This window comes from Xenopus laevis, chromosome 3L (assembly GCF_017654675.1).
Source record: "Xenopus laevis strain J_2021 chromosome 3L, Xenopus_laevis_v10.1, whole genome shotgun sequence".
Lineage (NCBI taxonomy): Eukaryota > Metazoa > Chordata > Amphibia > Anura > Pipidae > Xenopus > Xenopus laevis.
In genome coordinates this window covers 105,537,233-105,681,411 of record NC_054375.1, presented here as the reverse complement: position 1 = coordinate 105,681,411, position 144,179 = coordinate 105,537,233, and the positions used below count along the sequence as shown (strand labels likewise).

The 144,179-nt window shown below is 39.4% G+C and overlaps 3 protein-coding genes across 6 annotated transcripts in view; 1 reads left to right on the top strand and 2 right to left on the bottom strand.

Annotated features, from left to right (window-relative positions):
* The window catches only part of rfx7.L (regulatory factor X7 L homeolog), a 54,341-nt gene extending 14,866 nt beyond the window's left edge, over positions 1 to 39,475 (bottom strand). The window contains exons 1-3 of one of the 2 annotated variants that reach the window (XM_018253046.2): positions 38,712 to 39,475; positions 9,288 to 9,321; positions 1,964 to 2,046 (exon numbers count right to left, since the gene is read on the bottom strand). In XM_018253046.2, coding sequence (XP_018108535.1) covers positions 1,964 to 2,046; positions 9,288 to 9,321; positions 38,712 to 38,884 — 290 coding nt within the window. In that variant the 5' untranslated portion in view covers positions 38,885 to 39,475. Of the gene's footprint in view, positions 1 to 1,963; positions 2,047 to 8,486; positions 8,619 to 9,287; positions 9,322 to 38,711 lie in introns of those variants that run through there. The other variant, XM_018253048.2, reaches the window with a different exon arrangement.
* A 38,384-nt stretch (positions 39,476 to 77,859) lies between these two features.
* On the top strand, positions 77,860 to 97,870 carry tex9.L (testis expressed 9 L homeolog). Of its 3 annotated transcripts, XM_041586768.1 has the most exons (14): positions 78,257 to 78,392; positions 82,165 to 82,316; positions 83,113 to 83,146; positions 84,695 to 84,789; positions 86,568 to 86,631; positions 87,361 to 87,440; positions 88,150 to 88,198; positions 88,646 to 88,725; positions 89,262 to 89,440; positions 90,539 to 90,621; positions 91,664 to 91,837; positions 94,126 to 94,260; positions 95,247 to 95,381; positions 96,890 to 97,870. In XM_041586768.1, exons 3-14 carry the CDS (start codon positions 83,132 to 83,134, stop codon positions 96,962 to 96,964), a joined length of 1,164 nt encoding a protein of 387 aa, XP_041442702.1. In that variant the 5' UTR covers positions 78,257 to 78,392; positions 82,165 to 82,316; positions 83,113 to 83,131; the 3' UTR covers positions 96,965 to 97,870. The 3 variants fall into 3 exon arrangements, with proteins under 3 accessions (XP_018108534.1, XP_041442702.1, XP_041442703.1); XM_018253045.2 differs by lacking the exon at positions 82,165 to 82,316 and having other exon boundaries at positions 77,860 to 78,392; XM_041586769.1 differs by lacking the exons at positions 82,165 to 82,316; positions 83,113 to 83,146 and having other exon boundaries at positions 78,269 to 78,392.
* A 6,944-nt stretch (positions 97,871 to 104,814) lies between these two features.
* On the bottom strand, positions 104,815 to 119,504 carry mns1.L (meiosis specific nuclear structural 1 L homeolog). The gene is made up of 10 exons (XM_018253044.2): positions 119,300 to 119,504; positions 117,427 to 117,642; positions 116,872 to 116,999; positions 114,599 to 114,701; positions 112,586 to 112,815; positions 111,525 to 111,741; positions 111,179 to 111,286; positions 108,127 to 108,384; positions 107,197 to 107,322; positions 104,815 to 105,503 (listed from the first exon to the last, which is right to left on the bottom strand). Exons 1-10 carry the CDS (start codon positions 119,303 to 119,305, stop codon positions 105,399 to 105,401), a joined length of 1,497 nt encoding a protein of 498 aa, XP_018108533.1. The 5' UTR covers positions 119,306 to 119,504; the 3' UTR covers positions 104,815 to 105,398.
* Between the last annotated feature and the right edge of the window lie 24,675 nt (positions 119,505 to 144,179).

Here is a 144,179-nt window from a genome sequence, read left to right as displayed (position 1 = left end):
AATTATTTAGCTTGTTTTGAAGCTCTCTAGTTTGACATTTCAGCAATTATGTGGAAATACACTAGTTATGTAGATGATGGAATCCAAATTACATAAGCAACCAGGTAGTGGTTTGAGTCTGGAAGATGAATAGGGGAGGTCCTGAATTGAAAGAGAAGTAATAAATACTAAAAACAATAAAATTATAGCCTCACAGATCAAAATGCCTTGCATGTCCCCCATATCAAATCTGGAAAGAGGTAAAATAGGAAGGCAAATAATGAAATAAAAACTATAAAAAATGAAGACCAAATAAAAATTTGCTAAGAATAGGACAATATATGACTTATTATATAACATACTACATTTCAACTTAAAGGTGAACTAACACTTTAACAGCATGTTAACAATATGTTGAAGAGCTCTTCAATCTGAATAAAAAGATTAGGAGATTGCAGTTCTTTGGATATGCTGTGCAAGGCCACCATGATGGCTCAGTCAGTTAAATGAACAGTGACACCAACTTTTTGTAATGCTTAATTCCCCCCAAAACATCTATAATAGGTAAGGCTTACTTCTCCTTGGATTTTTTCAAATCTTCATCTTGAATTTGACTTTCAAAGTGCCCCATAGGAGAAAGGTGAAAATGCCAATTCTGCTTCCAGAAGCAGAAGTCAGCCTCCTACCGATAACCTAAAGCACCCAAGCTTTTTTGCAGTGTCTGCAGCTTAAATATATGCTCATATAATTACCCCCATTCAGCTGTCTGAAGGAATAGAAACAAATTTAAGCTGCAGAAACTGAAAAAAAGCTTCTGTGCTTTAAGTTATCGATAAGAAACTGACTTCTGGTTCAGCACCAGGAATTCACGCTGCCGTCGCCTTTTTTGCCTTTCTCCTATGGGGCACTTTGCATGTCAAATTCAAGCTGAAGATTTGAAAAAAGCCAAGGGGAAGTGAGCTTTACCTATCATTATAGCTATTTTGGGGGAATAAGTATTAAAAAAAATTGGTGTTACTGGTCCTTTAAGGGCAATGGCAGACGAGGATATTGGTCTCACACACAAGAGGAGATACATCACAAGCGACTAATCTCCTCTAAACCCTTTCCAAACTGTGATAAATTGAATTGCTGGTGGTAAATCATATACATTGCTTCAACTTTTCAAGTTGGCTGAAGTTGCCTCTCTGCTTCTTTCCCTAAAGCTTCCCTTCTTTTGCCAAAACCCAAATACCAGGGCAAGAGTATGGGTATTTAAACTTAATCTAACTCAGAGTCTCCCCTGTCTTTATTTTAAGGCATGTGCACAGTCCACAAGATTTTGGGGAAAATGTAATCTTTAAAGTAGACAGTGAAAATGTTAGTGAGATTGCATTTATTTAAAAAAAACAAAAACAAATTAGCAGTTCAGTTGAGCATGTTTTGGCAAAGATATAGGCACAAAAGATATAGGAGACCTGTTATCCAGAATGCTCAGAACCTGGGGCTTTCTGGATAATGGATATTTCTGTAATTTGAAACTTAATACTTTAAGTCTACCAAAACATAATTTTAACATTAAATAAACCAAAAGGGCTTGTTGGGATATCTTAGTTAGGATCAAATACAAGGTACTGTTTTATTAGTACAAAAAAAAAACCCAATAAGAATTCATTATATATTAGTTTTTTTTTTAAAATTTAGCCCTAGTGAGCATTTTGTGTAAATGCATTTAGAGAATTTTAATTTCTTGCTGTTAAAGGACTTGTTATGTGAACATGTCAGACTGATCATGAAATGCCACAACTATATTCAGCTTACAAAGGGTAGTGGGACACGATAAAACAAAACACTATGCTCCCTGAATGCAGCAGTAATATCTTTTTAAATATGAACGATCAGTGTTTTTTTAAACAATTTTCTGTATTGCGCGAGATGTAATGTTCATGAGGGCTTCTTCATATCCTATTCCAGGTAAAGGAAAAACACACATAAAAGAATGTACCTTTTCTCGACATTGCTAGGACCAGAAGGCAGTTTGAGGTAGAGGAAGAGCTTCTCAAGGTCTGTAAACTTCTCAACTTCTTGCTATTAAAAGAAAAAAAAATAGTATCTCAAAAAGTGTTGTAGCATTAATAGACTCTTTAAGGCATATCATATACACAAACTATTTATAACTGTGCTAATTTACATTTGATTTAAAAAATGCCAATGCCCTAAGATGCCATAAAAGACTCTTCACATGTGAGAAGTGAAATGTCTTAAATGAACTGAAGCAAAAATGTAAATCCATATATTGTTTTTCTAAGTTCATTTTTTTTTTTTTTTTTTTAACTTTCATCACATTAGGCTAGTGTCCCACAAGGAGATTAGTCGCACATGATAAATCTCTTCAGTGGGCGACTCATCTCCTGCAAATGCTTAAAAGTAAATTGCCAGTGGTAAAACATATGCGGTGCTTAGTTTTTCCAAACTGGCCAGAAGTTTCCTTGTGAGGCAACTTTAGAAATTGTTTTACCATCAGCGATTTCCTTTATCGCCAGTGGAAAATCATTTGCAGGAGATTTTTCTCCTGCAGAAGAGGAGATTTATTGTGGGTGACTAATCTGATCTGCCAGAGCCCTTACCCTCAAGCACCAACATTGTTTAAGATGTTCTAACATAATATATTTCCCTAGCCATGTTTTAATTGCCACAACCTACTAATTTTACTGCTGGGTAATATTGTAAAAGCAAATAAAAAAAAATAAAAAAATAAGTCACTACAAGGATAATACAAAGAAATACATATATACATATACATATATATATATATATATATATATATATATATATATATATATATATATATATATATATATATATATATATATATATATATATATATATACACATACATATATTTAAAAACACACATATACATATATATATATCTATATTTTTATTTATTTTTAAAAAAGGCCTTGGGGTAGGCAGAAACGTTAAATTGTTGCAATAAAAAGTATATTTTTAGTTATAAGACCTGTGGGTGCGGATCTTTTAGCAGTGAACTATATATCTACCTACACACACACACACACACAGTCTGTACACAGATTGTACTTTATTTGGATACCAACTTCCTTGGCTTTAGTTGATTACTAAAAAGAATGGTATCTACAGATTCAAATATTATTATGCAAGGCTTGTGTGTGCATCTTGTTTGTGATCTATAATTTGCATCATTTACTGTGTTCCTAACCAAGTGTGAGATTTTCCTTTTAAGAACACAAGGCCTAACCAGCACAAGATACTTGGCACAAATGTACAAAACGCCTGTTTGTTTAGGCATTTGGCAAAAGCTAATATCAAGTTGTCCAAATCTAATGAATAGGTTATTTAATTTTTGCATGAAAGGCAGACAAAGCATTCCTGCCTACACAGACTATTTGCTTCTCAAATCCACATTTTATATAACCTGCAACTCTGCTTTTCCGATATGCATGTTTAATTCTGTAAACAATGTTACATTTACACAAAACAACATATTGGGTCTCTTTAAATGTTGCATGCAAAACAGAATTGAAGGCTTTCTGGATATTTTGAGAAAAGCTGTATCCACCATTTTACAAGGCCGCTATGGCAATATTTATTTTATTCATTAGGTATACACTTTTCAAATTTTAGATTGTTCCATTCAAACCACCACAACACCTCAGTCAGCAAAAAGTTCCTTGGGGTGACATATATGGGCTGTAGTTGGCTATTGGTAGCCTTTATGTTGTCTAGCAGCCTACAGGAGCCTCTTTTTCACAACACACACATGGTTTGTATGCAACTAAGCTCGCCTTCAAGCCTGAAATTCAAGAATAAGCACCTGATTTGAGGCCACTGGGAGCAACATCCAATGGGCTGGGCACGTCCACCGCCTTCGCATCACAGTAGGGGCGCGAAGGCCAGAGGGGGCCCTGGACAGCAGTCCTGGTGGGCCCCAGTCTGACCCTGAGTAAAACTGCTGTGTTTGCTTCAGAAACACTACTATTTTTTATATAAAAAAAGCTGCTGTGTAGCAATAGGGGCAGCTATTCAAAGAAGAAAAGGCTCAAGTTACACAGCAGATAAAATCTGTAAAACAATGTTATCTGTTATCCATTATTTATCCTGTGCCATATAGCCTTTTTTCAATTTCTGCCATTGCTACACAGCAGCATGTTTATATGTACTATAGTAGTGTTTCTGAAGCAAACAGATCAATGCAGGGCAACACTAAATTATATTTTTATTACTTTAAAACACTTTAATTTTTTGGTGTAACTGTTCCTTTAAGACTTTGGCTTTTGGCACTCTCAATTAGACTCATCACACTGCATCTTTGAGTCACTGAGGAATTATAAATCGTAGGTTTATAATCTAGGAAGGTAATCCTGAATATATGAAAAACAACTTAATCTCCGTCTAGACTGAGATTAGGATAGATAAAGGAAAGCAAAAAAACAGGGAAATTAGAAATGTTTCAAGACAGACACATACACCATGATAAACTCTATGCTTAAAATACAAAGCCAACAAAGATTAAATAACAGTGTTAAAGCACTTTCATTACCAAACAAACAAACAAACAAACAAACAAACAAAGAATGGGCTAAGTGTCATCCCTCCCCAACTTTTTAACTAATTTAATATTTGATCACATTAACACCTAGCTGCACACTTAAACAGGAATTGGACAGTCGTTTTAATATACAGTAATATGACAAAGTTTGGCAACCACTCTTAATTCTTTGGAGTTTTGTTTATCATTTGCTGAGCTTTCAACTTCCTTTTAATATATAACATGCCTTATGGAAACAGTAGTATTTCAGCACTGACAAAGTTTATTGGATTAACAGAAAATGTGCAATATGCATCATAACAAAATTAGACAGGTGCATAAATTTGGGCACCCCAACAGAGATTTTACATCTGAGCCTCCTTTTGCAAATGTAACAGGCTCCAGACGCCTCCTATAGCCTTTGATGAGTGTCTGGATTCTGGATGGTGGAATTTTTGACCATTCGTCCATTCAAAATCTCTCCAGTTCAGTTAAATTTGATGGCTGCTGAGCATGGACAGTCTGCTTCAAATCATCCCATAGATTTTCGGTGCTATTTAAGTCAGGGGACTGTGACGGCCATTCCAGAATATTGTACTTCTCCCTCTGCATAAATGCCTTTGTAGGTTTCAAAGTGTGTTTAGGGTCATTGTCTTGTTGGAATATCCAACCCCTGCGTAACTTTGTGCCTGATGCTTGAACATTATCCTGAAGAATTTGTGGATATTGGGTTGAATTCATCCGACCCTTGCCTTTAACAAGGGCCCCAAGTCCCTGAACTAGCCACACAGCCCCACAGCATGATGGAACCTCCACCAAATTTGACAGTAGGTGTTTTTTCTTGGAATGCAGTGTTCTTCCACCATGTAAAGCGAATTTTGTTATGACCAACTAACTAAATGTTTCTCTCATCAGTCCAAAGCACTTTGTTCCAAAATGACTGTGGCTTGCCTAAATGAGCTTTTGCATACAACAAGCAACTCTGTTTGTGGCGTAAGTACAGAAAGGGCTTCTCTCTCATCACCCTGCCATACAGATGTTCTTTGTGCAAATTGCGCTGAATTGTAGAACGATGTACAGATACACCATCTGCAGCAAGATGTTTATGCAGGTTTTTGGAGGTGATCTTTGGGTTGTCTGTAACCACTCACAATCTTCCGCATATGCAGCTCCTGTATTTTTCTTGGCCTGCCAGACCTGGGTTTTACAGTTTTTGACTGTCAAGCATCTATTTGCTCTAACTTCTCATTGCAATCATTTGGGCAGATGCTCACAGAACTAATTAAAAGAGAATGAAAACATATACCAGTAAGTTTAGGGATTCAGATAGAATCCCGACCCGACACCTGTCGGTTGTTAATACTGCGTCTTCACTTGAAGAGATAAAACCTGATGGCGTTTGACAGTTTTTTTTTCTCATTGAGATACATTAAATGTCAGATGTATATGCATGAACAACACCATCTGACTATATCTTACCCAACTTTACATTACAGCTATGGGATCAGATTCTGTAGGATCCAACAAAATCTTGTGCTGTTGCATGGCAAAATCAGATAAAAACCGATTCAAATCTCCCATGTAGTTTAGCCCTAAGAGTCTAAATTCTTTTTGAATTGATAAATTCAGTACTACTTGGCCAGCACATAAACATTAATTGAGAAAAATTAAATACTGCCGAGAAGCCAAAGAAAAGGGCAGAACATGAAATTATCATGTTTGACTGCCAGAGCGGACAAAAATAACTCATTAGGAACTCTCATTGTTTATATATGTCAATAAGAGGAAAGAGATGTTTATACAGTATTTAAAAAATTTAGGTTGCTGAAATGTATAAGGAAGTTATCCACCTATTTAACACAACAAAACACAGTGCAGATTTAAGGGTACAATTGAAATTTGAATTTTCAATTTTTTTATGGTCTCAATTGTCAAATTCAACTAGTGAATTATCCAAACTCGATTTGAATTTTATTAAAACTTGATTTTCGAGATTTATCAAACACTGGCCCCTTAAGAATTCGACTTTGACTACCACCTAAAACCTGCCGAATTCAAATATAAGTCAACGGGAGAGATCCAGTGACCAATTTAAAGATGTCAGAAGCCTTTCTGACATTTGGAGAAGAAAAAAAACTCGATTCAAGTTTGGTCTAATTCGATTAAAAAATTATTTATTTTTCCCCTTTTAATGGGACAATATTCAGTGTTAAGAAGGGTTGCCACCCAGCTGATGTTTAACTGGCCCAGTCTTTATACATTACATTTTTGCCTAACTAACCATATTAGAAATATTTTTTATTTTGCACAGCCTATTTACCCAGTTTTTATTTTTACACTGAACAATTCCTACAGTGGAGACTTTTTAGGAGCGTGTAGGAATATTACAGAACAACTAGATAAAGTAAGATTATGTACCATTTTACCTTGTTTTTTGTTATTGCTACAATGGGTGCTATAGCAGCAGCACCCACTCATTTTGAAATGCTAACATACAAACAAGGAATGTATAATTTCTAAATTGAAAATAAACATATATAAAGAAACAATTTTATAGTTAAAAAAACTAGTAAAATGCTGCAATGTAATACTTTGGTTTGCATATACTTGTACAGAATCACATACAAATTAAAAAAACTGAATTTACCACAGTTGAGTATGCTTCTCTAGGACAACCAGTAACACATGAACTTCATAAAGACATGCTTTTATACGCACAGGTCTACCTGAACTGCCATGAATGATGGTTATTCATGTGCAAATGGGAGTGGAGGTGTTGCAGAGAATGAACAGAGCACTGTGGCAAAGCAGCAGGCCTGCAAATAAACCATAAAGGTGTAGGCTCAATTCAAAGTTATAGATAAGTATCCTAATCATTCTGTGTGCACAGATCTCCACTGCTGAAGTGGATTTTTTGTTGGTGCAGAAAACATAAGGTGCAGCACTTTTACAAGAATTATTTTTTGGCTTTAGTTCTCTTGTCTGTGGAAACACTAAATTAAGTACACGGACGATGCAAATGCCCTCCAGTTAAGTCTGGAATTGCATGTCTTTACGTGAAAAAAATATTTGTATTGTTCACCGGAAAAACTCACCCTATGTAGAGAAGCAAAGGGTCTTTGAAGCACATTGGAGTATAGTCTCGGCTAATAAGTCTACTTTAAACCTGAATTTACAAAATAATAATACAGGTATAGGATCTATTATGCTGAAGGTTTGGGAACTGGGCTTTTCCGGATAAGAAATCTTTCTGTAATTTGGATCACCTGGATATCTGGATCTGCTAAAAATCATTTAATCATTAAATAAACCTAATAGGATTGTTTGGCACCAATATAGATTCATGCAGCTTAGTTACTACAAGTAATGTTTTACGATTACAAAAGAAGAAAAAGGAAATCATTTCTAAACATTAGAATTATTTGTTTAAAATGAACTCTATGGAAGATGGCCTTTCTGTAATCCAGAACTTTCTGAATAATGGGTTTCTGCATGCATAAAAACATGTCTTGTAAGAAGCAAGTAGTAAAACTGTCAGGACCATAAACTTACATTATATGTATATGCTGCTCTGGGCTTGGATTGTGCACACTAGTATTCTATATCAAAGTGCCATCAGGCTATTTTTTCAGTCTAGCAGTTAGTCCATCACTCATATGAAGCACCTGCTTAGTTTCAAATACGAGATAGGTACAGTTTTAGATCAGGCTTGTTTTAGATTAGAGAGGAATGTCTCTCATCAAAGCAGAAGACAAGAAAGCACAGTAACAAACAGTGGCTACTGGCAGCCCAGGATGCTCTGTTAATCTTGCAAGTTGAGCTTCTGGAAGTGGTTCAGACAAAAAGTCATACAATTCATATATGTATTATATACCACTTCATCAAACATCTTCCTATTAGCAAAGGCTTGGACATATTGTGACATTACAATACATAACCTTTAATCTGTGTGTTTTACCTGTGGTGATGCCAGGCATTGCAGCCTATTTGTTGCTAGCTTGCTGTGTTCAGCCATCTTTCATCTGTTCTATAAACAAAGCCCTACCAAATGCTATTGTATTGAATGAGCTTTGTAGAACCTTTCGACTCTCTAAATAAAACAGATACTTTTAAATAAATATCCTTTGAGTGCAGCATTTTCAAAAGTGCAGACAATGGGTATAAATGCTTTCAGGGTACTTTTATTTTAGGAAAAAAGAAAACAGTAAATCACTGTCAAACATTTTCAGGTAACAGCAGAATACATTAGCCCAGAAGGAGCATATACAGTAGTTAATATTCTGAACATACAAAAGTCAAACCTAAACACAATAGAAGGGGAAAGCACTTTATACATCATAGAACCCTTGTTAAGACATCCCACCTTCCCTTCCAAATCACATCAGCCACACTCCCTAAATGGCACTGTTCCCAGTAGTTAAATCAGGTAAAAATAAGGAAGAAAAGCACAGCTGTGCGTCACTGATGCCAAAAAGGAACATTCGAAGTTGTAGCTGTTCTGGCCCTGACTTCTATACACAGTCCTGGTTGGTGAGTGCCACCAAAGGGCAAAGGGGAGAAAGGGAATTGGCCACAAAAACCACACTCTCCTTCTTCATCCAAAGGTTAACATGTTTTTTGTCTGTAATTTTATTTCCTAATTTTAGTGGTTTTTAAGAAACTAAAATTCTTAGTCAAATATAGCTGAATTTAAACATTTGACATTTAATCTCCCATTGAGTCAACATCAGTAAACTTTAACAGAGTATTCACTACTCACCAATATGCAGTCCACTTTTGATTGTATGGATTTACTGTTAGGGAAAAAAGAAATGAACAAGCATTAATATTTCTTTTTCAGGCCCTTAAGGAATTAATTAAAGTGTTCAGTGTGCCTCTGAGATAATCAACAACAAATATTTAGTTTAAATGGTCTACATCTACATTTAAACAAAAAATATATCCATGTTGGTGCTTTATTTAATTCAGATTGATGCACTACACGAAATGTGATTGGTTTTTCACACAAGTATGAAAACTACATAATGTAAAAAAAAATATTTATTGAGGTATATGAGGAAATGGTTACATATTTGTATGTTGCAAAAGTTGATTTTAAGGAATAGTAGAGTCAGGTCAAGTCAAGGAATGGGATTATAATAAGGTGTGTGTTTGGGGGGTCCTGCTTTATTTAAGGAAGAGAAGTCTGGGTCTTCACTATCCAAGTCTAATCTTTACATAGTTTTATGGAAGTGTTCAAACATAAGAAATTTGAGGACATCCAAAGATCAGTTTTTGATGGTTACCAGGCTAAAAAAATAAAAAGGGTACAAAACTATTTCAAAAGAGTTTGGACTCCACTAGTCCACTGCCAAACAAACTGCATACAAATACAGGCAAGTCAACATCCCTGTTTCCCTCCACAATATTGGTTGACCGACAAAGATCACATCAAGAGTAATACTCCAGATCAGTGCTGTGCTTCTGTGGTACAGAGGGCCACAATTTTCCTGGCCTATGTGGTGGAGGGCCGATAATAGAAGTCAGTGTTGCCCCCCCCTTTAAATAACACCCACTGTAAACCACAAGAACTTTTTTTAAAATCATATCCACATTCACGGTGGTAGCACACCAAAATATCAAATGGTTGGTGCTCACTGCAGGGAAATCCCTCATCACTCATATGTGAAAAATGAAAGTCATGTTAAAACATACCCTTAAAGGAGAAGGAAAGCTACGGAGGCATTTTATTGCCAATAGATTAGCTGCAATAGTGCAAGCTAGAATGCTATATTTATTCTGTAGAATGTTTTACCATACCTGAGTAAAAAGCTCTAGAAACTCTCTGTTTGTTTAAAATAGGAGCTGCAGTATTAACATGATGTGACATCACTTCCTGCCTGAGTCTCTCCCTGCTCTGAGCACAGATTACAGCAGAGAAGGGAGGGGGGGAGGGAAGAGGAGCAAACTGAGCATGTTCTTGCCCAGGGCAATGAGGTTTAAGATGAAGGCAGGAAGTCTGATACAGAAGCCCATGTGTACACAATAGAAGGAAAGAAATGCAGAGTTTCTTTTGACAGGGGACACAGAGCAACATTACTTTGGGGGTTTACTGGTATATTTAGATGGACCTTTCTGATAAGGCTTACTTAGTTTTAATCTTTCCTTCTCCTTTAAATCCATATAAATAAACACCTTAGGGGGCCTTAACAACAATTTCCAAATGCTAACAAACCCCAAGAACAAACCCAAGACTTACATTCCACAGGTAGCGTAGGGCAAGCAGAGAATGGCACACACAAGCAGCACTGGGCAAGCAAAGAATGGCACACACAAGCAGCACTGGGCAAGCAGAGAATGGCACACCCAAGCAGCACTGGGCAAGCAGAGATTGGCACACAAGCAGCACTGGGCAAGCAGAGAATGGCACACACAAGCAGCACTGGGCAAGCAGAGAATGGCACACACAAGCAGCACTGGGCAAGCAGAGAATGGCATGCACAGGCAGCACTGGGCAAGCAGAGAATGGCACACACAGGGAGGGAAGGCAGAACAGAGCAGGAGACAGGGAAACCCATCATTGTAATATGTACTACATTTTGAATTAGGTGTGAACAGATGAACAATGGGCAGTTTCAGTCAGGGTCTCAGGGGTGAACAGTACAGGTTTTAGGGGTGTGAACAATAGAGGTGTCACAAGCGTGAACAATGCAGGGGGATCACAGGTGTGAGCAATACATGGGATTACAGTGTGAATTTGAGGTTTAAACAATGCAGGGGCCAGTTAATCTCTGTAGTGATACATTTTAAATCTTACATATGGTAAGCAAATACAGCAGGTAGATGGGGGGCCACAGAAGGGGGGGGCGCCAGATGGACAGCCCTGCTCCAGATGATCACAAAAAGGAACTAAGGAACTAAAGGCCTGACTTGCACTGGTGAATTTTAGTGTTCATTGATTCACCATCAGGAGAATACAGACAACAATGGTGTGCATGGCCACTACTATTCAAAAAGAACATGGATACCCAACTAAAGTTTGCTTAAAGACCATGTGTAGTCAGAAGGCTACGGGAGGAATGTTCTGTGAACAGATAAGATCAAAATATATTTTTTTGAGTTAAATGATACATGTTGGTGGCAGTATCATGGTTTGAGCCTGCTTTGCTATCTCTGGAACATGACAGCCTGCCATTGTTGATGGAACTACGACTTGTGTATTGTACCAGCAAATTCTACAGGAAAGTGTCAAGGCATGTATCTATGAACTGAAGCTCAAGAGAAAGTAATTCATGTAGCAAAACAACAACCGTAAACACATAAGTCGATCTACTAAACAATAATTAAAGCAGAAGAAAATAACTGTCCCAGACCACCATTACCTATGGCGGCAGTGAGTTTCTCCAATTGACAATTAAAAAAAGATATGGGAGAGGTGGACACCCTTGGCGTGTCCATTTAAGTATGAAGGGGGAACGTGTAAGCATGGATTTGGATCAGAGTATACAAGAAATGTGGAAATGTGGACCAAATCCAAACCTGTTCAATAATAAGGCAAGACCACTATTGAGTCATAATCATTATCACTGTAAAAAGAGGATACGACTCTTATTCTGATTCAGCTTGAGCCTGAATTATTATGATTGGTGTAAACTGTAGAGCCTTCTAAAGGCTGAGGGCACACATTGTGTTTTTTTGCAGTCTGAAAGTAGCGCACCTTCTGCCTCCACTCTGCTACATGAAGCACAGCCAAGTGGAGATCTGACAAAAATGCAGAATTTCAGCCTGATCGGATCCGCTTTGTGTTGCGAAACGGAGGTGGAAGCGGTACTTGTCAGTGCAGTTTTACTAGGGATGTACTGAATCCACTATATTAAGATTTGGCCAAGTCCTGAAAAGATTTTTTGTGAAAGATTTATCCGAATACCAAACCAAACCCTTATTTGCATATGTAAGCATGTGCGGTTAAGAAGATTCCTTGTTTGTGTGACGAAAAGTCACAGGATTTTTTTGGATTCAGATTGGCCAGGCACTTGTACCTGGCCAAATCCAAATCCTGCAGAAAAAGGCAGAATCTTGAAGCTGATCCGCTTCTCTCAGCCTGCAGAAAAAATGAAGGCTGAGAGCAGCAGAGCCAACGCTCTAAATCTAAATGTTTTTTTTTTGTAATGGGGTGTCAGGGGCCACAACTTAATATGTATGTATGTATGTATGTATGTATGTATGTATGTATGTATGTATGTATGTGTATATATCTCACAGTATACAAAAGTAAACACAGGGAGGACACATATTATAATAAATGCAATAAATAAGTAAGAGACACAGTAGGAAGGAAGTCTCTTTCCTGAAGAGTTTTTACAGTCTATGTTTATGACAGATTCATCATTCATTTAACATAAGCGCTATATTAATACAAAAATAAATCTCTAAAATATCTTTGTTTCCTGATTGTATGAGATAGGCTTGCCTAGATAGAAGCTTAGCTTCCATCTGAAACATTTATCTGTGTCTGCAAAAAAAGCAGCTTTGTCTCATTATCCTGTAGTAGGTCAGATTCTGACCTGAAGGATGTTTTTTTATCCCTTTATGTTCTCTGGATATGACAATGTAAAAGCAGTCAGGTCTCCTCTAGGTCTTTTATTCAGCTGGATTGCTTCAGGAGTTTAATCTAGGAGTGCAGACAATGTAAACAGACACTGCTTTCAGTAGCAATTACATTTAAAACCATTGAAAATGTTTTTGAAAACATTATTGTTAATTTCAATAAAAATAATAGTTTTTGGGTTGAGGGCACCTTTAATGTCATTTTGGTTGTGGTATGTTTACTAAAATCCAACTTTACAACACCAAGTGCATTATTTGCATGAATCTAGGGACCCAAGCCAAAAGTATTGATTTTAAATTGGTTCACTCAAACCATTAAAAATTAAGTGCAATTTTTATTAACTGAATTTCAAGGCTGATTCAATGAGCCTAATAAAATCATGATTTTTCTCCTAATTTTTAGGCAAGAAGTCCATTTTTATAATACTAACTTGCAGGCAATGAAAATACAGACCGCCACTAAAGTTGGATCATAATCCACCAATTTAAACAAAAAGTTCAATTAAATAGTAATTAGGCAACATAAGCAAATTATAAGAAAACAGTACAGGTATAGAATATATTATTAGGCCACCAATGTGGATTTATAGAGCTTAGTTTCCGCCAAGTACAAGAAAGGGAAATTGGAAATAATAAAACCGCAAAATAAGAAATATTGGAGATGGCCTTCTTGTAATGTAGAGCTTTTTGGATACCAGGAGCTCTCCTCCAGCTAAGGCTCCAATTCTGACAATGCCCTGCATGTTATGCAGGGATAGAAAAGAGCTGATTTATGATACATAGTTTCTCTAGTCTGAAATCTAATAAGAGAGAATATTAAAAACAAGCTAATTTCAGTGCAAATGAATTTACAAATAACTTTATACACACATGTAACTTTGGATAATTTTCATCCATAAATATATGATCAAGCATTTTTTGTTAATGTCCGAATTTTAACTATACTATGCTTGAGTGGCCACGTGAAGAGAGAAGGAATGAAGAAGATTGCTTGTTTGCGTGTGCCCTGGGCCGGTGCAGTTTTCTGCTACCAGGAGCACCAGCCTGGGGTTTCAGGTAAGTCATTGCGAACCTTGGGGGAGGGCCATAACACATTGTTCTCCTTTAAGACAAGAAAACATAGCAAGGAAAGGAATTAAGCCAGTTTAAATATGTCTAGCATAAAACTCAATGTAATAAAGCAAAATAAATAAAGCAAAAGTCCCTGAGACTATGGCCTCATGACTACAGAATTTATTAACAGATAAATGCTCTTATATTAGGTGAGGCCATTATTCTGTATGAACCGCATATACATACACTAGTAAATATTAACATTTACACCATTCTACTCTATATTAACAGGGCTATGACTCACATTCGTCAAATTACTACAAAGCTTTTTCAAGTAAGTGCAGGATTTTTATGGATTCTGGCTTATGTGCAGTCAGTCGCAGGCGCCTGAGAGAACCAAAGCAAATATGTGTGTATTCCTGACTGAGCTGCACAGGTTGATGTCATAATACATTAGGAGTTCCTTCTTTAGTTTCTGCTTTAGTAAGGAGAGCTGGTGTCTTCTGGGCAGACTAAGAAGTATGATTCACAGCCTAGCTCATACAGCTGCTGGCCAAGTATAAGAACCATAACATAAGGAGTGCAAACTTTTGGGGTGGGGGAAAATAGACATGAATACATTTGGGTATTGTTAGTTAAAGCCATATTTAGGACAGACAAGGAGGCAGTAAGATATCTAGAGAGCTCTTCGGGCAAGAACCATTCTGAGGCACACAGTATGTACCACACAACAAATCAAAATAAATAATACTGCTTAGAAAAGCTGCACGCATAAAGGCTTGAGCTTGCTTTGCAAGTCTGTATTACACATTAGCATTGAACCTACTAAAAGCTTCTTTCTACAATGATATTTATTGTGCTATAGTTAGAAATGCCTACTAAAAGGCCAATCTAGACTTATAGTTCTTATGGCTACAGGCACATTAGAGATTTTGATCATGGCAAAATGCAGCAATGTTCAAAATGCTTTAGTCACCTTTGCGACTATACAGTAAGTTCAATTTTGCTCTATGGCAGTTCACAGCCAAGACTGTTCAGAGGCATGTTTTAAAAATCATTAACATCATGTCGATGTATTTTCTCCTTGTAAGCCACTGTATCAACAAGCCAGACACTCAAAATACCCCTGACACCTTAGAGGCTATATAGTATGAAAGGGTGATGGCACACAAAGCATTTCATAAATCAGCATATTTCAGATAGCGTAGAAGCACCAATCACTTGAACCGCAAACTTCTGACAATATCAGTAATGGTAGGTCATCCAGAAAAACTACAGCACTACACCCCTACAATAGCTATAGCAATAGCTCTGGTTTCCTATTCAAGTGAAAGGGAAATAAATAAATAAAAAACAGACATTGACTGGTTTACCGTTTACACTGATAATTGCAGGCACCTTGGGAGGTTCTCCAGGAATACTTTTTTCAATTGCTTTCCATTTTTTTACTGTTTTTCCAAAATCTAAATGTAAAGTGTAACATCCCTGTGTTTCAGTGTGGAAGCTCAGTAATTCAGGTGCAGATTCTGTGCTGTTTCTCGGTATTTTGTTGATACATTTCTCAACAGCATCTCTGAAGTATTAGCAACTATTAACAGCTGCCTTTAATGAAGCTCAGGAATTCTGCTCAGCAGGGACAAAGTTAAAAGAAATGTTTAAATTTAGAACAGTTTAGAGAGTCATCCCAGGGCAGGTTTACAAAGCTGAAAAATTAGACTTACACTTCAATATTAAAAAAACAGTCACACATAGAAAGTAAATTGAAAAGTCTTTATTTCTGGTGATCTGAAACCAACTAAACTGAAAAAGTGTTGGAAGGTGAACAACCCCCTTTAACCCCTTTTTACATGTGGCAATACTAATGTTCGTTAGGATTAAATCTGCACATATTGCTCAGTGCAGGATTCAACTGTGGGCAGCAAATCTTTCCCTGTGTTTTGCCCTAAGAAATCATGTGAAACCCTGCCGATACTTTACATTGAATGAAAACAGTAGCATTTTCTCAAGAGCATATATAACCCTTAAAACTTTTAATATATTCAAATTCAGGTTTGCATGATAGCAATCGCTTCCATTGATTGTAGCTACACTGCCAAAGACAAAATAGAGTGATAAAGTGAGGCCACAGTGTGCCTTATCAGTGCTACATGTTCTGCTTTCTTTTATTCAAACATCGCCCACTCTTCTGCAATGAGCACACTTGAGAATCAGAAATTTCTAGTTGCTACGGCACCCTTGCAACAAGCTGAGATGTTTGTGTGTTGGTGTAGATTTGTACACACATTTTTATAGGAAGTTTGTTGGAAATAATACCATTGGGCTTATGGTGATGAGAGGTACAATAACATATGGTATAACAAATTTAAAAAGGGCAGGGGGAATAGATGGGATTAAACTGAAAAAAAAACCTGGGCCAGTATATTTTGATAAATATAATGTGAGCACCATTTTAATAATTTGTCTTTCTTTAGGTTTAGATCCAACAAGCAAAAAAATAAAATAGATTTGGGTGTGTCCACAGGTTACCAGATGTGACTAAAAGCTTCTGGTAACTTTAAAAACCAAAATTTCCATTTTTAAGATGGAAATTCTGCTGATCAATTCACAAAATTAAGGCACTATTAAGGCACTATACTACTAACCAGATTTGTGTCAGATATATAGCCGTATTGCATTAATGCATTGTTGCATTTCTTGTGACATATGCTGTACATTGGTGGAAAAAGAAAAAATATATAGAAAAATATATTTGCACACCTACAGAAATTGTTAATTATTTCATCACTTATTCAAAAGAAACATTTAAAAACCATAATTACATATATATCAACAAAACTTAGCATTACTAATGATCAATATGTCTAAATATTTTGTATAACCACCAGTTGACGTAAAAGGGTTGTTCACTTCTAGTATGATGTAGAGAGTGATATTTGGAGACAATTTGCATTGGGGTTTCATGTTTTATTATTTGTGGTTTTTGAGTTATTTAGCGCTTTATTCAGAAGCTCTCCAGTATGCATTTCAGCAATCTGGTTTCTAGTGTCCAAATTACAATAGCAACCATGCATTGATTTGAATAAGAGGCTGGAATATGAATTGGAGAGGCCTCAATGGAAACAAGAGGAATAAATATTAGGAATAAAAACACATTTGTAGCCTTACAGAGCATTTTTAGATGGGGTCAGTGACCCCCATTTGAAAGCTGGAAAGAGTCAGAAGAAAAAGGCAAATAAATAAAGTATAAAAAATAAATAATAAAGACCAATTGAAAAATTGCTTAGAACACACCAAACGTTAACTCAAAGGTGAACCACCCCTTTTGACTGCCACTTTCTCTTGATTTTAAATTAAATAATTAAAAGGGTTTGCCAAATCTGGGAATTCATATTATTCCAGCACTCAAAGATATGTTACATTTTTTTTTTTTTTTGCAAATGTTCCCAAATATGTTAAACAGACAAATTTTAGTCTGGTGACTGTATAGGAATATCCATGTAAATCAGAACTCCCTGCTCTTGACCTGTCACAGCTTCAAAGCATGTTTATGATTATTGTCCTCCTAGAAAATAAATCATCTACTACACAATTTTTAGCTAGAAAGGTAGGTATGACTCTGTGTTGTTGATGTCTATTTTTGAGATTATTATACAAATATATATATATACACAAACTTTAGCTCTACAGTGCCAAAATGTGTGGTTTTTAAACTTTTATGTAGGAGCAATGTGGAGTTGTGCATGGACATATTTGCACATAGGCATGCACTCCATAAGCTCTGCATTTGCAGCTACTGCTATAACAATTAGTAAAGAAGATTTTATGATTTTATTAAAAATTAAGGGATTCTAAAGCAAATTTGGGGAATGGCTTGGGGTGGATTAGGAACTGGCTTTTAATGCCTATGTAGGCCAAGCAACTCATTGACAAAGACTGCTTGCTTTAAAAATCTGTTTAGATGACAGTAAGCTTATTTGTAAACAAAACAGTGCTGATATTAAGAAAAATAAAAAATACAATGTCTGATGACTAAAAAAACTGTTTCTATAGTACAGGTATGGGACAAAGGTACTTGATCCCAACAGTTATTACAGAGAAAAAGGAAATAAAAAAATTTAAATACTACTTCTGAGATTTCCTAATAACAGACCCCATACTGTATTATATTCATGCATTAACTACAGAACTTTTGGGTAATTTTCTGGCAAATATGAAATGACTGCCTCTTAACTTTTATAATTTTATAGGCTAACAAACTAGCAGCTCAGCATCCGTCTAAAGTTACTAGAGCAGTCCTGCAATAACCAGAAACAGCCGGAATCCAGTTGAAATAAAGCACAAACACAGAAAGAAGCAGATTTCCTAATGTTAACCCAACACAGTGCAAAAAGACACACACAGGGAAGTGAATTTTGGAAGGTGTACATAATCAAAAATGCAACAGGAATGTGTTTTAATTATTTTATTTATGGTGCTTTTTATATTTGAAATCCACGCCAAGCGTTGCAGAGAAGGAGGCGACAGGCTTCCCACCAGGTATTCTCAAAGAAGGTTTTATTACTGAAAGTTTAATTTATTGGGGGAGATTTGTCACCCGCAGCCATGCATTTTTAGCCATCTTAGGAAAGGAAGGTAAGGAAGTTTACCACTTCCTATACCTCTATATCTATTGTTTTGAACAAAATACTATTATTCCATGCAATTTTTTTGTTAAATTCTGTTCATGACAATGTATCCCAATGTTTAAAGGGGTTATATGCCATTTTAATTATGATACCTTTTCACTAAGATTTTATTAGTATAAGAAAAGAGTGTAACTAAAGTAGCCCAGGATTTCCACTCCTCCTGTACTACCAACCCCCGAGCGTACTCCTCCTATGTAGAGACATCTTCATGATATGGGCAGATTTTATGTAAAAATTCAATCGGTTCCACTAACTATTTAATATTACCATCAGCTTTAAAGGGGTTGTTTGCCTTCCAAACACTTTTTCAGTTCAGTTGTTTTCAGATAAGTCACCGGAAATATAGACTTTGTTAGTTTGCTTTCCAACTTTTGTTTTTTACAGTTTTTCCAAAATTTAAGTATAAAGTCTAATGTTCTGTGTCTCTGGTGTTTCAGTCTGGCAGCTCAATAACTCCAGGCGCAGATTCGGAGTTACAATTTGAAACTAAGCTGATACATTTCTTAGCAGCATTGAATATTGCAATTCTGGACTATTAGCTACTATTATATCAATTCTAACAGCTGCCTCATAATGGAACCCAGGTATTCTGTTCAGCATGACAAAAGATAAGAAATGTATCAACTAAGGCAGAGATCCTGAACCAGTGGCTCGTGAGCAACAAGTTGCTCAACTACCCCTTGGATTTTGCTCCCAGTGACTTCAAAGTAGGTTCTTATTTTTGAATTCCAGGCTTGGTTGTACAAAAACTAGATGTACTGCCAAACAGACTGCTGTAGGCTACCAGTTCTCATAGGGACTATCAAATAGCCAATAAGAGCTCTTATTTGACATCCTTAGAACTATTTTCATGCTTGTGTTACTCTCCTACTCTTTTTTACATTTTAATGTGGCTCACAAATAAAAAAAAGATTAGGGACCCCTGAACTAAGGGTTTATCATGCGGTGTAAAAAGTGAAACATTACCAGTGATGTAAGCAACCAATTAGATATTTGCTTTTGTTTTCGAATTGTTGAAATTGAACTGCTCATTAGTTGCCGTAAGCAGCACAGCATGATAAAAAGACCTCTAGATTTATCAATTTAGAACAGTTTACAGAGTCAGACCCCCCCCAGAGCTGCTTTAGAAAGACCTAAGAAGGTGAAAATGTAACTCTAATGGCAAAATGGTCAAAAATAGAAAAGAAAGAGTAATTGAAAAAATACATTATTTCTGGTGAACTATCTGACAACAACTGAACAAAGTGTTGGAAGGTGAACAACCCCTTTAAGCTAACCTGCTCTGACAACCACATTCACTTCCCAGACACAACTACCTACATACCACCAAATATTGAACACACCAACTCTTTGTATCGTATGTATGACGGTTTCCTCCCAGACTAAACTTTTTTTTTCCTGAACGCTAAAATATTGCATTGCTGTGCCCGTCTTTCCAGTTTTTGCAAATTCGCATTGAAAATAAATTTTCGCAAAAGCCTTGCAAATGAGACAGGTGTATGCGTGAGTGTCCCCACAGTGCAAGACTATTGTGCACGAAGATAGTATTGACAGTGACCTAAATTCGCAATTTGCCATATATAAAAAGCTCTTATAGACATTCGCAGTGTGAAAAATGTTTTCCCAATTCTATTTGCACACTTATTCAGCTTTATAAATGTAACCACGTGCAGGACAAATATATTGACTGTGCAAACCAATCTGCTCTGTGCAAAGTTTATAAATGAGCCCAACTTACTAACTCAGAGTTAGAGAGCTGAAAAGGAGGAAGTAGTGTTCTGGCTATTATGTTAGACAGCCAGTCACTCCAGTCTGTATACATTACATTTTGGCTAACTAACTATATTAGAAACATTTTTTATTTTGCACATAATATCTATTCACCTAGTTTTTATTTTTACACTGAACTGTTCCTTTAATAACATAGTCACAGATTCATATCTCTTGGCATTAAGACAACCTAAAAACCTAAGCTGACTTAAAAAAAATACTTTTCACAACCCAGCATTAACAACAAACACAGAAAAGCAAGAAATCTAAAACGTGCCCACATATTTCATAATATAAATGAAAATTCCTGGCAAATTACAGGACTACAAAATAACACTATATTTACATTGGATAAATAGTGGAAAAAGCTTCAGTAAAGGACTACCCACTACCAGTTTACTATAAACAATAAATATAGGATAGGATACCCCATAGGAAAACACTTTAAGGGTTGGGGCAGATCAGCAGATTAGGGGAGATTTAGTCACCTGGCGACTAATCGCCTCTTCTGGGTGGCGACAATCTCCCGAACTGCCTTCCGTCTGCTTGAATGAAGAATCGCCTGCGCTAATATACTCGCGGCGTTTCAATTTCCAAAGTCGCCCAAACTGCCTTCCGTCTGCCTTCCATATGCTTGAATGAAGAATCGCTTGCGCTAATACACTCGCGGCGCTTCGATTTCCGAAGTCATCCCTTGTCGCCACGCAGAAGAGACGATTAGTTGCCAGGCGACTAAATCTCCCCGCATCTGCTCGTCTGCCCCAACCCTAAAGGGGTTGTTCACATTCCGAATGTTTATTCAGTTCAGTTATTCACCAGAAAGAATTGTAGTCAGATTGTTCACCAGAAATAAAGACTTTTTTCAATTACTTTGCATTTTTTTATTTCTTACCATTTTTCCGAAAATCTAAGTTTAAAGTTCCAGTCTCTGGTGTTTCATTCCCTCTGGCAGCTTAGTAACCATGGTGCAGATTCTGAACGTATATAATTTGCAACAATAGATGATACATTCAGTTGATGTATTTCTCAGCAGCATCTTTGAAATATTTAGCAACTATTGTATCAATTCTAACAGCTGCCTTTAATGAAACTAAGGGATTCTGCTCAAAGATAACAAATGTATCAACTAAATGCATCAATTTGGAACAGTTTTCAGGGTCTGCAACTCCTCTCCCAGAGTGGCTTTAGAAAAATTAAACTTTACACTTAAAAATTAGGAAAATTGTCACAAATAGAAACTAAAATGTAACTGGAAAACGTCTATTTCTGGTGAAATCAACTGAACTGAAAAACGTGTTGTGAACAACCCCTTTAATAGTCCCAACTGCAGCCTAGAATACTTCAAAATCATGGTTGTCAAAAGTAATTTAAAACAAAAAATCTAAAAAATTAGGAAATATATAAACTGATGAAAACTTTTATAGGGTTGGCTCAACGTTAAGGCTAACTTTTATTATGTTATAGCATGGCCTATTCCTAGCAACTTTGCAATGGTCTTCATTCTAGTTTTTTGAATTGCTTTCCTCTTCTACATATTTCCAGCTTTCAAATCAGGGTCACCAACCCCAGCAACTAAAAAAACAAAACAAAAAAAAAACACAATTTCTCTGTGAGCTTATGATTTTACTATTATTGTTACTTTTTATTCCATATATTTCTAATCAGGCCCTCTCCTATTCATATTTCAGTCTTTCATCTAAACCACTGCCTGGTTGCTAAGGTAAATAAGCTAGCAACCAGATAGCTTTTTGTTCAGTAGCTCTCCTGTTGGAATTTTAGCAGCTTAATAACTGAAAAAATGAAAACCAGTTGCAAATTGTCTCAGAATACCATTGCCTATGTCGTACTAAAAGTTATGAGTTTAGTTGTTTTTAGATTGTTCCCCAAAAATAAACTTTTTTCAATTCCTTTCCATTATTTATTTTTTTATTGTTTTTCCAAAAATCTAAGTTTAAAGTTGAATGTTCGTGTCTCTGGTGTTTCAGTCTGGCAGCTCAGTAATTCAGGTGCAGATTCTAAACGGTTACAATTCTGCTACATTTAGTTGATACATTTCTCAGCAGCATCTCTGGAGTATTAGCAACTATTGTATCAAGTCTAACAGCTGCCTGTAATTAAATCAATGGATTCTGCTCAGCAGGGACAAAAATTACAAATGTATCAATTTAGTGGCATATTTATCAAGGGTTGAATTTCGAATTGAAAAAACGTCAAAATTTGAATTCAAAAAGACCAACCGAAATTAAGCCAAAGTTCTGTTTGGTCGATAAGGTCCGTTTTCGATCTAATAGGTCTGTATTCGATCGAATAGGTCTGTATTCGATCGAATTTGAATCGATGGAATAGCGCATTTGATCTAATTCGATTCAAAGTTTTTTCAAAGTCCAACAATTGACAAATCGAATTTGGACTATTCCCTAGTCGAAGTACAGGGAGCTGAGCTGGAGATCCAAAATGTTTTCATTCGAAAATTCACCTCGACCTTTGATAAATCTGCCCCTAAATGTATTCATTTAGAACAGTTTACAGGGTTGGTGACCCTCCACCCTCCCAAAACTACTTCAGAAGGTTAAAAATTAGACTTTACACTTCAATATTAGAAAAACGGTCACATAGAAAATAGAAAGTCATTTGGAAAAAGTAATTATTTCTGGTGATCTATCTGAAAACTAATTGTTTGAAGGTGAACAACCCCTTTATTAGAGACAGGACCTACAGTTGCACTGCACTGGTAAAACTGATCTGTTTGTTTCAGAAACACTACTATAGTATAGTACAAGCTGCTGTGTAGCAATGGTTAAAACTGAAAAAAGGCTATATGGCACAGGTTAAATAGTGGATGAAAGATAACACCATTATCTGCTGTGTAACCTGAGCCTTTTCTCTTTTGAATGGCTCCCCTCCATTGCTACACAGCAGCTTATTTATATAAACAATAGTAGTGTTTCTGCAAACTCAGCAGTTTTACCAGTGCAAGGCAATGCTGCAGTATGTTTGCTACTTTAAAACACTTAATTTTGTGTTGTAACTGTTCCTTTAATATAGGCCATGGACTTATCAATAATTACCTATATTAGGCACTGCCTGTACAGATGAAAAAATAAACATCTGTGGAAACAACCCCATTAGATTTGAAATTGGTTGTGTCTAATTCTTTCAGGGTTACTTTTATCCTGATTAATTCATATCATGTCTGAATCCCTCCCCATATGTCGGTCTCAGTTTGCAATTCAATCTATGTTTTTCACTTTTGTCACTTGATTTGTGTACATACACACAAACACGAGCAAATTAGCTTCTTTGTACTCAGGTTTAAAGGAGAAGGAAAGGTTAAAACTAAGTAAGCCTTATCAGAAAGGTCCATCTAAATATACCAGTAAACCCCCAAAGTAATGTTGCTCTGAGTCCCCTGTCAAAAGAAATACTGCATTTCTTTCCTTCTATTGTGTACACATGGGCTTGTGTATCAGACTTCCTGCCTTCAGCTTAAACCTCATTGCCCTGGGCAAGAGCATGCTCAGTTTGCTCCTCTCCCCCCACCCCTCCCTTCTCTACTGTAATCTGAGCCCAGAGCAGGGAGAGACTCAGGCAGGAAGTGATGTCACAGCACATTAATACTGCAGCTCCTATTCTAAACAAACAGAGAGTTTCTAGAGCTTTTTATTTAGGAATGGTAAAACATTCTACAGAATAAATATAGCATTCTAGCTTGCACTATTGCAGCTAATCTATTGGCAATAAAATGCCTCCGTAGCTTTCCTTCTCCTTTAAAGGAGAAACAAACCCTTCACCTAACTCCCCCACCCCTCCCTCCTCCCCCCCCAGCCCAGCTCCCCCCCCCCCCGGGGGAAATGTCCCTAACTTTTTACTTACCCCTCGGAGCAGAGTCACAGCATCAGAGTTCACTGCAGCCATCTTCCAGGTCTTCATGTCTTCTTCTTTTGGCACTTCGGCAATTTACGTGCATTTCAGCACATGCGCAGTTGTAGCAAACCGGTAAATTGCTCCAACTGCGCATGCACCGCTTTGCCGGTCTCCACTTCAGCTTACCGAAGACCCGGAAGATCTGGCCGGAGGCTGCCAGAAACGTTTGAGGCTGTCTGGGGCCGGTGACTTGCACTGAAGGATGCCCCTGCAGACTCTAACATAGATGGTTATACACTCTACCAGTACTCTAATCCTTCTCTGCTTTATTTTTCTTTTTGTTTAAGTTTAAAATGCAAAAATAAAATCCAAAAAAATAAAGGCCTTAAAAAAAGTCATAGGATTGACTGCATTTTGCCATGTGCGCAACACTATCTGAAGTAGCTATGAACTGTATGAGCAATAAGAGAAATAAGGAGAATTTTTGTGGAAAAGACAGCAATAAAGTAATCTCTTGCATAAAAAGGCAATAATGCAATAAAGTAATCATAAAAAAGGTCAATGACTTGTGGGTTAAAATAAATCTGCCTCTTTACGGTTGGGCCCCAGCCCTAAAAGGGCTGTTCACATTCAAATTAACTTTTAGTATGATATTGAGCGTAATATTCTGAGATCATTTGCAACTGGTTTTCTTTTTTTTTTTATTTGTTTTTTTTTTAGTTTTTTTTTATTTAGCAGCTCTCAATTTTGCAGTATTAACAATCTGGTGACCATGGCCCAAATTACCCTAGCAACCATGCATTTAAATAAAAGGCTGGAATATGAATAAGCGAGGGCCTGAATCGAAATAGGAGTAATGAAAAGTACCTATAACAATGAATCTGTAGCTTTACAGAGCATTTGTTTTTTGAAACCTGAAAAGAGTCAAAAGAAGAAGGCAAATAATTTGAAAACTATAAAAAATAAAGGCCAGTTGAAAAGCTGTTTAGAATTCTATAACACATACCTCCCAACTGACCCATTTTCGAGGAGCAGTCCCTCTTTTGACAGCTCAACCCAAAGTCCTTTATTTGTACCGGAAAGTCACGTTTTCTCTGCACTAAAAAGCCAGAAAAAGAAAGTTTCTAACTTATAATCGGCTTTTGGCAGAGAGCCCAGAACAGCCACAGCTTCAGATAAGATACTTTTGTAACAATTTAGAGATAAGTAATTGTAACAATATAAGATAACAGGTCCCTTGAGAAAAGTTAAGGTCCCCATAGACACAACGATTCTTCTTTGGTGAACGACCAAATTTTGGTTGTTTTCTCAGGACCCTGGAAAATGGTGCTTGTTAGGTGACATGATTATTCTTTACAAGTATATTATAAAAGCACATTAGAAAAACAGGTCAATCCCTAACTTTTATTAATTTACATTAAAACCGAGCACTGCTCAGGACTAAAAAGAACTTAAATGGATGATTCACCTTTAAATTAAATGTTTAGTTCGTTATAGAATGGCCAATTCTAAGCAAATTTTCAATTGGTCTTCATTATTTATTTTTTTATAGTTTTTTAATTGTTTAGTTTTAATTGTTTTTGCCTTCTTCTGAATCTTTCCAGCTTTAAAATGGGGGTCATTGACCCCATCAAAAAACAAACACAAGCATGCAAAAGTTCCTGCAGATTCCAAATAGGGCCTATGATTAGGTATTGGTAGCACCTATGTGGACTTGCAGCAAACAGGAGGCTCTGTTAGGGCTCTTACACATGAGCGTTCTGACCTGCGCTCCCCCTCGCGTGTAGGCGCCGAACGCAGGTTCAGACGCAACATGCTGCATTTTTCCTGCGTTCGGCGCCTACACGCGCCTGAGTGAGTACAGCCCCATTTCAAATAATGACTTGCGTCTATTCCTGCGCTCCCCTGCGGCTGAACGCCAAAAAACGGAACTCAGGGGAGCGCAGGTCAGAACGCTCATGTGTAAGAGCCCTTAGGCAGTATACATGTTTTTTATGCAACTAAACCTTGCCTTTAAGCCAGGAATTCTAAAAAGAAGCACCTGCTTTGAGGCCACTGAGAGCAACATCCAAGGGGTCAAAGAGCAACATGTTGCTCATGAGCTACTGGTTGGGGATCACTGCTCTACATCATACTATGAACAACCCCCTTAAGGTAGTACACAGCCAAACGTTAAAGGAAAACTATACCCCCCAAACAATGTAGGTCTCTATTAAAAGATACTGAGTAAAACAACTCATGTGTAAAACCCTGCTTCATGTAAATGAACCATTATCATAATAATATACTTTTTTAGTAGTATGTGCCATTGGGTAATCATAAATAGAAAATTGCCATTTTAAAAAATAAGGGCCGCCCCCTGAGATCGTAAGATTCACTGTGCACACATACAAACCACATGTAAGGTCACATGAGCCAATTAACAGACAGAGTTCTGCCTTTTGCTTCAACACTTCTTCCTGTTAAAGTTAGTGTTGTAGTATTTCTGGTCAGGTGATCTCTGAGGCAGCACAGATAGAGTCACGAAATGGTGGTTCAAGGCAAGAGATGTAAAAGGGCAATATTTATGTAAATATATATTCCAGTTTGGTAAGATTGTTTAATATGTCATTCAATTTTATATAAACTATCTGTTGCTTAAGTATTCATTTTGGGGGTATAGTTTTCCTTTAAGGTTGTTACCAATGTAATGTTGTAAGATTAGTCTGTAGAGCAGTTACCTAATTTGGAATCAGGACAAAACTAGGAAAGCGGGATATGATACCTGCTACTATATAGCTTTAATTCCCAGCTACCACATTAAAGGAAAACTATACCCCAAGAATTAATACTTAACCAACAGATCGTTTATATCATATTAAGTGGCCTATTAAAGAATCTTACCAAACTGGAATATATATATCAGTAAATATTGCCCTTTTAAATCTTTGATGAATGAGCCAGCACTTTGTGATGGTCTGTGTGCTTTCTCATAGATCCCCTGACCAGAAATAATGAGACTAACTGTAACAGGAAGAAGTGTGGGAGTAAAAAACAGAACTTTTTCAGTTAATTGGCTCATGTGACCTAATATGCAAGTGTGCCCTTAAGTTTGTTTGCATGCGCCGTGAGTTGTATGTTCCCGGGGGGGCGTCCCTTAGTACTTAAATTGACAATTTCTATTTAGGAATACTCAATGGCACATACTACTAAAACAGTATATTTTTATGAAAATGTTTTCTTTAGGGGCATTTGCTGGGCAAATGCCCCTAACTTGTTCCTTACCCTTCTGCACAGGTCCAGTCTACAGAGTTCACCGACACCATCTTCTTCCAAGCGATCTTCTTCCTGCTTTGACTGGCGCATGCGCAGTAGGAGCATTTCGCCGGTACGGATCTACTGCGCATACGCCAAAAGTCACGAAGTGAAATCGGAAAACTTTGGGACTTTTGGCGCATGTGCAGTAGATCCGTACTGGCGAAATGCTCCTACTGCGCATGCGCCAAAATGCCAAAGCAGGAAGAAGATCGCTTGGAAGAAGATGGCGTCGGTGAACTCCGTAGACTGGACCTGCGCAGAAGGGTAACAAGTTATGGGCATTTGCCCAGCGAGACAGGTAGGCCAGGGGGGAGGAGGGAGGGGAAGCAACACAGGGGAGGGGGGGAGGGTTTTTGCGCAGACTGGGTTTCCTTCTCCTTTAAAAACTGTTCTGCATCATACAGCTTGGTTTGAACATATGTGAAATATTACTTAATTACCAAAATTACATGGAAAAAATCTATCACAGTGCTGGCCCATATTCCCAACTTCAGATTGGGAGTTGATTTTCACCAGCAAACAATTAGTGGTGCTTAAATAGCCACAGCAGTTTATGCAAGAAAAACCTCAGCTGAAGTCTGTGCGACATCTACAATGAGGGACTGTTCTTTGCATACGATGAGATTTTGCCTGCAACAATTACTAAGTAGAAGGAGATTCAGTTGCAACAATTACTTATGGATGCCTCTGCACATATCTTATCATAGCACTTAAAGGGGAAGGAAACCTCCTCGGCGCTAACCCCCCACCCCCCCTCCCGTGTATTGCCCCCCCTCCCTCCTCCCCCCTGGCCTACCCCTCCCGCTGGGCAAATGCCCCTAACTTGTTACTCCAGTCCAGGGAGTTCACAGGCGACATCTTCTTCCACGCGATCTTCTTCCTGCTTTGACCGGCGCATGCGCAGTAGGATCATTTCGCCGGTACGATCTACTGCGCATGCGCGTGACTTTTGGCGCATGCGCAGTAGATCCGTACCGGCGAAATGCTCCTACTGCGCATGCGCCAAAACGCCGTTCACAGCAGGAAGAAGATCGCGTGGAAGAAGATGTCGCCTGTGAACTCCCTGGACTGGACCTGCGCAGACGGGTAAGTAACAAGTTAGGGGCATTTGCCCAGCGGGAGGGGTAGGCCAGGGGGGAGGAGGGAGGGGGGCAATACACGGGAGGGGGGAGGGGGGTTAGCGCCGACGAGGTTTCCTTACCCTTTAAGGGTGGTGGCAGACGTGCAGATTGGGGGAGATTAGTCTTCTTCAGGTGAATAATCTTGCCGAAAAGCCTTCCCGCTGGCAAGAATGTAAATCGCCAGTGGGATGGCACTCAGATCGCTTTGTTTTCTGAAGTTGCCTCACCAGGAAAGTTCGAGCAACTTCGGAAAACCGAAGTCTTGGTGGCGGGAAGGCATTTGGGGGAGATTAGTCGCGAGGATTAGTCGAGAAGATTTGTCGCTGTGCGATTAATCTCCCCGAATCTGCATGTCTACCACGACCTTTAATGTACAGTACTAGCTCGGCTCTCTCAATAAGATAAATTACAAGATGACATAGGGAAATCGATCACTACTACCAAAGTGAACCAATATATCCAATTCCCTGATAGAGGTTTTTCTCTACCGAAGGGAGGAAAGCAGTCTTCATATTAATCACCAATTAGACACTGTTTTTAGGATTGGATTTAAGCAATTTGCTCGTTTGTTTTGTTAAATAAAATTAAATCAACATAATCTACATAGCATTTGTAAAATTGCAATTAGGAATAAAGCACAATAAATGTAATTATATATGAATAACTCATTGTTCCAATAGAGGCCTACATTACATCCTATATTTATATTTGTCTGTACAGTGAGAGGACAAGCCGGGGCTTGTTTGTGGTTTGAAGATTCTCTATGCCATTGGCTGCTATATCTGCTGCCGTGAGCAAGTAAAATATTTCCAATCGTCATAAAGGATGTGTATCCTTGTGGCTATGAATTATATTTGTAGGAGACTCCATTCAGCAAAATCTAAATGTATTATGGTCTGAAAAAATATTATTCTAAATCCCACTGGATCCTGAAAAATCCTATTAGAAGATAAAATACTAATTGTGAGAAACAGGGTGCTCCAGAATAAATTGTAAATGACTCACCAAATAGTGAATGTGGTCTGGGTGCGTTAGGTCTTCATGTCCTAATAAATTTTCTACTTTTTATATTTGTTTCTTTATTTTTGGAGACCCTCACATCTTTTGGATACAATGTTTTTGGTTATTGCACCTTGGGACTGAGGTGAACTGTGAGTGTTTTCCTTCTTATTACTTCTTCTATTATACATTTTTGTATCTTTACTTATTTAATATTTATGTTGAGTGGTACCATAGACATTTTTTTGTGGCAGTAGCACAAACCAAAGTATTTTCTGGGTGCGACAGCCCCAGACCCCCAGCTTTAGGGAGCAATACGGCCGGTCGGCCCTGCTGCTTCTTCACATCTAATTGTAACATATTTTGTAACACTATCCCCAAGTTTCTATTAGACAAATACAGCACATGTATTGTACAGTGGTCATGATTCTTACATAGTGCACTATACTACCAATTATAAAAACAACATGGTATACAGTCCAGTACCAATGTCCCACTACCTGAAGTTAGGGAGTCAATGAAATGACCAGCTTGTTCTGGTCCATGTAGGGTTTCTTGCTACATGTCTGTGTCTCTTGAAGGGCTTGTAGGCATGGCACTGAAATAATTTGCATCTACCTACCATTAAAGGGGACACTTCACCCAAAAGAATTATTCAAAATCCTATTTTATCACATTAGTCAAGCAAAATGAACTTTAATTACACTATATCAATTATTTGAATCTTGCTTCCTTCAGTCTGGGATTTCAAAATTATAGCAAGCAAGCAGCAGCCATTTTGTCTACACTGTTTATAAGGCAAGACTTGCATCATCTCAGAATCTTGTTTGTGCACCAGAATGCCCATCCCCATGCCCTGGCTACACAATTAAATGGTAAAGAGAATGGGGGGAATATTTGGAGAGCAGTGACATCTAGTAAGTGCTGAATGGAAAGTGAAAGTAATTGACTGCCCCGACTCTATGCCCAGGGCATAGAGGAGTGGCAGACAATATTTGATTGACAGCCGAGACTTTTAAATGAGCTTACAACAGTTATGAATGCTTTAAAGGAAAACTATACCCCCCAAACAATGTAGGTCTCTATTAAAAGATACTGAGTAAAATAGCTCACGTGTAAAACCCTGCTTCATGTAAATGAACCATTATCATAATAATATACTTTTTTAGTAGTATGTGCCATTGGGTAATCATAAATAGAAAATTGCCATTTTAAAAAATAAGGGCCGCCCCCTGAGATCGTAAGATTCGCTGTGCACACATACAAACCACATGTAAGGTCACATGAGCCAATTAACAGACAGAGTTCTGCCTTTTGCTTCCTCACTTCTTCCTGTTACAGTTAGTTTTGTAGTATTTCTGGTCAGGTGATCTCTGAGGCAGCACAGATAGAGTCACGAAATGGTGGTTCAAGGCAAGAGATGTAAAAGGGCAATATTTATGTAAATATATATTCCAGTTTGGTAAGATTCTTTAATATGTCATTCAATATGATATAAACTATCTGTTGCTTAAGTATTCATTTTGGGGGTATAGTTTTCCTTTAATAAAAAATAGAAATTGGATTTCATGTTTAATTTGAAAGGGACTTTTATTATACAGATTTTTGTGTCTGTGTGACAGGTCCACTTTAAGAGGCCTGAGGGCATCACTGGCAGAGTTCTAAAAGGTCTTACATGATTATTCTTTCATAAGGTAACTATTACTATATATGAAAAGACTACTGAAAACCCATAAGCTCAAAAGCCACATTGAAATGTCTAAACTGTTGTGTCAACAGGCAGGGCCGCCATCAGGGGGGGACAGGGGGGACAAGCGTACCGGGCCCGGGCATGAAGGGGGGCCCGGCAGCGCTGCATTTTTTTGAAGATCCGGGCCCCCCTTACGAGCGCCCGAGCCGTACGTCTTGCCTCTTCAGTGCCGAATGCGGAAGTGCCGAAAAGCCGAAGCCGATGCGACGAAAAGACCCGAAGTCACGGAAAAAGCCGAAGTCCCGAAGTGCCGAAAAGACCCGAAGTCACGAAAACAGCCGAAGCCGAAGTCCTGAAGCAGCGCAAAGACCCGAAGTCACGAAAACAGCCGAAGCCGAAGTCCTGAAGCGGTGAAAAGACCCGAAGTCACGAAAGGAGGCGAAGTTGAAGTACTGAAGCCATGAGTTCAATTCTACTGAACACCAGTTTGTGTTTTTTTTTTTTTTAATCCCCTGGCCACCAATGTATTATTTTAATATTCTATAGGCCCCTGCCACCAATCTTTTTTTTAAAACTTTTGTTTTTGGGGCCCCAATTTTTTTTTAACTCGTAAGGGGCCCCTTGCCACCATTGTTTTTTTTTGGGTTTTTTTTTTAAAAAAAAAATTAATTTTCTTTTTGGTGGCCCCAAATTTTTTTAACTTGTAAGGGGGCCCCTGCCACCAGTTTTTTTTTTTTTTCAAAAAAAAATTATTTTTTTTTAAATTTTTTTTGGGTCCCCAATTTGTTTTTAACTTGTAAGGGGGCCCCTGCCACCATTTTTTTTTTTCAAAAAAATTTTTTTTTCAAAAAAATTTTTTTTTTGGGGCCCCAATTTGTTTTTAACTTATAAGGGGGCCCCTGCCGCCAATGTTTGTTTTTTTTCAAAAAAAAATTAATTTTTTTTCAAATTTTTTTTTGGGGCCCCAATTTGTTTTTAACTTAGAAGGGGGCCCCTGCCACCAATATTTGTTTATTTTTTAGTTTTTTTTACATTTTTTTTGTTGGGGCCCCAAGTTTTTTTTAACAGGGGGCCCCTGCCACCAATGTTTTTTAAAAAAAAAAAAATTTTAATTTTTTTTTTTGGGGCCCCAATTTTTTTTATAAGGGGGCCCTGACCATCAATAGCTTTTTACAACTTGTGTGGGGGGGGGTTACTTTTTTAGCGCTGATGTCTGTGTGGTCTTTTAACTGCGATGTGGGCGGGATATGGGGCGGAGCTTGGTCGTCAGTGTGGGCGGGGCCCAGGGGGCCCCAAAAATTTTGTTGTACGGGGCCCCGTGATTTCTAATGGCGGCCCTGTCAACAGGTTAATGCAATCAACAAAATTCAGACATTTCAAGGTAGCTGTTGAGTTTATGGGTTTTCAAGAAGCCTTTTCATATGCATTGATAGTTGGCTGATGATATTGGTTGCTGACTCTTTTCAGCCACTTTTCATCAAGTCAGAAGTCTCCTGTTCCAAAAATGAGATGAAGATGATGGCCTTCCCGATCAGTAGCTGATGAGAAATCTAAATGGATGAGGGCTACATGAGGCTATGGATGTAGTCTGTACTGTCCCCTCATTTGATCTGATCACTGGACAGCACATAATTGATTAGATTAACCCAATTTTGCATATCCACTGGGTAATAAAAAAAAAAAAAAAAGGGACAGGATTTGTTTAACAATCTCAACAAATTATTTAATCTACCCATGCACAGCCAGTTTAACCTACAATACAGTGCGATACATCTTTCCTCCGATCCAGTTGGCTGATGCGTATAACAGAAGGGAGGGCTCTGCTTATTTCCAGATGCTAATCTCTGCATTTGGGTAGTGGATTTTTTTTTAATTGATTGTAATGGTTAGTTTTTCTTTTGCAAAATCCCACCACCCTGATAGGATTTTGCAGAAGGTGAACACCCCCTTTAAATTATTTAATGGGTTCCAATCGCCTTGCAGATCAACAGGTCATCATAGGTAGGTGAGCCCACATCATGTGAGAGTTTATATACTGTTACTGCCCCTTTTCACTTGTGTAATTGAAATTAAGTGGCGAATGTACAGCAAGTTCTAGAAATGCATAATACACAACATTTTTCCAATCCTCCATAAAAGCTGAAATCGAATACTAAACTCAAACACATATCTGCATACACAAATTTGAGAAAAAGAAAAAAATTGCACTATGGAAAAAAAAACCTGTTGTATTCAATTGTCCAAAGCATTAAAACCCCATAATGGTTTGAACTTGCAGAATAGTTTTGATTCAGACAAATCCAGATCTTACAAAAATGCTGTGTTTAAGGAGCGTCATAGCTTGCTCACTATGTGCATATAACCCGCACAAGGAGCTCCCGAGGTACAGCGTTTACTAGAAGCATTTTCTCACCAAATCTGTATGTTTACCCCAACTGGATTGAAGGCTCTATTACCCACATAACAAGTAAACCAATAGGTGCCCTTGAAGAGGCATGGCCTTTTCCTTGGTTATCATATTATCCCAATGCGATTTTTTATGAATAAATATACATTTTTATAAAAGGCTTTACAAAGATCATTCCATTTTAGATGTATTCAGTTTTGTTTACTGCTTCATTGGGCAGCTTGGCAATAAGGGCTATAGCACACTGACAACTTTTATTTATGAAATACTCTTTCAGAGTGCCTCCGAGCATACTTCCCAATACTGAATATCATTAGAAATGCTAAGGTGGAAAGGATCTATCGCAAAAATTGGGACAAGCTAAGTAGCAATGCCTTAAGTTACTATAGAACATTTTTAAATAAAAGAGAATGAGCGGATTTGCACACCATATGTTTAATTGCAAATATTATAAAAACAACATATAGAATTATTTATATTATACTATTTGCATTAAAATATATGGTTTAGATTATTTATTTGTTTACATTTTACACTGTGTCACAGATTTTTTGGGAAAAGGGCTGTATGATTACAGAGAAAAAGGAAATCATTTAAAAAGTGAATTATTTGCTTAAAATGGAGTCTATGGAAGATGGCCTTCCCATAAAAAGGAATTTTCTGAATAACTGTGTTTTAGATAATGGATCATATACCTGTACCATACCCAAAAAGTTCAGTGTAAATAAAAAAACTGGTTACTGCCTGGTAACCAATCAGTGGAAACCAAAAGAGCTACAAAGCAGGAAGTAGTGTACTTGCTATTATGTTAGACATCCAGTCACTCCAGTCTTTATACACTACATTTTTGGCTTACTAACCATATTGAAAACATTTTTTTATTTTGTACCTATCTATTTACCCAGTCTTTATACCAAACAATTACTTAAGTCTAATAACCTTCCTGGACATCTTTGTTCTGGATACCAGATCAGATAACTGTAACAACTATAGCAGAGACAAATTAATCGTGGAAAATATGAAGTTATTTTTATTATAACGTGCCACACAGCAGGATCAATAGCTGCTATTTGTTGTTGACTTACAATGTGTTTTAACATTGTTTTCTAAGGGACTAGATTTAGGTAGCATATTAATATTGGCACAGAAGGCAATAAAGAGCTATTTTGGATGTGTTGTCCTGCGTTTGAACTACTTAAAAGGCAGTGGGACACTTAAATAGTCTTGCTTGCCACTGTCCTTAATTTCCCTCAGCCTAAGGTTATGTACAAAGGGATGATTTTAAAATCTGTGTTATCCTATGCAAATGCACACAAAAATGCCAATGGGTTATTGCACTAAAGAAAGGGGTTAAATGCTGCATGTGGCATTTCCCTAAAAGTGGCTTGCTTGGACAGGTGAATATAATGTATGCAAGGCTGACATCAAGTCCCTGATTTAATTTATTCCCCAAGTTATGTAATTTAGAGCAGTGCTGGAAACCTTCTAGGCTACCAAGAAGGATCTAAACAGCAATATCATTGCAGCTCCTGAGAACACAAACTAAACTGGAACAGTTAACTAATGAACATAAATAGGAGAATCTGTTATCCAGAATGGTTGGCGCTGGATTTTTCCATTGGTAAGGGGTCTTTACGTAAAGTGGAGCAAAATGATTTAAGGAAAATAAAAATCATTGAAACACTACAAAAAACCAAAAGACTTATCACCAACAAGGATTTAAAAATGCTTAATTATAATCAAGTTGAAGCAAAATATAGAAAAGAACAAGGCAGCAGGCTGAATGCTTTCAAAACAAGTCATGGATCTCTGAGGCAACTTGTAAATATTTTAAGTAGGGGTACCTTATTTTATATATTACACATGTCATGGGCCAACACTAAGCAGCATTTACAATTATTTATCTTACATGGATCTTGTGTACTATATTATATAGTATTGCTCTACAACAAACTCATTTTAGCAGGAACAATAATTCTAATTGTGTTTAGAAAAACATGCTTGTTTCTAAAGTGAGCTATACTGAATATAAAAGTGAGGCCTATGTCACAAATATAAGTTTTGCGGGAAACCTGAAGGCAACCAAACACTGTCTCTATTGTTCTTTAAAATGTGACCCTCTAACTCCTAGCAATGTGTCTCCAGCAGTATGCAAAAACCAAAATGTTTCTATTTGGAAAATATGAGAGACTAGAAAAACTGCCATGTTAATGTTTACAATCGGCACAATGTGCAAATTAAACACAGCAGTTCTACAGAACATATGTTTTCCATGTAGTGCACCTCATATGACCTTGAGAATGCCAGTATGTCACAGCTCTCCTGAAACCACCTTCTGATGCTATTAAAAGTATTGTTGTTTATTCATGGCGAGTCAACCCAGAAGCAGACAAAAACACCAAAACAATCTGCAGGCTTTCTGCTTAATGATATGATGGGTGAAAACAAAATTGTACAGTTAAACCTAATTCTATGTATAAATTATTTAAAGGGTGCATATGATAGACCTGATTAAGAGCATTGGACTTGGGATGAAAAGGTTATAGGATCAAGTCCACCCACTGCTACTAATCTTGCAAGAGTTGTTTTAACAAGCGGAGAGCTGAAAGGCCTTGCAATGTCAAAGCTGCATATCGAGAAAATCAGCCAAATAGTTTTACAGCCTGCTAATACAAGCAAACATTATTATTATTAGCAACTTGTCCAACAACACTGGCTATTCCAAATGCACAAACCCACCAAAGCCACACATTTGCTATGATGATCTTGTCTTTTTCTAGAAAACATTTCCCCCACAATCTACAATCAGTTCTGTAAAATGAAAAAAAACAAAAAAAAAACAACAAACTATTAATGACAACAATGAAACCACAAAAGCAAAAATGATCCAGGTCTTAAAAACTAAAACGTTTAAAATATACACACACACATATAGTGTTCATATCCAAAAGGGAGCAAAATGTCCTTTAGACGGAGTATATGATGTACAAGTGTACAACATGGATGGCCATGTGCACGTAAAGATGAGCTTTAACAAACAAGGTTTTCACTCAGTAGCCATTTTGCCAGGAATTTTGACATGATACCAACTGTTAGTGGATGTAAACAGCTTCTGCTGCTGCTGCTTTTTACAGCACAGTGCAGATGAGAGTAAAAAGCTATCAATAGAACCACTGCAAAAATACTACACGGCAATGTCTTCTATAGAGGGATTCGTTTGTTTTTGTGACTGGAATCTGTTAAATGACATGTAGTGCAATGCATACATTTTATAAAAATATATATTTGTATACATGGATCCACACGCACACATACAGTGCTAATATAAAACCTAAGCAGGTGTGATTTTTATCTAGCAGCCTAAGACACTCCCACACAGCTTCAGTCTAGTGACCTGATGCAAGAAAAAAATATCAGCCAGCCATTCAGCACGAGACTGCATCTGACCACCTTTGTTATTCTTGGAATAAAAAAAAAAAACCCCCGCTGAATGAAAAATATTTCATGCATTCCCATCATCTGCATGTTCCAGTAGCAGGGATACAAATGGATAAACCCGTTCTCTAATGTTTTTCTAGGATACATCAGAAAACAGCAATATGATCTGCAGCATTGCATTTAATCCTGTTTAATACTGCAGAGGACAGAGATAAACAGGCAAAGTAACACAGAGCACAAAGAACACTGCCTTATTCTCAATACAAATAAAATACATCTTACATGTATACCATATAGTTTCTCAAATGCCTAAAATGAAGGGCTGCCCAACCTGTAGCCCTCCAGCTGTTACTGGGCTATAGCTCCCAGTGTTGAGGGTTGCAATTCAGTAACAGCTGGAGGCCAAAGACTGGACACAAACAAGGTTAAGTACACACTATTAGAGTTTTAATATTTTTTGTTTATATCATTTGCAGGGTGAATAATAATCTGCAATATGTTGATATATGGGATGACAGCCAGATATAATGTACATATGGAATGTTAGGTTGCCACCTGGGCAGTAATTTAGCGGCCTAGGAAATAAATGCGATGCTTGATGCCAATGTTATTAATAGGGAGAAAGATAAATCCAAAGGAAGGCCGTTTCTTTTTTTCCAGAAAAGGCTTATTTTTGTTTTAGGGCTCATAATTTGTATTTGGGGTAGAAACTTTATCTTAAGCCTACTTATGCACATATTGTCTAAAAACACTGATATAAGCTCAAATATGACTGCAACACTGCTTGCTTGTTGGTGAGCACTTGACATACATGCACAAACATCCCCTTGTATTCAAACATGTGCTATGTTTGTGGGGCAACATTTTGCCATGTGTACACTCAGGGATATAGCCCAACCCTGTTACTAGAGCCAGTCTCAGCATGTAAGGTGCCAGGCAGTGCGTCTCTCCCATGTATAGGTAGGGTTGCCACCTGGCCACTAGTTTACCGCCTGACCTGTACAAATGATACTTGACCCCAATGTTATTTATAGGGAAAACAATATAAATATATAGGAAGGCCAGTATTTTTTTTTTACAAAAAACACGTGTATAGGTGACAAAGAGTAGGGTTGCCACCTGGCTGGTATTTAACAGGCCTGGCAGGTAAAAATGATGGTTGACCCCAATGTAATTAATAGGGATAAAAGATAAATATATAGGAAGGGCGGTATTTTTTTCATCCTATAAGTGAGTGACAGGGCATGGGGGTAGTTGTTGGCATGGGACTCACCAGATGGAGTTCTTGATCTTGTGTTGCAGTGCATTGGCCTCTGTGCCTTGCAGTCCTGTCACTAAGGCTGGCAGTGCCCCTGGTGCAGAGGGAGGGAGCTGGGCAGACTGCTCTGTGCCTTGCATTTTCTGGGCTTGTTGTTGCTGCTGCTGCTGCTGCTGTTCCTCTTCCATGATTGCTGATGCTGAGCTCGGTGTGTGTGTGTGTGTGAGAGAGAGAGAGAGAGAGAGAGAGAGAGAGAGAGAGAGAAGGTGGGGAGGGGTGGGAAGCAGGAGGACGGAAGGAGCACTGCAAACTAGGCCTTTACCCCGACCTCGAGTAAGTCGCCTTCCCCTGCTGGAGGGACATGACGAAGGAGAGCTCGTCTGGGGAACAGGTGGGGTGCGGGCAGCTAAAACGGCGAAGACGCGTGGAATAGGGTGAGGTGCATGGTAAGCTCGCTGGGAGGAGAGAAACCCAAGGGTAAATTTGGGGTGTCCGTAACTTCAGACGACTCCGCTGTCGAGGATCATTAAGCTAAAACGGCAACTGTATTTCTTCCCGACGGTGCCCCGTGACTAGCCAACACCTGGACCCACTGCAGCCGTGAGCAGCCCACACGGCGCTCACTGGAGAGGAGCGGAGGCTGCACACGGACCGCGCAGGCGCACTCTTCCTGACAACAACAACTCCACACAGCCGAGACGGACACAGCCTGGCAACACAAATACACACATACACACACATACAGCGCTAGCAATCTCCAACCTTAGTCTCACCGGCTATACAAGCCTGCAGGGAGATGTAGGCCAGAGGCAGCCAAGCAGTTTTATACTTCTATATTAATAGATAAATCATTAAAAGAGGCCTTTGCTAAGCTGCGGGCCACAAACATCTCTTCAAGAGTCACACAAACCTGCTTATCAACCAGTGACCCCCTACATTTTGTATTCCTGAGTCCACTTCCTCTAGTTCTGCAACCCTTTAGTAGATGACCTAAGAGCAGTATTTGCAATTTTAAAATAACCTTTTACCTTAGAAATACAAAAAAATATATACAGTATATATTGGAGTCTGATTGGCATGCAAACCTGGAAGGCTCATGGAACAGGTTGCTGAAGTTTCTGACATGATCAGGGGCAAAGTCTGGGCCTAACCACATTTTCCTGAATAAGTGATAACACTGCCCTATGCTCAGGGCCGGATTTACATAGTGGGCTCCCCTAGGCCCACTGCCGTTCGTCACCCCTGTCCCCTCCCCTTTATCCGTGCAAATTTTGGGATTGGTGCACAGGAAATTTAAAAAATTATTGTAGCCCCCCTAAAATCCTGCCGCCCGGGTCTAGGTGGCCTTTCGACAAATCCGGGCCTGCCTATGCTACTATCTACACAGCACTGCTCTTCAGTGATACTTCAATAATTATAGTCTTGTAGGGTGTACCACCTGCCACAATTTTGCCCAATACTCTGATGCAATTGCACGTGCAAATGTTTACAAATAGGGTGCAAGTTACGGCTAATTTTTTCAGAGTCTGAATTGCGTCACCTCTGGTCCATGGAGTTAAATTTGTATTCGCATGTGTTTCTTTCGGAGCACGTGTGCTGTACCAATTGACACAACCTGTTGTGGGAAGCCTGGGATTTCTGCCATGGTCAGTGTGACCTCAGCTCCAAGGATTCTCAGCGTCACCCTTGCCAATGATTTAGTAGAAGAGGCAGGACTGACGCAATGTCACTTAGTGAAACTATAAGGAGATACAGAGGGCATATTTGGATGCATGTACCTTTAAAGGAGAAGGAAAGGCTGTTTGCACTTGGGGGTGCCAAATGTTAGGTTTTTATTGACTTACCTGAAACCTCGGGCCAGTGCTCCTATCAGCTGAAAACTACACTGGCTGGGGTTATACCAGTGAGCACCTAAAATTTGGCACCCCCAAGTGCAAACAGACTTTCCTTCTTCTGGAGCTATAGCTCTTCTAAAAAGAGTATAACTCTAGAGGATGTTATATAAACCTATTTCAAAATTGAAGTTAGTTGTGGATCGAAAAAAAATATATACAACTAGCAGAGGCTCCATGGATGCAACTGGGTTTTTTATTAGGAGGTACTACAGCCTGCTTTGTGACTAGAAGGTTAGGAGGCCAACCGTGGGGGAAGCTAAAGTGTGCTCTCGGGAACATAAAGAGGGACTGGGTGGTGACCAAACTTTATGACTACAGAACCGGGGGGGGGGGAACAAATGGCCTGTTGTTTATTACATACTGGCTCAGAGGTAACTACTATGAACGTTGCCTTTAAATAGTGGGGGTAGGTATAAGAAAGCTGGGTATCCTTGCGAATCATGAATTTGAATGGGATGGGGCCTGCACCTCCCACTCAAAATGAAGGTGCAAGAAGGGTAAGGGCTCCCAGTCACTCAGATGGCTGTAGTTGGAGAACAGCTTAATGAAATATATACTCTCGAGGAGTGCATGGGGTGCAATGGGATGACCCAGCACTGCAATAGGTGCTCAATCTCCAAACAGGATGGTTTACTATACTCTTCAAGTGAGTGGGAAAGAGAGCAGCTGATGACCTGGCAGCTAGTGGTCATCACTGCTCGTTTGAGTGAAGATTGTCGTATAATGCATGAATCCAGGGGGCAAAACAGGGCAACTGGTCTGTTGCTATTTCCCCCCACAACCACAGGGTCTGCTTCATCTATAGTTACGTCACTGCCCAACCAGGTAGCACCGGGCTGATGTGGCTATGCACCAGAGAGCCTTTTGAGTTGGTAGATATGGGCAATTCATAGGTCCCCAGCTGGGTACCAGTATACCTGTTACTCATCCATTTCTCTAAGTTTTTAATAGTGGTCCCCACCAAGGAACAAGCAACAAAATTACCATTCAACTGATGTGGACTCAAGTGATAAGGCCATATGGTTGCACTCAGCAATTTCTTCAAGATCAAGGGCCAAGCTTTGAGTCGCACTTGGCTACATGTACGTTTCAAGAGTTGTGGAACTCTTGCACCACTCCATACTCAATACCCAGTGCAATGGATTTTATGAGCCCTTTAATCAGACTGAGGACTCTGAGGGAAGAATATCTTGAGAGGTGGTCAGAAATCCTGCCAGATATAGTATGGGCTTACAATAACATGATCCATACTACCACTGTCTACACCATTTTCTTTTTGATGTTTGGGAGACAGGTGCAGCTACCCCTTGATTCATACTGCTGGTTACAGATGCTCCCACTAAACACAGTTCCAAACAATGGGTATGGATTTTGGCTAAACGGCTTCAGGTGACCCGGGATTTAGTATTACAGGAGAGGGTGGTTGATCCTATACCCCTGCATGCTGGGTGTTGAGTGCTCCTACGTAACCCCAAAATCCAGAGGGATTCCAAAATATTACTGTATTGGGAGCCCAAGCCACATGCGGTGGTAGAATACCCGCACCAGAACATTTCAGTAGTATACTAACTGGAGGTCAGAGTGGGATTGCACAAATCGTAAGTGCCTGCATCAGGACCAATTAAACGTGTGTGTATTTCAACCTGTCTGTAAGAATGAACCTACTGAACAGAGAGAAATGAGGGAGGTAGAGACTTACCATCAGCTGAAGAGGATGAGCTTCTTGAGCTTACAGATGGGCCCAGGACCTGAACATAAGGCCTCCAAGGGGAGTTATCCGGTGTGGTCTACCTGCAACTTGCTTCCTGTCTGGTTGACTGAATATGAGTTACCAGAGAGAATGTTGCCTCCATTTATTTTTATATCAGTGGTGCTGTTTTCTATCACAACAAGCCATAATACCAGAGCAAGGCCATTCAGAAGTGGATGTTCATTTCAAATGTGTAAAGCGCAATGCAATTTATGCTAAAAATATGTGTACAAAGTTAATATTGTGGATAGATTAACATGCAAATGGTTAAAGTCTAAAATACCCTATTCTAGATTTCAACTGTCTGTCTTTGTCTTAGAGAAGCTAACCAGCTTGAAAAACGACTCACAGAAAACTTTCCATAAAGTTTGGATTCCCTACATGTCACACAAGCCTGTCACACGGCTAATCTCCCATTAAATCAAGTACAGAGAACCTAACACAACCCATTAGTCAACATCATAGGAGAAATCCCACCTATTCTCCCCTTTCCCACACTTAGTGTCAGGCTTACCAGTATAATCCAGTCGTAGAAGGAGCTGGAGCTGTAGATATTGAACCCACAAGCGCCTCACACAACCGCTACCCACCTGGAGTGGAACAGGGAGCAGGGTTGTGGAGAGTAGCCAATGAGACGATCAAGCGAAGTACAAAAGGATTAAGCAAAGTCGTGGTCAGGAGGTCCGAGGTCAGAAGGCAGGCAGCGAGATTCGTAAACGATGAGACAGGCCGAAGAGTCGAGACAGGCAGAAGAAATCGTAGTCCAGGTACAGGCAAGGGTCGGTAACAAGAATTCAAGAGTATAAGACGCTAGGGTTTCAGTTAAACAACCTAATAACCAGGCAATGCATCTTAGTCTGGATCTGGTTTAAATATTGTTACTTTGGCGCCAAACTGGCGTCTTTGCGCTGGCGTTGCGGAACTGACGCCAGCACGTCCGTCTTAGGCGTTTCCGCCCGCGTCCTTGCGCCAGCGACCGCCGCCGGTGCCTTCGTGCCCTCGCCCGTCGTCGGCGTCACGCGCTGGCGCGCATTAGCGCGCCTGCGCCGGACAGGACGCATGCGTAATTTCTCACACTTAGCCCATATTATATTGTGATAAATGACAGTACCCACAATTCTTTGTTGTATTTGTTTATTTGTCTTATCAAATTCTATGCCTTCATATTTAAATAAAAAAAAAAAGGAACTAGGTCTGAGCCGGGTGCATGCAAATGTCTGGTGCATCCATCAAGAGTGTGAGCAGATGTGAGTTAAAGTGAACAAACTGGTGTTAAAGGAACAGTAACACCTAAAAGTAAGTGAAAGTGTTTTAAAGGAATGACAATATTATGTACTGTTGCCCTGCACTGGTAAAATCGGTGTGTGTGCGCCTCAGAAAAACTAATATAGTTAATATAAACAAGCTGCTGTGTAGCCATGGGGGCAGCCATTCAGGCACAGGATACACAGTACATAACAGATAAGCGGTGTAGAATCCCACTGTATGCTACAGGGCTTATCTGATATCTGTTATTTAACCTGTGCATTGTCTCCTTTTTCTGCATGAATGGCTGCCCCCATGACTACACAGCAGCTTTTTTATGTAAACTAAGGTAGTGTGAAGTGTTTTAAATACTCCTAACATCATTAAAGATGATGGATACATAGATGACTGTTTGAAACAGGCTGCTGACTGGAAAAAAAGCAACTAAAAGCAAACAAATCAACTGAAAAGGATACGTATTTGTTATTAACTGCTATTTTATATTAAGGTTTTATATTTAACTACTGTGGTTTTATTTTTTATAGTTTTTTTTCTGTCTTGGGTGCTAAATAGCAAAGTTTGGTGTGCTAGTGTGCTTACAGCAAGTTTGTCACAACCTGCTTTACTTTGCAGTTAGTTTTCCCTCAGTTTGAGGGGGTGGGGTTTGATTAGTTGCACCTGAACAGACTGTATAAATAGAACCCCTGGGACTCCAGTGAGTGTTTGAAACAGGCTGCTGACTGGAAAAAAGCAACTAAAAGCAAACAAATCAATTGAAAAGGATAAGTATTTGTTATTGACTGCTATTTTATATTAAGGTTTTATATTTAACTACTGTGGTTTTATTTTTTTATAGTTGTTTTTCTGGCTTGGGTGCTAAATAGCAAAGTTTGGTGTGCTAGAGATGTCACAACCTGCTTTACTTTGCAGTTAGTTTTCCCTCAGTTTGAGGGGGTGGGGTTTGATTAGTTGCACCTGAACAGACTGTATAAATAGAACCCCTGGGACTCCAGTGGAGCTTGTTCTAGTGTTTAGCTGCTCATAAGTGTTTGCTCTTTAAGTGGGGAATCTGTAAGTAGTGTTACCACCCGGCTGGTATTTTACCGGCCTAGCCGGTAAAACAACTGCCAAGGCCGGGGCCGGTATTACAAATTTACCGGCAATGTAGTTGCCGGTAAATTTGTAATACCCTTAAAAAGACCCCCTCAGCCCGCCCCCAATCCCCTGTAAACTTAGCTTTTTTTCCCTCCCTCTTCCCGCCCCCACCAGCCGGTAAAAAAATTTAGCAAAAGGTGGCAACCCTATCTGTAAGTGGGGGATCTGTAAGTGGAGTATCTGTAAGTGGAGTTACAAACACAGGAGTTTCAAACTAGAGGAGGTTCAAACTATGTCAAAAGTTTTGAAAGGTAAATGAAATCCAAAGGTTCTGCAGTTCATTCCCTTTGCCGGTAAAGGATCTGTTCTCCCTCAGATCGACCACAATGTGAAAAACACGCGCTCCTGTTCTCCCTCTGATGACGTCACTGTTCAGTGACGTCATCAGAGGGAGACCAGGAGCGCGTGTCCTACCAACAAACGCCAGGCAATTAAAACATCTAGAGTGGAACGCAGGACTTGAGAACCCCAAGACGAACTGTTTTTATGCTTATTCTAAGCACACATATGTGAGTGCAATCTGTATTTTTATATTTTTATTATATTAAAGAAGTTTTTACACGATTTTAGCATATGTTTTTAGAAATCTAAAGCTAACCAGGATTGGGACAAAGAATCTTACTATACGCTAGTGGCAAACCTAAACGTTTGTAAGTACCCATTACCCCACACAGGAGGTGGCCACATATATTTATAGAAGTCACGGATAAAGGGCACTTGAATCCCTTGGTGGAAGACTTCAAACCACACTATATAGCAATTGCACAAAGGGGTGCATATCTTATTTGAAAATACTACACTATATTGTATTCTTGTTTCTTTTGGTGTCTATCCCTAAGCTTTTAGCGCTGGTATATCTTCATATGAAGGAAGGGTTTTTCACATTATGTCAAAAGTTTGTTCTAAACCCTAATTTATTTATTTTTTTTATTCCTGTTTTGATCTGTAACTGGCATAATGAGTGCTAGCAAGATTGAAGGTCTGACTCACTGCACAATTTGTCATATGTATGCAGATTTGTAACAAGAGGTCCAAAATGCTTACCTCTGTGGTGGTTGTGAGCAAATTGCCACTTTGGAGGCTCGAGTTAGACCTAGCGGGGTCAGATAGTTTGGGGGGAACAGAACAGCAGCAGGATGTTGAGGCAGCTAGCTGGGTGACAGTTAGAAAATCTAAGGTGGGCAAAAGGAAAATGGAGGCTGATCCAGAGTTTATACATCGCAACAAATTTGCCAGATTGTGTGATGATGATGGGAGTATGAATTCTGGATTGGCAATTCTAGATTGGGCTGATCTCTCTAACACCCGGGAGACAAGTTTCTCCCAGTAGTGGTGGGGAGGAGAGCAGAGACAGGCCTAAGCAGATTGTGGTTGTAGGGGACTCAATTATTAGGAAAGTGGATAGGGTAATCTGTCGTCCGGATCACTGCAACCGAACAGTTTGCTGTCTACCTGGTGCCAGGGTTCGGCATGTGGTTGATCGGATAGACAAATTGGGGCTGGGCATGACCCAGCTGTCTTAGTGCATATCGGTACTAATGACAAAATAAATGGTAGATGGAAGACCTTAAAGAGGTCAGAGATTTCAGGGATCTAGGCTCTAAGATCAAGGAAAGGTCTTCCAATGTCATATTTTCTGAAATTTTGCCAGTGTCAAGTGCAAGTTTAGGAAAACAGCGGGAGTTTAGGGAGCTAAATGCGTGGCTCAAGTCTTGGTGTATGAAAGGGTTTGGGTTCCTAGAGCACTAGGCTGATTTTTCCTTGGGGTACAACCAGGGCAGCCATCAGGGGGGGACAGGGGGGAGAGTTGTAGGGGGCCCCGAGGGTAAGGGGGGCCCTGCCACGCCACACTTACTTGATTAGCCGGGCCCTCCATCTTTCTCAGAGCTGCTGACTTCGGGAAGCCATGGACGTTTAAGGGGCCCTGGCCACCAATTTTCTCATAATGTGGGTGGGCCCTGGCCACCAATTTTTTTTCTCATGTGGGGTCCTAGCCACCAATATTTTTTAATGGGGGGCCCTGGTCACAAATGTTTTTTTTTGGGGGCCCCGACCCCAATATCTTTTTATTTTTTATTAACATGTGGGAACCCTAGCCACCAAATTTTTTTTGTTTTTTTACTGTGTGGTGGGGGGTGGACCTGTGGTGTGGGGAGGGCGGACCTGTAGGTGGGGCTTGCGGTGGGTGCAGCCCAGGGGGCCCAGGAAATTTTTTCGTATGGGGCCCTGCGATTTCTGATGGCGGTCCTGGGTACAACCTATACAGTCGTGACGGTTTGTACCTCAATGGAAGGGGGTCCACGGTGCTAGGGGAAAGAATGGCTAAAAGGTTGGAGGAGTGTTTAAACTAGGCAAGGGGGGGGTGGGTGAGATAAAGAATTATGGGGAAGCTAGGGTAGACTGGGCAGTGGGATAAGTAAGGGGTCATGGGGGAGGAGTGAGGGGGGCATACAGTTTACCAGCTAAGGAGGTCCCTCTGTTACAAGGAAAACAGAAAAATGCTAACTTAACATATAATGGGTAGAGATTTTGACTGGGCAAAAGTTTATAAAAAGAATTATCATTGGTGTATGCTATAAATCTCCTCGTATGAGTGTCGAGTATGAAGCCCAGCTACTCTTGCAGATACAAGCGGCTTCACAGCTGGGTCAAGTTGTTACTATGGGTGACTTAAATTATCCAGACATTGACTGGGGTAATGGGGTTGCCAAGACAGAAAAAGCTAGTAGGTTTGTAAATATGCTGAATGACAACTTTTTATTCCAGCTCGTTCAAGAACATACTAGGAATAACTCTCTTTTGGACCTTGTAATAAGTAATAATACTGAACTCATCTCTAACATTTGTGTGGGTGAGCATTTAGGGAATAGTGATCATAACATGGTCTCCTTTGAGATTCTGTTACAGAAGCAATTCTATACGGGAGTAACTAAAACACTAAATTTCAGACGTGCAAACTTTGACAGTATAAGGGCATCTCTGCAACATATTAAGTGGGAAATGCTTTTCACAGGGTTAAACTCAGAACAAAAATGGGAAGTCTTTAAAAAGCTGCTTAATAAATATACTTGTCAGTATATTCCACTTGTAAGCAAGGAACGTCGTTGCAAAGCAAAACCTTCTTGGTTCAATAGAAGCGTTGGTGTTGAGTTGGGTAAGAAAAGACATGCTTTTAAAGTTTTCGAGTTAGCTGGGACAGCCGAATCATTTATAAGGTACAAAGAGGCCAATAAATCATGCAAAGAAGCTATAAGGCAATCTAAAATGTATGTGGAAAAGGATATTGCAGCAAGAGGTAAAAAAAATCCAAAATTATTTTTTAAATATGTTAATAGTAAAAAAAAATGAAGCAGGAAGGGGTGGGACCCTTACTATCAGCTGGTTGATGAAAACAAAATTAAAGCGCAGATTCTGAACTCATATTGTCTGTCTACAGAAATAAGGAACCAGTTAATGAAGGTTTCCTTCTTCATAGTCCCAATTCTAGTAATACAAAAAATGATGCATGGTTCACACATGAGGAAATTCAAAAAAGACTAGAACATGTTAAGATTAACAAAGGTCCTGGGCTAGATTGTATTCATCCCAGGGTACTTAGCGAGCTTAGCTCTGTGATTGCCAAACCTCTTTACTTAATTTTTCAGGATTCATTGAGATCTGGCATAGTGCCGAGAAACTGGCGAATTGCTAATGTGGTGCCTCTATTCAAAAAAGGATCCCGTTCTCAGCCTCAAAACTATAGGCCAGTTAGTCTGAAGTCAGTGGTAGGAAAGGTTTAATAAAGGATAAGATACTGACTTCATAGCAAATCACAATACTATGAGTTTGTGCCAGCATGGTTTTATGCGTAATAGATCTTGCCGGACTAACTTAATTTCTTTTTATGAGAAGGTAAGTAGGGACCTCGATTCTGGGATGGCAGTGGATGTAATTTGCTTAGACTTTGCTAAAGCATTTGATACAGTGCCACACAAAAGGTTACTGGTTAAATTAAGGAATGTTGGCCTGGAACATAGTATTTGTACCTGGATAGAGAACTGGCTAAAAGATAGACTAGAAAGAGTGGTGGTAAATGGAACATTTTCTAATTGGACCGGTGTCGTTAGTGGAGTACCGGAGGGCTCTGTACTAGGTCCCTTGCTTTTCAACTTGTTTATTAATGACCTGGAGGTGGGCATTGAAAGTACTGTTTCTATTTTTGCAGATGATACTAAATTGTACAAAACTATAAGTTCCATGCAGGATGCTGCCACTTTGCAGAGTGATCTGTCTAAACTGGAAAACTGGGCAGCAAACTGGAAAATGAGGTTCAATGTTGATAAATGCAAGGTTATGCACTTTGGCAAAAAGAATATAAATGCAAGTTATATACTAAATGGCAGTGTGTTGGGAGTTTCCTTAAATGAGAAGGATCTTGGGGTTTTTGTAGATAACAAGTTGTCTAATTCTGGGCAGTGTCATTCTGTGGCATTAACTCAAGGGATGAAAACATAATAATTATGTCTCTTTATAGGTCCCTGGTAAGGCCTCATCTGGAGTATGCAGTGCAGTTTGGACTCCAGTCCTTAAGAGGGATATAAATGAGCTGGAGAGAGTGCAGAGACGTGCAACTAAACTCGTTAGAGGGATGGAAGACTTAAATTATGAGGGTAGACTGTCAAGGTTGGGGTTGTTTTCTCTGGAAAAAGGGCGCTTGCGAGGGAACATGATTACATTTTACAAGTACATTAGAGGACATTATATACAAATAGCAGGGGACCTTTTTACCCATAAAGTGGATCACCGTACCAGAGGCCACCCATTTAGACTAAAAGAAAATAACTTTTATTTGAAGCAACGTAGGGGGTTCTTCCCAGTCAGGACAGTGAGGTTGTGGAATGCACTGCCGGGTGATGTTGTGATGGCTGATTCAGTTAATGCCTTTAAGAAGGCCTTGGATGATTTTTTGGATAGACATAATATCAAAGGCTATTGTGATACTAAACTCTATAGTTAGTATAGATATGGGTATATAGAATTTATGTGAAAGTAGGGAGGGGTGTGTGTATGGATGCTGGGTTTTCATTTGGAGTGGTTAAACTTGATGGACTTTGTCTTTTTTCAACCCAATTTAACTATGTAACTATGTTTCCACTCGTACCTCCTAATAAATAAATGCATCCATGGAGCCTCTGCTAATTGTTGTATATATTTTTAGATCCACAACTAAGTAGGGGCTTTAGCGGTTTGTTGAACATTTGTGTGAATTCTTACTTTTTTGGTTAGTTTCCCAGCTAAACTAGCCCATTACAATGGCATCATGCAACAGGTTAGAGCAGAATTTAGGGTAAGGCCACACCAGTGTGGTCTTACCCTAAAAGAAACCATTTTGAAAGACTGGTATTTTGATATATCTATGAAAAAGAAATATTCAAATTGCACAGCTCATCACAGAGAGAGAGTGTGGATACTTCCCTTTGTAAAAAACATAAAGCGATGCATTTAATATTATATTCCTTTAAAGATACCATCACTTTCTAACTGTGGTTTTAGTGAATAAATATAATACACTGTAGCTATTCTCTGTTATTATTATCACTACTAAGCTCTCATTAGGCAGTTAATCATGGGTATTCATATTTGGTTCTATATCTAACATGTTCATTATGAATTATTAATCTCCTGCTGTACCTATACTAATAAATATGTTATATTATGTTATATATATATATATTTATATATTTTTAAATTGCACTGAAAATTTAGCAGAGAATACTTTCAGGAGTTATATAATACAAAATGTAAAATAAATGATTTACCATAAAGCTAATCACAGTCAACAACTGCCGACGTCCGATTGATTGATTTTGCAAAAAGGTATCTGTTTTGCACACATGAAACTATGCAACAGGCCTGGGTCATCCATCAGGCAATGGATCTGTAGTCTCTATTGTTATACCTCTGGTCAAACATAAAATATGTACACTCCAAAGACTCACTGGGACCTCACTTCTGAAAATAACCCAGGGTTTCTGTTTCAGCTGAAGTGAAAATAAATATCCTGGACAGTAACCAAACCTATTTTGGTGGCAAAATAAATAACTCTCCTGTTTTATACAATCTATTTGCTATCGAGTATAGCACTATATTCCCATCAGGTGTTTCCAACTTGGTCAACTAATTTATGGCCTATTTCATTTTAAAAATCTGTAACTGCTGCCTTAGCCACTGTAGGCCGAGTCGGAAACCTGTTGGCCAATGGGGGGGGGCCAAAATGATGGCCTGCTTGACCAATTTGGCTTTGGTCAGCTACTGGGCCTGTTTCAAAACAAGTATCAAGAGACACCTATTCTTTCAATATGTGTACATCCACTGGCTTAGTTAATTTTAGTTAATTTCAGTTAGTTGTTGTCAGTCTCTTTAAATGGTATTTAGCGTTTAATAACACTATGCCATTGTATCGATTACAACATGTCTTTCTTCATCTGCATAATATTTGCTGTCATACTGTTATTACTTGTTTAACAAATATAATCAAATAAAATATTTTCAAAAAAAATTAGTAAATTAGCTTTTGCCCTTCACTCAGCCTTAACAACAGGGGGTGCTCGGGTTACATTTAATGATCTTAGCAGTAAAGGAACTGCTAATATCATGAAATCTAAAATAATATTAGCAACCCATGTATAGACTGACACCTAATGGTAAGATGTGAAATAGCTGACACATGTAATTCAGTCAGGAGAAATGTAACAGCAGTATTTGACAAGTGAAACCCTAAGGCAGGCATGTCCAAAGTGTGGCCCGTTTTCAAATTTACAACGGCCCTCAGCCTCCATCATGAAATGAATAATAATGTGGCCCGCCAGTACAGTACAATCAGGAATCGCGTAGCCATAGCAGTATTGTTTGGGCACATTAGTGAAATGATCTGCCACTTGGTCTATACTGCTGCCTGTGTGCTGTAAGTGTTAACAATAGACATGTAATGGCACATAGTGACGCACCACTTTCATATACTTCTACAGGGCTGAAAGTGCAATAGACGCACTGACGTGCCAGTACAGTAAACTAAAGACATATGTGAGAGTGGTGCATTGCTATGTGCCAGTACTCGTCTATTGCTAACACCTTCAGCACACAGGCAGCACTATAGACGATCATTTCACTAATCATGTGCCCAAATATTACTGCCACAGCTACACAATTCCTTGTTTAAATTAGGCGCTGAGAATAAGTCCAAACAGACTCCACAGATTGGTCTCGAAAGGCGATCTACCCGTGGATCCATGGCAAGCGTTGTTGTGAGCAAATTCCGCCCAGGGAAGTAGATCGGACCAATCATACTGGTAGAGGGATACATGACTTCTCAAACTGTTCCAGTGCTTGGTTTACTCTTTCAGCTGCCCCATCGGATTGAGGGTGATAGGCAGAGTAGAATTGAAGAGCGATACCCAAGTCTTTACACAATGAGCGCCAGAACTTGGACACAAACTGGGAACCTCTGTCTGATACAATCTCCGCCAGAAGCCATGAAGACGGAAAATAAATTGAATGAACAACTGAAAGAGTTCAATGGCAGAGGGAAGTTTGCGAAGAGGGATAAAGTGCACCATCTTGCTGAAGCGGTCAATAACCACGAAAATCACTGTGTTCCCCTTGGAAGGTGGTAATTCGACAATGAAGTCCATAGCCAAATGAGTCCAAGGACGAGAAGGAATGGGTAGAGGCTATAACAGCCCGCTAGGTAGAGAGTGACTGGGCTTAGATGAGGCACAGATGGTACAAGCCGCCACAAAGTCTTTCACATCCTTCCATAGGGAAGGCCACCAGAGCAGTCGACTGACAAGCTCAAAGGTCTTTTGAGTACCTGGATGTCTAGCTTGCTTGGAACAGTAGCTTTGCTGAAGAATGGGTATGCGGAGTTCGGGTGGCACGTAAACCACACCAATGGGGGTATCAGCAGGAGCAGATGACTGGACAGATAGGATCTGGCTGGCCAGCTGTGGTAATAGGGAAGCGATGATCTTTGTAGGAGAAACAATTGGCTCATGGTCTACACTGGTGCGCCTCTCAGGGAGAATACTTCTGGATAGTGCATCCGGCTTACGGTATGTAAGGACAAAATGAAATCGAATGAAGTAGAGTGCCCAACGAGCCTGACAGGGATTCAATCTCTTGAGAGTCTGGATGAACTCCAGATTTTGTGATCGGTGTAAATGGTCGCAGGGTGAGGGGCTCCCTTTTTTTACAAGTGCAAGTTTTACTGCCAGAAGCTCACGATTCCCCATGTTGTGGTTTTGCTCTGCTGGGGAGAACTTTTTAGAGAAATAAGCATAAGGGTGCAGTTTCCCATCTGCGACTTGCCTCTGAGAAAGGATGGCACCAGCCCCCCACGTCGAAGCATCTACTTCAATTCAGGTTGCAAAAGGTCAGGATGTCGAAGGACAGGAGCCGAAGCAAACAAATCTTTCAAGGACTGGAAGGCCTCCAGAGCATGAGGAGACCAGGCATTAGGTTTTCCTCCCTTCCGGATGAGAGCCAGGACAGGAGCAATACGGGAGGAGAACCCCATGATAAATTGTCGGTAGTTAGCAAAACCGACAAATCTTTGGATGGCCTTGCTACTTGTGGGGAGAGGCCAGTCTTGGATTGGCGTGACCTTGGAAGGATCTATCTCGAATCCCCTCATGAGATATAATGTACCCCAGGAATGGAATCTTGGGAACCTCGAAGACACACTTCTCCAACTTGGCAAAAAGGAAGTTTCGCCTCAAACAATCTCTGAAGATGTCATTCACAAATTCTTGGAAGACGGCTGGGCCTTGCAAAGGCCGAAGGGCATTACCAGGTTCTCATAATGCCTATCTCTGGTGTTGAATGCTGTCTTCCATTCGTCCCCTTCTTGGAAGCGAATTAAGTTGTACGCTCCACGGAGATCCAACTTAGTGAAGATTTTCGTCCCTCTAAATTGGTCGAAGAGCTCAGGGATGAGAGGGAGCGGATATCGGTTCTCTAACGGGTTTTTGTTGAGACCCCTGTAGTCAATGCAGGGCACAGACCGCCATCCTTCTTTTCCACTAAGAAGAATCCTGCCCGGGCAGGAGAAGAGGTGGTTTTAATGAATCCTCACTGGAGGTTATCTCGGATATACTTCTTCATTGCTGAAGTCTCGGCAGGAGACTAGGGGTAGGTATGTCCCCTGGGGGGCATGGTACCAGGTAGAAGTTCCACAGGACAATCGTAGGAGCGATGAGGAGGGAGAGTCTCAGCAGAAGTCTTGCAGAAGACGTCCGCAAAATCTTTGTACACAGTGGGCAAGGTTTGCAGCTCTGCAGCAGCGAGGGACACCCGGTGGGCAGAGGAATTAGCGACCCGACCCAGGACATCAGAATGCCTGGAGGAACGCTTTGGCATCAAAGGTCAATGGAGAATTTTTCTCCAAGAGAGATGTTGCCCACTTGAGTGGTTTGCCCTCTAGACGAGTCATCACATACCCCACCTTGGCACGTTCACTGGAGTACTGCGAGGGTTGAAGCACGAATTGGATCTGGCATTGCGTAGCGAAACCTCTGCAGGCTTGAGGATCCCCATTATAGCGAGGTGGAGGAGGGATGCGCGGCTCGCCAGCTGATGAGACTGCTGCAGGAGGAACAACGGCCACAGGAGGATTACCAGCAACCGGAGACACTGGAGGCATAAGGGAGAGGAGAGTATCGAGTGCTAGATTCATAATCTTCCATACGGGACGCCAATCCCCGTAGCGCTTGTCCGACATCAGTCGTAGCTTCCTCAGTGGGGTCCATGTCCCTATTGTAATGTCAGGAGGCCTATCGGCTCCCAGCGGGGAGTAGTCGGGACCAAGGAGGAAGCTTGGGGGTTAAAGATCAAGTCCGTGGTTTAAGAAGGGAACAGGAGTAATCTACGTCAATTCCAGGCAAAAGTTCAGTAGGCAGGTAGTAAAGTAGCGGAATCCAAGTTCAGGCAGGGTCAGGAAGTTCGAATCAATAAAAACGAATTATAGAAGCACCCAGGAACCAAACAGGAAATCCTACAATCGGGCATCGAACCCGTGACCTGGAAGTCCTTAAGTATTTGAAATTCGTGCTGGGCGTGTGACATCATCGCGCCAGCGTCGGACCACGTGGGTCATGGGCGCCACCATCTTGGATGGGATGCCATAGAGGAGCGGAGCACCATCGGGCGCTCCTGATATACTCATATCTATACTAACTATAGAATTTAGTATCACAATAGCCTTTGATACTATGTATATCCAAGAAATCATCCAAGCCTCTTAAAGGCATTAACAGAATCAGCCATCACAACATCACCCAGCAGTGCATTCTACAACCTCCCTGTCCTCAATGTAAAGAAGCACCTACGTTGCTTCAAATGAAAGTTCTTTTCTTCTAGTCTGAAGGGGTGGCCTCTGGTGCGGTGATCCTCTTTATGGGTAAAAAGGTCCCCTGCTATTTGTCTATAATATCCTCTATTGTACTTATAAAGTGTAATCATGTCCCCTCGCAAGCGCCTTTTTTCCAGAGAAAACAACACCAACCTTGACAGTCTACCCTCATAATTTAAGTCTTCCACACCTCTAATCAGTTTAGTTGCACGTCTCTGCACTCTCTCCAGCTCATTTATATCCCTCTTAAGTACTGGAGACCAAAACTGCACTACTATGTTCTACTAGGCCAACATTCCTTAATTTAACCAGTAACCTGTGTGGCACTGTATCAAATGCTTTAGCAACGTCTAAGTAAATCACATCCACTTCCATCCCAGAATCGAGGTCCCTACTTACCTTCTCATAGAGTGGATTATTTGCAGTGTAAACATTGTAATTTAGAAACAAAAGCAACACCATAAAAATCATGACAGAATCCCTTTAAATATGCTCCTTTAAACAAGTGGGTCTTTAGGGAGCATTTGGAAGAAAGAGGAGAGTCTGATAGAAGCTGGAGAAATGTGTTTCAGCAGGGAAGGTGAAGAGAGAAGAAGACAGACAAAGGTCAGGAGCAGAGCATATGGAAAGTATTGCTTTCTCCCTGTCCCACAATTTACTTTGTGATTTTAAAAGAACGGTGAATAAAGATCGATAAATTTTAATATCATGCTTGGTTGATCTGTTCTAAATGTGCCTGTGAAGGATCCAAAGTGCATGGCTTGGAGTTTGGGCAGAGCATAGGGAGCATGAAATGTATTTTCAGATAGAGATGAGATATAGGGATGGGTTTCATTGTTAACGGCCATGAATAGTTTGATGTATTCACCGGGTTATTACAGGGTCTGCCCTTGGGCTAACAGTGTAAGGAGTCATTGCTTATTATTTTCCTCTTTTTTCTCATCTGTTGCATATCATTTTCCCTTACTGTAATTTACTGTTCTTGCTTTAGTAATGACTTTTCTGCTTGTCTTTCATAGTTTCTCTCTTCAAACCAGTTTTTTTAGTTTAAGCAAACCCTGAATTCCCCACCTTTGTTCCCCCTTAGTTTAGAACAGTTACAGGTAGCCAACCCCTAATATTATAATCATTTTGGTCCATTTTTGTAAGGATGAAACAAAAAAAAAAACTATTTTTTTGTCCACACCAAATCTACATTAAATTTTTATATTACCTCATTTTACATTCTCTAGCTATATACCATTTTTTTTGGGGGGGGGTCTCTGAAAAATGTAAAATATGTGTTTTACTGAATAGGGACAAATTGGTGCTGACCCCAATTGACCTTTTAGTTGGTCTTTCAGGTGAATGTGGGACAGCAAATTGGTATTATTTATAAAGTACACCCTTACTACTGCTAGGAGGACCAGCCCCGCAGTTTAGGAAACTGCTTTAAGGTGGCCATGCACTATAAGGTCTGCTCATTTGGCAAGGTCGTCAAATGAGCAGATCTTTCCCCCAATATACCTGCAATTCAGAGCTTTTTGTAGAATGGGTTTCTAAATAACTGATCCTTTACTGGTATAAGCAAAGCAAAGCTCCTATAAGCAGAGCTAAGCAAAGCAAATACCTAAAGCTGCCACCAACAAAATGTAAAAAAATCCTTCCCAGCTCTATTGGCAACCAGGCCTTTATTTGGAAATACAGTGGGCAGTGACAATAACTTAGTATTTTCTGATTTTGTGAAAAAAATGTTATATGTTATTCTCATTATTACTGATATGAACAAAATAACTTTTTTTTCACAGCAGTTGGGGAAACCTTCTATCTTAATATCTCAGGGGAAGTCTCCAGCAAAATCCAACAATGAAATCAGTTTTTCAAAAGAAATATTGAAATCTGACAAGGGGATAGACATGTTGTTAGTTTCCCAGGTGCCCTCTGTCATGTGACTTGTCCTTCAGTCATAGTTACATAGTTAAATTGGGTTGAAAAAAGACAAAGTCCATCATGTTCAACCCCTCCAATTGAAAACCCAAACAGTCACTTTACTGCTACACTGCAAGTTGGAGTGATGTCACCCTCCTCCCTTCCCCGGCAGCAGCCTATCAACAGAACAATGGAAAGATAACCAGTTAACAGCTCCCTGACACAAGATAACAGCTCCCTGATAGATATGAAAATAGCACTCAATAGTAAAACAACCAACTCCTTCAGTAACATTATCTGAAAGCAGTTCCATTGTGAAGTGCTGGCTCTTTCTGAAAGTACAGGATCAGGCAAAATGACCTGAGATGGCTGCATGCACACCAATATTACAGCTCAAAAATTACATTTGTTGGTGTTGGTACAGAAATAAAATTTTAAATGTTTAAGTTAATTATTTTTAATGTAAACAGTGTAATTTAGTGATAAAAACTACACCATAAAAATCACTACAGACTCCCTTTAAAGGGGGCCCGTCACCCCAAAAAAATATTCAAAATCCTATTTTATCACATTAGTCAAGCAAAATTAACTTTAATTACACTTTATCAATTATTTGAATCTTGTTTCCTTCAGTCTGGGAATTCATAATTATACCAAGCAAGCAGGAGCCTGTACTGTACCTGGTGGTCCAGTGGTGCGGCGGGGAAGCCCGCCATGCCGCTCCTCTTCAGCCACCATTGCGGCTACTTAGGGTGCCCCTTAGGGCACGCTGGTGCGAAATTCAAATGGGTATATAAGGGAGCTCAGTTATTATATCATTGCCCGTTATAGGAGTTTGTTCCTGGTGCTATCTGAGCTTGTGCTAATCTGTTTTTGAACCTGATTCCTGTTGTGACCCCTGCCTGGCTTTTGACTATTCTGACCTCTGGATCCTGACCCATGCCTGAATACCGACTAGCACTTCTGCTTAAACCCTCTGATTAACTTCCTGGTTTGACCCTTGCCTGACTGACTACGTTTATTCTCTGTTATTAAAGGAGAAGGAAACCTAGTCGGTGCAAAAACCCTCCCCCCCTCCCGTGTGTTGCCCACCTTCCCTCCTCCCCCTGGCCTACCCGTCCCGCTGGGCAAATGCCCCTAACTTGTTACTTACCCTTCTGTGCAGGTCCAGTCTACGGAGTTCACCGACGCCATCTTCTTCCACGCGATCTTCTTCCTGCCAGGGGGGAGGAGGGAGGGTGGGCAACACACGGGAGGGGGGGAGGGTTTTTGCGCTGACTGGGTTTCCTTCTCCTTTAAGGCAAGCCTTGCATCAGCTCAGAATCTTGTTTGTGCACCAGAATGTGAGACCTGATGTCCATTCCCATGCCCTGGTTACACAATTAAATGGTGAAGAGATCCGAGGGATGTGGGGAGAGCAGTGACATCTAGGAAGTTTTGAATGGAAAGTGAAAGTAATAGTCTGCCCCGCCTCTATGCCCAGGGCATAGAGGAGGGGCAGACAATATTTGATTGACAGCTGAGATTTTTAAATGAGCTTACAACAGCTATGAATGCTTTGATAAAAAATAGAAATTGGGTTTCATGCTTAATTTGAAAATAATTTTTACTATACAGATTTTTGTGTCTGAGTGACAGGTCCACTTTAAATGCCCAGAACACCATCCAAATCTGTTTCATTGAACATTTGGTGTTATTGCATTTACAAAAACATTGCTGTCAGTATATAGGGATCCATAGATTTAAATCCGCTACCAGTTCTGGAAAACCCAAATGTTATGGTGTGTGTTAATGACTCATATAGGAGGAAGGATGGTAAAACAATAATATGAGTTTGAGGGTGAGCAGGAAGAGGTCTGAGAGGAGGAATATGAGAAGCTGGAGAATATAGTCAAATAAGTGGAATGTGTGGGAGGATCAAACAACTGGTAGAGTGAATTATTTGTAATGTAATTTAGAGATAAAACTACACCATAAAAATCATGAAAGAATCTCTTTAAATGCCCCAAAACACCACTTTGTCACCATGCAAATCTGTTTAATTGCACATTTGGTGTTATTTTTCAAGAAGAAGAAAACAATCTGGAATTTTGCCACAATTTACCTATATTGGGACAAACCGCAAATACCAAAAATGAATAAATCAGTTCCACAGTGTATATGTACTTTAACAGTCGACGCGGGCCATTCAGTAAAAGAGGCAGGCCCTTAGTGTAACCATATGGAAGTGCAAGGATATGTTTGGAAGTAAGTACCTTTAATGCATGGATTTGAGTACAAAGTAGCATGCCTGCACTTGCAGCTGTGTTCATAAAGAACCATTTATCTCTATCAATAAATATAATTTGCTCAAACGTGATGTTCCTTTTAATGTTGTATGTACAGTGGTGACTAATATAAGTGATATGAACATAGAAAATTGGAAATGTGATCATCTTGCCAACATTCCTTGTTTTATCACTTTCCCCAGAGGATACTGAAACGGTGTTTAAAGGTTCTTTCTATTGGTTATAATAACTATTTAAGATCCTGAAGTTGCAATCACAAAAAGAGGCTTGTATTCAGTAAGGTGTAGATAAGTCTGATAAAACTATAAAATAGGGGAAAAAAAGAAAGGATACTTTGTCCTTTAGGTTTATCTCTTCCTTCTGATCCTTCCACAGTCTCCCCACTATATATAGAAAATCACAATCACAACCCGCTGCTCGTGATGACGTCATTCTCCCGATTCCGGACGCCACAACTGCATAAGGATCGCATATAATCACAGGTCCTTATGCAGGTGTGGTGTCCGGATTCAGGAGAATGACATCATCAAAAGCAGCGGGGAGGGCCACGAGGAGAACGGAGGATAATTCAACTTAACGGAGGATCATTCAACTTGCCGGAAGAACCATCAGTCTCCCGACTCCAGGCGCTGCGGCTACACCTTCATAAGGACCTGTCATTATATGCAATCAAAACTTCATTGTAAATGTGAGTGCAAAACTTTTTTAAAGAAAACTTTTTAATAAATAGAATTATACTATGGAATTTTTATGTTCCCTTTTTGGAGCCAAAAGGTACATTATGAGGAGGATCTACACTGGGAAATAATATATGCACTACACCCAGATTGGGCCTTGTAAGTAGGCGATAAGGAAACAGAGCTGACCAGCACTCAAACGGATCCACAGGACCAGAGATATTCAGTTAAAAAGTATTTTTATTAGTAAAAAAATTAAAAATATATCTGCATCTCCATCCACCCTACACGTTTCACACCTTTTAGGGTGCTTAGTCATGGGCTCCTTGTAAGTAGGCATTTCTGCTAAATTGGTGAAGGCTGCTGGAGTGAAGCGGTATTGTCAGATTTCAAGGGAAAAGTGTTCACCATAATAATCGCACAAATAGGAGCTATCAGTGTCGGACTGGCCCACAGGGATACCAGGAAAACTCCGGTGGGCCCAGGTGTCAGTGGGCCCTCCTGCTTCTAACAATTTGGCCTATTTCATGATCATTCCCTATTTCTTTTTAGGAAAAAAAGAGATTTAATAATGGAACGATAGAGTATAGTAAGTAGCTATAAAAGACTAAGAGAATAAAGAGGTTAAGTGAGGAGAGGAAGAATAATAGTTTGGAAAGTGGGCCCACGGTCTACGGTTTTCTGGTGGGCCAGAACCTAATTGGAACATATTACACCATATTGTGTTTCTGATGTCTCCGTTGCCCCAGGTGCTGGTCCACGATTGTGAGAGTGAAAGTCTGATAAAACTACCACACAATAGCAACTGGAGTAATGCAAAGAGTGATTATCCCACCAATTCTGTACCAAATAATCATAATTGCCTAAAATCCCCAGATTAAAAAATTACGCCGGAGGAAAGACTGGTGGTAATCCAAAACAACGGGACTAATGCTCACAATTTTTCTTTATTGTGCTGATGAGATTTAACATTTAAGAACCTTTCTTATGCAGACAGAAAAACTGCTGTAATCAGATTATCACTGATAGACAACTGTTATACCCAGTAATATGCAAATATTTTGTTTTTTCCATTGTGTATTGCATACTGGTACAAAAAAGACAAAATACAAAATAGTAAAGAAAAAAGTCTTCATGCCGTACAAAATTGAAAACATTGCATATATCATAATTTATAGCCATTCAATTGGGAACAACATCTTGCAGCTAACACATCTATAACAGAAAAACATAACCGTGAAAAAACATATTAAGGCTAGTGCCACACTGAACAGAAATATGCAGCCCAATTTCAGGCCCTACCACGGGCAGTAGCCACCCTCTTCTGTTTGAGTCTGGAACCACTGTGTTGGCTCAAGCTCGAACACTCTCGGCTGATTTTGATGAAGAAATGTGAGACTTTGCATTTTGCATCAAAAACCACCGAGTGTGTTTGTGCTGGAGCCGACACAATGAAGGAGGCTACTGCACGTGGTAGGGGCTCAAATTGGCCTTAGGGCATTTACGATTGCATGTGCAGTGAGCAAAGTATGATTTCAGATGCAAATCAATATTTTAAAGCCCTTCACTCCTCTGCTCCCCACTACAATTCTTCACTTGTCTCACTGTACATTCCTGGTCGTCTTCTCCGCTCCTCTCAGAGCCAACTTCTTTTAAATCTGCTGCAAGAATATATTTGTAGTGCATAAAACATAAACTAAACGTTAGGAGACACTGGGAGATGTAATTCAACAGTTGGAAGGTGTACAGAATCTTTGTACAGAAAAGAGGCCTGTGCTTCTACATATAGTCACTCTTTTCTTCCGTGGGCTCAGCTGCTTAGTTTTCATATTACACATCTTATATTTGATAAATATCCTCTTACAGGCATTTGTTCTTATTTTATTGTTCCAGTTCCCAAGCGCTTGTTGTTGAGTTATTTATAAAACACAATCACATTTGTTTATAACAAAAGCAAGCTTGTCATCATCCACTACGAAAGGATTCAGAGATTTATTTAACCTATTGCATGTATTACGATCAGAATTGCCTCCTATTTCTACACAGATACAGCGTGACACATTGTTTTTCTCCTGTTTGTAGCCTGTGATTGGTTGTTTTCTCTAAAGTAAGCTTATTCTCTACCCAGCTACCAACGCAGCATTATACAGACTGAAACACAACTGGTAAGGTCACTCTAGGTTATAGTCCAAGTGATAATGCCTTAATAGAGGAAGGGTTTAAGAGTTTAGCACAATCTCTCTGTCCTGTTTATAATTTGACCCCCCGAAAAAGGAGCTGTTACCAGGGTCCCAGTAATACATCAGTTCTAGTAATATCTAACAAGGTTAAGAGAGAGAGGAACATTATCTTGAGTCAGCCCTTATCCCATCACTGAATAACAGAGGATTTTTGGGATAGCGCTGCTCTTCTTTCCAGCAACAGCACTTGCCAATTAGAGGAACACTGGTTAAATCCTTGCAGAAAGGAAGGACCAGGGACTGAGAATGCCATTATTTCTTCTTTGACCTTATATGGGTTGCGGGAAGACAATGAAATATAGAGAAAATATTATGCACAGATCCCGTGTGGAATTCATTTATTCAGACTCAACATAGTCTCCTTATGAAAGTCACTGCAGTGAATATTAACCCCTTTGTTGCACTTTGATTTTTTTTGCTGTCAAGAAGCTAAGCAGCACAGAGTTGTAATTACATGCAGAACTGAAACTGTATGTAAGATAAATAAAATGTGCATCAGTAAAATGATCAAATCAGCTCCAGTCAGCAACTCACTTGTTCTTTAGAGACAAGCAGATATCAGGGCAGGACGTTAAGAGTGTTCAGGGAGGGTTCCCACATAGAATAAAGGGAGGAGGCTTGGGGGGGGGGGACAGGGCGTTTGCACTTTCCTGACTCTTGAATGGCTGCCAACATTGCTAACGGGGCATAGTAGCAGGAGGAGTGCTGTATTCGTAGCCCCAACAGCTAGCCAATGGTATGCCGCGCATCATAATGCAAGCGGGTGCCTGTGAGCTATTGTCATGCAGTAAATGAGTGCATAATATAATGGACAGCCAATATAATAACCTTCCAGCCAATGGGCTATAGAGTAAACACATTATGTCAAAAGAAAGACAGGTCCTGTGGACTATGCATGCATATAAACAGCTTTATTATACAGCATGTCTTCTGCACAATATACCTATCAAAGGAGCTCACTGAATTTAAAAAAAACACATTTCTATAAAAGACTGTCAACCTTAGTAGGAAAATGATCATAAATGCTTCTGCAACTGAAATTATCTCTAAAACCCCCAAAATGCTCAGTGATTTTCTTATTCCATTTTATTTGTTAAATATAAAATTCACAACCTCACCCTAAAAACAAAGGATTTTTAATGTGTGTGACTTTTCAAAAGTACTGTCTAGCAAAGGCATCCAATAACACATTCTTCTTCTAAGTTCTACACAAGCACACATTATATATGGGAACTACAAATTTGCATATCAATTAAGATGGCTATTTTGCTGTTTAAAATAGTTTTTAAAAACCTATCATAAAATAAAGTTCCATTTAAACAATTGCCATATAATTTAATAAATACTTTGCCACTATCTATAGTTCAGTCCAATCACAGAGCAAGATAGTGCATCAATTCACCAACTGTATCAGTTTAAAAAACTATTATTGCACCCTTATTACATTAGATCCATGTAACGTTCTTGGGCTTTGATTGACCTGAATCAGAACTAATATCAGGTATTTTTACTGCACAAAAGATGTGATCCATAGGAGAAGAGAAAGGTGGAGGTCAATGCTTATAAAGTTTTTTTTGTATTTGTCTTCTGCCTCTTTACACCATTCAAATCAGGGGACTGAGCAAAAACTATTGGTCTTTGATGCTACAAATTTATTGTTATTGTTACTTTTAATTACTTCTCTTTTGCTTCAGCTTCTAAAATATTCTCCCAGCCTCAAACCACTGCCTGTTGCTAAAGGTAAATTGGACCCTAGCAACCAGATATCTGCTGAAATTCCAAACTGGGGAGCTGCTAAATAATAAAGCTAAATCTTTTTAAAACTCACAAAAAATGTAAATATGAAGAATTGTTCATGTAGTGTCAGTAAACAGACAGTAGGTCAAGACAGCAAAGAATCAATTATGGTAGAACAGACAAAAGGCAGGCAGCAAGCAAAGAAAGCCAGGATAAGGCTGAGGTCGAACTAAAAAAGACGCAAGCAGAAGTACAGGAACCAACTCACTAGGTCTAGAACAACGTAAAGCTGTTCAAAGTGCACAAACACATTTATACAAATGTGAAATGAAGTATCTGTGCAACAACAGACATAACACAGAGGCTACTGGCGTGTAACTCAATACAAGTCTAATTAGTAACATTCAGATTCACATTATATGCTGGCACAGTTGATTAATAATCAGCACTGTACCTGCAGCTTCTATGACATATGGAAAGTAAGCTTCTGCTAATGTCCTGATGCTTTTTGATTACTCCTACTTATAGCTTTTCAGCAGCAGTAAAGTGCCCACTGAGCATGAGCAATATCTTTGGTTATCAGAAATAGCCTATAACAGTCTTAGAAAATGTGGGAGCTGCCATAGACCATTTTGAAGGTATGAAGCAATTCTGCTATAGGGCTGCCACCTGGGTAGCACAGTGAGTTCAGTATATAAAATACAGTAATTAAAGCCATATATTTTTTTTTGGTTTTCTTTGAAGTGGTCAATTAGCAAATATCCACAGGACTTTGTGTTCTGTTTGGAGCACAGAGACCCGAGGAATGTGCCTTTAAAGGAATGCTAAAGGTGGCCATACACTGGCGATGTCGACAAACGAGCTCGCCCACCTTGAGGTGGGCGATATCGGGCTGAGCCGATCGTTGGCCCTAGGGCCCAATGTTCGGATCATAACGATGGGTAACGGGCGGTCGGATCGTGGGACCGCATCAATGAACAGATGCGGCCGCGGTCTGACTGGATTTTTAGTCCTGTCTGATCGACATCTGGCTGACTTTGGGCCAGATATCGATCAAGGAAGTCCATCGGAGGGCCCCATAAACTGGCCTATAAGCTGCCGACTCGGGAAGCTTTTTTTGGCCCGTGTATGGCCACCTTACGGCCTAGCTCTTTTCAAGAGAGGCAGGCAAGTTGCACGTCATTTGCACATGCAAATGTTCCCTCAGAGAACAGCATACCCCTGGGCTCAAATGTTCTGTAGATGAGTACTTAGCTCCTGTGCCCCTTAGTGTACTTGCACTTATGTCCAGGGGATAAGTAGAGGACCTCTCATATGATAAACTACAAATTAAATGACTTAAATAAGAATGAAAATGCATATTGATTTTTAATTACCATGGTGAGTGGCCAGGGCTATTGCAGTCTTCATTCTTCAACGAAAGCTTTTGCTGAGCACCAGAATTTTGTTTGTCACTTCAAGTGGCCCTTGGGTCAAAAAATTTATTGAAACGCCAGTTTTCCTAAGGTATAACTGCATGCTCCTGGTATGTGAGGGGCACCATGGTAAATATATTTATGTCAGAGGTATCAGCAGGCTTTGTCTCCTGAAATTAATTTGCTCTAGTGGCTCTGGAAAGTAAAACATTTTTACCCCCACATAGCTCAGCTGCCTTATCTCTGTTTGCTCCCTCCTACTAGGTCTAGTCCTATTGGCTACTGCCATTGAGCCTAAGGTCTCACTAAAGTACATATTCAGAATGACACTGAAAAAGGGCAACATTGCACTTGTGTTTATTAATAATGGATTTTAGAGTGGGACTAAATAGAGAGCAAGGTGACTGTAAAAGAGAAAAGATCAATGTATCTGACAGTTATAAAAGTTATTTAAAGGATAAGTAAACCTTTACTTTTTCTTAGCACTTTTGCAATTAATTAATGTACTTTTTCAGTTTCAGAGCTATTTAAGTTTTATTAACTGCCAATATAATGAATTTTGTAAAAACAGTGCCACCTGCTGGTCAGCTCCTATAACTGTACAGTCAGACAGATGCACCTTTAGAAGAAAAAGTGATGTTGCTCTATTAAAGTTTCTGAGCAGAGCAACATAAGAACGCTTCTTTGGTTTATTCTGAATGTACTGAATAGCTCTGACCAGCAGACGGGCTGTTGTTACAAAATTCATTATATTGGCAGTCGATAAAATCTTAAATAGCTCTGAAAGTAAAAAAATAAATAATGTAAACTGCAAAAATATTGCTCATATTTTATAATGTTTTTCTACCAACTTATATCTGCCATAACAGTTTGAGCTAGTAAATAAGGTAAAAATAATCAACTTAAAAAAAATAATTGTTGGAAAATGTAAACAATATTTAATTGCAAGAGAAACTCCAGGGGAAACAACAGTTGGGGCTGAGCTGACATGAATGGCATCTGCCAGTCACTGTACACATAGGGCAGAAAAATACACTGTTGAATGTTTTACAGCCCAATCCATCTTTATTTTTTCTCTCCTGGAAAGCAGGACACAACATAGGTAAGATGCTGTATCCACTATACTGTCAATTGGTTCTTGCATTGGGGCACATCCTGGATGTTTTATAAATGACAAAGAAGTGAACTTTTTAATATTTTATTCTGGAGAGTTCATTATTTACTCCCTTCATAGCTGGGATGGGATGTGACAAGGTGTGGTTTCCAGTTCTTTTAAAATCAGTTGTAATAGGATTAGAAGCATTAAAAATGCAACAATAAGGTTCCTTTCTCCTTCTTGACATACAGTAAAGGTGGCCATACACGGGCCGATAAAAGCTGCCGACAGACCGTGTCGGCAGCTTATTGGCCCGTGTATGGGGCCCCGCGACGGGCTTCACCGATCGAGATCTGGCCGAAAGTCGGCCAGATCTCGATCGGATGGGACAGAAAATCCCGTCGGATCGCGGCCGCATCTATTCGTTGATGCGGTCCCGCGATCCGCCCGCCCGTTTGGGCATCGTTAGGATCCGATCGTTGGGCCCTAGGGCCCACGATCGGATCAGCCCGATATTGCCCACCTCAAGGTGGGCATATCGGAGGGAGATCCGCTCGTTTGCGACATCGCCAAACGAGCGGATCTCTCCATGTATGGCCACCTTAAGACAGAGAAAGAAAGACAAGCAGCTCACCAATCTGATTCGGAATTAGTAGCTGATGTCTCAGCTACAATCTTTTATATATAAAGGAAGGGCTTACACATCTCATAGGCCTGAGTTCTCAAAGTAACTTTCGAGAGACTGGCAACCCACATTTTTGTGCTTTAAATCACACAGTTTTACCACTACAGATAGAATATAATGCATAACTAGCACATACAGGCTCATTTATGAGCACAAATGCAACTGGCAATGTGGAATTTCTGGAACAAATCACCATGTTTTTTTTTACGCACAATACTGTGTTTCTTTACCAAAATTCCAGTGCAATTGCAGCTGTGAGGTGGCAATGTGTTTGATTCCATAGTGTCTGATATGTGACTAATCTTTTTGTAGTGGGGATGGTTTCACTTGATGCCTGCATGCAATTCTTTAGGTAGCAGGTAGTGATGTGCGGGCTGGTACAAAGCCTGTGGGTTTACCTGCGGGTCAGGCAGGTTTGGGTCATCTTCCTCACAATTTTGGCAAGCGGGTTTAGGCTGAACTTTACCATGTGCCCACCCTGGCCTCAACCTTATAATGCTTTGCTTCCGCTTCCAATCGGCACTATTTATAAACTTGTGTCTCACCTGTGTGCCCCTCCCCTTCTGTGATGGCAAAGCAAGTCTATAAATATGGAGATGTACCAGGTTAGAATCGGGTGCGGGTGGTGAAAGGGCAGGTTAGGGTTGGGTATAGGGTTGCCACCTTGTCGGTATTTTACTGGCCTGGCTGATAAAAATGATGTTTGATCCCAATGCTATTAATAGGGAAATAAGATAAATATATAGGAAGGCCGGTATTTTTTTCCAGAAAAGGTGGCAACCCTAGTTGGGTGCTTTTGTTGACCCGCACATCATTGATAGCAGATTCTCTTCATCTCTGTAAGGACAGCAAAAATAGCATTTAGCAGACTAATTGGCTCAAGGGTAGGGAAGGTGCCACTTACAATGGTACCCCAAGCACACTAGGGAGCAAGGAAGGGGAAAAGAAAACACCAGAATAAAAGCATGAGCAGTGCTGGATTTCCAAATGATGCAGGCTGGCTGCCTTCTGTGCTTCCAATGCATGCACACAGCATGCTCTCACTAGTGCCGGTTGGCTCCTCTGCTCCCTATGCAACTCACGATAGAGATGTGCCGGCTGGCACGATTCCCACGGTTGGGCGGATTCGTGCTTCCACACAATCTTCACGGGCCGCAGGTTCAGGCTGAACATTACCATGCCTCCAGTCAGTGCTTTTTATAGACTTGCACCGATGTGCCCCTTACGTGTCATCAGAGTGGGGCGGGTCAGGTGGGTTAGGGTCGGGTTGACTTTTAGTTGACCCTCACATCACTAACTCATGCATATGTGGAATTTAAGTTAACTTGTTCCTACAGACACCCTCAGCAGACTGGACATGGGAGATTCAAATGACTGTAAAAATCCCAGGCGTATCAAGTTCTAGTTGCCACTCTAAAAACATGCTGCCCTAGGCCAGGTCCTTCGGCCTTCTCACAAATTCGGCCATGACTATAAAGCTTTCCAAAAAGCATTATTATCAATATGTGTACAATCATTTTATTCCTATCTTCAGAAAATAGCTACCATTGTGAATGATTTGTAGTGGTAATTTTGGTGTATTTAGATGTGATTTTTTTCTACCTCTATTGCATGAACTCACTTGGTGAACAAGCAGTTTCAGATTTGTAAGATTAGTGCAGCCTAATAAGGGATTAAGTATTTATTGTTAAGAGAGGTTTGCCTTGGGAGAGGTAATTCATACACTAAGCAGATTGTTTAAATGCTGCTTTTATGCCTGGTAACAATAAAGCATCTTGTTTACTTGCCAAAAGTATAGGTACACTTAGCCACATTGAGACCCCTGATTCAAATTATTCTAGTAATTAAATTACAAACTGACAGTCCCTGTTTTCTTTGTGCATAGCCAAGCCATCTCTCTCTATAATAATAATATAATATAATAATAATAATTTGAAACAACATATTCAGACAATATTTATTCTAATTTAAGGAAAAACATTTAAAATCCTCTTCTATCATGTTAATTCACTTTATTTGCACCAAACAAATTTTTCAAGCTTACTTTTCTTCATTATTTCATAATCCACAATCATAACAAGAAGGAAAATCACTGTTTTCTGGAAGTAAATAAACCTTTGCATCATCACTATATTTTGTACATTACATGTATATTTTTTTTCTATAGCACTACTTGTGTAGCAGGGCTGTACAAATTAAAAAATACAACAATAAATCATACACTATATATACCAAAACAACAATAAAATATACGTAAATACAAAAATCCATCAGGTTCACAGTTCACAGTTCTCACAAGCTTCAATGAGATACCCTATTCTTATCAACTGTAATGTGCCACATAAAGAGATTTCTTAAAGGAACAGTAACATCAAAAAATGAAAGTGTTTTAAAGTAATAAAAATATAATGCAGTGTTGCCCTGCACTGGTAAAACTGTTGTGCTTGCTTCAGAAACACTACTATTGTTTATATAATTAAGCTGCTGTGTAGCCATGAGGGCAGTCATTCAAAGTAGAAACGGCTCAAGTTACACAGCAAATAGCAGATAAGCTCTGTAGAACAGAATGGTGTTATCCATTATCCACTATTTAACCTGTGCCATACAGTCTTTTTTCAATTTCCGCCATTGCTACACAGCAGCTTGTTTATATGAACTATAGTAGTGATTCTGAAGCAAACACACCAGTTTTACCAGTGCAACAGTACATGCTATTTTCATTACTTTAAAACAGTTTAATTTTTTGGTGTTACTGTTCCTTTAAGCAATTCCTACCAGTAATTGAGGGCTTCCCATCTGTCCAATATTGAAGCAGACTGGTTTAAGCAAATTCTGGTCTGACTCCAAATCTGTATAACTGGTCTTTATTGCACTACTGGGGATAGTCACCGATTATACAATTTTTGGGTCACTGTGCATATTTTGCTTTTTGGATACATGGAGGGCTCTTTGCTGCAATTCTGGGCAAATTGATTTACTGGATATTGTGTGTAACAATATAAAGAAGGGTAAAAGCTGTGTGTTTGGGACCTTGCAAAACAATGCATTCTTGTATGTTTAAAGTAGCAATACTTGAGCTCTGTAATATTTGAATATTGTAACAAAAACATACCCTGGTGGTCTAGTGGGGGGACGGCAGGGACGTTATAGGAGTTTATTCCTGGTGCTTCTGAGCTTTAAGCTATATCTGTCTGAACCTGTTTTTGATTCCTGCTGTGACCCCCTGCCTGGCTTTTGACTATTCTGACCTCTGGATCCTGACCCTTGCCTGAATACCGACTACCTCTTCTGTTAAATCCCTTCTGATTGATCTCCTGGTTTGACCCTTACCTGCCTGACTACGCTTATATCTAGTTGGTCTATTTTGGGTCCCCCCAGTGACTATGGGGATCTGCTTTATTGTAGAGCCACTGGAGGCATCAGTAACAAGGTTGAAGAACAGGAAGAAGCCTCTAAACAGTAAGTTAACTGTGATGTGCAGCTTTAATCCACCTTGTGTCAGCACATGCTACAGACTCACAGTTTAGCCAAACTTATTTAAAAAAAAAAAAGGAATAGTGAGAAATGTCTGTGGTACATTTAGATGAATGGCAAGTACTGGTTGTATAGCTGGTGGTGGAGGAGGCCAGTACCAATACCTTTCCCCAATCAACATATTTTTTGCAAAGCACTGGTTGGGCACTTCACTGAAAAACCAACATAACTAGTGACCCTTTTACAAAATTAGGGAAACTGAATAAGGGACCAATCTCTTTAAAGATTTCAAAACTGCAGTTCAAGAAACCTAAAAAATTAACCAAGTTCTTTGAAGGTGAACAACAAACATAATCAAATGAACAATTTGTAAGATGGCAGAAAACTTTGGCTTTTTTCCTTACTGAACAAAGCTCAACTCTCCATATGGGCTTGATTGCAGCACTACCTCAAAAGGGCGATCTCTCCCAGATGCTTACAGGACAACTCAGATCCAAGCCCTAAGACCCTTACTTGAGGACCACAGCTTCAATTACAACATATGGAACAGGGACATACAGGAGGAGGCTGTAGATAGTGAGCTGGAATACTTACTAATACAGCTTTTCATTAAGCTTCAGGACGCAGATAAGGACACCACAATTTCTATTGACTGCTTACATCCCAGAAGTGGCCCAATCCCAGAAAGGGGAGACCCAGGGATGTAGTTTGATGTTTTGGCTACTACACAACAAAAGGAAAAAGTCCTAACTATATTGATTTAATTCTGTGCCATTAATGCTTTGTATGCTTATGCCTTATTCAATAAATAACATCACTTAAAAGATCACAGAGCAAAGTCACACAATTATGCAGGATACTTATTGGCACAGGAAAGATAAAGCTTACATCAGGGACAGGGTTTTTAAAGAGGCCTCATATTAAAGTGTTGGTCATTGCAATTCTATTATAAATACATTTATCATTGCATGGTCATGAAAATCTATAAACAGAATTAAGGTAGTTTCCTAACTTTTCATCTTGAATTATTAGGGTCAATAATTAGGGTCCTGCAGGCAGGAAGTGATGCCATTCCGTGGGGAAATTCTGTTCATCACTTGTGAGCGAGTTGCTAAAATGTGTACTAATTTGAGTCAATATTGGTGCGACCTGTGCATGCAACTAAGAGTGCGTCTGCAAATAAGTAATTCTGGGTAAAAACACTGTAACAGGAATAGAAAACATTGCAATTTGGGTCCAAAAACTGCACTGAGGTTTAGTGTTTTAGTGGGGACACTAGACCAGGAGAGAAGTCTCACTGTTGTGGGGAAGTTTAATTTTGAAAAACAAGCACTGTTGGCCATTTTTGTCAGCACTGTGTATATTCACATTTACCTATGAATGAGTTGCAATTTAGTTTGCCTACGCATGGCATCAGTCCCCCATACTGATAAATACCAAGTCTAGATAAATCTCTCTAGAGAATATAGTGTATGTAAACTGGGATAATTAGTGTTTGTACTCTTATAGATATTGCTTCAAGTCCAACTAGCACTGCTTGCCAAAGTTAAGGCTGCAGATTATGGATACCTGCTTTAAAGGGATATAGCTCTTTATTCATTTGTGTGGTTGTACCGTGCTTTTTCCTGTTACATTGTGCCCTACAGCCTTGTGACTCAGAGCAAGAATGCCTAAAATTAAGCAACACTGTTAGCTGAATCTCAAACAGGTAGAAATCACATGCATAATTCTACATTCGTAAGTGCCCTGAAGTTCAAGGATGGACCAGAGTGACAACCTTACAGTGATGTGTTTTCAAGCCCAGTAAGTAATCAGGTAATGTCTTTCCTCCTTGTCACACTGAAGGACATTCGCCATCCACCCAGTAATCCATACGTAAGCAGCTACAGTTTATATCAAAATGCACATTTCAGCCACACTCCTAGTTTTACATTTACATGGGATTTACTCTTACAATTCCAGTTCTAGGGGACCTATAAAAAACCTAGTGTATTTATTCTGTAGATAGCAAAAGTATGAAAGTCATTGATATGCTTAACATGTTCTGTGAGCAGCGCAGAGAGATCATGGGCATCATGACATCATCCCTTATTAGCAAGTCCTGTCAAGTTACTTCCAAGGTCCTATCTCAGCTAATATTTCACATGTATAAAAATAGAATATGACCTCATATCCCTCCTCACTCCCATCTCTGAAGGAAAAGCTCACTTGTCCCTTTCATCACTATTTCAATATTCTATATATATATATATATAGTCTACTAGAAAATAATTTCAACATTAAATAAACCTAATGGACTTGTTTTGCCTCCAATAAAGATTAATTATATCTTAGTTTGGATCAAGTACAAGGTACTGTTCTCTTATTACAGAGAAAAAGGGAATAATTTTTAAACATTTGGAATATTTATATAAAATGGATTCTATGGGAGACAGCCTTCCTGTAATTTGGAGCTTTCTGGATAACTGGTGTCTGGATAACTGATTCCATACCTGTACTGTACTGTGCCTAAACCTATGCAATTCTGTACTTTGCTGTAGTCATCAAACACATGGGACAAGCGTGTTATCGTTTATATGATTATTTTTGTGGGGGACACTGTAGTATAAAGCATTTACTATTTTTATTGGCGAAGAAAATAGGAAATTTAGAAAATGTATATGCAGCACATGTCATAAATGGAACCACAATTTCTTTTTGCCAAAGTTCATTGCATTTCCACAACATAAATTAATGTATTTAACAGTGCCATTCTGCTTTACCTAAGTGGAATGGTTTGTACCATCGCACACAATTTTATTATGAATTATATGATTAAAAAGACCTGTTTGAAACTGCATTCATGCAGCAATACTAAAAGCAATCACATGGTGGAGACATATTTCCAAGACCATTTTTCTAAGGAAAGTTAACATGAGAAGAGCACTAACCTTATCAAACCAAGACATTATTTTGATCCACAGGTTGTTAATGTCAGAATACTTAATGTGTTCATTTTCTTAGAGAACAAAGTAGCTTTACAATATATAGCACATATGGACAACAGGCTAAACAAAAAGCATAAGCAATGCATTTCAGTAAACAATCTTGGCACATAGGGCTTGCAGTGCCACTTGCAATGACAGGTTACGGTAACCTTATTGTCACAGCCCCCCATTCAGACAAAGCTTATGTTTTGGATTGCATGATTGTGGCCCTCCTCCTCAAAATGACTCTTGCTGTGTGCTGTTCCAAAGTGTAGGGGGTAGTAATAATTTAATCAGTAGTATTATAGATGCAAACCAGAGCATAATATCTACAGTGTGCCAAAGTTACAGACATTGGGACTATTCTGAATATAACCTTGAGACTTGCATATACCAGATGGTGACCTGTTTTTTTTGTCACCAAGGAAAAGGGATTTTAAACAAACACCAGCTGTGACATTTTATATTTTGCTTTTTTATTCTTCATGAAAATGATTGTAAAACTGGAGATCCCTGTGGGGGTGAGCAACTGGAATGGATTGTCTGGCTTGTTCCTCCCAGAATACTAAAGCTTTCAGGACCAGACAGATAAAAACATTTTCCCACTATGGAGAACTTAAAGGGAAAATTCACCCTTTGACACATTTCTTTGGTTACTCAACCACATATCCCCCTTTGCTTCAGTCTGTAGGAGTGAGGACAATAAGCCATCCCATTGCTTTCTTGCTGTATGAACTTCAGGGTTGGTCTGGGTTGGCGGGACCCCAGGAAAAAACCTGGTTGGCCCCAGCCCTCCTGGGCCCCGCGCAGACCTGATCCCAATGGCCAATTAAGTGACTCCCTGACCTCCCAGGCCTTAGTAAGAAATTAGTAGGTATGTGCTGGGAGGGGAGGGTGAGGAAGGGGGCTGCGGTTGCGGGCCTGGGGGTGCGGGCCCCTGATGTGGCCAGTGGGCCCGGACTACCCCAATCTGACACTGATGAATTTAGCTATCATCAGTCTCAGTATTTCTCTGATATGAGTTCTGTTCCACACACATTTCCTCATTTACCAGAGTAGAATTTGGAGCAAGACCATTTTTACTCACTGTTACCTCGCTGTTTTTCTCACTATGCTTTATTGGACCGAAATGCATTTTTGTAATCCCTACAGTTAGTATATCAGTACTTAGTGACCCTCACAGCATGATCATTATTGGCATCACATGTTCAATACTTCTCCCTTGCAATGCATCCAGACCTGAATCAAGAGGAAAAATTGTGTTAGACAACAAAACATCACAATTACAGACTCTAACCTGTTTCTTTGCAGTACTTTTGTCAGGCATTTGAACAACAGACATAGGGGCATTTTTATTGACAAACATCACCAGTGATGTTGCCCATAGCAACCAATCAGATGCTTTTGTTTGCTACTTTGTAGGTGACTGTTCAACAGATGATTAGCTGCTCTGGGCATTGTCTCCAGTGTTAATAAATATACCACTTATTGTAGTATTCAGTACTCACTTCTTCCAGATCAACAGCTGAATTCTCAACTGCATTCCTATTCAAAACTACTGCACCAATACAGTGGTCACCAAAATCCAATGGTACAGTAACTGGTTCAGCATTACAGACAAGGATTTCTACCGCAAAGTCTTTTATCTTATCTTAAGTATATTCACTTTCAGGTTTCTCATTGTTCTCCAACAAGGCATTTTTTGGAGAACTTGTCCTCCAGCTGCCAACCTCACCTGTTTTGCTTTGGCTACATTTGAGGCACCAACACCTTGAGAGGCTACAGCATATTCATGCTTTATAACTGGCACACTCTCCATTAAGGACTCATTCTCACTATTTGCCAATTTTAAATTCATGGCACACTTATAGCTTCACTGTTGTTGGCCAACCTTCAACCTTGCCTTTAAGATGGTGTCTGTTGCTTACATTTTCAAACCTTTGCTCTCCCTGGCAAACCTTTTCCTGCATCTTCCACCATTTGTAAGCTCACTTTCTTTACATTAAGGCAGTTTATTTACACGCAGGGATAATTGCTTCAGTATACAAAATATAAATCATAAAAATAAGTTCCATCACTAAACGGGGTCCCTTGTGGACTACCAACAAGAAAACACGCAAATGTTTTGGGTCACCCCTGTACTCACGATACTTCTGTGACGGGATTGATCAGGCTTGTGACTGTTCTCAATTCCTCAGTTAACTAGACTCTTAAGTCCCTTGGTCAAAGGCTCCCTCTGCTCCTTTCCGTAATTTTGGGGAACAACTGTGGTAAGAGAAGTACAACTGTGCCAAGTGAATTGCCCCCTTGCGACCGCAATGACACTTGATTGCTGGGAAAATAAAAGTGCACTGTGGGAAAAGAATTAGGCAAATACATGTGCACTTGTCCAAAATAGGGAGTCTATAATGATGGGTATTTGTCTGTTTATGATCTGTAGCTCCTAGCTGCAGACCTGAAGATCCCCTACATCTCCTATGCAAGAGTTGGGAGTTATGTAGTAATGTGCAACAATTTACCAAGAGTCTTTACCCATACAGAATTCGGTTTGGGCACAGGAAAATATACCCTACTGACATCTTGTGATCAATTCAGCAAATGTTGTAAGTTGTTAATTGATGCACTTTATTGCGTAGGGTAATATCACCACAATGTTATTGTATTTTTTTACCAAATTTGATACACCAACAGATTTGTGGGTACAGGTATGGGATCTATTAACTGGAATGCTTGGGTCATGGATTTTTTTTTTGAAAAGCTTTTTTTCTATTAGTTCTGGGGTATTATTCTCGGAATGGCTTTTGTGTTATCCTTCTATGCGTCCAATTATATATCCCAGAACTCACAGCAGGATGGCATAGTGGCAGTCCTATTTTTTTGAAGGTTAAAAATCAGAATGGCTATTTAAGGGAAGAAAAGGGTAAATGGTGTTACAGTGGGAAAACGGAGGAGAGCCAGCCAAATCCTTGATAAGGCAATATTGGGGAAGAGTAAATAAAGTAATATACACGATAAGGCAGAAGAAGTTATGGGGGATTTGTATCCGGCATTCATCTGCACGGATTGTTGGGGGGGAGGAGAAAGGGAATCTGCAGAGTAGGGAAGTACCATCCTGCCTTTTGGTCTGTTAGCCAAGTATAGAGCAGCTCCAGCATGAAGACCCCCCCCTATCAGGACCCAGCCTGTGTGCCTGAGGGGTGGGAATTTCAAATGACTGTGACAAGCAAGGATCCTGACTGTTTCTCTGCCTGCTGTACTTTTACAGACTTCACATACAGATTGTCTGTTTTAATTTCTCCTCTCCTTTACCACATCACTCAAAGCCATTTACAAACTGTGGTATTGCATTTGAAAAAAAACAAGGGATGGGGCTGCTGGTGTACTCAACTAAAAATAAATGCCCTGCTCTTTGATTTGTTAGCCATTTTTTTTTTAAATGAAATAAATCATTGCAGTGAATCTGCCTTTATTGTTATATTGCCTCAGCACCTCCCTTATCTCCACTCCCTCCACTGCTTCCAGTACTAAGATTCTGTTGAGATGCCCGAGCAAGTCCCCTTCCCCCGCCCTTTGTACTGACTGTGTGGAGCAGTGAAACAGACCTTTAGGGCAAGGCCAGACCTGGCGTTTTTACGTTGCGTTTTTAAAAAAGAACAGCCAGGTGTAAATACGCCACTGAAACCACATGCGACTGTCAACATGTGTTTTTCAGCATGTAGGATTATTTTCCCAACATGCACTTCTCATTGTTCTCATTGAGAATTTGGACGCCATATTTAAAATACGCTACGTATTTACGTTAAGTGTGGTTTCAAACGTGCAGATCCCATAGAGTCTATTGATTTGGTAGTTTCTTGACGTATTGGCGTTTCTGCTAAAAAACGCCAATACTGGCGTTCTGTGGCGGATTTCAGCTTGCAATCACCCTGTGTGAATTGCCATAGTGCTTTTTCCTTTCATTTCAGTTGTAGCGCAGTTTATGCGTATTTATACCTGGCTGTTCTTTTTTAAAAAAGCAACGTAAAAACGCCACATCTGGCCTTACCCCTATGTAGCCCCGCTGTCTCCTGTATCTCTACTAACAATCAGCTCTGGGCTGGCGGGCTGGCATACGGTGCAATGTGGTGCTCACTCTGCAATCCACTGATCATGTCTGCTGTTTGCAGCCTGCCAGCCCAGAGCTGATTGTTAGTAGAGGTACAGGACTTGCTCGGGCAGTAGATCAGTTGACTGTCGGACAATAGATCAGGAGCAGCCCACTTAACAAAAAAATAAAGGGGCCCCTTGGGCATTTGCCTGTACTGACAGAATGCCAGTCTGGCCCTGCCTCCAGCTCTGTGTATGTTGTTAAGTCAAGTTCTGTCTCTAGGAGACGTTGTTAAGGGAGTGTTAGTGCACGGTTTGTGTGCAGTCTCCACTCCAGTGAATATATTGCGGGTGCAGTAAGACTAGGTGTAACTGGACACTGTTTGTGGTGATATAGTGCTGTGCTTTTGTCTAGGAGGGTCGCAAGAAAGCGATAGTTTGCGTGCATTGCGCATTCTCAAGTTTTACCCCCTCCCCGCCTTCTTCACGCCCATTCCCGCCTCTCTCACATAAACACTGGTACAGCCCGGGTTACCTTGCTTAGTAGGACCGCCCTCGCTATCAGTCATCATGGCAGAACAGCAACAAGACCCAAGAAAACAGCGTCCAGCAGGATTGTCTGCCCATTCTGCACCGGGACTGCAAAGCACAGAGGCCAATGCACTGCAACAGAAGATCAGGAATTCCAGCTGGTAAGTACCATTCCAACAACTACCCCCATGCCCTGTCACTCGCTAACCTACCATTCTCTCCTATACCCGGGACTGGAGAGGCGCACCGGCTGGAATGGCACGACAATATATATTGTTTTGCTTGAGTTTTATCCCTGACTGTATTTGGGTGCCAGTGTACAAGAGCACATAACGGAATGTACAGGTGCTCCTTTATTTCTGGATCATGCCATGTAGCACTGCAGCGTGTTGATGTTCGTTTCCATGGTGATGGACGGGACACAGACCGGAAATGAAGACTGTTCCTGGCTGGACAAGGGAAGTGACAGTTTGTGAGAGTCTGAGGGAACAGGAGTGAGGGAAGTTAAAGCTGAGTGTGTGCAGATGTGTAACAAGGGAGAGAAGGGGCAAAACACAGACAAACAGAAGGCAGCCAAGGACAGAATTAACAAATAAATCAATATACCTAGCATCAGAACTCTTATGCCAACAATTTACAATAAAATATTCTCAATTCTGACTCACATTTTAGACTACAACTAAGGCACTGTTCTGTCTTGTAGGAAAAAAACAAAAAAGACCTATAGCTTGGGGCTGGGATGTGTGACAGTCAAGGACACTTCCCTTGTACAGCAGTTTGCTTCAGTGTCTGTGTATAAATGTAGATAAATAATGTTTGCAGTGGGCACTACACTAATTTATTACCCCCCCCAGCATGAAAGGGACAAATATCGTTAGAGCAGCCTAAAGCCAGGGGGTTGCCGCTGGAAGCTACATAGTAAAGTGTACTTTTCCACAAAATATTTCTCACAAGTTGGAGCCTCTTGGGACTTGGTCTAGGCCCTCTTTAATTTTACACATTTTTCAAGATGAATCGCAATGTAAAAATGTTGCCACCTGTCCAGTTTTTAACCCACTTCATTCCCAGAATGGTTGGCAAGGCTGCTACCTGAACTTTAATGAATTTATACTTAATTTCAGAAGCTAGAGAGCAAAATAGGGTGAAGCTTACCTTAGTAAGGTAGTGTGGGGTTTTACTGCTTTTTCTTGTTTTTAGTATCCCTATTCTGGTTTATATACCTCTACACAGCCTGAAATTGGGTAATACAAGTGAGTGAACATTAATTACAAGTGAACTATATTTTTGGTTGTGAAATAAATATATAAGAATGTCCAGGAACTCTGTGGTCTACACCCTAAAGCTCAGGGATAGACAGAAGGAAACGTATATGCCTATATATTGCACATTTCATGTTTACATATTTATTGTGTATTTTTAAGTGCGTTTTTGTGATATGTACTAGCTGGAGCCACGTCTTCTCGTCTCACTGTATATGCGTATACTGCTGACCATAAAGTTTACTTTGAGTTTGACGTAATAGTTTATAGTGTAGTAATTCTTTTTTTATATTACACCCTTCGGTGAGGTCAAACTCATTAGGGGATGTGTTTGTTTTCCTTCACCTGCAGGGTTAATTTGCCCTTTAACCAATTACTTGGATACAGTGACACCTCCTGTGGGTTACAATTGGATACTCACAAAAGTTTTTAAAGGAATTGCTAGTGTTGATACAAAGTTGCTCCACAGTTGCAAACATCAATGGCTCTATAAAGATGTGCTCAATATAGTGTAGAAACCTTTTTTAATAGATGATTTGGTAAGTAAAATTACACTCGCATATGTACACTTTAGATTAGCATTCAAACAGTCATTCGCAGGTTCTCTGATCCTGATTTCGCTCTGCTAAGTTGATGGTAATAACTGGCGTTGCAAACAGGCCCGGATTTGTGGCGAGAAAGGCCCGGGCCTAGGGCGGCAAATTATTTGAGGCGGCATGCTGCCCGGCCACTTGCTGAGGAGCACTGGGGACACGCAGTGCTCTGGCATGTGCGGGCACTAGGGTCGTGCGGCCCTGTTTGCAAACGTGGCACATGATGCTGGGCTCACCCGGATAATTTCACAGCCAACGCATTTCGTCTGACAAGACTTCCTCAAGGCTTCAGGATACTTACTGCGCAAGTTTGCCTTTTCAATCGGGTGGTAGTCATGATAGCACGTGTCCTATACTTCTTGCTTTAAGGTTACATGCGTCTCCATGGCAACCCGTTTGTTTAACACGGCATATTGCAATTTTGGAGCAACTTTGTATCAACGCTAGCAATTCTTTTAAATGTTTGTGAGTATCCAATCTTAACCCGCCGGAGGTGTCACTGTTTCTTTCTTTATGTCTATCTCCGAGTTTTTTTTAGTGCTGGTTCATATAGCAAAAAGGGGTGGTTCACCTTAAAGAAAACTTTTAGTATGTAATAGAATGGCCAATTCTAAGCAACTTTTCCATTGGTTTTCATTGGTTTTATAATTACAGCTTTCAGATAGGCGTCACTGACCCCATCTAAAATGCAAATGCTCTGTAAGGCTACTAGGGATGCACTGAATCCAATATTTTGGATTCGGCCGAACCCCTGAACCCTTCGTGAAAGATTTGTCCGAATACTATACTGAATCCAAATCCTAATTTGCATATGCAAATTATGGATGGGAAGGGGAAAACATTTTTTACTTCTTTGTTTTGTGATAAAAAGTCATTTGATTTCCGTCCCTGCCACTATTCGGATTCGGTTCGGCCGGGCAGAGTTATTCGGCCAAAGCCTGCTGAAAAGGCCGAATCCTGGCCGAATCCCAGATTTGGTGCATCCCTAAAGGCTACACACTTATTATTACTGCTACGTTTTATTGCTCATTTTTCTAGTAAGATCATCTCCTATTCATATTCCAGTCTCTTCAATTGATTCAAATCAATGCATGGCTGCTAGGGTAATTTGGACCCTAGCTACCAGATGCATTTGCTGTTTTCATGAGAGGGGAGGCAAATAGGCCCTTTTACTCTTGCCCCTTCTACCTGAGGTTTTAATAGATGACCTCAAATGTGTTAAAATGTGGTTGCTTTGAGCAGCCAAACACTAATATGTTCTTGGGGTGACAGAGCTCCATAGTAATGCTGGGCTCTAATACACCTTTGAATCATTAATCTCTTCTGCAAATTGCAAGCGTGGATAAAAAAAATAAAATAAAAAGCCACTATTCTGTACTGGATGTGTAATAATTCTTTTTCCCGCCTCTCTCATTATACGAGTGCCGTCTTATGGGGACATGCCAACTGATTCTACATTACACGCATGCAAAAAAATTTGTGCATCGCCAACAGGGTTGTGATGGTTCTAACAAGATTTTTATACAGGGACAAGTGTTTCTGGTGTTAAAATTACATTTTTACATTTAAAATGCCGAATATTTTGATAAATGATAAATCTAGCCCTATTTGAATCCAAACCTCATTGCAAAGTGAAAAGATTCCAGAATGACTTTCTAATGTGGTGGCTGAGCCATATATATAACCCAATACTACTTGCCACAAACAAGCGTAATTCATGATCCTGTCCAATGTATGATACAGGTATGGGTTTTCCAGATAACGGATCTTTCCGTAATTTGGGTCTTCATGCCTTAAGTCTACTAGAAATTAATTTAAACATTAAATAAACCCAATAGGCTGGTTTTGCTGCCAATAAGGATTAATTATATCTTAGTTGGGATCAAGTAGAAGCTACTGTTTTATTATTACAGAGAAAAAGGAAATCATTTTTAAAAATTTGGATTATTTGGATAAAGTGGAGTCTAATTATTCCATAATTCGGAGCGTTCTGGATATCGGGTTTCCGGTTAAGCCCGTTAAGGGATCCTATACCTGTAGTATGTATATGTTTTGTTAAAAACTACGTCTGTATCTATTAGGTCCCAGCCAGAGCACAGTCATTACACCATCTAGTGGACGCACAGTAGAACCGCATAGACCTCACACAGTACCAGTGCGCACAGCCCGTTCCCCATATATGACGAACACCCAGTTTTCATAGATTGCGCCCTGAACGTCCAACTGTACAAAGGTATTTTTCACACCATGTCCAATTAAACGGTAATGATCACGATCTTCGCCCTAGAATTACTAGTTTACTAGCCAGCCTTAGAACACTTTGGGTCCCCAATTGGTCCGCCAAGGATATACCGATCGTGCTTACGTCACAACTGTTAGATACTGTATTAGAGATCTCCAAAAGCCTTTACCAAGGTAATAGAATGATGTATTAAACATATACTGTGATAGACTCGTTTCATGTCAGTATATAGATACTTTTATCAATATCCGTGTTTCAATCACATAGAGATACTTTTTTTTAATTTCCGCAGTTCAATCACATGCGAGTATTTTTGAAACATTGTATCTTATTCTCTTGCCTCAAATTGTTATTTTGATATATGATGTACTTAAGAACTATGTACCAATAGAGATCTTGATTGCTGTTTCCCTGTTTTTAACTATGGTTGTGGGATGTCTCTATATTTGCTAACACTGCTTAGTGACATCACTGGTTTTCTTTTCCCGTCACTGGGGCTTTAAATGGTTGCTGTTAGTTTGTACATGCACTTTGAGAAAGGCTAGTGAGCTAGACGAAACGTTAGTTCTTTTTTCCAAATAAACACCTTTTTTTCCATTTGTAAGACCTGCGAATGCGAGCTTCTGTTGTGCTTATATATATATAAAATATGTTTTATTAATATGTTTTTTAAACCATATTTGAAAGAGTTGTGGTTGAAGTTTTTGAAATGTCTGCTCAGCAGTTATAATAATTGTTATAAACCAGAATAATTTTAATAAAAGTTTGTTTGTGTTTTTCCCCATAGTAAATCAAAACAGTCAAAAATGGACAGCTCCCTGGTAAATAATGTTTATTTATCATTTATTGTTAGTGTGTCTTCTTGTCATACTGAGGCAACAAGTTTATAATTTTTAACACTCACAAGAAAATGACAAAGTATATAAAGCAAAGATTTTAGGTGTTAGGTCCAAACAATAACTGGTAGGCAGTAGCAGAACCTAGAGGAGGTTACCATTCCATGCACTGAGTCAGCCAAGCAAGTCATTGAATATGCAAGACAACTAAAGATGTTTGTTTAATTCAGCCCCCACTTACCAGTTATCCTTTTTTCATCCCCACTTACTAGTTATCTTTTTCATTTCCTATTATTTTAACGTCTTGTTATTTACTTGTCATTCAACTGTGGATTTTACAAAGGGGTCTGGGCTGAAATTGTTTGCCAATACATCAATCCACTGTTTGATAATCCCATCCAGTACCAGCTCCCATTAGCCACTAGGAGCTCATATGGGCCCTTCTGTATATCCCTTCATGTCAGAAAGAAATTCTGACTAGAGATGAAGCAGCTCCCATTCAGCAGCAGGCCTGCTGTCATATATGTACCCATGCATTCTAATATTTATTTAAAAAAAAAAAAAAAAAGAAAGTAACGGATGTTACTGCAATTTGAGGATTGACTAATTTCCCACAATTAAATGCCAAAAGTATATAGAGTTGCACTGACCCTTCACTGAATGTGGTGGCTGAGCAGCAGAGTGGTACATTATGGTGACAGAATGGTACTACTCCCTATATACTGTGGCCAAACAATGGCTTCTTGCCCCCAGCACACGTCAATAGCCAAACAATGTTTCCTCTCTACAGACCATTTGTGGGTTGACAAAAGAGAGGAAATGTAGCCCAAATGTAGTGGCAGAACATGGGCTACTGGCCTTAAATCATAAAGGTGGCAGAGAAATGTGTACTGTTCAGAATTATGTTACTAACACTGACAAAGGGGTGGTTCACCTTTAAGTTAACGTTTAGTATGTTATAGAATTCTAAGCAACTTTTTAATTGGACTTCATTATTTTATTTTATTTTTTTTAATATTTGTCTTCTTCTTATGACACTTTCCAGCTTTCAAATAGGGGTCACTAAAAGACAAATGCTCTATAAGACTACACATTTATTGTTATTGCTACTATTTATTACTCACTTTTCTATTCAGGCCCTCTCCTATTCAGATTCCAGTCTCTTATTCTAATCAGCATATGGTTGCTATGGTAAATTGGACCTTAGCAACCAGATTGCAGAACTTACAAACTGGAGAGCTGCTGAATAAAAAGCTAAATAACTCAAAAACCACAAATTATAAAAAATGAAAACCAATTGCAAATTGTCTCAGAGTATCAGTATCTACATCTTCTAAAAGTTAACTCAAAGTTGAACAACCCCTTTAACTAGAATGCTGCAGACTGGATATACATGGGTGTTTACTAGCTATGGTAAAGCAAGACCTGTGAATACAAAATTTAGGTTAGATGTTGTAACTTGATAAGACAATATATGTGTGTGATTCTTCATATTTTAAATGTGCAATTTGATGTAATATGTTTTTTTAATAGGCAAAGAAAACAAAATGTGCTAATGGGCAGTCGCTACCTATGACACCCAAAAAACCCACCCAAGACAGCCTGTTAGCTAAAGAAGAAGAGTATAAGTAAGTTAAATGCATGGTTTGAAAGACTGGTACTAAATGCCCCTAAAAAGTTGGAAATTACCTCATCTTATGTCCCACTTGTTCTTAGGTACTAACATAAATTATCACAAATATAAATACCTGGGGGTCATTTGAAGTTTCATGCCAAATATGCATAGAATTCCCAAAATATTGGGCTTGTGGATCCCTGAAGGGAATGTTGTGCATACAAATGTTCATGGCTGATGTCTTGGCTACACACTGCCTGTATTTCATGCATAGCAACAGTAGACCTCATGGAGATCATATATATTTGGAAAGTACACATACTGGCAAATTGGATACATATTTTTTTCTACTACATTTGTAAAACCTTTTACTTAATATATTTTTGGAAAGTACACATTCTGACGAATTCAAAATAAAGGTAAAACTGTCGTTCTATACAACTCATATCTGGTGGAAAGGTCAAAGGCTACAATATTTTTGGTGTCATTATAGAATCAGTTTCTTGGTAACACTATAAAATAAAATGCTTCTCTGTTTAAGTAATTATACCAGGAAACAGGTTGAATTTATAATGATTATGCCAAGAAGACAATGACTAAATTCTGGTTGATGCTGTTCAAAGAACTGAAATTCCAATTGCAGTCAGGCCAGGTCACCCAACATAAGTTGCTCAAACTCACTGATTCTCTTGTGGTTGAATTAAAGCAATTGTACAACATTTTGTGGACAAGCTTCCCAGTAGAGTAGATGTTGTTATAGCAGCTTAGCCCAACTGTGAAGACTAACTTTATATGAATAACCATGGATCTGAAATAGAATGTCAGTCCAGATACATTTGGTAACATATAAAGATTAAATATCAGTCCCAAATAAGATGTTCTGCTACTCCAGGACAAATAAGCCCTCTTCAGACTCCAAAATCCAACTCAGTGTCACTGGAATGCTCCAAAGTGCAGCAAAGTAAAAATAATAGTAAATAGATAATAATATAATGTAGGTCATTGATTAAAATGATCATCAAAGTGCATATGTTCCACAAACCACCTTCAATCAGTGAAGGACAACATAAACCAATGTGGGGGAATCGTTCTTTAGGAAGTTGCAGCAGATCCTTTGACACAGTTAAGAGACAGTACACGGGGTTTCCAACTGAACTATGTGTTTGAATTTAACACAGCAGCTTAAACATGAAAGGAAAGCTCATAGCTTATGAGGTGGCAATAAAGCAAAATAGTAAAAGCCTTGCTTTTGAAGAAAAATGTCCTTTCTCAAAGGAACAACAGCCCCACTTAAGCAAGTTAAATCTGATAAGCAAATGAAAATCTTACTCACTGTCCTTTGGAGATTTCCAGGGAATTTCTCTCTGATGCAGCTGCAGCTCACTCCCAAGTATTTAGAGCAGCAGGATATAGCCAGTCCTTGCTACCAAGGAATTGGCCTCCTTGTGAATAAAACCTCAATCAATTAGCTATCCCTGCTGTTTGCAATCTTCCAAAACTTTACAGAGTTCCCAAGTTCCAACTGGTCATGCTCCTGGTGTGGGTCTCTGTCCTTGTGTCTTGACATCACTGCTGACACGTTTCACTGTAAATGGCTTCTTCTTGAGTGATGATGGATGATTCAAGATTGCCACTCTTTATTGTGGAGATTTAGAGCATTTCAGTTACACTGTATTGGTGTCCTTCTATATTTCTTGCTAGAGACTATACTTTATTTTCATACAATGCTTGTTCTAACAAGATTGTTATATGACAGGTCTCTAATACATGCAATTTTTGCTTAAACTGCAGACGGTTAAATGCAGAGCTAGAAGCAAAGACAGCTGAATTAGTCCGTGAAGCAGAAGAGGTGATGGTAAGTAAACTGTTCTGCCAGTAAGATCTTTATAGAGACACCATTATGAAGATATGATGTGTATAGTAAAATAGGGAAGACTATTATTACTATGTATTTTTTTCCTTTCTCAAACACAACGCCATCAAATATCATATGTTATTGTCATGTGGTAGGTTTTGTTTTGAGATAACCAGGGGCAGTTGCCAGAGGTTGCTTTTTTTCTTCAGCTTGAACTGGGTGGCAGGATCAATAGTATAGGGAGCAATACATACCTTGCCCCAGTTCTCTGAGCTCTGTTTTGGAGCACAAAGACCTGCAGCCAACCCACTACTTACTCTGCCCTACCATGTATGTGTCCCCCCTTCCACATTGACATTGCACAAGCTCAGGTTGCTCTTGGCTGATTTTATAGGACTGATGATTAATCTGTTTGAGGCATTATATATTGGCTTCTGCTCTGTACTGCATAGTTTCCAGGCGTTAATAAATATCTTGGGTTGTTTTATTGTGTCTCTATGGAGCTGAGATATGATCTGTATGGGAATACATTAATTATACACATGTGAATGCTTAGACTCCCGAACTACCCTCAAAAATAACTATATGGTATTTAAGTTTAGTATTGTTTTCTCTTATTTCATTATAAATATATATATATATATAATATATATATATATATATATATATATATATATATATATATATATATTTATTTTAAACTTAAACGTATTTCTTCCCTAAATACAGCGGGAACAACAAGAACTTTTGTCAAAGCCAGCACTAACACAAGTTCAGCTGTTTGATGAAGATGATGATGAAAACCTGTTGTAAGTATGGAATTATGTATTTTTAACATACATTTAACAAGATGATTTTCATGGGCAGTGTTGGAGAAAAAAAAATATATATACATACATTATTGTGGCAAAGGTGGGGTGAATGGTGGGGTTACCCATATGTAAGGAGGACAATAAGTTAGAACAATATAAAGAGCTAAGATGCTTAGGCTGAACAGCTAAGCAGAACATTTCTAATGTGTTTCAGGTAGTTAGGTGTACAGTTAGGTATATTTTGAATTGAATTGTATTTTGAATTGACTGCCATGGTTCTCCCTTGGTGCATACCATTGGTGAAATGCTGCATGTGTGATACCCCTTAAGGTGCAGTGTGACCTGATGAAGTCTATGACAAAAGAAAGGAGCTAAGAAAGACCTAAATACTTTGTTTCATAATAACTAGGCTACTTCCTATGAAGCAAAATAAAAGTTCATTTTGTGAAATCTAAGAGGGTTTTTAAATATATGCAAATTATTTGTGTTTATACGTATTGTTTGTTAAATAAATGATAAAGCTTATAACACTAAAGTAAAAATGCCAGTTTGTTAATATAACATGCAGTAGAATTATGAAAGAAATGACAACCTATACAAAGTATACAGCATTAAATTATATTTGATCCAAGGGCACACTGGAATGTCATCTGAACTATTGCAGTTAAAAATATTTATTACAAATCTGCTTCTTTTGGAATTCTAGAAAATTGCTTTCCCCAGAAGTACCAACTTTAACACTCTCACATGTCAAGGTAATGTAATAATGATGTTTTTTTAACTCTTACAGCAAATAAAGTAAACTTTCTTATTTGATACTAATGAATAAATGAATGTATAAGTGCATTTATCCATATGATTTTGGAGAATATAGAGGAGTGCAAGGGGGGAGAACAGCTGAGGAGCAACAGAAGGAGGCAAAATGCAAATTAAAGAACAAGTTTAACAGCACCATAGAGCTCAGAAATTCACCAAAGTATTCCAGGGCAGTGCATGCCTGTAACCATCAGTATCTGCCTGAAACAGATAGGCAGACACCACAACTTAAAGAGCATTCCTTAGCAGCATCTAAGTTCATGATAACAAGACAAACCTTAAATACATTGTAAGCAGTAGACTGTTTTATTCAAGAGCAGTCGTAAGGCCTTGTGTATAATTAATAAACTTGTATTTTTGCATTTTTGGTGCCTACCTGACTACAGAACCATAGCAAGCCTGATACAAAATCATCAGCTCGGAGCAGACCACCTTCTGCAAATAAAGGGAAGAACATAATTTCTAGGTAACATTACAATTTGTTTTTAACAGAAATTTTCTTAAATGTAATATTTCATGGGATTAATGCTCATTGTAAAGTACGTAAGTAAGTATGCATCTTTTGTTTTGTTCAGGTATGCTGGCATAGGTATACAGTGCTTTGCATCTCTTATCATTCAAGACTACAATATCCTACTGGCTTCCAGTACCTGTAATATTGTTATAAATAATATTAGAAACCGGTGGTTGCTGGTGATCAAAAAAAGCACTTGCCACCACTTAGGACGCCAATACTTATTTTGCTACATATGGGATCTGGGCAGTCTGTGGCCCAATTAGGGTCAAGTAGCTGGTCATCTGTTTAACTGCAAATATCTATATTGGTTGCTATGGGTTTCACACATCTGTCTACTACTAGATGTGTACAGTATATGTAATATCCAAGGCTATATACAGGAACTAGAGGAACAGTTTGCTAAATATTAAGTATCCTAACTATTACTGCATCTGTGTGTGTGTGTGTGTCTCTTTTTTTTCTTCATTGTGACCTTTTATTTCTAGGGCTAGACCAAGAACTACAGACACAAAAGCAGCTGACAACGTTGCAATCCCAATTGACTTAACCGATTTCTCCCTTGCAAAAACTATTAGTAAGATTGAATGTGATCTGGAGAAAGGGCAACTACCAGAGAACCCTGAAGATGATATAATTCCAGGAATGAATAATGACATTGGAGCAGGTATGATTATCCATGATTTTTGATGGTTTCATTGTCACGGCCATAATTTCTATATAGGCATTCGATTACCCTTGCATAGGGCAGCAGCTTTAGGGGGTGGCTCTCAGGTGCCTATATGGTAGATTAAAATATGCATAAAAATTCTCCACCACATGGGCCTCCATCATTAGGGGTGTATTTTATGAAATTCAACAATTTTTATTAAATCTGTTAATTCACAGGGGAACCACATGAAGTAATGAATTTTGTGACTTTGTTTTATGCATGTTTTCTATTACTGGGAAAAAAATGAATTTGATAACATACTCTTTCAATTATAAGCAGCTCGTTTGAGATTTATGGCATCATAAATGTGAATGACGCAAATATTAGAATTTTAGAAGGCTATAATGCATGTAATAATTTTTGTATGTTGTTGCCCGTTCAGTTGGATGCTTATGAGTCTCAGTCAGTTTATGGCCGCCTTATTATCTACAAGTATTCCATGGTCTTTCTTCATTAGGCATTAACTTAAGGGTGTAAATTGTTTTAGTATGAAATATCCTTTTTACTTCTTTACCTTGGGGCCCTCCTGATATGTGTCATTCTGTTTGCTGATTTATACTGTACTGAAGAGTCTTAAAGATCAGATGTGAACGGAAGTTTCTAAACATAACATTCTGCTCACTGTATTACTGGTGCAAGCTTCAGTTAATGAGGATCCAGTAGGTTGCATATTTCAGTTGTATCACTTTATATAGGGTTGTGGATATGGAGTCTAAAAGAGCACCTTTAGAAAAATGGTGTGTATCAGCATTGTTTGGTTTCAGCACATACATATCAAATATTGCATGATAATATAACATTGCACAAAGAGGTCTGAAGTGAATTTGTATGTTTGTATGTTATGTATATTCCATTATATACGATAAATAATTTATTCATTTTCTTTGCTCCATTGGATTGCTAGTAGTACAGTAACTGTGTTTGGAACAGAAGCCAATACTTTTCAAAACTGAGACTTTACTGGCATTCACATTGTTATATGGAAATGTTCTAATGTGTTTTGTCTTATTGTAAATCTACTAATTTGTATGTATATGTGCTTGAACCTTACAGAAGCACAGATAAGATTTCTGAAAGCAAAGCTGCGAGTCATGCAAGAGGAACTAGATACCATTAGTCATGAATGCAATAAGAAGGTAACTGTTTTTTTTTCACATTCCTGTCAGCTGGGGAGAGGGGAGTTGCTGCAGGAGAGTTTCAAAGAACCAACACTTAAAGGAGAAGGAATAGCATTTTACAATTGGGGTGCCAAAAGTTAGGCACCCCCAAGTGACTATTTTTTACTTACCTGACACCCCAGGCCGGTGCTCCTATCAGCAGAAAACCGCACGGCCCAGGGTTTTTCTAGCGAGCACCATGGAGAGATCCTCTTCCTGCTTCATAGGTTTTCAAATTTTGTGGGGCAGGCGCATGTGCAGTACAGTGAAATAGCCGGCTTTTTCTTTAATGTCTGGCTTTCCACTCTACTGCACATGCACAACTGTGAGAAGACCTGACCTTACTGTAGAGTGGTTCATATATGATAATACAGGAATGGGATCCATTATCGTGAAACCCGTTCCCCAGAAAGCTCTGAATTACGGCAAGGCCATCTCCCATAAACTCCATTATAAGCAAATAATTAAACATTGTTAAAAACTATTTTCTCTGTAGTATTAAAACAGTACATTGTTCTTGATCCAAACTAAGATATAATTAATCCTTATTGGAAGCAAAACCAGCCTATTCGGTTTATTTTATGTTTACATGATTTTTTAGTAGACAAGGTATGGATCTAAATTACTGAAAGACCCCTTTCCAGAAAACCCCATGTCCCAAGCATTCTGGATAACAGGTCCCATTCCTGTATAATGAAAAGCAAAATACAATACAAATTTTACCAAGTATTGAAGAATAGCTCAATTTAAAACACAGAGGCAAAACTAGCTCTTCAAACCAGCTACAGTTTTAGTTAGATGTGGCAAACAAGTTCATGTTTAAACTAACTTACTTCAATTTATCAATGTGTGCAGCTGAGCCACACATACTTGTGAGTTGGCATCCCAAAACATATTTTTTTGTTAGTTCAGTCCCCCCTTATGCCCAACACAAACACACACTCACATACTCTCTTTCTTTCTCTCTGAAAGTATCCAGCTTTAAAAGTATTTTTATATTTGTGTTTATCTGCAATAATAGGATGATGAAAATCGCAATCTCACATCAAGACTAAAAGAGGTCGAGGAGGATCGTGCACGATTACAGAGATCTGCTAACATACAACAGACTCAGGCTGAGAAGTATAAAGCTTTATCTGAAGAAGCTCATAAGAAAAGTGATACCTTACAGCATCAGCTGACTTCCTTAGAGAAGGTACAGACTGAATATATAAGGATTGTGTCTATTTCAGGCATCACAAAAATGCATCTGTGTAGTAAGATGGCCGTTTTCAGTGTAATTCAGTCTCGAGAAAGTCATCGATTTTTTGCTATCTGCAGCAGGTTACAGCACCACCAGACCCTTTTCATAAATCTTTTTTTCAGTTAGTTGGACTGACTGGAACCAAAATATAAATATGAAAGCCAGTTGTGTTCCTGAACTTTAGCCAAAAGATACCAAGTAACTTTATTAGCTTTCACTTTACCGAAGTCTCACAAGCTGATAGAAAGCTGCTTCCTTTTCAGCTGTTGTCCAGTTAACCCTTGCACAGTTCTTTATAGCATATTAAATATATTGTCCTGCTACAGATATGAAACACTCACTTTCTTCTTGTTTCTGTATTTATAAAGAATACCCCTTTGGCTTTCATAGCTTTGCTGTTTAACCATTATTATGTCCCTAGCACTACAGTTATTTTGAAGGAAGACTAAAACCCAAAAGTTATAAAATCATTCCCCATATCCCAAGCAGTTACTTGTTAAACAAATAAAATAAATAAAACCTATACTGGCATGCCTCACAAGCATTTTTTACTCCATTTTACAGATGTCCGCCCATTCACCGCAATACTTCTTTCCCACTAGAGTTACTCGTGTCTAGGCAAGAAGATACACCATTTTAAAGGGATTCAGTTGTGATTTTTATGATGTCGTTTTTATCTCTAAATTACACTGCAAATAATTCACTCTACCATATAAAATTGAATTCCTGAACCAACAAGTGTATTTTTTAGTTGCCATTTTGCCTGGTCATGTGCTTTCAAAAAGAGCAAGCACTTCATGATGGAACTGCTTTCTGACAGGCTATTGTTTCTCCTACTCAATGTTACTGAAGGTGTTAACTGGACTTGCATTTTTACTATTGATAAGTGCTCTTCTCATATCTACCAGGGAGCTGTTATCTTGTGTCAGAGAGCTGTTGCCTGGTTATCTGCTTTAGTACTCTACCACTATACACTTGTTTATGTACATTCATGCCATTTACCAGCATTCCTTTCTCTAGCTACATTCCAGCATAGTGGATGGTGAGTGTCCTTCAGTGTGAGAGGGAGGAAAGACATTACATGATATTAAGGTGGCCATAGACGTTACAATTATTATCTTTCTTGGAAAAGACCGTTCATTTCAATACACACGTGTAGAGCTGAATCGTCAGATATACATAGGTAGAAAGAATAGAATTCTACCTCTATCTGACGATTCAGCACTAAAGGTGGCCATAGACTCACAGATAATATTGTACAAAACTAATTTTCGTACAATATTTGGTGCATGTATGGTGGGAAAGGAGCCGACCGATATCGATAGAAGACTTGAATAACGGTCGGCTCGTTGATTGGGCTGGATGCAAAATTTTGATCGGGTGCCTTTGAAGTCACCCAAACATCGGCCATTGTTTGTGCTGAATCGTCAGATACAGGTAGAATTCTATTGTTTCTACCTATATATCTGACGATTCAGCTGTACACGTGTGTACTCAAAAGAACGATCTTTCTTGGAAAGATCTTTTCCAACAAAGATCGTAATTGTTACGTCTATGGCCACCTTTACAATGGCCAATGTTTGGGTGCCTTCAAAGGAACCCGATCAAAATTTTCCATCCAGCCGATCGACGAGCCGACCGATATTCAAGTCTTCTGCCGATATTGGTCAGCCCTTTTCCCATAGCACACGCACCGAATATCATACGAAAATTAGTTTCGTACGATATTATCGGTGTGTCTTTGGCCATCTTTACTGGGCTTGAAAGCAATCACTATAAGGGTGTCACACTGGGTTCAGCCACATAATATATACTTCAGCAGATGGTAAATGAAGGTGTATGTATGGCTACAGGAGGGCCCCATTTTATTTAACTCAAGTGGATTGATTCAAACAGGTGTTATCTAAAAGGTCCATTTTTATCTGACCACCTTTGTTTACTATTAAATGTGTACCTAGACATTAACTAATGTCAGCCAGACACATTATTGCTATGATTATCCTTCTTGCAAGTGACTGGACAAGCATATTAGTAATTTGTTGTTATAGGTTACTGCCCAGGTGCAAATATGCCCATTGTTAGCAAATGTGCCTAAAGGAGTTTCAGCAGTACCACTAGAATATTTGCCCTTATTCATTAGTGCATCTGTCGCAGTGATGTAAAGTGAGTATCTTTTATTGAAGATTGGGGGTTTACTGCTTGCTTCAGTTATCTAGACCCACTTTCTCTCTTGTATCCAGGAGCTGGAGAATTTCAAGCGAATACAGAAGCAGTCGGCATCTAGTCAGAGTGCCACCGAGGTTCGTTTGAACAGGGCTCTCGAGGAGGCTGAAAAGTATAAAACGGAGCTTAATAAACTGAAACAGAGTAACAAGGTATGTTCTTTTTTTCTTATAGCCTGTAAGAATTGTATATTCTATTACACAGTGGTCTCAAGCAAAGTCATTTAAGAGTCTTAAACTATTTTCAGGCTAATGCAGCTTTATTCATGAGAGGGAGCTGAAGGTCTTTGCTCTTTGAAATACAACACCGACAACACCAAAACAGGAAAAGCAGAATTTATGTGCAAAGTGGTCTTATATTGCTCTTTGCATACTGTGTTCTGCTGTGTCATTATCCACAATGCAAAATTAGTTCCCAGGCCAGCATAATTACAACTGCAAAGATTTACACAGATTAGTAACTTAAACAGGATTTGGTGCATTTTATGAGTGCCAGATAAATTTAGCCACTAGTGGTGCGTGGGTCGAGAAATTATCAACCCGCACCGACACCCTCCCAATCCGCCCGCTGTTCCTCCTCTATTTATAGACCCGCCCTGCAGTGATGTCACAAAAGGGGCGGCCACGAGTCTATAAATTTAGGGGCCGGAATCCAGCAGTGCTAGGTTACGGGGCAGGGAGAGCAGAAGAGCTCTTCCCAAAGATTTTGTGCAGGAGCCGACCCGAGCCCGCCCCACTGCAGGATAATTCCGCAGGTTTCACACATCATTATAAGCCACATAGGCAACATATGGTGTCCACTTACTGCACTACCTTGTGTCTGATTGGGTACAGGGTAGTTTTAAGTAGCACAGATATGGCTCTTTTCATACACTTCTTTCATGACTCCACAACAACCACAATCTTGCAGTGTAATTGTAACAAAGAGTAAAACTTCCATTACAGCAGAGCAGCATCTCAAGTTGTCAAGAGGTCTATCGGTTTTTGCCTCTGCAGATGTGAGCAACAAGACTGCTACTGTAGAATGAATGTAGCAATACAACTACAAAGATTGATTAGGATGGGTAAATCACTATTAACTGGCTAATTGGCCATTGGGCCGTTGAGAGGCTTTACTATTATTTCCATCTTTTTCTCAGGATACTGCCAACCAAGAGAAGAAAAAGATTGAGGAACTCAAACTTGAAAACCAGAAGCTGGAGAAGCAGAAAGCAGAGCTGATGGCTGGATTCAAGAAACAGCTCAAATTAATAGATATTTTAAAAAGACAAAAGGTAAGCGAATGATGTAGATTAAAAGATACCCCTATGGAGCAGGTTCCACAGCTTTTGATGTGATTTAGCCAGGCTTGTTTTTTTCTTATCCTTGTTTGAAAGAAACTGATGAAACCATGAATACAAGATGGATGTGCAAATTAAAAATACATAAAAATAAATGTAGCAAAAACACAGTAACGTTTTGGAATAAATGGAAAAATTACACTTCTAAACACAAAGTAAGTTGCTTAGTAAGTACTTTATGTAATAGGATCCTATGTTTGGTAAATATCCATTTCCGTAATGAATTCTTTGGATGTGCAATTTCCTTGATACCATAAAGATGACAAGAGATTTGACTTTTGGCAGGGTTGGTCCAATCAGTTCTAAACACTAGTATAGTCCCAACTATGTTGGACCCTCTGACTGTGATAACATAGAGTAGTGCAGCCCTGTATTATTCAGGTGGGAAGACATAATAAAAGGAAATTTGAATTTGCAGGGTATAAAAAGTTAAAAGCTGATGATTTGCTGAAAGTCACTGCCACATATGACTCCCCTTGTAGAGATATACCAAATATTTGTACAGTGATAATTCCACTTAAAGCAAATACAGTAATCTAGGTTTCTTCATTTCATACATGTCTGTTTTTGGTGCAGTTAAAAATGTTCTGTATTCAGTGCGTTGGCTTCATATATCCAAGTTACAAAAGTGTTTTTTTTTTAAATCTGTGGTACAACCCACTGCTGGGACACTTGATCTGCAGCATCTATTTCCCTTTTGTTGCCAGAACTCCACGTAGAATGATTGAGGACTACTACTTTAAGGTTACTACTAAAAGATTTTAGTTGGAAGTAGTGAGGACAACTTACCCAGCTGAATATATCAATTAGTGTTATTTGCTGATTTGGAAACATAAGAATACTGTATTTCTGTACTAGTTTCCCCCAGTCATGTGATTTGTGCTCTAATAAACTTTAGTCACTCTTTACTGCTGTACTGCGAGATGAAGGGATATCACCCCCTCCCTTTCAACCCCAGCAGCCTAACAAAAGAACAATGGGAAGGTAACCAGATAACAGCTCCCTAACACAAGATAACAGCTCCCTGGTAGATATAAGAAGAGCAGTCAATAGTAAAATCCAGGTCCCACTGAGACACATTCAGTTACATTAAGTAGAAGAAACAACAGCCTGCCAGAAAGCAGTACGCTCTGACACAATAACTACTTGTCTGACGCAGCACCTTCTCTGTGCTCACCAGCTACTTACTCTATGGACAAAGCCAGACAGGTAGGGAGGACCTGTATAAACTAACTACAAAAAAACCCTGTACAATTTTCCACTTCCTTCATATTTTAAGTAATTCATAGTTGAACCGCTATAATTGGCAGAATGCTCACAATATTGAATTATTAAAACAGAATACAATTATTTACATTTTCTGTATATTATAGGGTTAAGAATAAAAGATTCTGAGTTTTCTTGTCAACACCAAATGCTGATTGTGTGTTTATTTTGTTTAGATGCATATTGAGTCTGCAAAGATGCTGTCCTTCACGGAAGAAGAGTTTATGAAGGCGTTGGAGTGGGGGAATTAACTGGCTTCCTTGTGATTCAATTGGCTAAAGGGACAGAGACAGTTCACTACTTACGGAGGTGATTAAACCAAACATCCGACTCCTTCAACTTGATCAACAGCAGCAGAATCAGTGGAACATGAAGCTACTGGAACTTGTTTTTTATATCTGTCATTATTTAAGTTTTGTATTAACTAAATCAGTTTTAGTTACTTTCCAATAACAAGTTAATTCTGTTGAGGATTATTTCTCTTAGAATTGAAATGGACTATTAGTCATGATTTTTTAAATCTCTTGTGTAATACCACTATCCAGTTTTGCTTTCTTAAAAGAAAACTATACCCCCCGAACAATGTAGGTCTCTATAAAAAGATATTGCATAAAACAGCTCATATGTAAAACCCTGTTTTATGTAAATAAACCATTTTCATAACTTTTTTTAGTAGTATGTGCCATTGGGTAATTATAAATTTGCTGTTGCTTAAGTATTCATTTTGGGGGTATAGTTTTCCTTTAAAGAAATAAAGGGGTGGGCAGAGAAAAATGGAGCCAGCAGTGAAAAGTAGATAAATCATTATGTGAACCCTCACCACTTGGAGCAGTTTTTGCAGAAGCTGTTGAGACTGTGATTCTGCAAATAAAAGGCACTGTCTTACCAGCTTCTGAAGGAACAAATCTAATCTGTTGGGTGCCCTGGGGGTCAGAGGGGAGCTGGGTGGTGGGATAAAACACCTTATTGTGTGCTTGCTAGGTGTTGCATCTGGCAAAAATGGCCTGGGGGGCACTGCTGACCACAGCAGCTCAGGAAGAACAAGCTTTGGAGTTAGAATGTGGCTGGTGTGAAGGTTAACAGGAATAGAATAGAGCTCAATGTCAAATTAATGAGGTTTACAGTGTGGGACAAATAAAAATATTTATTATGGTGGATTTTCCTTGTCTGAACATGAGAATAACCTTGTCTTTCAGAGAATTATTCTGCTATTTGATACAAGTATATGTGGTCTTAATTCCACTTATTGTGTGCTTGCCTGTACTTAGCATTAAACCATGAATCAATGGGTCCGTATATTTAGATGCATTATCTATGGGAGCTGTCAAGCCTATGCACTCTCATTACTAATCAAACACAGTGATGTGTTCATATATAAGCACCAGTGGGCCCATGCCTAGAGTGGCAGCTTTATTGGGGCAGCCTACGGGTGCTTATACATTATATAAGCCAATCATACATGCCACTTATAAATGATTATTTGTTTTAATGGAAAAAGCTGCCACTATACACACTATTACTGAAGTAAGAGACAACATCTGCATAGTTTTGCAGCAGTTATTTGTTTCTGGCTAAAAACAAGCTTCAAAATAATTCCATACCATGCGGTTAGCCAAAATGGTAAAAATGTCATCTATTTGGAGCCAGCTACTTGTAGTACCTGATCTTTAGTGTGAAACATGTCATCAGCTGATTTGTTTAAAAACAAAAAAAAAAACACACATTAACCCTTTAAGTGCCAGCAGAATTTCACATTTTGGTTACGCGAAATGCCAGCCGTTTTTGAAACATTTTGTGCTCTCTCACTTTAGGGGCATTTTCTGAGGGGAAACCTATAGTTTACCTAGGAAAACTATACATTGTTTTTTTCGGTAGAAACTGAGCTTTCTAAATCTGCCTGAGTTTTCATGTATTTCCACCTGTGCAAAAAAATTTATAGTGCTAAATACCAAAAAAAAAAGAAAAAATACCATTTTTCATCGTATATCAATTTATACCAGAAAAATATTTCATTTTACGGAGGAAAATCCAACTGATTTGGAAAGCCTTATGTCTCTCGAACGTGCCAATACCAGATATGTATAGTTTTAGGGAGATTTAGGACTTCTGTACCTCAAAAACTCCCGGCAGTATATTACCGAATTTTGAAAGCACTAAGGCAGAAAACGGCATGCTTTAGATTCCAAGGCAAAAAATCCTGAAACCGTAGGTTTACCCCAGAAACCCATACATTTTTGAAAAGTACACATTCTGCTGATTACAAAATGGGTAACTATGTCTCTCTACTCCCAACTACCAAACATAAAAGCTTGTTTGAACATAGCGGTTTTTCATAAAAAAATTCAAAATTCTGAAAAATCATTTCAAAGGTTTTATTTTGCTGCTCCGCATATCCCAAACTATATTAGGTACCAAGAAAAAGCACCTGAAATATGATTGCCAGGGGTCCACTGAACAGTTTGATACCCATTATGCATAGGTTTACCAAAGTATCTGGCATTTAGAGACACCAATATGAAGTTAGCACATCCAAATTGTTCAGGACTTTACTTCAGCTACTGAGAAATCAACACATTGACTGCATTTTTTGTGGGGTAAAAACACAGAAATATATGTTTACCCCCCAAAACCCATATATTTTTGGAAAGTACACATTCTACTGAAGCTAAAATGGGTACCCATGCCTTTCTGCTCCAAACTACTGAGTCGCAAGGCTTTCCCAAAATTGTCGGTTTTGGTGAAATATCTGAAAATTGCCTCAAACCTTCAGCTTCCCAGCACCATATCGCCCATGTATCATTACGTACTAAGAAAAAGCACACTAAATATGATTGCCAGGGTTCCTCTGAACATTTTGGTAGTCATTGTTCATAAGTTTACCAAAGTATCTGGCATTTAGAGGCCCCAAAATGAAGTTAGCGCATACAAACAGTCCCATGGGTAACTTCAGCTAATGAAAGATCAACACATTGACTGCATTTTTGTGGGGTAAAAACACAGAAATTAATGTTTACCCCCCAAAACCCATATATTTTTGGAAAGTACACATTCTACCGAATCTAAAATGGGTACCCATGCCTTTCTGCTCCAAACTACTGAGTCGCAAGGCTTTCCCACAATTGTCGGTTTTGGTGAAATATCTGAAAATTGCCTCAAAGCTTCAACTTCTCAGCACCATATCACCCATGTATCGTTACGCACCAAGAAAAAGCACCCTAAATATGATTGCCAGGGTTCCTCCGAACAGTTTGGTGGCCATTGTTCATAGGTTTACCAAAGTAACTGGCATTTAGGGGCCCCAAAATGAAGTTAGTGCATACAAATAGTCCTGTGGGTAACTTCAGCTAATGAAAGAGCAACACATTGACTGCATTTTTGTGGGGTAAAAACACAGAAATATATGTTTACCCCCCAAACCCATACATTTTTGGAAAGTACACATTCTACAGAATCTAAAATGGGTACCCATGCCTTATTGCTCCAAACTACTGAGTCGCAAGGCTTTCCCAAAGTTGTCGGTTTTGGTGAAATATCTGAAAATTGCCTCAAAGCTTCAACTTCCCAGCACCATATCACCCATGTGTCATTACGTACTAAGAAAAAGCACCCTAAATATGATTGCCAGGGTTCCTCTGAACATTTTGGTGGCCATTGTTCATAAGTTTACCAAAGTAGCTGGCATTTAGAGGCCCCAAAATGAAGTTAGCGCATACAAACAGTCCCGTGGGTAACTTCAGCTAATGAAAAATCAACACATTGACTGCATTTTTGTGGGGTAAAAACACAGAAATATATGTTTACCCCCCAAAACCCATATATTTTTGGAAAGTACACATTCTACCGAATCTAAAATGGGTACCCATGCCTTTCTGCTCCAAACTACTGAGTCGCAAGGCTTTCCCAAAATTGTAATATCTGGAAATTGCCTCAAAGCTTCAACTTTCCAGCATCGTATTGTCCATGTATCATTACCAGCATAAAGCATCCTAAAAATAAACATAGGGGTCTACTAAACAGTTTGATGCCCAATGTGCATAGATATACCAAACTATGTGGCGCACAGAGACCCCCAAATGACAACATGTATAGACATTTTCACCGCTGACACACTGGTTGCTGCAATATAACCACCTGGTGTGTGTATTATGCGACATTAGACCACCTAACAGTACAGAGACCCCAGAAAACCATATATTTTCAGAAAGTACACATTCTGACGAATCCAATATGGGTAAATAAGTGTTTCTACTGCAAACTGCCAAACTGCAAAGCAATGCTGAACATAACGGTTTTTATCAAATTTCTGAAAATCGTCACAAAGCTTGAATTCTACCCCATTATATGCCCCACATTTCGTAACTTATCAGCATAAAACATCCTAAATTTGAACGCCAGGTGTCTACTGAACACTTTGATGCCCAGTATGCATAGATATACCAAACTATGTGGCGCACAGAGACCCCCAAATGACAATAGTGTATATACATTTTCACGGCTGACGCGCTGGCTGCTGCAATATAAGCACCTGGTGTGTGTATTATGCAACATTAGACCCCCCTAACAGTACAGAGACCCCAGAAAACCATATATTTTCAGAAAGTACACATTCTGACGAATCCAATATGGGTAAATAAGTGTTTATACTGCAAACTGCCAAACTGCAAAGCAATGCTGAACATAACGGTTTTTATCAAATTTCTGAAAATCGTCACAAAGCTTGAATTTTACCCCATTATATGCTCCACGTTTCATAACGTATCAGCATAAAACATCCTAAATATGAATGGCAGGGGTCTACTGAACACTTTGATGCCCAATATGCATAGATATACCAAACTATGTGGCGCACAGAGACCCCCAAATGACAATAGTGTATATACATTTTCACGGCTGACGCGCTGGCTGCTGCAATATAAGCACCTGGTGTGTGTATTATGCAACATTAGACCCCCCTAACAGTACAGAGACCCCAGAAAACCATATATTTTCAGAAAGTACACATTCTGACGAATCCAATATGGGTAAATAAGTGTTTATACTGCAAACTGCCAAACTGCAAAGCAATGCTGAACATAACGGTTTTTATCAAATTTCTGAAAATCGTCACAAAGCTTGAATTTTACCCCATTATATGCTCCACGTTTCATAACGTATCAGCATAAAACATCCTAAATATGAATGGCAGGGGTCTACTGAACACTTTGATGCCCAATATGCATAGATATACCAAACTATGTGGCGCACAGAGACCCCCAAATGACAATAGTGTATATACATTTTCACGGCTGACGCGCTGGCTGCTGCAATATAAGCACCTGGTGTGTGTATTATGCGACATTAGACCCCCCTAACAGTACAGAGACCCCAGAAAACCATATATTTTCAGAAAGTACACATTCTGACGAATCCAATATGGGTAAATAAGTGTTTCTACTGCAAACTGCCAAACTGCAAATCAATGCTGAACGTAACGGTTTTTATCAAATTTCTGAAAATCGTCACAAAGCTTGAATTTTACCCCATTATATGCCCCACATTTCGTAACTTATCAGCATAAAACATCCTAAATATGAACGCCAGGGGTCTACTGAACACTTTGATGCCCAATATGCATAGATATACCAAACTATGTGGCGCACAGAGACCCCCAAATGACAATAGTGTATATACATTTTCACGGCTGACGCGCTGGCTGCTGCAATATAAGCACCTGGTGTGTGTATTATGCGACATTAGACACCCCTAACAGTACATAGACCCCAGAAAACCCTATATTTTCAGAAAGTACACATTCTGACGAATCCAATATGGGTAAATAAGTGTTTCTACTGCAAACTGCCAAACTGCAAAGCAATGCTGAACATAACGGTTTTTATCAAATTTCTGAAAATCGTCACAAAGCTTGAATTCTACCCCATTATATGCCACACATTTCGTAACTTATCAGCATAAAACATCCTAAATTTGAACGCCAGGTGTCTACTGAACACTTTGATGCCCAATATGCATAGATATACCAAACTATGTGGCGCACAGAGACCCCCAAATGACAATAGTGTATATACATTTTCACGGCTGACGCTCTGGCTGCTGCAATATAAGCACCTGGTGTGTGTATTATGCAACATTAGACCCCCCTAACAGTACAGAGACCCCAGAAAACCATATATTTTCTGAAAGTACACATTCTGACGAATCCAATATGGGTAAATAAGTGTTTCTACTGCAAACTGCCAAACTGCAAATCAATGCTGAACGTAACGGTTTTTATAAAATTTCTGAAAATCGTCACAAAGCTTGAATTTTACCCCATTATATGCCCCACATTTCGTAACTTATCAGCATAAAACATCCTAAATATGAACGCCAGGGGTCTACTGAACACTTTGATGCCCAATATGCATAGATATACCAAACTATGTGGCGCACAGAGACCCCCAAATGACAATAGTGTATATACATTTTCACGGCTGACGCGCTGGCTGCTGCAATATAAGCACCTGGTGTGTGTATTATGTGACATTAGACCCCCCTAACAGTACAGAGACCCCAGAAAACCATATATTTTCAGAAAGTACACATTCTGACGAATCCAATATGGGTAAATATGTGTTTCTACTGCAAACTGCCAAACTGCAAAGCAATGCTGAACATAACGGTTTTTATCAAGCTTGACTTTTACCCCATTATATGCCCCACATTTCGTAACGTATCAGCATAAAACATCCTAAATATGAACACCTGGTGTCTACTGAACACTTTGATGCCCAATATGCATAGATATACCAAACTATGTGGTGCACAGAGACCCCCAAATGGATATATAGTATATAAAATTTACAAGGCAAAACAAAATAAGGCAGTAAAGAGTGAAATGCAAAAAAATCCAATAAAACCACAAAAATCAATGGTTTTTTTTCCAGACTAGTGTTATCGGCTGTCAGAATCACAGTTTTAATATTTTAGCTGGGCCAAACAGGTTCTATGGCTAGAAACAAGTGAACACAACATATGCAGAGCTGAAAATGCAATAAAATGGCTAAAAATTCAATAAAATGGCTAAAAATGCACCAAAATTGCAATATAATCACCGAAATAACATACGAAAGGTATTGCACAGTACGGTTAGCGAATACGCTATTCGTAATGGCAATAAAACATTTTTTTCAGCCAAAAAAAGAGACGATGCTATAAGAAAAAAAAAAAAAAAGCCACAATGCCATGTATGTGCGTGTGTACAAATGGTAAATTACATGTTATGTGCGCGTGTGTGCGTGTGCACATGTGTGTAAGTGCAGTGAGTGTAAGTGACCCCCCCAATCCCCAAAAATGTATGTGTAAGTGTGTGTAAGTGTGAATCTAAGTGTGTATTACTGTAATAAGTGTGTGTTGGTGTGTTTGTGTGTGTAATTGTTGCACTAACCTGAAAAAATCGCTGGAGACTGTTGCAGGCGATCAGGAAGAGCCCCTGGAAGACATCTGCCTCGTGGTTCCTGTCTGTGTGCTGTGGGGCCGGAGATCGACGATCCGGTGCAGGCTGCAGCAGCAGGACACGTAAGTAACACGTGCCTGCTGCTGTTTTTGGGCCCCTGGGCGATCGTGCCCCAGGGGCCACTCGATCCCCTGCTCTGCTCGTTGCCTAGGGGCAGGGGATCGAGCAGGAACGGAGCGAGCGGCTCTAACAGCCGCTCCTCCGCTCCAGAACCCGGAAGTGCTGCAGAACGTAGAATCTACGTTCTGTGGCATTTCAAGTTACTTTTCCACAGAACCTAGATTCTACGTTCTGTGGCACTTAAAGGGTTAACAACCGAAGCTGCATAGTAAATGAGAAGTGCATAAGGGATACATAAAATCCACACAGCATGAGGATTTCATGTAGAATGATTTAGCGTACTGACACAAGGGGAGATTTGTTTCTTGTGTTAAAAAAACCGATACCACGGACAACACATCTTCCTGAGATTTGCCGTCCACAGTAGCGATTTTTTTTTAACACAGCTACAAATCTCCACGTGTCATTGTCCTAAAATTGTATGAACCATTAATCAAAATCATTATGCAAAAGTAACATTTATTTTGAAAAAAAATGCAAATATATATATAAGGCTTGCTACACCTTTTATTTATAATTTTCTTAATTTACATAAAATAACAAGAATAAAAAAACTATTTTATAGTACACATCAGGGCTCATTTATTAGAGTATGTGCAAATTTGTGCTCCAAATTATGTTTCCTTCTATTCACAAAGGTACTTGTGCCTGTTTAGCCTGCTGTAATGAACTACACACAGGGTGCTGCCCATACACATGCAATTGATATAATGCATGCACACATTAGGGCTCATTTACAAAAGCTGGGCAAATTTGCATCTTGGCAGTAACCCATAGCAAACAGTGATCAGGTAGGCTGTTAGACCAGTGAAAGCAAACTTCTGATTGGTTCCCATGGGTTACTGCCCAACTACAATATGCCCTGTGCTTGTAAATGTCCCCCCCCCCCGGGACGGTTATTTCACCCTTGAATAGGTAAATTGCTTGCACACTATTTTGCATACTCCCTGTATTACAATGAAATTCAGAAGAAAAATCACTATCACAATTTTTTTTTGCATCTAGTGTTTCCTGCTTGCTTCTCTATATGAGCCCTTATGTCATCTAGAGTTTAATTCATTCTAATGCATAAGTTAATCCCATCCGTCATCTGATGATATGTCGGCCCTACTTTTCTGAAAATCCTGGCGAAATCCTTCATCAAACAAATTAAGATCAGCTTCATTCTTAAATATTCCCTAGAATTAGCAAAAAGAAAAAAAAAAAAACAAACATTGTCATACATATATTATATGTAACGTGCATGCTGGCTGTATAAACCAAATGACTATATATCACTGCAGAATATGTAGGAGCTTTATAAATATGGGTTAATAATACTAGTCATCTTTGTTCCTTACAGATGACCCCAAAACTGTTGGCACAGATCTTCTTCACTTCTTCCTGTTACAATTTTTTATATCTGCTCATTATATAAATTTACCATGAGAGCCTTGTATGTTTTTAGCAGCCATCTCCTTTTGTTTTCTACTGTGGCCTCTCATTGTCAAGAGGGCGGGTACAAGCATAAACAAATTTGAAAGGACCTGTAGAAACCTGTTATTTGCCTGCCATTCAATTTGGCCAGCCACATTAAATGTAATAAAGTTTCATCTGGAAAGAAAAATAAGTGCCTAGTTACTATAATGATCATGCTAGGAGCTTCACTTCCTAATCTACCACTGCACCATACACTAGCAGATATTGAGCATTGGATTTGATTTTCAAGCAGAGCCAGTCCTCAAATTGACACAGTCACAGTACATGGATGTAGGTTTGATCGTCAGCCTGCCACACATGTACTGAAAATCATACAAAATCAAACACAATTCTTTGGAAGCCTTTCGGGCAAGGTGGTTAATCTAGAAAGCTAGCCAGTTGCCATTGAAAGATAAGAATGGGACAGGTTAAAGGGATTCTGTCATGATTTTATGGTATAGTTTTTATTACTAAATTACACTGTGTACATTGCAAGTCACTCATTCTACCATTTCAATTTGTATTGGTAGTAACAGTGGTGTGTAGGCAGCCGTCTCAGTGCATTGTGCCTGATCCAGTGCTTTCAGAAAGAGCAAGTACTTAGCAATGGAACTATTTTCAGATAAGCTACCTATCTACCACTAGATGAGGCATGATCTGGTGATCAAAAAAAGGAGCTGTGAATCTGGAACTGCAGGGGGGGACAGTTATGAGAAAATATATGTATTATAGGAAATGACCATATCTCCTCGTCATATGTAACTCACATATTGGTTATGAGGAGGTCACATGCTTCCTAATGATACGAAACAGGGCCAGCATATACCTATCAGTTAGGAGGGATGGTTCCTGGATGACTGGAACATGAAACACCCCTCGTGTTTGGTTATAATTCTGATCCCCCACATATGGATTACCCCATGCCCGTTTTCATTTTAATATGGGGTAATGGCAAGTCCCAATATTATATTAGAGAAAACTGGCCTAAAACCTACAGGGGGTCATTAATGGTATGGCCTTGGGCACTCCTACCTCATGCATAAGGTAATGAGGGTGAGGAAGGGTGTCCCACCAGGCCATAAAAAGGCGAGATGTACCCCCTGCAATTCTAGGTTCACAGCTCCTTTCTGTGATCAACAGATCAAAAGGGACTGACTGGCCCAGCTTTCTTTCTCTTTTGAAAAAATAATTTCAATGCAGGATTCTGCTGTAGGAGCGCTATTTACTATGCCTTTTGTAGAAAAAAACAAAAAAAAAACATGTTTTTCCCCATGACAGAATCCTTGAATCCTTTTAGATTTCAAATGTGCAAATCAGTGTGCGGCCAACTCTCCATGTGTGTGCAAGGATACAAATCAAAACATTTGAAAATCTATTGCTTTGCCAGTCTGAGCCAAGGATTATATGACTTACTTTTGGAAGATACCCAAGCAACTGAGTAGCATGTTGTTTGAGGATTTTCTGCCTCTCCTCCTCGATAATTGCTCGACGGAATGATTCTCTTCTTTCTTCGTCTTGCCGCTCCCGAAGTTCACGCTCCTGAGGATAAACAACCCATTAAAACAATTCTCACTGAGCCAGTGTTAGTGCCACTGTAAGAAGTGCAGGTTTGTACCCCTAATATCCACAATCCAAATGCAAGCACAAAAAAAACCCAACACAGCATATGCAGTTCTTTTATCCTTACTAGTAAATGTGTATGTTGTATTCCTTTAAGTGTGTTGGGTTTTCTCAGGGACAATAAAGCACCTTTATCATACAAGGAAAGCATTGTGGGCGGTATACTGGTACCTGTTTGAATCTGAATATAGTTTTCACACCTAGCACCATCACGTTAAGACTTTCTGTGCTTAAGTACTTTGATCTAGCCACTCTGCATATTGCCAATAAACACACGGCACTGAAAACCTACATCACTGGCACTTGTGTACCAGGGAGCTGACCATGTACCTCAATGTCTGACTTTGCTCCTTATTGAATGAAAAGTGTGCCATTAAATGTACAAATAATACTGACAGTATGCTTGCCACTGTTTCGTGTGTCAGACGGCACTTTCCATTTGCTAGTAATAGGAGAGAGGCATATAGACTACAGCGGCTCTCCAGCAGTGGGCAAAATGGCCTGAGCACCATAAAGAGGGTCAACATGTAAACGTGCTAACACTGAACTGATCTGTAGTTACAGAATAAGTGTCTGGTTTACATTCTGATTGTTGTCCCAAACTTCTGCATATTGGTAACATTAAATAAAGCACTGCGTATCTTGACAGCGCTATATAAATAAATGATGATTAAATGGAATCAAGGCTGAGAAATGTGCATTATTCAACCATTAACTGCTCACTTTGTCTGCAATAAACTTCTCGCGCCTCTCCTCTAGAAGCTTCTCCACTGCTCTCTTATGCTCAAGCTGTTTCATCCTCCTCTTCTGCGCATTCATCTGCTCAATTCGGTCATCCTCTGCAAACTTGGCTAGCATGGCTTGTACAAATGCTTCCTCCTCTTCTTTGGCAGCTTGCTGCACAATTTGCTTAAAGGCCATTTGCTCTTCAAATGTTTGCTGCAATTCCAGACGCTGGCGGATTTTCTTCTCCATCTCTGCCTAACAAAAATACCCAAACATTATGTTATATAGAAGGGAAATTAATTGTTGTATATAAATTTATTGGAACCCTAAAAGTAGCATTAAGTGGCTTATTAAAGATTCTTACCAAATTGGTATATATATTTAAGTAAATATTGCCCTTCTACATCTCTTGCCTTGAGCCACCATTTCGTGATGGTCTGTGTGCTGCCTCAGAGATCACCTGACCAGAAACACTACAACTCTAACTGTAACAGGAAGAAGTGTAGAAGCAAAAGACAGAACTCTGTCTGTTAATTGGCTCATGTGACCTAACAAGTATAGTTTGTTGCCATGTTTGTGAGCACAGTGAATCATACGATCCCAGGGGACTGCCCTTACTTTTTTTTTCTATTTATGATTACCCAATGGCACATACTACTAGAAAACAATATTATTATGAAAATGGTTTATTTACATGAAGCAGTGTTTTACATATGAGCTGTTTTATGCAATATCTTTTTATAGAGACCTACATTGTTTGGGGGATATAGTTTTCCTTTAAGTGCTTCTGTCTGAATGGATTTAAAATGTGTTCCAGCTCAAATGCCTATGAAGGTCACATGAATTCCTAAAGCTCTACAACACCCTGATGCAAAGACATCCTAACACAAAGTGTACTTCTGTTGCCCCATTTCTGTAGGATATGGCATCTATGTGACATGCAAGAACCCTTTAAATGATTTCTGTAACAGAAAAGAAGTCACTGAAAAATCTCATAGGCAAAGGCCACTTTAGGTTGGGTTAGATGAATACATTTTCTAGTTCATTGTAGCCCAGCCCAATATAGCTAACTCCATTTAGGGGGGGGGGGTGTATTTTAAATCAAGGAGACTGAGATTAGCTAAAAACTTCAAGTGGCAGCATGGATGTAACTACAGGGGAAGCAGACCCTGGGGGGACCCAGGAGGTTAGAGGGTCCATTAATTAATGAGCAATTTAAATATATATTGGCAGAACTGGCAAACTTAGCAACATTTTAGGTCCCTAACTTGAATTTGCTGTGGGCCCAGTAACATATAGTTACTCAATTAAGTGGCAGATAATTTTTTGAGTCTGGAGTCCAGACAGTTCTATGGATTTTGCATTATACCACTCAAGCTAAACCTTGAATAAGGTATTACAAATACCAAAATACTGATTGTATTTTTCCCTAAACCTTGAACCAGTCTAAATGCACCTTCAACAAACTTGTTTTGAATTTTTCAGGATTCATTGAGATCTGGCATAGTGCCGAGAGACTGGCGAATTGCTAATGTGGTGCCTCTATTCAAAAAACGATCCCGTTCTCAGCCTCAAAACTATAGGCCAGTTAGTCTGACGTCGGTGGTAGGAAAGCTTTTCGAAGGGTTAATAAAGGATAAGATACTGGACTTCATAGCAAATCATAATACTATTAACTTTGTGCCAGCATGGTTTTATGCGTAATAGATCTTGCAAGACTAACTTAATTTCTTTTTACGAGAATGTAAGTAGAGACCTCGATTCTGGGATGGCAGTGGATGTGATTTACTTAGACTTTGCTAAAGCATTTGATACAGTGCCACACAAAAGGTTACTGGTTAAATTAAGGAATGTTGGCCTGGAACATAGTATTTGTACCTGGATAGAGAACTGGCTAAAAGATAGACTACAAAGAGTGGTGGTAAATGGAACATTTTCTAATTGGACCAGTGTTGTTAGTGGAGTACCGCAGGGCTCTGTACTAGGTCCCTTGCTTTTCAACTTGTTTATTAATGACCTGGAGGTGGGCATTGAAAGTACTGTTTCTATTTTTGCAGATGATACTAAATTGTGTAGAACTATAGGTTCCATGCAGGATGCTGCCACTTTGCAGAGTGATTTGTCTAAACTGGAAAACTGGGCAGCAAACTGGAAAATGAGGTTCAATGTTGATAAATGCAAGGTTATGCACTTTGGCAAAAATAATATAAATGCAAGTTATACACTAAATGGCAGTGTGTTGGGAGTTTCCTTAAATGAAAAGGATCTAGGGGTCTTTGTAGATAACACGTTGTCTAATTCTGGGCAGTGTCATTCTGTGGCTACTAAAGCAAATAAAGTTCTGTCTTGCATAAAAAAGGGCATTAACTCAAGGGATGAAAACATAATTATGCCTCTTTATAGGTCCCTGGTGAGGTCTCATCTGGAGTATGCAGTGCAGTTTTGGACTCCAGTCCTTAAGAGGGATATAAATGAGCTGGAGAGAGTGCAGAGGCGTGCAACTACATTGGTTAGAGGGATGGAAGACTTAAATTATGAGGGTAGACTGTCAAGGTTGGGGTTGTTTTCTCTGGAAAAAAGGCGCTTGCGAGGGGACATGATTACACTTTACAAGTACATTAGAGGACATTATAGACAAATAGCAGGGGACCTTTTTACCCATAAAGAGGATCACCGTACCAGAGGCCACACCTTTAGACTAGAAGAAAAGAACTTTCATTTGAAGCAACGTAGGGGGTTCTTCACAGTCAGGAGAGTGAGGTTGTGGAATGCACTGCCGGGTGATGTTGTGATGGCTGATTCAGTTAATGCCTTTAAGAATGGCTTGGATGATTTTTTGGACAGACATAATATCAAAGGCTATTGTGATACTAAACTCTATAGTTAGTATAGGTATGGGTATATAGAATTTAATTAAAAGTAGGGAGGGGTGTGTGTATGGATGCTGGGTTTTTATTTGGAGGGGTTGAACTTGATGGACTTCGTCTTTTTTCAACCCAATTTAACTATGTAACTAACTATGTAACTCTGTTTACAAACAGTTACTTACAATATCCTTTTGCCTAGCCTCCTCAGCCTGCTCCTCCAGGTACAGCTCTTCACGCATTTGCTCAAGTTCATCTCGCTGCTGTTGCTCTTTTTGGATCTGTTCTGCAAGCTGGTATAGAAAAATAAGTAGGTTTAGAAATCATATGGTATAACTGTATCATAATAAACTAGAGGATGACACCAATTATACATTTGTAGTCTGTGTAATTGGGGCTCAGGAGATAGTTATAGAAGAAATATTAGTAGCCGTTACTTTGTTTAAACATCATGCTTGTTTAAGGGGATGTACAACTAAGCTGTACACATCACAACTATCCCCTAACAATCTCATATATATGTTTCTGTACCTTCTCCTGTAGAGCTTTCTTCTGCTGCTCCCGCTCTCGCACTTCTGCAATACGATCCTCCTCTCTCCTCTGTTGCATGTTGGCAAATGCCAGGATTTTCCTGTTCTCCTCTTCCATTCTTGCCTGTTCCATGTGTCTCCATGTTTGCTGCTGATCTTTGAATTCTTCAATGTATCTCCGTGTGGCATTCATTTTCTCCAGCTTCATCTGTGTTTCCCTTTTTATTTAAGCACAAAAGAACTTTAAATGAGTTATGAAAGCTACAGGTCCTTTTCGAGTGTGTGTTGGACCTCACATTTATAAATAACCTTCAAAGGAGTCTAAAATGTTATGTTTGTGTATAAAATTGCCTTCACATTTTTCTTCTCTTTTAACTTAAATTGAAAAATTTGCAGAGCTCAGCAACATCAGATAAATAATAATTTTGAGGATATACCGTTATAATTATTTTTATCAGCGATATTGTAATTGCTTATGTCTTTATTGCAATCCTCTTCTTAAAGTGATAATGATATCAAAAGAACTATTGCTCTAAATATTAGTGTAAACGAAATGTTACCTATAGGTCATGTTGACCGTTTTTCTCTGATAGTGATAATTGTTACTTGAAGTTTCTTAACCTGATTGGTTTGCCAACCTGACTGTCCCTTCTCATCAGCCTGTCAGTTCAAGCTTCTAATGGTAATGGACTACTGCTGCACAAATATGGCAGCCTCCAAGTAGAGGAACATTGAGGACCTGATTGGTAATGTAAAAGCATCGGGTAGATACTTCTACGGCAATATTATAAATAGCATTCAAAGATGGTGTTATGATAGATTTAAAAAGGTTTAAATTCTATTTTCAGTGTCTGTTTAAGGGCAATGGCACACCGTCATATTGGTAAATCTTTACTACCGTAAGCAACTAATTTCCTGCAATTGTTTTCCCACCGGCAAGAATGTAAATCGCTGATGAGAAAACATATATGGTGCTTCCTTTTTCCAAAGTTTCCTCTCAAGGCGGCCCTGCTACCAGCTACAGCACGATGCTGGGAGTACTTGGCAAAGACTCTTACTTACATTTGGTCTTCTTCATAGATCTTTCTTACAATATTATCAATAAGGATCTTCTCTTTAAGGAATTCCTGGTAAGCTTCCTGTCTTGTCTTTTCTTTTTCTTCCAACTGCCTTTCCAGCTCTCTCTGGTAATTCAGCTTCTGCTGATAGCGCTTGGTTTCTTTGACAATCTCTTCATCTGCAGATCTTTCTTGATCTTTCTGCAGCTTACGAACAGTTTCCAAGTCTTCTTTCTGTTTGGGTAAATTAAAAACTTGTGAAAAATAAACTTTATGTTAATAATTTACTGGCCACAACCCTCCTTTAAAGGGACGGTTTCACCTTCAGCTCAACTTTTAGTATGTTATAGAATAGCCTATTCTTATCATCTGTTCAATTGGTCTTCATTTTTTTTTTAAATATTTTTTAAATTTGCCTTCCTCTTCTGACTTGTTACAGGTTTCAGATGAGGGTCATTGACTGCAGCAGCCAAAAAACTATTCACCGTGAGGCTACAATTTTATTGTTATTACTTATTCCTTTCTCTCTTTCAAACCACTGCCTGGTTACTAGTTTAAATCGTACCCTAGAAACCAGGTATCTGCCGAAATTCCAAATTGGAGAGCTGCTGAACAAAAAGCTAAATAATTTAAAAAAAAAAAGAAAAAAAAATAGAAAAATGAAGACCAATTGCAAGTTGCCTCTCTACATCATACTAAAAGTTAAAATATTCCTGAAATGTGTAGTATTGGCTATACTGCACTGCAAGAACACAACATTATGGCCAGTACTTTGTATTGCCCTGAATACACTTGCATGGCCAATCACACAGACGTGTTACCTCTCAGACTTGAAGCAAACATACTAAAGCCTGTAAAACACCAAAAACAGTAAAGTCTGGCTGGACTGGGAGTGATCTTGGCCTAGATAAACTAGATAAACCAAAATTCATGGCCAGGACACTGGGAGGGCTGAGAAACGATTTAGGCCTGGGGACCCTCCATGCTCTTTATATAAAGCTACCATCAGGCCCGGACTGGCAATCTGTGGGTCAGGGCAAATGCCAGAAGGGCTGCTGTAAGATGCCATAGAAAGTCACTATTTATCGCGCTGGTGGGGGCTGTTTGGGCCTCTTTGTAGTGGGAATGCCAGGGTCTATTTTTACTCCCAGTCCAGACCTGGCTACCAGTAAAGAAAGCACTAATGGGAATAAACCAGGCTACCTAAGTGAGAGTTAGGTGAGCCAAGGCTGTGGTCCTGGGAATCCTCCCAGCAAACTACTACAGGTATGGGACCCGTTATCCAGAAAGTTCAGAATTACTGAATGGCCATCTCTTAGACTCCATTTTATCCAAATAATCTACATTTTTGAAAATTATTTATTTTTCTCTGTAATAATAAAACAGTGCCTTGTACTTGATCCCAACTAAGATATGATTAATCACTATTAAAGGCAAAACTGTCCTATTGGCATTTAATGTTTACATGATTTTCTAGTAGACTTAAGGTATGACAGATTACAGAAAGATCCGTTATCCAGAAAGCCCCAGGTCCCTAGCATTCTGGATAACGGGTCCCATACCTGTACTAAATTCAGAACCAAAGGGAAAAAGTCAAGACTGAACAGCCAACAACAGAGGGTAAAGAAAAGGGGGGAAAATCAGGCAAAACATTTGCAAATAAGAACAGGGGAGCTGATGACAAATCTGACAAGGTAATCCCACTCCCTGCCTCGTAACCTGCTGAAACACGTGAGGCAAGCACCACCCCTTACACTCAATATCCTGCTACAATCACATATTAGCACCTAACTTTAATACCCACTTTTCTCATTCTATAAACTGAAGGTCAAACCAATGCAATATCAAAGTAACCTATTTTGCATGGTTCATTTTTGTTAAAAGCCAAATAAAAGTCCCTTTAAAAAAAGTGGAGACTGGGCAATACTTCTTAATGAACAGTTGATACCTTTGCAGAGGGAAACATAATTTGTGGTAATGGCGTGAAATTTGAAATTCAGTTCACGTCACTCCTTACCATCTGTTCATATTTGAAAAGTTCTTTTTCTGCAATCTGAGCTGCCCGCTCCCTGTTGAGGTATGCAGCTTTGAGCTTTTGTTCCAGCTCACGAAGTTCAGTGCTGGGAGAAAGATGGTTGGAGAAACCATTATTATTGGGGAACAAATGACGAAGCATCGCAGCATGATCACAGTAGAAAATATAAAAAATGAAAGTTACTAATTGAGTAAAATAAAGAGGCAATAAAAAAAGCAATCCCAGGACCAGCACTTCCCTTTGTTAAAATTCTCCAAATTATATTTAGATACACATATCAGTGTCCAAAGTTTCGGTCCTTGTTAGGACCTTTATCAAGGATAACATCCAATGTGCAAAACAAGCTATAAATAGTGTTAATGATACAAAAAAACTCTAAAGTGACATCACAGTGCAAGTGCATCTTAGCCAATAGACTTCCTCCACATTTGAATTTCAATCATCCAATTAGTCAGTGCAGGTTGCTTAAAACAGCTTCATTAAAACATTGTTCAAAGGTGCTATCAAAAGTGTTAAATACCGTATCACCAGTAGGTGTCTCCATCATGCCATTAAAAAAATGTATTCTCAAAAGACCATGTACATTCCATCCTGTAAAATATAGATTACAAATATGTATACAATGTTAAAATGTTACAATATCCCAATAAAATTTGTAACACATCTTAATGCTTTGGACAATCTGTATTTAATTGTGAGCTTATACATTGTATCTATAACTTATTTACTATCTTTTTTTAGGATGAACTTTACTCTAGAAAAGACAATACCCTCACTATTTGTATCATTTATGTTAAGAAGCAATTATATGCAACCTGTCCATTCAAACCCTTGGGTGTCACACTGCAGTTCACGTCACTCCTTACCATCTGTAAAAAGATAGTAAATAAGTTATAGATACAATGTATAAGCTCACAATAAAATACAGATTGTCCAAAGCATTAAGATGTGTTACAAATTTTATTGGGATATTGTAAGTGTAACATTTTAACATTGTATACATATTTGTAATGTATTTTACAGGATGGAATGTACATGGTCTTTTGAGAATACATTTTTTTAATGGCATGATGGAGACACCTACTGGTGATACGGTATTTTACACTTTTGATAGCACCTTTGAACAATGTTTTAATGAAGCCCTGGCCCAATCGCACCCCCTGCTCTCCCCGTAGTTACGCCACTGACATGATAACAAGCAATTTAACAGTAAACATATACACAGGCACAGCAATTTAGTACAGGTATGGGACCTGTTTTGCAGCATGTTCAGGACCTGGGGTTTTCTGGATAACAGATCTTTCCATAATTTGGATATTTATACCAGTCTAAATCATGTAAACATTAAATAAACCCAATAGGCTTGTTTTGCTTCCAATGAGAATTAATTATATATTAGATTGGATCAAGTACATGGTGCTTGTTTTATTATTACAGAGAAAAAGGAAATCATTTTTTTAAAAAAGTTTTATTAATTGGATAAAATGGAGTCTATAGGAGCTTTCTGGATAACGGGTTTCTGGATAACAGATCCCATACCTGTATCAATGAATGTATTTATCTGCATGAGCCCTCAAGAAAAAGAACAGAGGGAAATTAACATAACATCCTATAAGATAATTCTTTTATCACATTTCAAACTAAATAAACCAAGGCTTGCAAGCAGGCCCCATCTGAAAACATCCCTTTGAAAAGTCAGCAAGAAGATTTGTATCATCCCTGCATCTCATGAGTGCACCAGTGAGGGGAAAGTGTGGTGACATCAGGAATGTGTAGTCAAACAGGGAAGTTCAGTATGAGAAGCAATCGCTTCACACATGGCATAGAGGCAGGTGAGGAATATGGTTAACAGCATTGCCTTTTAAATGCAATAGATGTCTTGTTTTATTGGGTTTCACGTTTCATTTGAAATTGAAATTTCATTTAAAATTATAAGGTTATGTCTGGTTGACGGGTTCCCTGGGCAACTGCAAACAATGTGTCTGGGCCACTGCAACCAATGTGTCTGGGCCACTGCAACCAATGTGTCTGGGCAACCAATGGTGTTGCTTGATATGCTTGCTAGTAAGTCTAAAATCAGGTTGAATTATCCCTGTGTAATGTTTGACAACTAGCTTGGGAACAAGCTGGTCCGCATTAGGGGTAGTTACATCCTTTACATAAAAGATGGTTAGAATGTTCCACAAAAGATACAATAATAGTCCAAGAGAGATGGATTATGTAATCAGAAGAGAAAACTACATGTAATTAACTACCTGTTTTCTCGTATTTGTTGTCTTATCTTGTCATCTTTTAGTTTTTCATGTTGTATCCTTGCCAGTTCCAATGCCATTCTCTCTTCTTGTTCCAGCTGTCGCTCTTTTAACATCCTGCTTTCATTTGCCTAAATTTTAAAAAGTATGTGAAGTAATGAACAGAGGCAACTTCTTAAAATGGAGAAAACAGATTACACACGCACACCCTGGCCGTCCGAACAATGCAAATCCCCAGTGCAAGAGGAATCGCCGACCTCGTATTAAGTATAAAGGGAAAGTAATTCACCGGCACAATGTAAGTAATACTGGCAGGGAAAACCCTTGCTAGTTTATTGCGGGATGCAATGTTTCGGGGTGGAACTGGTTCCAGCCCGAAACGTTGCATCCTGCAATAAACTAGCAAGGGTTTTCCCTGCCAACATTACCCACTTTGTGCCAGCGACTTATTATAGTACCTGAAATGCTCTCCATTGGAGTCAGTTAATACTAGCAGTCTAAGAAGCAAGTTACACCTCTAATAGAATAGTCATGGCCTGCCATAGACTAATGAATTACCTGTTGTATGGACTCGTCCATTCTCCTCTCATGCTCTTCATTCTGTAACCGTTGTAGGAAGCGTTTTTTTTCCACACGTTCCTCACTCTTTAAACTTTCTGCCATTTGCTGTTCAAAGTTTAAATGTTTCATTCGGTCCTCCCGCAGGAATTCTTGTCGCTGTGCCTCTGCTACCATCTTCTCCCTCTGTCTGTAAGTAACACTTCTCCTGGACACCTAAAATTAACATATATAAACCCCTTTATTTACAAGGAAATAGCATCATACTCATGTCCTACTTGCTGCATTGGTTACAAACAAAGCTGTGTAGTACTCTATGAGGGTATTATCATACTTAAATGGGTAGTTCAAATTAAATAAACTTTAAGTATGATGTAAACAGGGATATTCTGAGACAATCTGCAATTGCTCTTTGTTATTTAATTTGTGTATTATCTGGTTGCTAGGGTTCAAGTGACCCTAACAAGCAGGCAGTGGTTTGAATGAGAGACATGAAGGTGAATAGAAAGAGAAGTTAAAAAAAAGGAACAGTAACAATACAAGTGTAGCCATAAGGTGGCCATACACTTCACTGTCCACTACTCCTTTAAACACAACTTTTCCATTTTACAGGGATACTGTTGTTCAGCACTAGGACTATTAAAAAGTTGTGAGCACAAATATATGAGCTAAGAATATCCTGCCTAGTGATTTCATTGGTTATAACCAGAGCTTTAGTAACGTCATTTCTGCCACATGACTCACTGAAACTTGTGTATTATAATAAATAAAGTACCTCCTGTTGTAACATATGAGGACAGGTCTGCACTAAGGATCAAAAAGAGGCCCTGGCATTTTAGGTACACAAAGGCCCAAACAGCCCCCACCAGCCCACTAAATACTGACTCTCTATGACACCTTATAGCAACCCCTCTGGCATTTGCCAGAACCCACAGATTGCCAGTCCGGACCTGTATGAGGATATAAGAAGTCTCACCGTAGAGATCCATGAAAGTTATATTCTTATGGGACTCTTCAGTGCCGTATAATATGCTTTAATTTTACAATACAGGGTACATTATTCCGTGTTGTGTGTTTCGGCCTAAAAGTAACCACAGGGGAGAATACAATGTCCATGCACACAATGGCAGGTCCAGAGACAATAACGTAACTAGAAGGTGGTGGGCCCTGGTGCGGGACGCGCAGCCGGGCCCCCCTGCCCCCCCTCCGTACGCCTGCATTTCAGTGGCACGTGAGCTGCCGGGGGCCCTGAGGGGGTGCACCCCCGGTAGTTCCGCCACTGGCCAGAGATGAACAGTGAGCCATGTTGGTGGAGGCAGTAATCACTGGCATGTACTATAAATACAGGCAATAATTACCAGTACTCTCACTGTTAAAAGACAATAAGGCAATCCTTGTGCCAGTCTATTGGTAACAGATGTAATGGGCAGCAGGTCACATCTCTGTGCCAGTTAAATACACTGGGAAGTGCCATTAAATCTGCTGTAACCATGGCGCCTGTGTTTCCTGTCAGCAGGAAGTAACCTGTGTATCCATCCTGGGGCCTCAGCCCAGCACAATGCGCACAACTCTCACACACTAACACAGGTACCTGCCCATCCACATCACAGCCCCAATCTCTGCCTGCCTCGGATTATATTATGTGTATTTAGGAAAAAAATCCCCAAACCAATAGGGAAAATATAGGGACGTTTATTGTAAACTGTTGTTGCTACCCTCCCTCCCTCATGATATCATCCCATGAAACATTACACCAAATAAGACTCACACAGGATCCACACACACAATAATTAGGGCACTTTCTGCTTCCCACCATGCTTGTGACTAGGCGTAAAGTGTAACATTAAACCCCAATGGCTGGTCTTTCATTTACCATCATTGCTGTAGCTGCAGATCAGGCCGAGGTGCCCCAAACGCCAGAATTGCTTCCCGGTGCCCTCGTTATCCCCCTCCTTCTCCACAAGTAGATCCGGCGCCTGTTTGTTGCGTTACTAAGGAAACCCGGTCTCCTAGGCAGAAAGCGCGCCGTCCCGCCCCGGTGTGTAAAACGATTGGCTACAGAAATCAGTGCTGTGGAGACTGCGCACTAAGCAACCTTTCTTTTGTGTCACGTTTAAACTTGATACTGAGGCGCGTGTGTGATACTGAGTTAGTAAGCGGCGCAGTAACATAGTGTGAAGAATTATATAGTGTCATGTGTCAAGAAATAAATGTAGACGCCAGGGAAATGTCAGTGCTAGACACACATATATTGCACCAACGGCACTAGCCTGAGGCACACAGCAAGGAACCCTGGGGAACAAGAGCCTAAACCCACATTTGAAAATGAAAAAGAGAGACGTAATGATTTTTGGCCACAACTAATTCGTTGCCAAATACCAGGCCCATTTTACAAAAACCCACACCCTTTTATGGTTGAAATTCCAGCATTAGATGGAGGATGTGCACCCCACCATTTTATGAGATATAGTCATTCCATTAGACACTATGGCATATGCATCTCAGCTAAAGTGTGAGGCCTCCAGCATTTCATGCCAGGATCAGGGCGTTATTTACTGTGCATGCTGACCAAGGCATCCGCCATCTTTCATTATCTGAAACTGCGGGCGGAGGGCAGGCATTGACATCACAGAAAAGAGACAGTGTAGGGTTGTTGGTTTTCGGAGGACTGTCAGGGTGAAAACTGGCTGTCCAGATTTCTAAATTAGGATATCCGGACATGTCTTTAATTGAATAGCACCAATCGGCAATCATCATGTCATAGCAACACCCCCTACATCACAGGCACACCCCTGAACTGGCATTAACCCTGTCCTTGATGTCCGCCTCCAGTGTCAAGAGACCCGCCCCCTTCCCGGTCTTCCTGGCTGCATGTTGTAGGAGGCGGTTAGTCTTGTCAGGATTTCCTAATTTGGAAAACCAGGCAGACAGTTTTGATCCAGACAAGATTAGGCAAAAGAGTCGCACACGCACACCTGGCCTCTCCCAATAATTACGTACGGTGCCTGGGGTATAGGAGGACGGCCCCTCCAACATTAATGAACATAAAGTAACTCCAGCACACGTAGCATGCTCAAGGGATTGCTCCCGTGTTTAATGTCAATCCAACAATACAACGTATTATCCAGACAACCCTTCCAACAGGTCTGGACTGGGAGTCAAAATAGGCCTTGGCATTTCAAGTAAACAGAGGCCCAAATAGTCCCCACCAGCCCAATAAATACTGACTGTCTATGGCATCTGACAGCAGCCCATCTGGCATTTGCCAGACCCCCTTGTGTGGCCCTCCACATGAAAGTCTGCCTGCTGTGTCTGTTTGCTATATGTAAGATTTAAAAGGTATGACTACGGAGATTAACAGGACCCTGCATTGTTTACATCTCGAATTAAAACTATAACCTCCTGCAATATTTCACACATGTATTCCCCCCTGCATTGTTCACACTTGTAACACCTCTATTGTTCACACCCCTAAAGCCCTGTAGTGTTCACACCTCAGACCCAGACTGAAACTGCCCACATAGTTCACCTGTTCGCACATTATACAAAACGCTGATGGGGCACCAGCACTGTGTCACTGTATGTAGCACATCTTAGAGTGGTCCTGATAGGTTTCCCTGTCTCCTGCTCTGTTCTGCCTTTCCTATGCTCCCTGTGGGTGCCAAACTCTGCCTGCCCTATGCTCCCTGTGTGTGCCATACTCTGCCTGTCCTATGCTCCCTGTGTGTGCCATACTTGGCCTGCCCTATGCTCCATGTGTGTACCATACTCTGCCTGTCCTATGTTCCTTGTGTGTGCCATACTCTGCCTGTCCTATGTTCCTTGTGTGTGTGCCATACTCTGCCTGCCTTATGTTCCTTGTGTGTGCGCCATACTCTGCCTGCCCTACTCTGCCTTTGTGTGCCCTACTCTGTCTGTCCTATGTTCCCTGTGTGTGTCATAATTTGCTTGCCCTATGCTCCCTGTGTGTGCCATATTCTGCCTTCCCTATGATCCCTGCGAGTGCCATACTCTGTCTGTGTGTGCCCTGCTCTGCCTGTGGAACATAAGCCTGGTAGGGGTTTGTTATGGGGGTTTGTTAGCATTTGAAAATTGTTGTTATGGGGCCCTAAGGTGTTTATTCATGTGCTGGGGGTGCTGTGTTATCCGCAGGGGAGGATGAGGCATATGGATTTATGGGTTTGTATTGTGATTGCTTGCTGCGGGTTACTGTGCTTTTGCAGTGCTGCTTTAATAATCAGCCACTGTCTATACTCATATTTCTGTAACAACACCATATAGCATAATATATGGTGCACTTTAGTCCCCAGATGGTATCATGGTACCAGCTCTTGCACTGTATAATCTAGTACAGCAAACAGCACTAGATTATTTACACACACCTACTAACTTTTTTCCACTTTTCTCAGAACAGCCCCATATTTTGGGAGGCAAAAGGCATGGGGGTAATTGGTGGAGGTGCTGCAGTGTTGCTGGAGGGAAACAGATATTTGCGGAAAATGGAGAGGTCAGAGATGCTTTGGCACAGACCTACTGGTCTCCTGGGAGTCACTTCTACAAGTATAAGCAAGTATATACCTGCTTTCTACAGATAATAACCATTGCAAGTATCATTGCAAGTATCTGTAGCATCTAATCCACCCAAGAAATTCACCCAGAGATATATAAGTGTCTTGAGATTGGTTTCTGGGTTTTGGTTAAAATGGGGTTTTCTCCATTTTCAGATTCCATTGTTCTGTTGTATTGATTTGTCTGGGATAATGTGAAAATCACTTGCCTCTTTTAGAGGGTAATATGCATACAGCTGGTTAATAATATATCTAGTCTTATATGCCTGTCTGATGTAATAATCCCTCTAAAATGTATTCCTGGCTTGTCAGTGCTGCTATGCATATAGCCAATTGTGGGGTATTACTAGCATGCATGTGGTTCTATGCATGAATCTCATTATGTTTTTTTATTGGCTTGTTTGAAGGCAATTTGCATAATTTTTAGTGGATTATAATCTGTCATCATTAAATGGAATAAAGTTCCTTGCACTGTACTGTGGCTTTTGTGTTGTCATGTTGTTATGGCACTATGATTCTGGCACTGTGTAATGGGGTACCATGTATATTTCTGGCCCATAATGCATATATGCATAATTACTTGCTTCTCTGGGCATGGCAACTTTAGGGTTTGTATGGTACCTTCCTGATAATGCCACATGACTTGGTCTGGGGCAATATGCAAATAATTTGTACTATTTTCCTGCCCCATTTGAAGTTAACACAAAGCAGCAAATTGTTGCCATGTCTGACCCAGTGATGCATAAAGCTCATGTAAGTGTGTTGCTGGCATGCCAAGGGTCAGGGGAATGTTACAAAGTATTCACTGATAAAACCTCTATGTAATATAGTTCACAGGAAATTATCACATTATTGAGAAAACTATATATTTTTTGGCTGCATTGATTAGAAAGTTTCCTAGCAAGTCTGGAGATCTGCCAAATTTTCTGTGTGAGAATTAATTGCTGCCTGTGACAGTGCCAAGATCTAAGCTAGATAATGAAGCAGAACATGTCATATTTGGCAAGATTTAGGGAATATAATGTAATAGCACAGGCATAGGCTTATTAGCGCTAGAAAGCACATATTTATCTAAAATACTTAAAAAAAATTACTATAACTTTACTCCCATCTATTAATGAAAAGCATTTAATTGAGTTTCCTCCAGCTGGACTGCACCTGCAGAGGAATCTCCATGCACCATGAGCATTACACACTTATCTTTACAATACTGATAATGCCATTTTTCACTTATGCGACATAAAAGCCCACAGGGAACAATTATGCTAATCAACCTTAATGATTCTTGCAAATAAATGATCAAACTAAATTGCTACTGTTGATGTATATTAATGGATGCCTTTAGGAGCAGATCTGTGTAAATGTGCTACTTTTTTCATTTCTATCCATCTTGTTGTACAGAAGATTATATAGGGTGTGTTAAGTACAACTATGCAGAATGTATGTTGTAGTGACTTATAATGCAACTGTGGCACACATATATTTCTGTGTACGGCAGAGAATTCAAGGGGTTTCCTCCCTAAATCCTCAGTTTACTGTACCCACTTCAAAGTTCTGCAAGATATGTCAGTGCCTTCCTACCTTTACATGCACTACTACACATGGTTGGTATACAAAGGAGAAGACATAAAGTGCTGGAAATTGCAGAACCTTCCTAACTCAAATTACTTACTTATAGGTAGATATAGAAAAAAGTACAGTACTATACTCTCCTCCACTTCCATTTGGGATGCACCGAATTCAAGATTTGGTACTGGATTAGGCCAAACACCAGCCTTTTTTTTTTTTGCATAATTCAACTGAATCCTGAGTTCCTGGTCATACTGAATACAGACCCTTAATATCACATATCACAATAGATCACTGGACAACTGAAGGTGACATTTTATTTTACCTTTTTTGTGCTGGATTTGGTATTCAGCCAGATTCTAAAATTGTGGGTTCATTCTTGCACTACTATACCATGGAAGATGTGGGTGCAACATTTTCCTTTCCTTGCACATGCTTCTGTATTAGTTATAAATGGATATATACAGTGCAGGAAACTGCAGCAGCCTTCTTTCTTTATACAGTATGCACAACTATACCATGCCAGTTATACATAGAAAATATACTGGTATGGGACCAGTTATCTGGAAACCCATTATCCAGAAAGCTCTGAATTACGGAAACACCTTCACCCTTAAACTGCATTTTATGCAAATTTTTAAAAATGATTTCCTTTTTCTCTATAATAATAAAACAGTAACTTGTACTTGATCGAAACTAAGATATTATTAATTCATATTGCAAGCTAAACCCGCCTATTGGGTTTATTTAATGTTTAATGATTTTCTAATAGATTTAAGGTCTGGTGATACAAATTACAGAAAGATCCATTATCTGGAAAACCACAGCGGTCCCAAGCATTCTGGATAACAGGTCCCATACCTGTACAAAAGCAGGAAACCACAGTCTTGCAGAATGAGGTTATCTTTGGTCATGTTATTATATTTTTAAACAGTTTTTTATTTATTGAATCAGTAATATCACTTCTCACATAAATATCTATATACATGCATGACTAAGACTAGTGCAGCATGGGTGATAATGGAACCCAGCATAGTCCTAACTTTTTCTGGTTAGTCATTATTTAAATAGAAACTAAACAGATAATCACAAACATGTAGGCAGGGTCACTTAGGGCTCTTACACATGAGCGTTCTGACCTGCGCTCCCCTGCATTCCGTTTTTTGGCGTTCAGCCGCAGGGGAGCGCAGGAATAGACGCAAGTCATTATTTGAAATGGGGCTGTACTCACTCAGGCGCGTGTAGGCGCCGAACGCAGGAAAAATGCAGCATGTTGCGTCTGAACCTGCGTTCGGCGCCTACACGCGCCTGAGTGAGTACAGCCCCATTTCAAATAATGACTTGCGTCTATTCCTGCGCTACCCTGCGGCTGAACGCCAAAAAACGGAACGCTGGGGAGCACAGGTCAGAACACTCATGTGTAAGAGCCCTTACATGGTATGATAGGGTGTGGTGAGATTTGGGTACAACACCACTATTGATAATCCAGAACAGAATTTAGTACCAAAAATGCCTTCATATGGCACAATTAAACTGCATTTTCTTTTGGGGGTGGGGGGAACCCTGCACTGGATGGAAAAAGAGATGCTGATATATAACTCATATACACACATCCAGTGGTTTAACTCATTTAACTATGGATCTACTGTATAATTCTAGCCCTCCTGCCAATGCCTGGCTTCAGGGGGGTTCAATGAGCAGCTGAGGGTGTGGAACTCCACCTTCCCCTTGTACCCAATAAAAATCTTCACAAGGACACAGTGAATCGTGACGATCTCTCATCATTGTATACAATTATTTTTATAGGGATGCACCAAATCCACTATTTAGGATTTTGGGATTCGGCCGAAACCTTGAATCCTTCATAAAAGATTCAGCCAAATACTGAACCGAATCTGAATTTTTTTTTACTTCCTTTGTTTTGTGATAAAAAGTTATGCGATTTCCCTTCCCGATCCTAATTTGCATATGAATATGCAAATTAGGATTTGCATTCAGTTCAGCCAGGCACAAGGATTCGGCTGAATCCAAATCCTGCTAAAAAAGGCTGTTTCCTGGATTCAGTGCATCCTTAGTTTTTAATTATAACAATCACTTTGCAAGGGTCAATCAATATGATGACTTCTACACATATAATAATAAATATAAATATCCTGATAAATAGGGCTATTTTTGCATAAAAAACTTGCATCCTGTAAAAAAGTTATTATTAACATATATTTAAAAAGTAGAAACAAATTCCTAATGTCTGCACAACAATAACATACAAATTACATACAAAATACAGCCGTTACAAGAGGTAAAGAGGGCCTTGCTTAATAGAGCTTCCAATCTACAATATATCCTTTTTTAATACTACACTAAAAAGGGAAACAAAGATGATGAGAACTGATAATAGAGTACACCTGGCTTTAATTTTGTGTGTCTCTGCAGAAATTCAACAAAGCATAGTTAGCAATAATTATTTCATGTCTTTGAAATACTCCAAATGATCGTGCATGTGGCATGGCATTACTTTTAAATTTCATTCTCACTGCTAACTAAGGAACTTTTTCATTTTGCATGGCTGATAAATAATTCAATGTGTAGTAGTGAAAAGACATTTTACAAACACTGCCCAATGAGAGAGATAACAGAGGGTAACAATTTATAGATAAGATATCCAGGGCAAATTGAAGGGACATTAATCTTCTGAATTACTTTTGCCTGACAGCATTAATCTCACAACCCTAAATATAAATAAATGAATAAGAAGCATTGTGCTTAATGTGTCGCTTGGCATAGTAGCATTTAGACTTTATTCAAGTTGACAATATTTGATGTATATATACAGTTATGGGTACATTCATGTTTGTATATTGCCTTCTACAGAGTCAAACTGGCTGAAAATCTATAAATATTAATAGAGTAACTTTCAGATTATCAATTATCATCTGATTTGCTGAATGGGGATGTATTTATTGGTCCAGTTGGTCAAATACTACATTACCGTGATTTCCAGTTGCAATTAAACTTAATGGTATGGTGTTAGGACTAATTCAGCTGCAGCAGTTGTACACTCGTCTTCTATAATCAAACTATTTGACCACTATTTGATTCCAGAATCCCTCCTTCCCCTAATTCATGGTATCAGTATCAGGGATAAATCCTCAAGTTGCCAAGCAATGCTGATCTTGGCATGCTTTCTTGCATTCAGTAGACTTGAGGTTCAAACCATATCCATTTGGTACCACGAATTCCTCTTATAGTAAATGTTTTAGGTATAGTAACTACTCTTAATTCAAGATAATTATTTTCTAGAACTCTAGAGTTCTTGGAAGCTGGAATAAAACTGATCACACAGAGGCCAATAAAAGCTGTTGATTTGCCCCTCCAGACCATGGCCCTAGTATAGGGGCCACCCAACAGCCTGTCTTATTAATAATTGGCCAAAAATCAGGCAAATATCACTCAGACAAGTTTGAAAATCCTATTGGGCAGGACCAAATAGAAGCAATAGTGAAGCACAACAGGTCAGATTTACCCATAAGTAGTACTAACTAATTTACCCATAATAACTAGCGGTTATTTTGTAAGTTTATGTTTCTCACTGCAGCAGAGCTCTTTCACTGGCTATAACACCTGTACTCCAATCTCTCCATCCTCCAAACCCCAGTGATTATTGGTATATGTCTCAGTATAATTATACTAATTTACCTGAATGTTTGTATAAGAATTTACCTTTAGGCTAAGGCCACACTAGGCGATAGCGCCGCGATTTGACTCGCGGCGACTTTTCGCCGCGACTTTTAAGCCGCAATCGCTGGGGAAACTTTTGCGCTGGCGTCTATGGGGAATCGCGAAAAATCGCCAGCGTAAAAACACACGCGGCGATCTTTTCTCTACTGTCGCTCGAAATTGCCTCGCTAGGCGATTTCGAGCGACAATAGAAAAAAGATCGCCGCGTGTGTTTTTACGCTGGATTCCCCATAGACGCCAGCGCAAAAGTTTCCCCAGCGATTGCGGCTTAAAAGTCGCGGCGAAAAGTCGCGGCGAGTCAAATCGCGGCGCTATCGCCTAGTGTGGCCTTAGCCTTAGGTCATCCCATCCCATTTTAATGTGATAAGCAATTTACATCCCACACACACAAATTCAGCCTGTCTATGGCCCAGTCAATCAGATATGTACAATGTAAGCATTCACATAAGCCAGTTACCTATTTGTAAGAGTCAGTCATTGGCCAATTGCCCAAGCAAATAATTTTGTGCACACAGTCACATCAGATGTTGGCAGATGATAATGACCCCCTTTCACAACCAGGACACAATTTCTCACAATGAATATGTCAGCCTTGGAGTATTGGATATTAACTGATAAACTGTGAAGCATCATATGTTAGAATGAAAGAATATTCATAGGAGGAAAGCGACAAATATTGTAGCTCAAAGATGGCCCAGAGATGTAATTCTATATGATTAACAGTTGAGGGCACCCTTATTCTATCTTACATTTATAAGTAAGACACTATTTCCAGAGCCTTGCCTTTGTGAGGCAGAAAAATACAAATGACAGTTTTATAGTATAATCTTCACATTCATATCCCCTCCCAGTACCAATGATTATCTTTGGTAGTGACAGCGCTATCATCATATCTTCACTAACATGATATATATATATATATATATGTACTGTATATATATATATATATATCTGCATTGTATAGGAAATTAAAGATTAGTGAGCATACATTGCTAAATGTACCAAAAGGACAGATAATATGGATGCTGTTATTTTTCTCATTGTTGTACTCTCACTTTCAGAGTACCTTGTGTTTTAATGTATATTTATATACATTTTGAAGAATGCAGAGAGAGAGAATACTGTGGAGACGGGATTAGGGCATTGTGGTCTATGTATAGTAACAATAAAAACCACAAATTCATTCAAGCAAGTCAATATTCCCTACTTGGTGTCCTGAGCAGAATTTTCTAAATGGGGAGAAAACCTAAATTGTCTGCTACTGAAATCTATCTATCTGCTGGCTTTAGTAAACAAACCAACATACGTAACTGTGCCCAATGTTCTTTTCATTTGACTTCTTTCCAATATCTTTTTGCACACATAAAACACTCAAACAATAGCCACCAAGGGGGTTAGACATAAAGTTGTGCAGTCAATCACTATTTAAAGGTAACACCAGCACATTATGGACACATGATCAGTGGATGTCCATCATGTAGCTACCAATCTATTTACACACACAGCGGCCTCAATTTGTCTTTTGCATTTGTATTTGGCCTCCCCTGTGCAGCATAACTAAATATTCACACTCAGTCATTTCTAGCAGTTCTATATACCATGTCTGCATTAAGCTAGCTAATATTTGGTTGCATTTTTTTCTGATAAACCAATGAACTATGCATGTTCATCAATTATGATTGATTGTAATGCTCCAAATTCAGTGAAGAGTAACATATCAAGGGCTTTGGGAAGCTGAGGCATTGCTGGCCCATCTGCTTCTCCTAAGTATTACTTTAGATCAAATAGCTTTACAGCTCACAAAATTCTAAACATTGAATTATTGCATAGTCCCTTGTGCTATTCGATGTCTAAGAGCCAAGAGATAAACTTGTTTGCCTTTGCTTTATTCCTGGGATTACCCAGCTGTTTGGAGTTATCCGTGTAAAATTACTGTAGGTGCACAGGGAAACGGGTCATTTTCATCACAACTCCTTGTTACCCACCTGCCACAGATCACTTAACATTGACTTTAGGGCAATACCTTTCTGAAAATGTGCAGCAGTGCAAAGCATGTTCCACTGTGCGTCTTATTTAAGTCATTGTGAGGCCATCCTTGAGGTTATGTCGTTTTTACTGCTGCTGCCAGGATTCTGTACTCCATGGGCTTAGTTTTACACGGCCTGGGTCACATTTTAGACAAGGAATTATATCAAGAATTAGAACTGTAGCACATATAAGCATCAGAGCATTATTGCATAATCAAGATCAGGTAATGGTGGTATGGCTAAAGATTAATGTTCCATATGAATGCATTATATTTTCAATGATGTGCAGCTGTTGGGTATTACAGATTCACAGGTCTGAGTTATAGTATAACAACAGCTGGAGGGCTGGAGGATGATTTTGCAGTTTTTGTCTTTGGCAACTTACATGCAGTGTTCTAGACCTCCAGATTCTGGAATATCTACTTCTCAGCTGATAATTGCTCCTCCAAACAAAGAAATAGCTTCTCTAATCTGTCTTGCAGGCTTCATAGTGATTGAATATACAATTCACAAGCCAGCCAGTCATTACTAAGATGCTCAGGACTTCACTAGAAACTTAATAAACCTTGAGGTTCATCTCCAAAGACTATCTCCACCAAAACTAAAACTCTCAGGAATTAGAATCATTGTTCCTTACTTGAGCATGCTATAGCTACAGGGTTACATTATGGCCTATGGAACTGCAACATAAAAGTTATCATTTTGTGTTACACTTGATGATGAATGTGTACTTTACACAGATATGGTCTGGTAAACCCTTGGCTCATCGAGAAACCACAAACCTGGGTGAAAATTTGTTCTTCATCCACTCACATGATTCTTCCCTTTAATATTCTGTTTTTGTCATCCGCATTTTTCTACATTTCTGATTCTCATCTTAGTCGCCTTCTTCCCCTTTTTCTTTTTTCCCTACTGCTGTTTCCTCCATTAATCTCTCATCTTATCTTGATTTTATTGATTTTAGCTCACCTTTCATTTGCCCTCTAACACCCATTTTTCATGACATGATCAAGCTTACTACTCTTTATTACAGCACATAAACATTATGTTCTACATATTGCTCATGGCTTAAAATACATTTTACTTTTTAATTCTTCAGGAAAAGGAGTTTATCACAGCAGAATCAGATTCACCAAAAAGCAAAGTCCAATAAGACAATAAAATTAAATATTTATCAGCAGATTAATTGGATCTGGATTTATTTGGCATAGCCGTACTGACGAGCTCAGAAAAAAAAGTGGGCTAAAAAGAATAAACAGTTAATCGAAACTATCAGTTAAGAGAAACTATCTTGTTTATTCAACATTTTCACTTACCATATGTTTGCAGAAGTATCATTAAAAAAATAATTCATTATGAGGACGAGCCTTTTAAGCATTGTGCTGAGGACCTAAGATCATGCCCTGGAACTGCTGACTGTCAGCATTTAGCTCATCGCTAGGAGCTTTATGGGAGGCAGGGTGATAAGGGAAAGTGTCCCATTAATTCACAAATTGTCTTAAAAACCAAAATCACTACACTGTGTCTTAATAATTCTCGTGTTTACTTTGCAGAAAGCTTTTACCATTGGTCAGCTGTGTTCTGTACACGTTTAACATGATTAATGTGGCCTCTGCACTTGTGTGGACAGCATATTTGCAGCAATTTCTCTCTGAAGTCAGCATGGAAGAGCACCATGTAAAAGCTCATGGAATGTAAATAGGTGCCTTTGGGAGAAGAGAGAGGGACCCAGGGCAATAGAGACGGACTGTCATGCTGCCTAAGGAAAAATATTATAGATATAAGTGATGCCCAACCTGCTGCCATCCAGCCTTTGCTCAGCCAGAACTTATCATACCTGCTGGAAGTTTCAGTTTAGATCACTGAGAAATTATGGCACAAAATAATATGTAATTTATATTTTTACAAGATACCTTCTGGCTATATATATATATATATATATATATATATATATATATATATATATATATATATATATATATTTGGGTTTTTTTGTTTTGTTTTCTTCAGGCAAAAATCGAATCCTGTTGCATACACAAATTTTTTGCCATTAATTATAATGGAAATAGACTGGCAATAAATTAATGTATAATATGTTGTACCAAATGGTATCTATTCAGTTTATTGTTTGTTTCAATAGCTTGCCTGCTAATTTAAAAAACATACTGTACAGATTGTAAGCTCTTTAGGGCAGGGGCCAACTGTGTAGAGGAAATTCCAAGCACATATGAATTTGACATTAGAATAACTGATAGCAAATGTATTCCTGTTTGTGTTTATGCTATGTATAGCTTTGCACTTGTGGTGCTATGTAAATAAATGCATATAATGCCAACTTATTTACATGAAAGGGCTTTTAAATATCCGGTTTGTTCAAAAATAATGTTATATTTAAACAGGCAAGGAACAGAGGATTTTTACTGAGAACAGATGAGTGAAATCCAAATAACTGACACCTTCCAGAAGAGAGGCAACTTCGGGCGACAATAGAAAACGAATCGCCGCGTGTGAATTAGCGCAGCGATTTCGCCGCGATTTGCATTGACGCCAGCGCCAAAGTTAACAAAGCTATTTCGGCTTAAAAACCGCAGCGACTCGCAACTCGCAACTCGCCCAGCACAGAATCGCGGCAAAATCGCGCCGTGTGGCCCTAGCCTTAATGCAATTAACATTTTAGTTGACTCTTCACTTATTTGCATTTAAAAGAGGGCTGGAGTGATCCATGTTTTTGTTTTGTTGATAATTCTAGTCAGTGTTCCCTCCTTTCTACTGAATGTACAATTCATTTGGGGCTTTTCCTTTAGCAGAGTTGTTACAGGGCAACCCCTTTTGAAATAAAAAAAATAACAAAAGTGGTATAAAGGTGATACCTTTATTGGCTAACTAATATAATCATAGCAAGCTTTCAGAACATTTTAGTTCCTTTTTCAAGCGGATTACACTGAAGCTGCGGTGTTCTCTGGTATGTATACAACATTCAGCTCATAGGTCAAATGACCAACAAAAAGGAATATCAATCTATGTGTAAGGTGTCAAAGTCGTAAACTGTTAGGTAAATACTGTCACTAGGTGGCACTGTTTGGTTGCAAAATCCCCAGGAGAAGTTATATTAGAGAGAGCGCAGGGAATCCCTTCCTCTTTGGCCGATGAGAAGGGGATAGTGCATGATGCCAAGCAGCCTGAGGTAGACCACCTCCGAGAAATACCCAGAAGGATTAGTGAGGTTAGATAGTAGTAGGGTAGATTTGTTGAAGCTCACTGCAGGTGGTGAAAGTCAGCAGCAGGCTAGATAGTTGAAGAGTTGAGGCTTCAATGTGGAGAGAGGGAGGGACTAGTGTCCTGACGGTACCTCACCCAGTTAGTGGAGAAGGACTAGGTGAGATAGAACCTTTTGTCTCCAACGCAAGGCTGACCCCTGTGCTGAAAGTCTGTCAAGGTACAGAATCCCTTACTTGAAAAGAGAAGCTGTGTGGCCCAGTTGCCTGGGGAGCCCTAACTGTCCAGGTGTGTTATTGAGATAAATTGTGGAAAGTATTAATGTGGAACTGTGCTAGTGGCTGTGCTAATGACTGTTTAGTTTATTCTAATTAAGTGAATATTCGCAAGCAACACAGGGAAATCAGTATGTGATTGAGGTTGGTCGGTTAGTAGCAGAGGCAAATCAGTGAGTCATATAGGTGGATCAGTTAGTAACAAGGGCAAATCAGTGAGTCATATAGGTGGATCAGTTAGTAACAAGGGCAAATCAGTGAGTCATATAGGTGGATCAGTTAGTAACAAGGGCAAATCAGTGAGTCGTATAGGTGGATCAGTTAGTAACAAGGGCAAATCAGTGAGTCATATAGGTGGATCAGCCCGCAGTTTAGGCATATCAGTCAATAACACAAGCAAATTGGTGATACTTGTGAATCACTCAGTAGCACATGTCAATGAACTAGTGGGGAAGATCAGGCAGTTGCACAGGCAAATCAAGTAATGGCACAGGTATAACCCGATCACTTAATGACTGACCTGATTTGCTAATCCGCCCATCGCATCTGTAAAAATCTTCTGTTACAGGCTACTCTCTCTTATTCCATCCTTGCTGCTGCTTAGTACATTGAGCACAGACTATTCCAGCACTGAACGAGTTGACACTTCAATATGCCAAGAGATGCAAATTACTTTTAAATGAGCACGGGGAAAGGCAATGAAAACAAATGAATCACATTACAGGTGTCTGTGTGGACGGTTATATGGATCCAAAGCTCCATTTTGAGAATTTTAACAGCTGTCAACCTTAAAACACCCATCTGGGAATATGAAGGCTGGAGAAATCTCATAGGTTACTAAAATGAGGTGTGTGATTCCACTTGGACGGGAATCACAGCATTGAGGCTTATATGTAGTTCATGGCTTGTTTTTATGCTTTTTGTCTCTTAGATGGCTGCTTGACTGGCCTGCTTTGTTAATGCCTTTTTTTCTTATTTATTTGAAAATGTTGAAAGCACAGAATGAAATTGAATTCCTGAGTTCACTATTTGCAATTTAGAAGGCTTAGGAAAATGTAGCGCAAGATGCCATTTTACAGTGCAATGTGCAATTTAACTTGGATTTGCATTTTAAACTGTTCCTTTCACCTACTGTGCTGTGTGCTGCTTTTGATTCTCTTTTCAGACCTAACTTATTTTCTACCAAATTAACACAATCCCTTCAAATAGAAACATCCTATATAAATATTCAATGCCAGTGCCAAATAGCGATTATGGATACACGTAGATTTTGTAGCAACACATTTATATTACATCAGATGCCTGTTTTAGTACAATCCAATTTTACCATTTATTCACACTTTTTAACATTTGGAGTTTTATTATTTTTCAGTAGTGAAACAGCAAATACCTCTTCTGTTCCATACAGGCTGAATGAAATATATAACATTTGCTGAACTATGAGATCCAGCGCCAGGCAGGGAACCATCCAATGAATGGTGGAAAAAACATTTATTAAGTAAGGTTACAGGCAAAGGAGGTTTATTCAGAGCCTGGGGTGTCTACACTGTATTATTGAGCTCTGCCCTATAAAACGGCTCTGGATATGCTTCTGAATTGTGTTGTAAGCCTGGGAACTAGGTTTTGTCCAGCACTTGCAGGCAGTGGTAAGGGGAAGGTGGACAGGCAGAGAGCATTGTTTGACTGCCCCTGTTTTCCAGTCTGAAATTAGCCTAAATCAAATTGTTTCAGAAAGTGCTGTATCCGATTAGATCTAAGACAGGTGTGCCCATATTTTACTAATGCGGGGTCCATTTTTAGTGATGTTGCCCCATTATGATCTACATCCATTAGCATCCAGTTCCATGGAATATATTACTTAAATATTGATTTCTGTGAAAATGTATATTGTTATATTTAAACATCTATTTCTTGTTACCTTACCATAAAACAAATTCTGAATGAAAAGCATGAAATAGGAGGGTAATTTAGTCAAGCTGTTTGTTGACAGTGTCTTGAGATCTTCTGATCACCAGCTAAGGGCTAGTCCACACGGGGAGATAGCGACGCGTTTGCGGTCGCGGGGACAAAGCGCCGCGACAGTCGCCACGACCGGCGCAGGCGACAGTTTTGTATGGGCGCCTATGTAAAAACGCCTGTGCTAACCACATGAGGCGATGCGCTTTTCAACAGTCGCCTGAAAAAGCCTGGTCTACTGGTAAATCCTGATCTACCTTTTGGGCACCCGTGATCTAAGCCATCAGTTAATAGGAATAGTCAAATGTAATAATGACTGTAGTAAATTATATAATAGCACGTAGGAAGTGAGAACAGTTACAGTAGGGCAAGATGAAACCTGTAGCAGAGGATGTAAAATATAGCATACTGTATGTGACATAGTGAAGAAATAGCAGGTACATTATGGTGAAATGGCATAAATGGGGATACTAGTTTTAAGATGGTGCTTGTAGAATTGTGTATAATAGTCTAAAGGTAGTGCTTGTATCAATGGGGATATTAGCCTGTGGCATTGGTATAGTAGGGCTGGCTGAAGCATAATTAGGATAGTGTATATATATATACACCCATGACCTAGGCATTCATGCCTGCAGGATAGCACTTGAGACACGCACAGACAAAACTGTACCAACAGAATTCCTATTACAGTTGTTAGAATTAACACTAACTAGGAACTACTTTAGATTCGAAAATACCTTTTATTTACCGGTATCTGGGACAGCAATGGGAAGTGCCCTAGCTCCTTCCTATGCTAATTTATTTATGTTACAATATGAACAAGAAAACATTGCCACTTGGACTGGGGACAATATCATTTTATACTTACGCTACATTGACGATTTGCTGTTTATTTGGAAGGGCGACTCTGTGTCCTTGCTAAACTTTGTGGAAAAACTCAATACACTTGACACCCCTATCAGACTGACACTGAATTTTGATAACCATAGCATTGAGTTCCTGGACCTATTGATATTTAAGACAGAACAGGGCTTAGGTACCAGTCTGTATAGGAAACCAACGGATCGTAATACGATCTTGCATGCTAGCAGCGACCACCCACCAGCCACCTCCAGAGCCATCCCATACTCACAATTCTTACGGACTATACGCAACAACAGTAATCCTCAAAAGACACTGTTACAACTTCGAGAGACATTCACACGTTTTCTAGACAGGGGCTATAAAAAACCGCATGTTACTAAATCAGAGAATACACAGTTAATTTTCACCACCACATACTCACATCTGTCCAAGGACCTAAAGAAGTGTGTGCAAAAAAATTGGCCAATTATCGCCATGGACGAAACACTTTCCCTACACCATGCCCCAGCACCTATGTTTGGCCACAGCAGGAATCGTAGCCTGAAAGATATTCTGGTGAAAACTGACTTCATGAACAGAACTAAGGAAGCCCCGAATTGGCTCTCGGGTCAACAGAAATTGGGGTGCTACCGGTGCCCTGACTGCACGACGTGTAGATCTATGCTTACTGGCAAAGACTTCCCCCACCCACATACTGGAAAACGCATAAAAATACAGTATCGCTTGACTTGCACCACATCGTTTGTGGTTTACATTGTAACTTGCCCGTGTGGCCTCTATTATGTAGGCAAAGCCACTACACCACTGAAGGATAGGATCGCAAACCACAGGTCAGCTATAAGTAAAGCCCTAAAAGAAAAAAATGCTAAACAACCTGTGGCAAGACATTTACTACAAATGGGCCACACCCTACCCACTTTCCGTTGTATGGCGATCGATCACCAACCCCCTCTGGCGAGAGGGGCAACAGAGATTTGGCCCTCCTTAGACGGGAGTCGAGATGGATATATATCGCCTAGACACAGTAGCTCCCCGTGGATTGAACGAAACTCTCCCTCTTGGCTGCCTTATATGAATCCTTGGATTGAACTTCTATATGGGGATAGCTTATATCACTAAGTACATAACTCTGGACAATGGCGATATGGATATATTAATAAGACTTTCTCTGACAAGCTCACTAGCTACATTTGTAGCTATCTTTATCTGCTTCAGCTTTATGATTTCTATCGAAACATTTCTTTGTGCTTCCTCCATCCCTTTACCCCCATCTTTCCTATTGTCCATGTGCTGTCCTGTTATCTGTGTTTTTAACCCTACGCAGTACTGGGGCACCAGACCGACCAGTAGCCACTAGACTCCTATGTGTTTCCATACGTGACGGGTCCTAGCAACACAGTAGCATGTGGGTTGTGGTCAAAGTACTCTGTGTATCTGATAGCCGCCCACTCCTTGCCGGAGTGGTGCAGCGCCGGGCATACCATCCCCCACCGCAAGTGGGAGTACTGATGTGTACCAACAGTAATCCTTTACCCCGATGATGGGCCTGGAGTCTATTTACCCTCTAGTTCCTTAAACTTTTGTGCAGTGACACTGAGAACTGCTTTGACAGCGATCGTGTCCTGAATACCACACACTCCATGGCTGGGCTGGATAAGTGACACGCAGAACCGCTTGGACAGCGGTCGTGTCTTAATTACTGTATGCTCACTGATAATGCAGAAGTACAGAGACCCGGTAGAAACATAGTATACACCCACCGCTGCTCAGTGATAGGTCGCCAGGCCGGCCTTTGACACGCACTGACAGTTAGAATAGGAGTTGGGGGAGTGGCCTACATACTGACACTGTGCACTCACAGTACTGCGCTCTTGTTTTCTTTTTGTTTTCTTTTTCTCTTAATCTTTTTTGTGCGTTTCACTGTTACATCTTTCCCCATGTGCCTTTTAGATTATATCACTGGCCAATAGATTTGAGCACTTTCACTGACACCTGTATGGTTGCCTAGCAACAGATTTTGGCGCCATTTCAAGGCTTTATTACCTCTGGGGGGTTGTGGGTGCTGAATGTTTGTTTGGTTTTGCTCCTGACGAAGATCCCTGTGGGGGATCGAAACGTTGAGGCTTAATAATAAAACATTTTTTGTTTTTTCATAAAACCCTGTGAGTGCCGCAATCCTTTTTCACTATATATATATATATATATATATATATATATATATATATATATATATATATTTATATATGGGCTCTTTTTATGCCATAGTCACAAATGGAAGAGAGAGCCAAGGAGCAAAATTGGATATTCTGTTATATTATGGGTGTGGATAAAGTTATCTATATCCGGTTTCTCTAAATTGTTGCTTTGCTTCATCCCCCCGTAATGGATTCATCCATCCAAAGCATAAACACAATATCAACTAAAAAGTGTGCCTTCAAGAATTTTCTAGAACTGGAAGCTTAGATTCAGCTTGACCTATCCAGCTTTCCTTTAGCTTAGTTGAAATGGACATGCTGTGAATTGTATTTTGCAATAGATGAGCCCTCAAAGGCTACCTGACTCTGAGAGACATGCACACCGCAACATATTTATCAAATAGTTAGCTCTGTTTGCACCCTTAATATACTCTAGAAATCCTATACGGGTTATCTGGGAAACACGTTATCCAGTAAGCTCTTACAAGGAAGACCATCTCCTATAAACTACATTTTAATCAAATATTGAAAATTTTTAAAATTGATTTCCTTTTTCTCTGGAATAAAGAAACAGTACCTTTTACGTGATCACAACTAAGATATAATTAATTGTTACTAGAGGCAAAACAATCCTATTGGGTTTATTTAATGTTTAAATTAATTTTAAGCAGACTTATTGTATGAAGACCGGAATTATAGACAGACCCTCTTATCCGGAAAACCCCAGGTCCCGAGCATTTTGGATAATAGGTGCCATACCTATATTCATAGAATAGTGAAATTTCCCACTTGCAAACTGTGCTGCATTTTAGTTCCACTACTTGATAAATACCATGCCCTATTGTTTCCATTGTTGATTGCTGTTGGCATGCCTGGCACTCATGGAGTTAACCCATTCATTCTCCCCCACCTTTCAAGTGATTACACTCCCTTCCCTCCCCCTCATATTTTTTAAACACGTGTTCTCCAAAGAGCACTCACATAAAACCTTGCAGAAACAAAATAAAGTAAAACCTATTAAAAATAATTGTATGTTGGATACATTTCTAGCAGTCAGCTGTTTAGGTTTCAGGTAAGCTATGGCTTCATTATGTTTTATAGCATCTCATGTAAATGTTTAATAATCACCAGAAGATCTTGCAGGCCACAATATTCTATAACTTCCATTTACAGGCCTCTGCGTAGCCAGAACAGTGCAAAGAACAAATTACATATAAATATCTTGGTGAGTTACTGCACTTCAAACTGCAAAATGGAAAAGATTGATTGTAATATAATTCACTTATACAGCCCCCCAAATGCTCTGTGGCTTCCTGACAATAGGGGCAGCGGCAGAAAGAACAATGCCCCCGGATCAATATGGAAGATATTGAGAGGACCCAGCTGGTGAGTGGATTAACTCGACTTGCAGCCACTTTACCCAGGAGGGAACGCACTGTGTTTGTCAAATACCTTTCCCTCTCTATCTATATTGTGATGTGCCACAAAGAAAATAGTTATCTTTCACCTGCTACAATTCTTATTTAGTGTGAGTAGTTTTATTTAGAACTACGGCATTATAATGTGCAACATATTCCTGCTTTTCACAAATAAATTATGAAAACATTATATACAATATATACTATATATATATATATATATATATATATATATATATATATATATATATATATATATATATATATATATATATATATATAAGAATTCCAACAGGGTCGCACTCGTATTCAGTAAAACGTAGCATTTATTACAAACGCAATAAAAGCATGTATAAAATGTATAGTTTACAGCCAACTTATCTGCTCAGAATTCTGCTCAGAGTCGATACATAGCGACGTTTCGGGAACATCTCGTTCCCTTTCTCAAGCACGGCTCTGCCACAGGGTGCAACAAACAGAAGCGTCCATTTCTTGGATCGTATCATCGCATAAAGACGGAAGTGACGTAGTCGGTTACCATGGACACGCGAATCATAAGATATCGCGCGTACATGGAAGCGAACACATCTACTGCCTCTTGGTAACCATGAAGATCATTACATAGCAACATCAGATCAGTTACAATCGTATAATTATAATGGCAGATGTATCGAAGTATAACATAGCATATATATCAACAATTACAACTCACATGGGAAAACCTTCACAAAAATAAGTGCAGGTCAAAGTCTCGATTTAGTCCTTTAGGGGTTAATGTTTTCAACCTATCAATCCACTGGACTTCGGTTTTTTTCAAAATCAAACTGCGATCGCCCCCTCTTTTGGGTGAAGGGATGTGCTGGATTACCCTAAACTTTAGATCGTCAGATGTGTGTCCCATATCTATGCAATGTCTTGATACAGGTAAAGATCTGTTTTTAACATTGATGGTTGATCTATGTTGGGAAAACCTGTCTCTGACTTTCTGAGTGGTTTCACCAACATAGATCAATCCACACGGGCAAACCAACATATAGATAGATAACATATAGGTATGGAATCCACGTATCTTATATTTTTTCTTATTTTCTGTGTCATTAAACTCAGAGCCCACCAGTACATATTTACATTGGGCACAGCCTTTGCATCTAAACATGCCCTGTCTCTTTGGTCCCAAAAAGGTCTCTTTCATAAGAGGTAAACGTACATCTGCATTAACCACTTTGTTGCCTATTGTGGTTCCCCTACGAAATGACATCATTGGTATTTGTTGAAATTCCTTAATAGTGGGATAAGCCTCTCTTAAAAGGTGCCAATGTTTGTACAGTATTGACTTACAATCATTACTATATGCATTGTATTGTGAAACAAAGGCCACTCTCTGCTGGTTTCTCTTTGTATATCTTTTTTGTCCTAATTTTCTATCTTGTACCTTCTGTATATTTTTTTGTATGATATCATTTGGATACCCACGGTCAGATAATTTTTTACTCATAGTTCTCAAATCCTCATCTCGAACTTTTGGATCATTTGTGATTCTACATACCCTTGAGAACTGACTAATGGATATGGACTTTTTTACACCTATAGGGAGGTGACTATCATATAAAAGCAGTTGATTAATGTCTGTAGGCTTTGTATATATAAAAGCAGTTAATTACGGTCTGTAGGCTTTGTATGTAAACGAGTATTGAAACCTGTTTGTGTGCGTGAGACCAATACATCTAGGAATGCTACCTCTTGTAAACTTTCAGTCATTGTCAGTTTAATGTCAGTATGGGCATCATTAACCGCATCATGGAAGGCGGACAGGGACTCCAGGTCACCCCGCCATAGGAGGAACACGTCATCGATGTACCTCCACCAGGCCAAACATTGGCCTGTGAAGAGTGCATTCTGATAAACGTGCACCTCCTCAAACCAGCTCATGAATGAGTTGGCATATGCCGGGGCGACTCTGGAGCCCATGGCCGTCCCCCGCGTCTGCAGATAATATTTGTCCTGAAATTTGAAATAATTCCTGTGTAATATAAAGCTGAGCATTTCCATAAAAAAGTTAATCTCCATATCGCAATACAGTGCACAATTCGATAATATAGTTTTCACTGCCTGCAGACCCTCTGTATGGGGAATGGTTGTATAAAGGCTGGCCACATCCATTGTTTGGCCTGGTGGAGGTACATCGATTAGGGTTACCAACTTTTGATCCCGGCTGAGGGAAGGAGTGTGATTACAGGGGTAGGGCTTGACATGAAGGGGGTGGGGCTATGGCAGGCCCGGATTTGCAAAGAGGCCACAAAGGCCCGTACCTAGTGTGGCAAAACTTAAGGGGCGGCATGCTGCCCAGCCACAGGGGTAATTGACTCAATTCTGGAGCATTAAGTGCTAGACGCTTAGTGCTTCGCTTAGTGCTTCAATAAGTATGCGATGGAGGGGGAAATTAAGGGGGCTACGGATAGGGTTGCCACCCGGCCGGTATTTTACCGACCTAGCCGGTAAAATACCTGCCAGGGCCGGGATTACAAATTTACCGGCAATGTAGCTGCCGGTAATTTGTAATACCTATAACAAAAGCCCTTGGCCCTCCGGCAGAAACTTACCCCTCCTTCGTCTTCTGCCTCTCTTGCGATGGGGCCCCTACCCTTTTGCGGCAAACTGCATCTGGCTCCGCCCCTTTTCACATCACACTCCGCCCATTTACCCGTGACCCGCCCCATTTTTCGTCATGACGTTACCGCCCCCCATCACTGGCCGTTAAATTTTTTTAAAATAGGTGGCAACCCTAGCTACGGAGGACGCTGGCCCCAGGGCACTCTCGGTGGAAATCCTCTCCTGACGGCATGGCAATCTCTGATTGGCTGCTAGCTACATTATTAACTTTACAGTCCGAATTTCCTAATTTAGATATCAAGACAGGCAGTTTTCAGCCAGACAACAAAACGTTGCAACCCTAACTCTGCTGATATTAAGACAAAAGAGAAGTGTCATTTGACCATTCGACATTACTCTGGTCAGCTCTAAACCAGGGCCACAATCAGAATCTGTGGGGCATCGTATGACAACATAGTTAAAAAGTTAAAAAGAAAACCATTGGTGGCCAGGGCCCCCCTACTACTAAAAAAAACTCCCATTGGTGGCCAACCCCCCCACAGGTAAAAAAAAATTGCTGGCCAGGCCCCGCCAACAAGTTAAAAAAAACATCTTTGACCAGACCCCCCCCCCCATAAAAGTTTAAAAGAAAAAACACTGGTGGTCAGGCCCCCCCCATAACAGCTTTGTTGTTTTTTTAAACATTTTTTGGCCAAGGTCCCCCCTTAAAGTTAAAGAAAAAAATATTGCACAGGAGTTAAAAAAAAGACCATTGGTGTTCAGTGGAACTTACCTTTCTTTTTCCTTGGCTCCTTTCGTCAGCTTCAGCTCCTACTTTGGTGGCAGCTTTGGTGACTCAAGGGGGGCCTGGCCTTAACATATAGAAGCCACTGGGCTTCAGATAATTGTCTCCCCAGTGACCCCCTGATATCAGCCCTGCTCTAAACAAAGTAACATCACAAGATTTTTCTTTTAAACATCTGCTAATATTTTAAATTACAAAAGTGTTCATAATAGCAATTTCACATTTACTTTTTAAGGTCTTACAATTCCTTTATTGCAGATGCTGGATGTTTGCACTCTTACCATGTGCCAACTTTCACTCCCATATAATCAATGCAACAATATATATATATATATATATATATATATATATATATATATATATATATATATATATATATATATATAAAATATATATATATATATAAAATGGAAAACAAGAGGAACAATTGTCATTTTACAAATACAAGACAAAAGCATCAACTAAATAACACTCAAGAGCATATTGAACAGTTGGAAGTGTCTTAATTGACAGCCCTTAACTTCATCGCAGTATTATTGTGGGGGGTACACAATAACTTCACTTATATATATATATATATATATATATATTTTGTTATGATGGCATAATGAAATATCATATAATTATAGTAACTGTTGAGTATATAGGTGAAAATATTTTTAGTAATTTTTTAGCTATTTATAATTGTAATTGCTATAGAGAGCAGTTTAAAAAATAAAAAGCAGGCAGCATTGTTTCAAAGGGAAAGTCCATGTGTTAAATTCTGGACTTTCTGATCAAGGTATCCTGCAGAAAGGTATAACATAGGACTACACAGCCATGAACTAGTCACACATTAAGCACACAGCCACAGACATTCTCATTGCAAATTAATGCACAATCCATCAAGGGATAAAAAGGTAATAGGAATCATTTACAATACATAATGTAGTATGCAAAGTACAAAAAAGGTCACAAGCTGCCATTGCTCTACTCTTCTTGTATTGCAGAATTTGTGTGCCTTGACACTGCTCACTCCATACAATGCTCAGTGCTTTATGCAGCATTCCACAAGGTGCAAGTGCTGGTTAGATGAGCACTATGGGGTGAACAATTGCTTCGCTTTAGGGTCTGGCCACAAGGGCAGATTCAGGGAGTTTAGTCGCCAGGCGACAAATCTCCTCTTCTTCGCGGCGACTAATCTTCCCAATCTGCCTTCTGACGGCTAAAATGAAAATCACCTGGGGGCAGGCACTCGGAGCGCTTAGTTTTCCAAAGTCGCCCATAATTGCCTCACGAGGAAACCTTGGACGACTTCGGGAAAACTTCGGAAAGCGCTCCGAGTGCCTGTGCCCAGGCTGAGACACACGCTGTTATTTCGGGAGATTAGTCACGCAGCGACAAATCGTTTCTTCTTCAGGCTAATAATCTCCCTGAACTGCCTTCCCGCTGGCTAGAATGTAAATCACTGGCGGGATGCCACTCGGATCACTTAGTTTTCCGAAGTCGCCCCGAAGTTGCCTCGTGAGGAAACTCCGGGCGACTTCAGAAAGC

Coding starts and splice junctions, on each gene's coding strand:
- mns1.L (XM_018253044.2), bottom strand. Junction 112,816..114,598: donor TTTTCAAATATGAACAGATG/GTAAGGAGTGAC, acceptor TTACCCAAACAG/AAAGAAGACTTGGAAACTGT. Junction 111,742..112,585: donor ATCTATGAAGAAGACCAAAT/GTAAGTAAGAGT, acceptor TTAAATAAAAAG/GGAAACACAGATGAAGCTGG.
- tex9.L (XM_018253045.2), top strand. CDS start 78,271: ATGGCAGAACAGCAACAAGACCCAAGAAAACAGCGTCCAGCAGGATTG. Junction 88,199..88,645: donor TAACACTCTCACATGTCAAG/GTAATGTAATAA, acceptor ACCTGACTACAG/AACCATAGCAAGCCTGATAC. Junction 94,261..95,246: donor AACTGAAACAGAGTAACAAG/GTATGTTCTTTT, acceptor TCTTTTTCTCAG/GATACTGCCAACCAAGAGAA.